Below are 144,179 nucleotides of genomic sequence, written 5' to 3' on the forward strand. Positions count from 1 at the left end.
GGAGTGGATCAGAAAACCTTGATTATTGAAGATGGCGATATTGTAGCAAAACTTCTTGACTGTGTATGATATAGCAATCGTCGAAATAACAATAAAATAAAATGTGCCATGAAATTGGACAGGAAGTATAGAGAGCCTGTATTGATTGACAATACGAGGTGTCTAAAATTGTCTGATTAGAAATGACAAATGAATTTTACCCCTGGACTGAGTTGACGTATTACTACGATCTCTTTTGACCGAAAAACGAGTAAGATTAACGTAAATTTAACCTATCAATGGTCTCAGGTTGGTTCCCATTTGAGTTCTCTGGACTACTGATTGCAAAGATTTTTTACGTCCACAAGAACAATACGATTAATCTTTATTACATTTCGCATACAGCAGTATGCATTCAAATATAAGTAATTGTGTAATCTTTCTGGTGAAGCTAAGAAAAGAAATAAAGCAAAAACAAATTAATGATAAAAAGATATATTTTATACAAATGTGAAAACAGGGGAAAAAAATTAGAGAAGATTCCCAAAGGAATTTTTGGAGGGTGTCACTTCTCAAACAACGTTTAGTTTGAAATGGAGGAGCCCCTGGTGTGGAATGTTTTATCGTACTCTTTCTTTGATTGCTCTTCAATTAACAGATAAAGTAAAATTTCATTCCGAAGTAAGATTTTAAAATTTACTATTAGAACAAAGCCTTTCATTACATGATTTAGTATTGGTATTGAAGTCTCTTTGAATAACTTAAATTTGAATTTCCTCAATTTAAAATAAGAATTTCACCGTTTCATAATTTTTTTAACACTACTTATATTTCAAGTCATTATTCGTAAAGTTATCAGCTCCAGATACAAGACAGAGATATGCTATTTGTCCTGAGTGATACATTTTTAATAATATAATAAGGTTTTAAATCTTGCTGAATAATATTTAATACATGCATTTATATAATAGCAATAATGGTTTGCTTAACAAGGCCATTATATCGACCAAAGAATTTACGAAATGCTGACTTTAAAAAGTGTGTTGTTACATCAACTTATCTCTCAGTAACCGTCCTCTGTGTCAAAATTAATCATACTCAAAGAGTCTGAGTATGCTCTCTCAGAATCGAATAAGCTTGGAGACATTAACACCATACGCTGGTGATGATGGATTATTGATACATAAATAAGGAGATCGGACGGTGAAAAAGCTGAAGTAGATCTCGTTTGTTAGCTGTTAATTGGTCCTGATCATAAATATCCATAAACGACACAGATGTGACGTACTCTGTACTTCGAGTTCCCTTGGGTCGACATATGAATAGAAATAATTACACATGTACTGTTATTGAAAGACGTTGTCAGTTTATCTGAATATCACGGCAAGTGTTTTCATTTTCTCATTTAGATGTTTTTGAATAAAGGAGATGTGTGAACTTGGCGTGCAGAAAGCCCACTAGCTTCAGATATATAAAAATCAAATTCAAATTGTGAATTTAGTATTTAGAGTAAAGTTCTCATTATTGATTTTTATATAAAAAAGGTATAGTGGGTCTTTACTCCATAATTTTGGAAACCAATATATATATATATATGTTTGTGTGAAAACTTTGAGGATTAACTTTCAAAAAAAATGGAGGGAAGACCCACTCATATCGAAAAATAGTGTTATGGTGTGGAAAAAATACTCGTTTTGTCCTCTTCCGTGTGTGTATAATATTTCATAGGCAAATAACTTCAATTTTCATGAGATTTGTGCAAGTTGTAGAGATTTTACATAAAGTACACTTTAATGTTAGATGAAATATTAAGTAAATTTTGATATACATGTAATTGAGGTATAATTTTTCACCTTTATGTTTGTTGGGCTATGGGCTTACCTCTCGTCAAGTTCACCCATCTCCTTTTGCTCCATAGAAAGTTTCTTGATTCTTGGATTAAAAACTGAACATCACATTGCAGCTACACATGCAATATTCACAAACATATGAAAGAATGCACTATATTATTGAAACATTACCGGGTTAATATCTGCACATAAAAATCTTTATTCGTATGTCCTGAAGCCCTACAGATCTAAATTATTTCATAGACAATCTGTATATGTTTTAAATATTATTTATTCTTGATCTGGCGTTTATTCATTTGATAAACACTAAGGTCAAGGCCGGTTAAGTTACATCCCAGACGAGACTCTTATTGTAACTGAATCAATCAATGTACCAGACGTTTCCTACATCGGACGCTTCGTGCTCTTTGCAGTGCTCAAATATTTTCAGTCAAAGTCAACATTTTTCCATAAATGTTTGAGATAGAACGAATATGTTTTTTTTTACTTTAGTCTTTAACTATAATAACTAATACCCATGTCTTCATTTTGAACGAATGCTATCTTAACTAGTAAAATTTCATTTACAAAGAACGAGGGCGCTTTTGATTGGCATTCGGCAGGAATCTGGGCGTAATTGAAAAGTGAAAATTTTATCGACATGTCACATGAAATTTTAACATTTTTTCTATTTATCGGGTTCCTGTGCAACAAGAAAGGAAAATATTCTCCCGAAATTGAGCTTTGATTTGCTAAAAAATAACTTGAAAATAGGCCAGATCAGACATTTGGTATAAAATGGTACATTTTTAAACACGTTTTTCTAAAACTTTTCTATCTCTGAGTCTTCTCTCCATGATTTTTAAACGTTATTTGTGTGTATTTTAATTCAAAAAAACGAATACACATTTTTAAAAAATGGAGAGAAGACCCAGAGACCACGAAAAATTAACTTTTCCCCCAAAAATCCAAATGTGTGAATGTGGTGCTTCTTTGTCCTTTTAAAATCAGCGTTATTTGTGTAGCGATGATAGCTCAGTAAGATGGGTTGCCTGGTCAATGCACTCGTAGCGAAAAGTTTTTGGTTCGAGCCTTGCATGAGGCGTTAATTTTTTTTTTCATGCAAACAACCATTTATATTGTCAGTTTCGCTTTATGTACTGATGTATTAAAATTTTGAATCAGATAAATTTTGGTTCAGTTTGGTTCTCGAGCGAAATCAATTCCAATCTTCTATTCTATAATGTACATGGACACGTATCAATCATCTATGCATTAAATATTATAGGTGTTTATTTTTTGTGAAACATTACTATAGTACCCCCTAGGAAAAACGGGCATAAATGTTACAATCTCAAAAAGTCTTTCGAACTAAATGAAAAAGAAACCTATGGATGTGTTTGTAAAATCTGACCAACTACGTTCAGCCAACCAAATCATGGACATTTAAATCGTAAATGTTTCGTACAAACGATTCCTGCAGATCACACGCCAAATGCGCCCATCTTCTTTAAAACCTAAAATATTGCTCTTTTGTGACATTTTAAAAATTCACGAGAGGTTACTTAAACTTTACAAATTACTCTTGACGTAACTAAGCCCAACTGGAACTGCAACTTCTGAATCCAATGATTTTGAAAATTGGCGAGGACTCTCTGATCACTAATTATATTATCCTAGATGATAAGGTGTAAAAAGATTTTTTAAAACAATAAAACTCGTTTTAATACATGTATTTTTCAACTTAGCGTCATCCTTAGCCCCTGGAATACACGCTTCGTAAATTTAGTAGACTATATATAATGTTTATTTATCAAATGTATAAACGCCAGATCAAGAATAAATAATATTTAAACACATACAGATTGTCTATGAAATAATTTTTTGTGTGGACCCTGAAGTTTGTGAGTTATATGATGCCACTGGTTTTTTCTGTTATTGTAAATAATTTCTTTTTCATTTTGACCAACATCTCTTAGTGTTTTCTGAACAGTAAATAAGTTGTGCGAGTGATTGCCGGTCTGAAAATATTCCATATAGTAAAATAAAGAAACATATACTGTTAATGACATCTTCAAAATGTTTTACAATATGATTTTTGTTCGTGGCAATCAAATAATCGCGCTACTTTTTAGTTTTGACGTTTCAGAATAAGAGGTAAAAGATTTTTTACAAACAAAACATATATTCATCGGAGATTTTTTTTTTATCTTCGAGCACCTTTTGTCAAGGTAACAATTGCTAGGATAAACGAGTCAATGGGTTATAATTTTGAAACTGTTTCACATAAAACCAGTGATAGAAGTTGAAAACTTTAACACTGGACTTGTTTGAAGAAAAGCTCGGCCAACTAGAAGCCGTGACAACCACTGTGGCTGTATGTGAATCGATGATAACTGGGGTCTAAAAGTTCAGAAACTATATTAATGGATCCTGCGAGGAAAACAAGAAACATATCAGATCTGTCAAAGACTTCAGCAGCGGCATCAGAAAATGAATGAAACCAAAAGGCAAAGAGAACGCCAGTCATGTTAGTTAGAAATTAGTTATATACAGACTGAGATCAAAATAGTCTCAAGCATGACAGAAAGCTTGGAGAGAAGTACAGACCACATCAGGAGATAAAGGGTCTAAATGAAACCAAAAATATTGACTTATAAATAATGCAGTTCCATGATACTGAATCGTCTTGTATTTAAGGTAGGTCCGGTAGAAGAAACATTTTCTCCAGGAGTGTGCATTATATTAAATAGAAGTGTTTATAGTATTAGATTGGAATTCAATGGCGTTTGTGTGGTTCCTTAAGTGTGAGATATGTGATGCAGTTAAGGCACGGCTTTTAATAACCTGGAGATATTAAAACACGACTTCCTAATGTAATCACCAGAACACCAGCCACCAGAAGACAGCAAGCTGTTGAGACTTGTAAGAGGATTTTTATTGTTTCTGAACTGAGTTATGAAAAAACAAACAAGCATATGCACTCCATTTTCTGATAATACACCCTTTGCGTGGCGATTAAATATTGTAACAGCAGTTCTATCAGCATTGCTGATCCAGAGAGCTTGATTTTTTGGTGCTATTATTGTCTTCGTTGTAGTAAAAAAAAACTCTATTTATACAAAGTAATAAAAACATTTATGGAAAATAATAACCTATCTACCTGACACATATGTGCAAGCTATTTGTGAATGTTTCAGTGATATTTTGTTTTTATACTCCCAGCTTCAAAAGTGGGAGGGTATATAGTGATCGGGATGTACGTCCGTCTGTCTGTACGTCCGTCTGTTACACTTTGGGATACCAATCTCTTATCCGCATTTCCTCTTATACCACTGAATGTAATTCTTGAGACTTTCACAGAATCTTTGTTACATAGTACCATTGTGCACCTTCTATTTTACTTTTTGATCCTACACATATTTTGGGTCTCCCGTAGCAAAACATGGGCATTGCCATTCTTTCTTTTAAACTGAAGGGCACCCATCTCTTATTCGCAATTCAACTTATATCACTGTATAAAATTAAATGTTTCTTTCACAGACTATTTATTACATAAAGCCATTGTACACCTCCTATTTTCCTTTTTGATCTGACACTTATTTTGGATCTCCTAGAATAAAACATGGATTTTGCTATTATAATCATATGGGAGACGGGGTATCATTTTATAGTGAGCTGAGTGCTCACAGTACCACAAATGTAAATAAAGATATACAAAAAAGTTCCCATTGAAGAAAAGATGTCGGAATGGTAGAGATCGACCACAATCAATATACAACTACAATATGGGCCTCACAGGAAAAAAAATCACACCTCCCTCCTCCTCCAATAAAACCCCTTAAATGGGTCTCGGTAAAAGAATACAACGAAAATACAACTAAAAAAATATATATGCCTTAATCAGATAAAAAGACCATCAATAAAAAATCAAAATGTGTCTTTAAAATGGAGACAACGAAAATGCAAATCAAAGATGACCACGACCAGAAAAAAAACGATCTACAAATTGAAAAAAAGCAAAGTAAGATTCAGTAAAGAAGACGATAAAAGAAATAAGAAAATAAAGTGGATTTAATAACAGAAGACGACAAAAGTACAAAAATCGATGTAATTTTGCACTTTCTTGTCACTGAACATGATTTCGCCCAAATTGCGTTGCCTATAAAGTCATGTCACACCCTAAAGTATTCAATTTTGTCAAACATAATTTTACAATGTTTATCCTTCAAAGCAAGTGACAACGCAGGTAACAATAAAGTCCGAAATATTTGAAGTTGTCTAGGCGTTTTTTTCTTCAAGATTTTGACTTGTCATAAAAACGTCAGAACAGTTGTAATTATGAAAAGTGAAAATTAGCCGTCTCAGATTCGGGTCGATTTTCAATACATGCATGCAAACCGAATTAAATTTCGAACTTATCTTATCAACAGTATAATACTAATCGTACTTACCAAAATTGCTTTTATCTTGTTTGTTTTGTAACATAAAGAATCTGGTAAAAACATTTTATTAAACTATCTAGGTTACTGGTTTGTTTTTTGATTTCCTGTTTTGAAATCTTGTGAAAGCTGTATTGAAATATCGTTAAAGCGATATTGTAGAGAACTATAAGCATTATGCTATAGATTTGTTGTGCGTTTAATTCGATTTGTAAGTATCGAAAATCGAGTTCACTTGCGAGCGGCAAAAACCCGCTTTTCATAATGGCGCTTGTTTTGACGCCCGTTTTCCTGACAGTCAGGACTGATATCAAAGTCGTGAAGATCAGATTGGAAACGTCAGATATTTCGGACCAGTTACAAGGTTTGTCTATTTTGGAAGGCTCATTATTTTGATTGTATTTTAGAGGAACTGGGGTTTCATTCTACAAGTGGTAATCAAACTTTCACCCATACATGTAACTCCCAACCTTCAAAATCATATAACGGTTTAAAATATTTCAATATTCCCAACAATCAAAATGGACAGAATTACCATACCTATACTGAATTCCTGAACTATACAAATCCGTACAAAAAAGCGGGTTCTAGTAAATGTTCCACTGAGACTCTTTCTTTACCACTAACTTACCTAGATATTAACAGCAGTGAAATAGAAACTTCAAAAGTACTGTATTTGAGAAGTCCATAAATCAAAATGGAAACATAAAACTCCACGAAACTTTTCAGAAAAAGGCACTTTTCAGAAAATCTGAATTCACAAAATTTTATCAAAATCAATAACATCAAAACTTTAAAAAGTTTTTATAACATTATATGCATCTTTCCCGATGAGATATTAAAGCATAGGCTTTTTTGACGTCGAAGAAAGCTGGGTTTTTTTCAATAAAAATTATTCTCTTTTATTTACTTAACTTGTCATTGGTCATTTCCAAAATTATTTTGTAAAAAAAAACATCCAGATTGCACACACAAGTACTCTCAAGTTTATTATAAAAAGATATGCGGGTTTCTGGTTGACAATATCTATCACGTATTTGGAGATCAATCTGTTGGACTTCACATGTTCACCCAATTGCGCCACGTTATTAGCTTTATTATTTTTATAAAATTTTTATTTTTGCATTTTTATTAGGCAGATTTTTAAAAAACTTTAACAGGAAAAGAAAATACTTGCTGACCTTCAATTCGACATTTTGATATATATCGACGTCAAATTATCAATGAACAATAATTATTCAATTCATGTGTCGACTCGACATAGTAGTACCCCAGGGATGTTGCAATAAAAGATACCATAGCATATGACATATTTGTTTCACGTCTTGATAATTTACAAGAAAAAGACGATAATGGTAACAAACCCACAATAATTTTATGATGAACGTGATGACTTTAACATTCTATCGTCAAATTCCCTTACTTATGTAGCATTATTTATACCCTTATCACTTGCATATGGGTGTATATCTCCCAGCCAAACCAAGCAATGTGTGTTAAGAACGAAACAACAAACATCAAGTTCAAAAGTCCATTGAAAAAAGACAAAATTGGTAGCAGAGAAAACACAGACCTCTAAAAACATCAGAGGTGGGATCAGATGCGATGGAGAAGTTAGCATCTCCTGCCGACCGAACACACCCGTCGTATGCTCCTTTTCATGATCGGGAAAAAAATTAAAAGTCCGTAGACAATTCAGTGTGTAATTAATATTTTAACATTTTAAATCACTGGAATACATAAACGCTGTATGCAGGTGATTATGGTACATTGCTACAATAATAAGTTAAGTTGATAGTGGAAAAGTTAATATCATCAGATTTATTATATAAAGATTTGTAATAAAGGTCAAACGTGAAAGCAATGGATCACGTTGAAGTAGTTATAGTTCAAAATCAATTTTTACTTCAGCTAATCGAAATTTACGGATCTATTCAGAGCATCTTGGGTTAAGGATTTCTGACCCACATTGCTATATTTTGAGCGGAGTGGATCAGAAAACCTTGATTATTGAAGATGGCGATATTGTAGCAAAACTTCTTGACTGTGTATGATATAGCAATCGTCGAAATAACAATAAAATAAAATGTGCCATGAAATTGGACAGGAAGTATAGAGAGCCTGTATTGATTGACAATACGAGGTGTCTAAAATTGTCTGATTAGAAATGACAAATGAATTTTACCCCTGGACTGAGTTGACGTATTACTACGATCTCTTTTGACCGAAAAACGAGTAAGATTAACGTAAATTTAACCTATCAATGGTCTCAGGTTGGTTCCCATTTGAGTTCTCTGGACTACTGATTGCAAACATTTTTTACGTCCACAAGAACAATACGATTAATCTTTATTACATTTCGCATACAGCAGTATGCATTCAAATATAAGTAATTGTGTAATCTTTCTGGTGAAGCTAAGAAAAGAAATAAAGCAAAAACAAATTAATGATAAAAAGATATATTTTATACAAATGTGAAAACAGGGGAAAAAAATTAGAGAAGATTCCCAAAGGAATTTTTGGAGGGTGTCACTTCTCAAACAACGTTTAGTTTGAAATGGAGGAGCCCCTGGTGTGGAATGTTTTATCGTACTCTTTCTTTGATTGCTCTTCAATTAACAGATAAAGTAAAATTTCATTCCGAAGTAAGATTTTAAAATTTACTATTAGAACAAAGCCTTTCATTACATGATTTAGTATTGGTATTGAAGTCTCTTTGAATAACTTAAATTTGAATTTCCTCAATTTAAAATAAGAATTTCACCGTTTCATAATTTTTTTAACACTACTTATATTTCAAGTCATTATTCGTAAAGTTATCAGCTCCAGATACAAGACAGAGATATGCTATTTGTCCTGAGTGATACATTTTTAATAATATAATAAGGTTTTAAATCTTGCTGAATAATATTTAATACATGCATTTATATAATAGCAATAATGGTTTGCTTAACAAGGCCATTATATCGACCAAAGAATTTACGAAATGCTGACTTTAAAAAGTGTGTTGTTACATCAACTTATCTCTCAGTAACCGTCCTCTGTGTCAAAATTAATCATACTCAAAGAGTCTGAGTATGCTCTCTCAGAATCGAATAAGCTTGGAGACATTAACACCATACGCTGGTGATGATGGATTATTGATACATAAATAAGGAGATCGGACGGTGAAAAAGCTGAAGTAGATCTCGTTTGTTAGCTGTTAATTGGTCCTGATCATAAATATCCATAAACGACACAGATGTGACGTACTCTGTACTTCGAGTTCCCTTGGGTCGACATATGAATAGAAATAATTACACATGTACTGTTATTGAAAGACGTTGTCAGTTTATCTGAATATCACGGCAAGTGTTTTCATTTTCTCATTTAGATGTTTTTGAATAAAGGAGATGTGTGAACTTGGCGTGCAGAAAGCCCACTAGCTTCAGATATATAAAAATCAAATTCAAATTGTGAATTTAGTATTTAGAGTAAAGTTCTCATTATTGATTTTTATATAAAAAAGGTATAGTGGGTCTTTACTCCATAATTTTGGAAACCAATATATATATATATATGTTTGTGTGAAAACTTTGAGGATTAACTTTCAAAAAAAATGGAGGGAAGACCCACTCATATCGAAAAATAGTGTTATGGTGTGGAAAAAATACTCGTTTTGTCCTCTTCCGTGTGTGTATAATATTTCATAGGCAAATAACTTCAATTTTCATGAGATTTGTGCAAGTTGTAGAGATTTTACATAAAGTACACTTTAATGTTAGATGAAATATTAAGTAAATTTTGATATACATGTAATTGAGGTATAATTTTTCACCTTTATGTTTGTTGGGCTATGGGCTTACCTCTCGTCAAGTTCACCCATCTCCTTTTGCTCCATAGAAAGTTTCTTGATTCTTGGATTAAAAACTGAACATCACATTGCAGCTACACATGCAATATTCACAAACATATGAAAGAATGCACTATATTATTGAAACATTACCGGGTTAATATCTGCACATAAAAATCTTTATTCGTATGTCCTGAAGCCCTACAGATCTAAATTATTTCATAGACAATCTGTATATGTTTTAAATATTATTTATTCTTGATCTGGCGTTTATTCATTTGATAAACACTAAGGTCAAGGCCGGTTAAGTTACATCCCAGACGAGACTCTTATTGTAACTGAATCAATCAATGTACCAGACGTTTCCTACATCGGACGCTTCGTGCTCTTTGCAGTGCTCAAATATTTTCAGTCAAAGTCAACATTTTTCCATAAATGTTTGAGATAGAACGAATATGTTTTTTTTTACTTTAGTCTTTAACTATAATAACTAATACCCATGTCTTCATTTTGAACGAATGCTATCTTAACTAGTAAAATTTCATTTACAAAGAACGAGGGCGCTTTTGATTGGCATTCGGCAGGAATCTGGGCGTAATTGAAAAGTGAAAATTTTATCGACATGTCACATGAAATTTTAACATTTTTTCTATTTATCGGGTTCCTGTGCAACAAGAAAGGAAAATATTCTCCCGAAATTGAGCTTTGATTTGCTAAAAAATAACTTGAAAATAGGCCAGATCAGACATTTGGTATAAAATGGTACATTTTTAAACACGTTTTTCTAAAACTTTTCTATCTCTGAGTCTTCTCTCCATGATTTTTAAACGTTATTGTGTGTATTTTAATTCAAAAAAACGAATACACATTTTTAAAAAATGGAGAGAAGACCCAGAGACCACGAAAAATTAACTTTTCCCCCAAAAATCCAAATGTGTGAATGTGGTGCTTCTTTGTCCTTTTAAAATCAGCGTTATTTGTGTAGCGATGATAGCTCAGTAAGATGGGTTGCCTGGTCAATGCACTCGTAGCGAAAAGTTTTTGGTTCGAGCCTTGCATGAGGCGTTAATTTTTTTTTTCATGCAAACAACCATTTATATTGTCAGTTTCGCTTTATGTACTGATGTATTAAAATTTTGAATCAGATAAATTTTGGTTGTTTGGTTCTCGAGCGAAATCAATTCCAATCTTCTATTCTATAATGTACATGGACACGTATCAATCATCTATGCATTAAATATTATAGGTGTTTATTTTTTGTGAAACATTACTATAGTACCCCCTAGGAAAAACGGGCATAAATGTTACAATCTCAAAAAGTCTTTCGAACTAAATGAAAAAGAAACCTATGGATGTGTTTGTAAAATCTGACCAACTACGTTCAGCCAACCAAATCATGGACATTTAAATCGTAAATGTTTCGTACAAACGATTCCTGCAGATCACACGCCAAATGCGCCCATCTTCTTTAAAACCTAAAATATTGCTCTTTTGTGACATTTTAAAAATTCACGAGAGGTTACTTAAACTTTACAAATTACTCTTGACGTAACTAAGCCCAACTGGAACTGCAACTTCTGAATCCAATGATTTTGAAAATTGGCGAGGACTCTCTGATCACTAATTATATTATCCTAGATGATAAGGTGTAAAAAGATTTTTTAAAACAATAAAACTCGTTTTAATACATGTATTTTTCAACTTAGCGTCATCCTTAGCCCCTGGAATACACGCTTCGTAAATTTAGTAGACTATATATAATGTTTATTTATCAAATGTATAAACGCCAGATCAAGAATAAATAATATTTAAACACATACAGATTGTCTATGAAATAATTTTTTGTGTGGACCCTGAAGTTTGTGAGTTATATGATGCCACTGGTTTTTTCTGTTATTGTAAATAATTTCTTTTTCATTTTGACCAACATCTCTTAGTGTTTTCTGAACAGTAAATAAGTTGTGCGAGTGATTGCCGGTCTGAAAATATTCCATATAGTAAAATAAAGAAACATATACTGTTAATGACATCTTCAAAATGTTTTACAATATGATTTTTGTTCGTGGCATTCAGTTAATCGCGTTACGTTAAGTTTTGACGTTTCAGAACAAGAGGTAAAAAATTATTTACAAACAAAACATATTCATCAGAGATTTTTTTTATATCTTCGAACTCCTTTTGTCAAGGTAACAAATTCTAGGATAAACGAGTCAATAGGTCATAACTTAAAAACTGTTTTACATGAAACCAGTGATAGAAGTTGAAAACTTTAACACTGGACTTGTTTGAAGAAAAGCTCGGCCAACTAGAAGCCGTGACAACCACCATGGCTGTATTTGAATCGATGATAACTGGGGTCTAAAAGTTCAGAGACTATATAAATGGATCCTGTGAGGAAAAAAAGAAACATATCAGATCTGTCAAAGACTTCAGCAGCGGCATCAGAAAATTAATGAAACCAAAAGGCAAAGAGAACGCCAGTCATGTTAGTTAGAAATTAGTTATATACAGACTGAGATCAATATAGTCTCAAGCATGATAGAAAGCATGGAGAGAAGTACAGACCATATAAGGAGATAAAGGGTCTAAATGAAACCAAAAATATTGACTTATAAATAATGTAGTTCCATTATACTGAATCGTCTTGTATATAAGGTGGGTCCGGTAGAAGAAACAATTAAAGGATAAGATATTAAAGGTACTTGGACACAGATTTGAAGTTAATATTTTCTCTATAATATTACGACTTATATATTTTAATAGCATTTCACACAAAAATTAATTAAAAATCTTATTTTATTTAAAAGTTATTAAAACTTCAAATTTTTTGGCGGGTTTGATTGACACATCCTTGCACTTTCACATATTTAAACTTTATTCTTAATTCTTAGGAAAAGTGGAAATCTTGTTGTGTATAAATGAAAAATATTAAAACTATAATCCAGAAAATTCAAAGTAGACATGTTCGAAAGCAAAACAAACACACAATATATTGTCAGTCCGTGCAGTTGTGGTGAGCAATTTTACGATTGAACGCACCCGGTGAATCGTAAACATCAAAAATAACAGAGCTCGTGCACTCTTTACAAAAACTGTGTACATAACACGAGTGTGATCGACTTTTTGCTAAACTCTGTACACAACACTTAGCTCGGAATGACGAATTTTTATTTTAAAGTGAAGGAGTTTTGCTTTCTAACATTTGAAGAAAACGAACTACTCTGAATAAAATTATTTTTCTGGATTAAAGTTTCAAAGAAAAAATGTTATTAACTTTTGCAGTATCTCATTTGACGAATTTCTTTGAACTGAAGAGGACCTTCTATTTTAAGGTTAATGAATCGAGATATAAATACTTAATTCATACATTTGGAGTGTGTATAATACTTTTTTCGGACAATATCTCCAAAAAAGTGAAATCATAGTTCATAAATTGTTGATAACAGTTTTCAGAAAATAAGTCTGGTTGTAATTTTCTTTAAACTTTTCTCACTGAAATCGAATATAACAACATCGTATGGTCTAAAAAAGACCATTTTTGATTTTGAGGGTTAAAAAAACGGTATGGTTAGATAAGTTCTGAAATTTTCCGATGAAGATATATACTAGGGTGTACGGAGAGTTCGAGGACTTTTGTCATATCTTGTTTAACGTCATAAATTATCTAAATTTTGGAAAAAAATATTTTAACAATAAATTCAAATATTTATCTTTGTGGTTTTTGCAGAGCATGTCTTCCAACAATTTATCAGAATTCCCATGTGTATCAATTTTGCCCCGTTATTAGCAGACCTATTTTTGTATTCATATGAAGCAGAATTTGTTTTAAAAAATTACGTAAAAAGAAGAAAAACGCATTCACTGTCAACTCAATTCTACATTTATATAATTAGATATATCGAAGACGTGTTGTCAATTAACAACAGTTATTGATCTTGAAATAAAAGATACCACAGAGTTTGACACATCTGTTTCATATTTGAATCTTTTACTAGAAAAAAAACTTACATGGTTACCTAACCAGCAAAGCTTCAAGATAAACATGATCACTTTAACTTTTCAATCGTTAACTTCCCTTACTTATGCAGTAATAAACCTTCATCACCTGCACTTATATCTCTCAGCTGATTCGACGCGGAAGAGCATGTTCTACATATTGTCGTTTACTAATTATTAATTGAATTAAAAATTCAGATAATCAGTACACGACAATTAATTCAAAATGCGTTTCGTGGAAAGTTAGTTATTTTGTTAATCAAATAAAGGATCAAAAAGCTTTCATTAAAATATCAAATAGTCTCAAAAATGACACTAAGTAACAAAATAGTAATTAAAATAAATGTGAACATTTAAAATCTTGTAAATTTTCATCACGACACTATGAACAATTTCTAAAACATAGGTGCGTTATTGACAAACATGTTGATGAAACAAGAACATCAACAGTCTCTTGAAAGGCATCATTTTGTAAGTTCTATGGTCGATACAATGGCCTTAAAAGTGTTTTTCTTATAATATGAATTTACTGGGTGATAAGACACCTTAATATATTGAAGATTGAGATGTGAGCCTGAAACAGTATAATCCTTTATTTTCATCATTTTTAGCCGGGCTTATTGCTTAAGGAAGCTCTAAACACTAACAGAGACTGTTTTTTGGACTCGGAGAAAAATATATCATATAAAGATATGCATATTGAGACTTTTTCATTCATTTAGAACATAAGGTACAAGCTTTATTTGCGCAGTAAAAATGTTCAAAGACAATGGACTATTTGTGAGCAGAAATCATTGTTGTTTATTTACATTGGGAAAATTAATGAAAATAATTAATTAAATGTCTTACTCTATTAAATCTATTATAAATTATGTAATTAACGGTAAATAACAATTTCTTTAATCTTACATCTAAGGGCAGATCACTCTAATTGCATAAAACTACCCAATAAATAGAGCTCTTTAGTGTTTAGAGCGTCCTTCAAGAGCAATTACCGGCTTGTGTCACCCTGTTCAAGGCAGGAAGTCCATCCCATAGTCGCCAAATTAAAGTTGCATGAAAAAATATAGTCCTTACTCTCAACCGCTTTTGAGGTCATACAAACGATAAATAAAGCAAAAAAAAAAAAATAAAAAGAAGTCTTGTCTATACAAATAAACATCAGTAACAATGACTTTGAAAACTTCAGTACTAAGTCAAACAAAGTAATTCATTTGCGTAAGGTTTTTTGATGGTCAGTGTAATCGTAGCTAAGAAAAGCAGGAGAGGGAACCAGACTGGTCTGTGTACATTCGGCGGTGCCAGGTAAACTCTGGTCCTGATAAGTTCGGAACGTGGTATTAGGACCCATATATTGTACTAAATGCCTTAACATTTATATTGATATTTTAAAATATTTTTTCAGAATTTTTTTTTCAAATAAGATAACTATATTCACTGAAGCCCTTATTTTCTAAGTATCACTATTATGTTTTCAATTGTTTGTGTATCATGTTCTTCCAGTGTCTGTTCTTCCAGTGTCTGAAATCCTTATTTATTTATTTTATATGAATTTATGATTCACGAACAAAATCCTACACTATATATGAGCCCGGCTCTCTGTGCTCCTGAGTCCTGAAGGAGTCAAATTTAAGTCAGGAGAAATAACATTTTTTTTTTATAATTTGACGATTAAGTACTAATTATATAATTAGGTCTTCCATTTTCATCGTTTAATAGTGACATGAACTGAAAACTTAAACACTAGACTTGTTGAAGGAAGAGCTCGGCCAGTTTGTCATTGAACTGGGAGCCTTGACAACCACCTTGTATTTGAATCAAAGACTTTAGCTGCAGACTAATATCAACTTACGCTCAATTATGATAGAAAGCATGTTGAGAAACACAGACAAACTAAGGAGAGAAAAAAGAGTGTATAAAATCAACTTAGTCATGAATTAATTAAGGACCCCGGGATGTGAATTTAGATCGCTTAGTAGAATGTTCCACATTGTCTGCCAGTTGATTTAATACATAAAAGCATGTTCTTCGTATGAATAACATCTAGAAAGAGGGAAGTTTTCGAAAAAAAATATCAACATTCTCGTTTTAAGTCATCATTTAGCAAGTTCTATGGTTGACACAAGACCTTGTCAACACATACAAGCTATCATTGAATTCAGTTCTAAGTGACGTTTTCATACTAATTGTTAGACCATTTTCTGTTTTCCCGATCATGAAAAGGAGTACACAGCAGATTAACCTGTCGGCAAGTGATGTTCACTCCTCCATTGCATATAATCCTACCTCTGATATGTTTTAGAGGCCCTGGGGCAACAAACTTCACAATTTTGGAAGAGGTACTTTTACTCATCATAACCATGTATTTAATTAGTTTATTTAATTCCCAGAAGCAGAGAAGAAGATTTTCAAAGAAGAATGCATTTTCACTATATAATCAATAGAGCCCCGCCCTAACACCAGAACCCCTGACCCTGGGGCCACAAAATTCACAATTTTGGAAGAGGTACTCTTACTCATCATAACCATAAAATTAATTATTTTATTTAACACCCAGAAGCAGAGAAGAAGATTTTCAAAGAATAAATGTGTATTATACAATCACTATTGCACAGGTAATGCAATTTGTATTTCCCGTGTCTTGTTCCTATGATGATTTTACCCATAATTCCTTGCAAAATAGCTGAGAGAGAGAGAGAGTCAGAGAGAAACGTAGCTGCAGACACGTTTTTTAAGCAGCTAGTATATGTACATAGCAGCAGTTAATGCAATATTTTGACACTGGCACGGAGACAGGTCCGTGCGTCAAAGATATTGGTATGACCTGTGCTTGATACATAGACTGAGCTGAGGGGATGATTGTGACGGCGAAAGTTTCCAGGGACTAAGGCCCGGAAGAATGTTGTGCGTGGATCCATATAATTGGTGGTGAACGGATAACAGAGCAAACTTATTATTTCATTCCTGCATCGAGGATGAGGATGATGTTGATGATGATAATCGTGATAATGACGAGGATAATCTATGATCTCTGAACATGTTTGGCATTAATAACTGAATTATATACCCAGGGTAGAGTGATTGATTGGTTGATTAATTAATTTGTTAATTGGGTAATTGTTGGTTACCAATTGTATTTTTCTTTTTGTTAACTGTTTAATAGTGAGAAAGAGAGTGTGAATCAGTGTGCGTTAGTCTGTGTGAAACCTTTGTTATTATTATTTTTTTGTGTAAATAAATTTATTAAACTTAGTTGAACTTGTGTGATTTTTGGAGATAGCCAGCTTGACCACGTGACAAAATGCATTTTATATATATGATCAATAGAGCCCCGCTCTAACACCAGAATCCCTGACCCAGGGGCCATAAAATTCACAATTTTGGAAGAGGCGTTCTTGTTCAACATAACTATGTACTTAGTTTATTTAATACCCAGAAGCAGAGAAGAAGATTTTCAAAGAAATAATGCATTTTCACTATATAATCTATATGGCCCCGCCCTAGCACTAGAACCCCTGACCCTGGGGCCATGAATTTCACAATTTTGGTAGAGTATTTAATGATCATTACATTAATACCAAGAATTTGCCTGCTTGATGTCCAGGAGTAAAGAAGAAGATTTTTAAAGATTGCAATAATTTTAGTGGTTTTGGCCCCATCCCTCAGGCCCCAGGGGGGTTGGGACCATAAAACTCACTATTTTTGTTCCCCTTCACCCAGAGATGCTGTATACTATATTTGTTTGAAATTGGTTCAGTGGTTTTAGAGAAGAAGCTGAAATGTTCAAATGTTAACACACGACGGACGACGACGGACGAAAACGGATAGCAATAGCTCACCTGAGTTACTCAGGTGACCTAAAAATTTGGTTTCTCCACAAAGATGACATTTTTTGTGGAATCAAAAAGTTTAGTTTTAAAACTATGCTTCTCTTGATGAGTCTTGATGAGTCTACTTGAGAAATGAAAATTACTAACATTGAACAAAAACTTTTTTTTTTCAATTTTCAGTAATCCTGGAGACACCTTATGTGGATATTTATAGTAAGTAATAGTTATTGCAATAGTTTTGTATAAAATCCGTTAAAAAGAATGTTGCTAAGTATTACATGCGTATCTTTTTTTTGCTGAAAGTTATACCGTATAAGTTGAAATTTTAGCCAGACGCATATTTAGCGATTTGTCCTTAAAATGGTCTTTTATTTTTAGCAAGATGCAATTTTTACGATTTTAAAATGTTCATGAAAGAAGCTATTACAAATAAAACGCAATTAATTTTTAGCGATATGAAATTTTAGCGATCTCAGCACCCTCGCTAATAATGCCTAAATTAAATCCTCGCTAAAAATTCTGCTTATACAGTATTCAAATCTGAACAAATCTGTGTAAGGTTTTGATTGAACTTCAAAGAAATTTTTAGTAACCCTGACAACTCCGTTAGTCGAAATAAAGATCCTAGACCAGAATCATGTACCCAGTATTATTTTGTGTATCACGTTTTATTGAAAATTGGTGTAAACAGTTGGAAGAGTAGAATCATGAACGATTTTCAATGTTTATAATGGTAAAAACACCAGCCTTCGATTTCAAAATCCGATTAACGTGTAATTATGTACTTCATCAAGTCCCCATGTGGACAAATATTTATCGAAAACAATTATTGTAGGAGGAGGAACGATTAAAAATGACATATAAACGGACAAATTGATCATCTAAAGGTCTATAATGAGCTTTGAACAATGACCAGTAACAGTAGAAATTGGCTGAAATACAGACAGGTAGAAGGAGTCAGCTTTTCCATGCACAAGTTCATATAGTCTCTGATTAGTAAAGCAGATTATTTTAATTTCTTGGACTCCATTGTGAAGTTAATAACAACTCCTTCACCCCTATGAATATAACTGTATAGAGCTGAAGATACAGTTGTTCTGTTTATCATGTCTTCATGTACCAGTCTATGCAGCATGTACTTCCGAGACTTTGTCTTTCAATGGTTATGCTATAGACCCACTAGAGCTGCTTACAACTATTTGGATGAATACAAAAATTAAAAATCAGGTTCCGAACACATTGTCTCTAACGTACGGGGATATTTGCGGAAAACCCCAATCCTGGAAACTGGGTGTAACTGTTAGCTTTATCATCGTAGAAAACGTGAAGCCGTGGTTTTATTAGTTTTTGGTACGAAAGCACAAAGCTGCATGATGTTTTTGGTGTCTTTTCAACACATCTTTATGAAAGAACGTGCAACAAGTGAAGAGAATTTATATAAAAAATGGCATGTGTTCTCTTCTGTATTGTCCAGGCAAAGTTCAACGCTCAATAATACATGATATATTTTGTTGATGCTTCACTGAAACAGGAATATAGGGAAAACAGAAATCAAGCTTAAAATGATAAAAATCGGGAGCAGAGGAAACTCGGGCCTCTAAAAACATGAAGTTGGGGATATTAGGATGATTTTACCCCTACTTTGGACTTTCAGTAGGGCGTGACTTTCTCGGCGCTACGTAATGGCAAATACTAGAAGTTTCTCATTGGTTACGAAATTAATAACATCAGGAAATTAAAATTGTTGTTGATAACGGTGAGACGACTTATGTCCCACCTCTGTGCCGTTAGAGAACTTTTAATTGGCTATTCACTACACCAGTTGACATTCGGCCGCATTTCTATCATATGTATATTTCAACAGTGAAGGAAAGCTATGTAAATTTCAGAAGCTAATTAGGCAACGTCGAGAATGCCACGCCTTACTGAAAGTCCAAACTAAGCGTGTAATTCTTCTAATTTGGGTCTGTCCATTCTGTCTGTTTGTAATTATTTCCGGAAAGATATCTCAAAAACCTTGAACTTTTACAACAAAATCTTATTTATGTCACAACTACCCATGAACTTTAAAGGACCCCTTCTATTTTAGAGGTCAAAAGGCAAGGTATTTATCATCATACAAATACAAATACAACTAGATACGATCTCGTTGCGAGCAACGAGTGGGTCTTCCGTCCGATTCTTAAGTAAAAAACGAAAAATCTTGCAGAAAAAGTGATAAAAAAAAAATTTAGTCATTCGGGGGAGCGAACCCGGGTCACCCGCGTGACAATCCGACGCGCTAACCATTCAGCCATTGAAAACACCGCTTAAAATTTTTAAATACGAAAATCTCGAGATTGCCTTTTTCGATTCTAAAACAAATTACATATTTCGCATTCGCAAAAGAGTCACTTTTAAGATGTCTAATATCAAAGAAAAATATTGGAAAACAAAAAAGTTGAAAAATTGCAGTTTTTTAAATTCGCTTCCGGTATCGACCGGAAGCACTGACAAAAATTTGAAAGTATAGGTGCAAAACTACAATATGTCGTCTATTAGTCCTGAAAATGACAACATTCTAGCTTTTGTCGTTTTTAAGTTTTTGTGTCGACAAAATGGTCACTAAAAATTCGATTAAAGGTCGATAACTTCCGACCGGAAGTGATTTTTCAAAAATTAAAAAAAATGGATCAAGTTTAGATCATGATACATCATCTCTGAAAATTTCAAAGAAATCCGTCCATGCATCTCTGAGAAATCGTCTGCACAAAATTTGGACGAAAAAAAAAAATAATAATAATAATAGTGAAAAAGAAACAATAGAATAATAGAAGGGTCTTCCGTTGGAGACGGAAGACCCTAAATATTTATTGGCACAAACACAATTACAATAATTGGCAAAGGCACATCATCAATTGTTCATTATATATAAACAATAATCTGATATAGAATTTAAGGCTATACATAATCATAGATAAGTTGTACATCATTTGTAAAATAATTATGTTATGCAGTCATTTCTAGATGTAATACATTTTTTAATAAATGAGTTTGTTATTTTCAGTACTTCTGGACAATGGCTATTAAAGCAAAGTTTAACTTTTTGAGTATTAGACATATTTAATATTTTATCATGGAAAAAATTCATCAAATGCCTTTCAAAAGTTAACCTATGATTATTGTATTTATGGCAGATGAAGAGAAAATGAAATTCATCTTCAACCTCCCCTGTGTTACATATATTACAAATTCTTTTATTTGTGGTATAGAAAAATGTCTTCCTTTTTCTATGGCAAGGTTATGAGCACTAAGTCTCAATCTGCTAATAATTGATCTGTCTGTTTTCTTTTTTAATATATCATATGACATACATATATCGTAACAAAGAGGACCCTTTTTGATTTTAGATCAAAGTGTCAAGAGGAGGAATTCATATTCTAAAAATAGTTTCAATATGATAATTTTATTTTTTCTTGCATGGACTTTTTTCTTTGATATTTCAGCTTCTTACCATCGGCTCAGACATTCACTTCAGTTTGTCGTTGGCTCACGTTTGTTATATAACAGTATTAGCACAAGCATTAGCGCTTTTTTTAATTTGAGTACAATTGAATTCCTGTGCTTATGTTCGCCTTTAATATTAAGTAGACTTAGAATCATTCCTAGAATATCATGTTTTCCACTTTATGTCAAAAACCTTGACATGAGCCATTAAGCTTATCGTAAAGGTGTTTGAGAGAGGAATGAACAAAAACTGTATGTAGTAACTCCCAGTGAATTAAAGACGAATCCTTTTGCATTTTAGCTTGAAAGATTTAAAGGTAAGGTAAAGTGTTTCACAGAATCTGCCGCACGTTCATCATCACAATGCCAAAGGAAAGGTAACTCTTTTCCCCTAATTACTTGATTTTAACCTATTTTTCAGTTGAGAAGACAACCAAGAAAATTCTTTTACTTTTCAACATCTTTAAATCCTTAACGAGTCACTTTTAAATCAGCAGAAATAACAATATAATATTATTTGGTGATTTTAATACTAAAAAGGAAAATCATGACATCGGACTTACTTTTTCCATTTAATATTACCGACACTTGGAAATGTATAATTAAATTTTGATTACCGGTATTTTTTTCAATTTACAAATTGAAAATAAAGATACAAAGGAAAGGCAGCGGATGGTTCCTTTTCTGATCAATCATTGTCTGTCGTCTGTCAGTCTGTAAACTTTTCACATTTTAAACTTCTCAAAAATGTATGGGTCAATTTTAACCAAAGTTGTACAAAGCACACTAACACCGTGTATAGGGGCACATGTGGGGCTTCGGTTAAGTATCATATGGGGTTTCAACTCCAAATCGGTGATTTTTTGCATTAGGGAAATATATTTGTAAAATTCCTTTGCTTATGAATTCTTTTGGGCCAAATGACATGCGCATGGGTTGTAAGAATGTATTACATTCCAATTTAGTGCAATAGGTTGGTTGAAAGCGTTACGGATTCTGCAAACACTTCTGGACAGTTCAGTCGACTGGGAAAAATTGTGGTGTCGCTGACATTCTTTGTTCTATAATTTTCAAAAGCAGACCTTTAAAGCTCATTTTAAGGATTAATGTTATGCTAGGAAGAAGTGCTCCCAATGCTACGTGCAAATTCCTTCCCACATTTACTACAGGGAAATCTATTTCCTTGCGTATGAGACGCAACATGTCTCTTGAATGAGCTTTATCTGTTCATCTTTGCACATAGGTGACAACCAAACTTTTTGCCTAACATATGACCATTCATTTTTATTTCGTGGTAAATAGACGAAATCTATATTCTTGAACATAGAAAAACCCTTTGAGTTGAAACCCCTTTAGGCACATAAGAATTTGGCCACAAAAGTTAATATTTCTTGCAGACTGTTAAAAGTGAAAACAGTTTTCATGGATTGTTTTTATATCAATCTTTATCTATCATCCTTGAAATGGGCTTTCAGGACGTTTTATCTCCATATATTAAGTTAACACAACCTGTGGGAGTACTTGAGATAATTTATTTTCGCGACAGATTGCCTAAAACATCACATTGTAACGTATTTCCAGGATACTTAATTATAACAGAAGTGTTCATTTACCAATGACGGGGGAAACTACACTGCATATTGTTCATTTGTCGTATAATGTGATAGACATGATATGGTGTACGTGAAATCAACATCCAGCAGGTTTTACGACTGACTTCAACATGTCCAAATCAGGTAAACTCAGTCTTGTTTAAACACCTTTCCAAAATTTCTGTAATTCATGGGTATCTTTGACTGTTGCTAAGATTTGTAGAAGTTGTTATATTAATTGATTAATGTTGTCATAAATTAAGGAGTTGCTATATGATTACAATATTTTATAATATGAAGTTTTGAATTTCAGCCTCTAAGAATGGCTACGACCGAGTGCCTCTGGTTTCTGCGACTCATTCTGACTCTGAAGACGACACTGGACCAGTTTCTTATATAGCACTCAACAAAAGATACCGCCAAAGATCCCGACAGAAGCCCCTTATAGTGGTGGGTTTCTTCATAATAATAGTGCTTCTGTCGGTTATCGCCGCTATGTGTTACGTGTTAGTGCGGCGGTCTGACACCACCAGCGGTGCAATCACCACACCGACAGGTGCCGTGTTGGATAAGTCCGGACAAGTGGCAGAAATCACCACAACCAAACGAGCTGAGGAAAATTTGAAACCACAGACGCCAAACTGGAAGGTCACCTTTAAAGAACTTGGTATGTATACGTGTTGATACACAGTGAAAGCTGTCTAATCCGAAACATGTGTAACCCGTTAAGCTGTGAATTCCGACGTTAAATTTCTTTCCCATGTTATGTACTGGTCATTTTCCATGTTTTACACTGTACAATCCTACACCCTGTCTATTCCGACACAAATTATAAGTTCGTCTCCCAGTGAATGTCGGATTAGACAGGTTATACCCGGTATATAGAAGACCAAGTCTTCTCTGTCTGGCATCGATGCAATAAAAGTAATAACTATGTATATAAAACATGAAATTTATTCAGGATCAATTGAATAGTTTTAAAAACAAACTTACATTTCAGAATCTAGAAGTATTTTGAATAAATTGGATCGATACGATTTTACAAATTGCAATACGTACATTAAAGTCAGATGACACGTTCTTCAAATATATGTTTTGTATTTCTTTTTGTGATTTCTACATTGTTTCAATATGTTTTTAAATAATTATAATTACACCAAAAATTCTGATATAAGCCATTCAGAAGATCACCCGTAAGGGTTATATAAGAAACATCACCCTGTGGTATCTTCTCCAAATGCCTGGTAAGGTACCCTGGTTTATTGTGAGGAAAATTGTTTAAGTATTATTGTTTTACAAACAGCATGACAGTTTGCTTTATGGGGCGTGCTAAAATTTTGTGTGCTGATTTTCATTTTATCCATCGATTGGATGCTTTTTTTCAATGGAATCAATACTAATTTGCATATGAAACTCAGAATACAACAATGTCCTGAGAATACTGGCCAATCACATTGAATGATTGTTCACCAGTGCGCATTTGTACTCACCAGCAACACGTGGTCAGTCAAATTTAAGCCCGTTTTCTGTCCTCAAAAAAGCATGTATTATATTTGTTATGATTTGACCGGATGGTTTTATATACGTATATGAAAATTCAAAGAACAGAATTAGTAAGGCTACTCTGCTACTGTTGTAATATGTAGCTATCAATATCATCATTATAGGTTGTAAAACTTGCTTTTTACGTCCAGGTGTAACTGTTGTTTACTGCATGCTAGTAAACATGTCATTCAATTGATACGATTGGTCAGTATTGTCAGTGGTATTGTTGGGTTCTATGTTTCATATGCAAAGTCTTATTGATGCCATTGAAATCAAACATCCAATCGATGAGTAAAATGATAATCAGCATACAAAATTTTAGCACGCCCTATAAAGCAAACTGTCACGCTGTTTGTAAAACAATAATACCTAGACTTCAATGAAAAATTCTTGGGAAAATATATTTTTGAGGAACGTGTCATCTGACCTTAAGGGGAAATCTGGGGGACTGACCTTCTAATAAGAGAGACAACTTTCCAAGTAATACTTAAAATAATCCTAATATTACTTATAGTTTATCGTACGATAAATACCGGTAATTGACACATTTAATGTGCCAATTCATAAAAACCTAACAAAAATGATTGATCATGAAAAAGATTTAATGTATTAGATACCATATGTTTAATTTTCATTTAATAGTATTGATTTTTATCGCTTGAAAACATATTTTTAAGAAAGATAACTCTGCTATTGGTTGTATTCTTTACTTACTACTTGCATGAACCGTTCAAGGTACATGTAGCTCAGTCGGTAGAGCGCTCGGTCCGTGATCGGGAGGTCGTGAATTCGAATCTCGGCCGTGATTGACCTAAGTCGAAAAAAAATGGGTAGCAATTGTTTCTTCGCAAAGCGCTCGGCACTTGAAGTGAAAGTTCGGGTCCTTCGGATGAGACCTCAAGCCCGTGATCGATCCCGTGTCACGGCAGGCGTTGGCGCGATTAAGAACCTTCACTGCTTAATGGCCCTGAGCGCCGAGTAAAGGTCAAAATTTGAAGCCCTTAATCGGTATATGGTGACTTCTCTACATAAGTGCAAAATTCTCGAATGGGACGTTAAACAATATACAATCAATTTTTACTTACATTTTGACCTTCTGTTTCTAATAGGACTTAAGGTTAACGTTTACACAAGTATTATTTTCATATATACCTCTTATTTTTACTAGTAATTTTATGTTCTGAAAAGTACATGTAGAGTATACATTAAAACAAATACTGTCAAAAGTACAATAGCAGAAATAAGTAATATGATTTCACCATCGATGCCACCAAGATATTTTGCATATTTGAAAATATTTAGTTGTATTAATTTTTATAGGTACAGAGAGCGTGATGAGGCTGATCGATATTGATGGCGACGGATTACAAGACGTAGTTTTTGGTGCCGCGGCCACTGCCGATCTCGACGCCATTGTTAAGATAGACTCAAACGGAAGTTTGCGGGCATTCTGCAATGCATCAGGTTAAAGAGTTAGATGAATAAAATTACACGAAACTCATGGTACTCATTTGTGAAAGGAAATACACGAATAACATTTGAAAAAAAAAATATAAAATTTATCTATAAATCGTTTTCTTTTAATATTTATAGGTAGGGCATACCCATGTATTGGGACTCTCATTGGAATGAGGGGATATGACGGAAAAGTTCTATGGAAAGTCCCGACAAGATCCGGGGCATTGCTAAACAATTGTGAAGATTTCGATCTAAATTTAGACGGGAACATAGACTGTGTCATTGGAGGACGCAGTGCCACGATGGAGGCCGTGGACGTCAGAAATGGTAAGTGACCACCCCCCCCCCGGGCCCCCCCCCCTCCAATACCAAACTGTTTGGTCATTTGGAGGGGCTAATACACATGACTGCATATTACATAAAATACTGGTATATGAAAAAAACTTTTTAATTTGATTGAACGATTAATCAAAGAAATTGTCCTAAGGAAAACATCTCTGGGAAGCAAGTTCGCCATTTTTTACGATTTCTTTCCCAGAAGTGGAATTTCTACCAACCAATGGCACTGCCCGATTTTAATGGAGACAGTGTCCAAGAGATATTGGTGATGCATGGCGGGGATCCCAATAAAGATTCTGATGTAAGAATTACAAATCAGCGTAGGCCATAAAAAAACAAGTTTGATAAGTCAATAAAGTACACCAGAAGTGTGTACAATACAGGAATAACTATGTCCTTTTGTAAGTTTCTTCTTTAGAGGTATCCATAAATAGGCAAACAAATAAAGCAGATTAGCAATAAAGTTCACATTATATGGAAATGTTCCCATACTTTTCTTACTATATATAGGACCATAACCGGAAGTCGGGTCGATTGATTATGCTGGACGGGAGGACGGGTAAAGGTATGGGGATCCGCTGTCTAGAGATGCCAAACAATAGAGAGAGCTACCAAAGCCCTGTTGTTTACACTTATAGGGACGGATCCCAGTACATACTGTTTGGGAGTGGCGGAGAAACGATACCCGGTAAGTAATTTTGCTTCCTACACCTTTTATGTCCGAAAAAAAAAATAGTTATTCAAATTTTAATGTAGTAATTGCCTTTTAACTCAAATTTCAAATGGCAGGTGACTTTATGATGATTTCTCTGCCGGATTTTTACCGCTATGTTATGGGACTACCAAAAAACGCTAGTGTCCCTAAAACAAAAGGTTCCTACGACCAGTGGCCGCACATACAAAGGCAATCCGATACAGGCATTATGGTTCTTTTCAAGTGAGTACAAAAAAATGTCACCAACCAGCTACATGTATGTACAAAGATTTAGCGACCAATCAGCACTTTGTGATCCTGCTTTGCGCTATGTAGAGATCTGTATTTTAATCAGATTGTAAGTGATCCGTTAAAAATTAAAAATGCCATAAAAAATTCAATAACCTAATGTACTTGGTTTAATCAATTTCAGCTCAACATTGCGAGAGTTAAGAAAGTACGATTCACTGATTGGACAAAGCAAACTAGTCCCCTAGTCCCCTCGAATCGATAAGTGACCTATTCGAATGTTGTTCCCAGTTAAAAATCACAAACATATGTCAAAATTTTGAATTTAGTTTACGAAATGCACAATTTGTAATCTATGACAAAAAATCATATATAAAATTCAGCTCAACAACTGCGGTCGATCGGAAATACGATCTTTGGGACATATGCTGGAAATCACACCTGGTGCATTATTCCCTTCAAGAACTGGTTACCCAATACGCATACTGATTTTGACCGGTTCTAGACATACCTAAGGTTTGAATGCTTGACCTATCATACAACATTTGTTGGTGACATAAAATTTGGACCATTGGTTATCAGTTATACCAACTCCTTAGTTTAAAAATCAAAACCCAAGGGTAAAATTTTTAATTTACCGATTCTAGAGTACAACAAATACTATTTAATTTGTAAAAATACAAATTGTAAACTAGGAAAATATTTGCTATCAAAATTTGCAATTTAAAAATGGTTCTCCGATGAAGACGCCGATGACTTCTATTGGATTTAAAGCCATAAGATGAAGCCAAAGTTACACTGGACACAGGAAGAAATGTGGAGAGCTGGAAATTTTGACCTAAATCGGCCTCGGGGCCTTTAGAAAATCTTTTCCGTCTTGCGACCTACCTCGGTTTGTCATCAAAGGTTCTCCTGTCCCACAGTGGGATATTCGAATAAACATAAGTAATCTCTGCATAATATTTGTTTGCTGGAAATCAAACCCTCACTAATAAAAAGAACATGAAAGATAGTCATACAATACAATACAATACAATAATTTCTATATTATTATAATAATGACACTTTAGTGCGCTTCACATTAAGATATATATATGTACAAAACAAATATCATAACAACATATTTGTGCTAAACATAGTATATAGGCCATTGGTTTCTCTCAAGGTTAATTTACAACATCAATTTAGACTACATATTGAGACACCACCACTTGTAGTTCGGTATTCACAGGCTCTAAACTTATTTTTCTTTTATATTACCCCTTACCTAATAATAAACAAGGCACACATAAGGCGCTATCTTGAATTTTTGTAGTCGGTCACATCCACTTCTATTTTCGTCTGAAACTCCGTAAAACAAATTCCCTGCAATCATATTCTTTCTGTGGCCAGTCCTTCGATTGATTGATTGATTGTATATTGTATAACGTCCCTCTCGAGAATTTTTCACTCATATAGAGACGCCACCACTTGCCGGTGGAGAGCTACAAATTTTGTCCTATACTCGGCACTAACGGCCATTCAGCAGGCAGGGAGGGATCTTTTTCGTGCCAGCACCTACTGCGACACGGGACCTCGATTATACGGTCTCATCCGAAGGACCGGTCTCCACGTCCCACAGTGGGATTCGAACTCGAGACGTAAGGATTGACTCTAGAGCAGACGCTCTAACCACTGCGCCACGCGGACGACGCCAGTCTTTCGAGATCTAAACTTACGGTCAGTGCAACCAGAAGGGCGCATCACACTTGCAAATATCAAAAATCTCTCGTCAAACTCGATCTTCTACTTCAACAATCCGAGAAATGACTGATTTATTTTCGATTTTTTTAAATGAATGTCTTACTTTATATGTTGAATTTATTTTAGACAAAAATAATCTTCTTGCGAGAAGACATCTGGTTTATTGCATTGTAGAACTGAAAAAAAAAAAAGGTCAATAAGCAAGTGCTGAAAGCAATTTTTCGTGGTTTTTAAAAAACCAATATAAAGAATATGTAAATTCGTCATGCAGAGGCGTAACGAAGGGCGTGATGGTGCCGCCCCTGATGACGGATATAGACCGTGACGGAATTGATGACGTAGTGATGTCGGCATACGATGGACTGGTGATCCTGCTGGATGGCAGAACGATGAAGCCTAAGTGGAAAGTGGAATTCCCTGGAAAGGAATCTTACAGGTGCGATGGCGTAAGCGATTTTAAATGATTGATTTCTAAAATTTATAGTACAATTCTCTGCCATCCTTGGACTTTCAGTAAGGCGTGGCATTCTCGACGCTACGTAATTAGCATCTCTCAAATGGCGAACAGATTCTCATTGGTAAAGAAATTAATAACATCAGCAACTTTAAATTGTTTAAGCCCCACCTCTTTTGACAACAGAATATTTCACTGATATGGAGACGATTGCCGGTGAAGGGCTGCAAATTTAGGCCTACGGACTTAAGCCCCACCTCTTTGCCGTACGAAATGCTATCATTGAATCCTTGATACACTCGTTGACATTCGCCCCAATTTATATCCCATGTATAATTCAATAGTGAATGAAAGGCTGTGTTAATTTCAGACGCTAATAATGTAACGTCGAGAATGCCACGTCTTACAGAAAGTCCAAGGATAACAGAGAATTGTACTACACTGTATTTGCGTACAATACTAGATAGAATACTAGAATAGAATGTACATAATTAAGGTAAAATTATTTTATCTTTACCATGGATAAAATGCATTAAATTACTTATATAATTAATTCTAAAATCAAATAAAGTAATGCAAGGTTGAGTTTTTATTGATGAGTCGGATTATTATCTTGAGAGGTACATCAATAATTACGTTAGGCGAATTACATGTTTCAGTAAAGATATTCTTTTGTATGTATAACATTTAGTTGTAAAAAAAAATCCACGTAATGGTACTTCCTAAATAATCCTATAAGATATCTCTAAAATGCCAACATTGCTATTCATTTTGGTTTATAAAATACTTTTAAAGTAATTTAATCCAAAGGAAGGTATTTTACAAGAAGACAAAATACATACAAGTACACGAGGAATATGTATTGAAATCATACAATATACCTGCCGATTCGATTGTTTCTTTGCTTTTCAGTACGCCCGCCCCTGGTTACTTTGATGATGACGATGTGTTGGACTTTATGGTCCATTGGAGCACGGGTGCCTGGCCAATATACAACTCATCGGAGGTAACGTCATTCTAATGAAACTTTCTTTTCCCTTTGTTTACCATCCACAGTGCTTTCAATATATATAACCCATGATAACGTATTCATTTCATGTACAAATACTTTTAATATCACCCTTTTTCATTCCCAGAAAGTTATCATTAACGGCAAAGACGGGAGCATCATCTGGCGTTCTACAATGAGGAACTACGAGATGTCGTCAGACCTAACACTGCAGACGACAGAACCTTACCGCGACCTCTACCTGTACAAAACGAAAGGAAGAGGTGCGCATGTGTACAAAGACCTGACGGGCGAGATACACGGTGTTGGCGTCCAAAGAAATGTATGTTATGTTCTAATTTGACCCAGTCTATAACAAGCATAAACTAAATACAGTACAGCCTTCTTGATTCAAAACCATAACAATACTCATTATGGAAAAAAGGCTCTAAATGTAAGCATCATATGCATAATGTGTGATCATTTGCCTTGCTGACTGAAAAAAAAAGAGAAAAGAATTCCGAATCAACTACATATCACATCTACAAAGATTCGCCTTTTGTCATTTATGTTAGTAGTAATAATATTTGACGGGTCTCAAACCCCCGTTGATTGAGGGCTTGCCTACCTATAACGCATGTAAAGACTGCACCGGCGGACTGCGGAGGAAACCGTCATGGTGCAACAGAGAAGAAGGCGGACACAGCAAGTACCGTGGAATGCTTGGAGCAAGGCAAGGCACATATAGCACGTCTCCAGACGTCCTGACATTTGTCTTGCCAATGGATCTAGATGGTTGCGGACGAGAGAGTGAGGTCGGCGACGCGCAACCCTTCTTCACTTTAATCAAACTCATCGCGCATCTCATTGATCATCCTCCATCCCATCTATCATCCACCCAAAGCCCTGTGGCGACAGGCGATCAACGAAGGTGGCAGGTGCGGGTACACTGGAAGTCGCTAGTCGCGGACCTGCACACTTGCGGCACAGGCCATAGGGTCGCTCTTCACCGACCGGAGCAGCGTTGGAGTTTGGCTTAGCAGCCCTCTTTAGGAACGCACTGCTCACCTCATGGCAAAAAGGAGCGGATAAGAAATGGTATCCCAAACATTGCCTGCTCCACCCTTCCCTAGCCAGTTTACCGCGGCTGGTGAGGACCCTACACATGCGGTCGAAATAATAAAGAGAACAAGAAGAAAACAAGGATCATCCCACTGTACCTTGGGTCGTGGAACGTTCGAACGCTTCTCGACAGAGACACTAGAGAGACCCCAGAGACGCACAGCACTGATCCAAAGCGAACTCGAGAGATATAGTATTGACATCGCGGCTCTCAGTGAAACCAGGATGGATGGAGACGGTGAACTGTGTGAAAGAGGCGCTGGCTACACCTTCTTTTGGAGTGGACGAGGGGCCGAGGAGAGACGAGAAGCTGGGGACAGCTTTGCTATAAAGACGACACTTGCTGGCAAGCTATTCGGTGAACCCGAAGGAGTAAACGACCTCCTGATGTCGATGAGACTCCCCCTCACTCAATGAAAGTTTGCCACTATTGTCAGCGCGTACGTTCCTACCCTGACTAACTCACTAACTCAGAGGAGATTAAAAATATTCTATGAGGACCCCCACATTGTCATCAACGCCGTTCTCAACGCTGACAAGCTTATCATTCTTGGTGACTTTATTGCGAGAGTTGGTCGTGACACCACCACCTTGGAAGGCTTGATTGGGAAGCACGGAGTGGGCAAGTGCAACAGTAACGGCCAGCTGCTTCTCCAGACCTGTGCTGAACATGGCCTTCTCATCACAAACACCGTTTTCTGCCTTCCCACCCGTAACAAGACGTCATGGATGCACCTTCGCTGAAAGCACTGGCATCTCATTGACTACGTCATCGTCAGGAAGATAGACAGACAGGACGATTGTGTCACAAAGGCTATTTGCGGAGCGGAGTGCTGAACTGATCACAGTCTCATTGACTCTTAACTCAACTTCCGGATCAAACTCAAGATACGTCCTCAGGGTACCAAGGCTTCAAAACGTCTCAACGTTGGCAAGCTCAAGTGGCCTTCCACCTTTCAGTACTTTGCTGACACCCTGGAAGAACGCCTGAACTCCACCGTGCTGGATGACCACGGCGTGGAAGCAGCATGGAGCACACTTCGTAATACAGTGTACAATACAGCCTTCGAGTGTCTGGGGCCCTCCACCTGAAAACAAAGACTGGTTTGATGAGAACTGTGTCGAGATCGTGCAGCTTTTAGAGGACAAGCATCGCGCTTACAAGGCTCATATAAATGATCCCACCTCCACAGCCAATAAAGACGCTCTGAGGAACGCTCGCAGCAAAAGTTTCGGGATATGCAAGACTCCTGGCTGAATGCCAAAGCTGACGAGATCTAACGCTACGACAACTCTCATGACATGTAGAACTTTTAGTGTGGACTGAAGGACGTGTACGGGGCAACCCCATCAGGTTCATCACCTCTCCTCAGTGCTGACGGGTTAACACTCATCACAGAGAAAAGATACTCGACGGGTGGGCGTTCTGAACCGCCCCTCTACCATCGACGACGAAGCCTTCAACCGACTGCCCCAGGTTCCCATCAACCAGTCACTGGACGCCATTCCCAAGTTGGAAGAGATCCAGATAGCAATTAGTCTGCCGTCAACTGGCAAAGCACCTGGCTGAGATTTACAAAGAAGGGAGCATGGCTCTACTCGAAAAACTCCACCATCTGTTTGAGCTCATTTGGGACCAAGAGAAGGTACCTCAAGACCTCAAGGATGCCTCAATCATCCACCTGTACAAGCGAAAGAAAATTAGACAGGCCTGCGACAACCACCGTGGAATTTCCCTTCTCTCCATCTACTTAACGGTCTCATTAATCACCGTGAAGGTGACCTCTTGCCCGAGAGTCAGTACGGCTTCCGGAAGAATCGCGGTACAGTCGACATGGTGTTCACTGCACGTCAGTTGCAAGAGAAGTTTCAGGAACAGAACTCCGACCTGTACTCCACTTACGTTGATCTGACCAAGGCTTTTGACACTGTCAGCAGAGAAGGCCTTTGGCGAATCATGGCGAAGTACGGATGCACAAACAAAATTCATCACCATCGTTCGACAGTTGCACGATGGGATGCAGGTGATAGTCCAAGACGGCGGCGAATCTTCAGAGCCATTCTCTATCTTCAATGGGGTGAAGCAGGGCTGCGTCCTTGCCCCGACGCTCTTCAGCTTGATGTTCTCCGCTATGCTGACTGATGCCTTCGATGATAAGGACACCGGAATCGGCATCAAATGGCGCTTTGATGGTTCAGTCTTCAACCTCAGACGTCTACAAGCGAAGACCAAGGTTCAACCGGACACCATCAACGACCTCCTGTTTGCTGATGATTCTGCCCTCAACGCTACCTCCTAGGCCAATATACAGCATAGCGTTGACAAGTTCTCTGATGTCTGCGACAACTTTGATCTTACTATCAGCACAAAGAAGACCGAAGTCATGCATAGGCAGCAGCAGACAAACCGTATTTTGAGCCCAACATCACCATCAACAACCAACGGCTAAATGTAATGGACAAGTTCACGTACCTCGGTAGCACTCTCTTCAGGAATGTTGTTATCGATGACGAGGTAAACACTAGACTGGCCAAGGCGAGCGTTGCTTTCGGCAGACTGTACAAGAACGTGTGGGACAGAAGAGGCATCACAACAGAGACAAAGATTAAGGTCTACCGTGCAGTGGTTCTCTCCACACTGTTGTATGGCTGTGAAGCGTGGACTGTCTACCAGAGGTACGCCAGAGAGCTGAACCACTTCCACACGACCAGCGTAAGCTTCTCAGCATCAAGTGACAAGAAAAGAAACCCGACACAGAAGTCCACACCCGAGCTGGCTTGCCCAGCATCTATACCATGCTCATGCAGTCACAACTCCGCTGGGCGGGACACGTAGTCCGTTTGCCAGACCATCTAGTCCCCAAGAAACTACTCTTTGGCGAACTACAGGAAGGAAAGCATATCCGTGGTGCCCCAAGAAAGCGATTCAAGGACAGCCTAAAGGCCTCCCTCAAGGCATTCAGTATCAACTCATGGAAGTTGCAGCACAGCCACAAGACAGGTGAGGGTGGAGAGTTGCAGTAAACGAGGGCGCCAAGAGCTGTGAAGCCAACAGGACGTCTGTAGCAGAACAACGCAGGCAGGCCAGGAAAGACAGCGCCAAGGACCCAGCAGCTGCCACCATCCCCTGCCTTCACTGTCCGAGACTATTCCGTGCGAGGATCGGCCTGACCTCCTCACCCACCCACCTGGTCAACCTCCCCCACGAAGATGAGACAGTGGTCATCGTCGCCACCGACGGACGAACAATACACATTTGTAATGAAAAATCCACATATATCTATATATCTACTATATACTATCTAGATTTCTACTTCATATCCATTGGGACCGAGGTTGGGTGAGTGTCACCCGTTATAGTCTTCGAACTACTATATGAAGTACTCTTGAAACAGTAGGCTGGTAGGGTGATCGGCAGTTTTTTTTAATTATCTGAACCTCGGAAAAAAGAAAAACAATGGGGAAGTTAGTACATGTATATTATTGCTTTTTCTTATCTTAACTAATAGCTTTTAGAAATTCCATATCTAAATGTTTAAGGTAAATCTGTTATTAGGTTAATTATTAATGTTGCCTCCGAATCAACAATGCTTGCAATGTAGGATTTTTCTCTCTCGTAGATTTCAATTCTTCCTAAAGACAAGTCAAAGAACTCTACTCAGGGTATGTAATGATTTAAACTTTTATATATAAAGGGCATTTCTTTAACAACTCTTACATTAACAACTCAGCCCCACGTGAAAAAATATTAATATAGAAAGCTCACAACATTCCATTCTTATATATGGTATTTTCAGATGATCCAATATACAACGATTTTGTGAAGTTCCATTTCCGATGTAATACTGGTGTGGATATTAAATCGGAGGTTTTTGTAATGGATAGAACTATAGCGGACACACCCATCAAAGTGATCGAAACGTTACCCGAGGAATATCATTACCGTAAGTTACCGATCTAGCTCCTGTAAGTTACATCCTATTGTGTGGAGTAGATGTTTACGAGGGGCAACCAAAAGTTCGCAAACTAGTTCTATATTTACAAAACATCAGTTCAGATCAGCAATTCGTAATAATATACTTTTATGTAAATTGGTTGAATCTGATTCGTCGAGAAACATTTGTTAAAAAACACTACCGGTATTACCGCAGAATAGTGAAGCCTTCCAGCGTAGCAACAGTCAGCACTGCTTTATGACGGGTGATATTCTGAAAAAATGTAGATTTGGCATAATTTATGATCACTGCAATATGCATTTGTATAAAACATTTAGCGTAATATAATAAATATTGCATGTAGTTGAGTGTAACATAGAAAATTTTCACCCCTCGAAAACCATTGTAAATCTCGGCTGCACCTCGGTTGACAATGGTTTTCTTGGGATGAAATTTTTCCATGTTACACTCAACTACACACAATATAATAGCATTGATGTACGTCCCTCATTTGTTGTAGACCCCGCTGTAAACTGGAAAACGAAAGCAAAGAATACCAGTCTTAATTACTGCTCCCTGTTATTTCCAGAGGATAGAACCACACGTAAGTCACATGGTGTCTGTTTATAGTCACGGAATATCTTTGAAGCAAACGAATTTTAAAAATTCTTTCATATTTTGTAAATCATAAAATAGAAGAGTATTGAGAGCTGGTGATTATGAGTAATGATTCCGCTTCTGCTTGGTAGCTGCCGTGGGTGATGTGGACGGTGACGGTAACCTTGACCTTGTGATCCTGGTCAGTCACTCCGGCCAGAGAGTGGACCAGCACTACAGCTACGACTCCATGATTTATCAAACCACCATACACAAAGTCAACTTAATCCCCATCATAAAGAATCCAGAAACCAGAACCCCCATGAAAGTCCAGACCGCATTACCCCTGGATCGTTACCGTCTAGAGAAAGACGTCTCTGATCTAGAATTACTTCCTCTAGACCAGCAGCAATGGTTGTCATACTTTGGTACAAAACAAAACGGCCATTTTAAAAATAAAAAATAACACCAATATTCAGTGCTTTAATGTTTCTTGTTTAGTAGGGTGAGTTCACCATGCATCGGACACATACCTTGCTTCGGAAAACTCTCTTTCAACTTAAGAGTTCTGTGCATTTATTTGTTTCTGTCATAAAGACGAAGATTTAAATTTTTTAATGATACCGATTGTGTTTATTATATTGTGATAAAAATACCCCGCAAATGGCCTTGAAGTTACGTCATATTTTACATCATCAAAGGGGAATAACCCGAAATTTATGATTTTGCAATTTTTAGAGTTATCGTTCTTTTAAATTCGACTTCCACGGAACGAGTCGGACTTTGGTGAATTTTGTCATGGATTGGTAATTTTACATAAATTATAATTAAATTTCACTTCAATTTTTGTTTAATTCTTATTCGAGCTGGTTTTTACTAGTATGCTATTTTCACCGTACATCGGACACAAATTAACCATGCATCGGAAACTTTTCGATGCAAAGGTAAGCACTACCATTTTCATACAGAACCCAGCTGACAGCTGTTTTTTGCGGAAAAAGAAAATAAAAACTCCATATTTTCAGTCAAAATACAAATTATCGATATATGACGTCTGGAATTTTATTCAATTTATTTCTACAAACCAGAGTATGATAAACCATGAGAAAAAGGCGCGAATAACGGCATTATAAGCATTTTAAAGCATTTCTAAGGCCGAGAATCGTTCTACATTTGTGCAATGATATCGTCGATTAAATTAAAGTTGAGGGTTATTGCTTAGATAAAAGATGAAAATATATACATATCAAGGATTTTAAATCACTGTGATAAAGGTATGATATTTTTGTCTCCATACCGTCTGTCCGATGCATGGTGAACAATGTCCGATCCATGGTGAATTTTCAGTTTTTTCTAAAAACTCGATTTTTGGGGATATTTTCTCAATAAACGGCATATAATTGTGTCCTAAATTGTTATTTTAATCACAGACTAAATGTTAAACTCCATTCTGATAATTTTCCGTCGGTAACGATATCGCTAGAACTTGTTGAAGTACAAGGGTATCCGATGCATGGTGAATTCACCCTATGTCTTTTTGTAAGTTTAGGGTGGCTACAAACTAGATTTTTATTTTAACACGAGCTAGCTGTATCTAAAGCCATCTTGAAACATCCGCAACTGGCTTAAAGAACCGTCACCAAATGTTAGCAGAGTTACCAGAACAATCGTTTACTGTCATTACCCCTTTGTTACAAAGTCAAATTGTTGAAACACCCTTAGCATTAGAAATGAATCGACACAACACCAGTTTACTTACAAAACCTTTAACGGTACATATAAGTCAAAAATATAATTTCCTTGATTGAAATCAGAGGCTGGGAGCAAAAGAATATGACACCTGTTTACCCCCGAGTCCATCACAACTGCTTTACCTCCCTCCTCCTGTCTCGCTGAGGCCGGAACACAATGAAAAAGGTGAAGATGCCAAAACGTGATCAATTTCACAACCCTCTTAACAATATAGATCGTGGATGTATACGGTCAAAAACAAACGCTCATATTTCCATTTAAAAATTCGGTTGACTTGCATATAAATTGACAATAAAATTGTTGTTCATATGATTTAAACACTGAGAAGCGAGGAGAGATCTCATAAAGACTCTTGAAAACAGACGGGGCTGGCTAGGGGAGGAAACCCTACTCTACAACACCGGTATTAAAATGAATGAATGGAATATATTTTTAAGGTTATAGCAAGAGTTTTCTTCTCATGTAGAAGATCTGCTTCATAAGAATAAAAAAAAAACAACAAGACTAATATATAACTTTGATAAAATTAGAAAGTGATATATAAATAAGTAAGGAGACGGAAGAGGTTTTTCTGGTATGAAGAATTACGAGATCTCGTTTGACCTGAAGTTACAGACGTAAACTGGCTGTGACCTTCGTAAGAGAAAAGATGAGCAGGTACAAAGACCTGACGGCCAAATTCATCATTTTATAAAAATAACATTTAAAGATTTCTTTTGAAGAAAACAATGTCCATTCATAACAAGAGATATAGGATGATTTTTCTGTTTAAAAATTATTGGGGAAAATGATGTAATGTAAAGCATATTTATGAGCAGTTGTTTTCTGTAAATAATAAAAAGTCACGTCCAACTATCAACAGAAAACAAGCAGAAAGTGTTCCAAAAAGAGCACGTAACGTCACATTCCGGGGTAGCAGACGTTTACAACATCCCCAAAACAAAACGGATCCAAAGTTAAACATCATGGATCCGTAGAGAGAATAGAGAATTTTCTTTGGTTCTGATGCTTTTTTGAGTGTCCTTGACTGGTAGAGGCGTAGTCCACTCCCGAGCATGCTGTTGTAGAACAGGACCGTACCTATCGTTACCGAGGCATCTCCACACAATCTGAAATCAAAATCGTCAAGCATTATTATGCTATATGGACACTTGATGTAGATTTTAAGTCCTATCCACTGCAAAAAAAAAATCTATGGCCTTATATCAATTTAAAACGCTCATTAAATAAACACAATTCTGAACTCTTATATATGAATTCATAAAAATGTATCAAGTAAATATAATACACATTCATCGAAATAGCCAGCCAATAAAGGAGCATATTCTAAATGAAAAAATTAGATTGCAAGAATTTAGAAGCTTCAACCCGCCACCACCCGAAGCTTTCCTTTGTATCCAGATCTAAAGCCAGATCTAGAGGCGCGGGGAGAGGGGGGTTATTACATATACTTGCATTATCATTACAGTATTCGCTACACCAATTGTTTGGATTCTAGTTGTGTTCTACTGTATGTATTACCATGTTTATTATTATATTTTGTATGGGCCCTTACCAATTACTGCAATTGTGTTTGTGCCAGTAAAATATTTGTAAGAATTAAACCAAGTAAAAGGGACCTTGCCCCCCTTCCCCCTAGAAAACGCGAATCTATGTGAAATCGGTAGATCGAATATAGTCATGGTATGAAGCTTGAAACCCCCCCCCCCCCGAAATAGGTTTTCCGTTTGGGGATTTTTTTTATTTTGGATGTCAAGAAATTTCTGGGTTAGAATTTTTTTTTGAGTTGGGTGGATCAACCCCTCCCCTCCTCCCCTGGAAAAAAAATCCTGGATCCGCCTGGGCTCACCCACTGATGGGAATGCACAATCTGGAAATATATATAGTTATATGATATGCTATATATTATATATAACATTATATAATATATATATATATAAAATATATATACTATAGACATGATAGATATAATCGGATTGCCTTGTGGTTGGATGTTCGTGTAATTAGGTCCTACTAACCGATTGTTTGTTTTCGCCCCCGATTGAACTTGGCTAATCCGATATACCAGGTAGATGTTTTTGTAACTTTTTTTCGTAGTCATTTGCATCAAACAGAGCGATTTTAAAATTGTAACAATTTAGGATATCAATGAGAGTCATGTTAATCTACAATCAAAATAATACGTAAAGAAAAATCAAAGTGAAACTTAGCTTTAGGATTTTAGTGCATTAAAAAAAGGTGGTGATGGCGTACCTTATAAACTGGTCAGTGGCCAGAATTTTCACTGAGAAGACAATATAACTAGAACACGTCATGCAGTAAAATCCATTCTTGAAAGCTTCATTTGTTTTCATCCCATCTGTTTCCAAATGTCGTTTTCAGCTTAAACACCGGATGTTGATTCATTAATGCCCCCATCGACATGTACTGTACTGATACTGGAGGGATATGTATGACTGCCACCTCACTCGTGTATGTAGTACATCCTACGTTTTCGCAGGTGTGGATCCAGGATTTCCAAAATAAGTGTGTGTGTGTGGGGGGGGGGGGGGGGTTACGTATATTCTCTCTCTCTTTCTCTCGATCGACCGAACCAAAGACGTAGCAGTGGTTTTGAAAGGGGCAGCCAGAAAAAAAAAATGCAAAAAGACAAGCAAAAGAAAAATAAAATAAATTAAAAGTAAATAAACAATAAAGGAAATTGTCAACACACGAAAAACCTGAGTATTTCGTTGCGTTTGGGGATGGCGGTGAAGGTTTAGGTTCCAGCTTCTCTCAGTACATCAAAGAACAATTTCAGTAGAAAAAGCTATGAGGCCACCAAAAAAAAAAAAAAAAAAATAGGTAGGTAGGTAGGAAAATTATTCAATTTTATTTTTTCATTTTATTTTTTTCTAAAGGTATTTTTTGGATATGAACTAATATAAGATCATATTAAAAATGCCGTGTGTCTAAATCATCTTTTTAAAATTATTTCATGTCTTTTGATAAACAAATCACAAGTGGTTTTTTATGAAATACGAATTGAATGTATACTTTTTTCAGTTTTAGGACATGAGTTTTCCAGAAATTAATTTTTTTTTTCAAAGCTAAAGAACTTTAGGGTCGGGTGCAAAAAAATAGGGTAGGTCGGGTAGCAGGAAACAAGACTTTGGGGGGGGGGGCTGATTTGGAAAGAAAAATGAGGGGCCGGGAGCAGTCCACATTGTCCCCCTCCCCGATACAGAATTAAGTGTCTGTGATTTAAAAGTCAGTTTGGTTTAACTTAATCAGTTGATATAAGATAGCTGAGAATCGACTTTTGATTTTGACCGGTAAAAATCATATGAACTCAGAATCTTGTCAGAAAAGTAAGAAGTCAATGATTCCAAGAAAACACTGCAAATGTCAAGTAGAGAAACCTACCTTTATCAAGAAATCCTCACATTAATAATGCATTCTAACTGAAAGCTTGTGAAATTTCAGTGTAGCTGATGGTCAATATAAATACTATCAGTTAATGTGATAAACTATATGGTGAACTTAATTTAAAGAAATACCATGGATAAAGACATATTATAAATTCAGATGTATTTCATGACCATTTTTAATTGCCAAACTGTCGCTTTTCAGAAACTGATGATCGGTCTCCCTGTTTAAAAAAATATATCAGATGTAACACCAAGGTCGACTGGTCTTATGTACGATTTGTCTAGACCCCGCGCGATGAACTGTCACAAACAAAAAAGATGTCCATTATTATCATGTAGCTATAATTAAAACCCTTAAATTTTGGGCAGATGTAGTCAAATAGAACAGAAACATGGACATGTACAAAACTCGGAAGGTAAAGGGATCGAGGGGTCGACGGGATAAAACAGAAGTCAGCTGTTGCATGAAGTATTTGATGTTTGGATTTAACGTATTGTTTTGGGTAAGACAATAACATTGCATTGTTGTGGTTTTCGATGTCTTACTAATTTATTCTGCGTGAGTAATATTAATATATGTTTATTTACATTAAACAGCACGGATATTTTACCAAAGAATTGTAAAACAGTTCCCGATGATGTATTACCCCCTCCCCCACCCCTCCCCCACCCTCCATTATTTTTATATATTTACATTCATGTATGCTGGTTAATTAATATATTTACATTCATATATGCTGGTTAATTAAAATATTCATGCTTATATTCTTATCTTCTTTTCCCATACTATCTAAGAGAGACTGGCATTGTGTAATGGTATATTCCAGCTTATCACAGCTTAGGTCTTTTTCAGTTAAAAATATTGGCCAATCTCTTCACATTCTAATTAAAATTAGATGTTAGATACCCTTGCATACTCGCTACACTAACAGCCAATGTATTTAACATCTTATCTTAATTAGATTGATCTTTTCATGGACAAAAACTGATTATTCAAGATTTTTTCTTTCACTTAGATGTTTTTACATAGAAAAATATTATTAATTATGCCCCCCCCCCTTTCAAAGAAGGGAAGGCATATTGCTTTGCTGCTGTCTGTCAGTCTGTCATTCCACTTAGTTTCCGTTCATTTTCTTCACAACCGTTGCACGTACTGAAATGAAATTTGGTATGCAGATATATCTGATAAATATCTAGGTCAAGTTCTGTTTTGGGTAAGACTACACCATTTTTGACAGAGTTATGCCCCTTGGACTTAGAAAAATTCCAATTATTTGCAGTTTCCGTTCATTTTCTTCTCAGAGGTTGCACATACTGAAATGAATTTTAGTATATAGATTTATCAGATAAATATCTAGGTAAATTTCTGTTTTGGGTACGATCTTACCATTTTTGACAGAGTTATCATCTTATGCCCTTTTGGACTTAGAAAAATTTCAATTTGGGGGGAGGGGGGCATAAGTGTTTTACAAACATCTGTTGTTTCTTTTTAATGTCATATAAGAGTGCCTCAGCCAAATCAAGCCATGGGTCCATAGCATAAAACTTAGGTGAGCTCACTTTTGATCTCGGTCTTATTTTTCCATCATAAATACCTTTCAATCCTTAGGTAAAAGGGAGACTGAGATCAAAAGTGAACTCATCTAAGTTTTATGGCTTTGGAGCACTTCATCAAGAGACGTATCTTTTAATTTTAATGTTGACTCCGTACATAGAAATTACTGAGCTTTAAAGGCACCAGAAACATGTACATAACCCCTATCCCCACCAACATATATTAAGTCTTTAATTAATTTTCCTTTCATTCAATTCCACCGACACATGCATGTCATTGTAGGCAAAGTGTAAAAATAAACGATCACTTCAACAGTATATTTTTGTAATACCTTATGTGCCGAAATTTTAAATTTTAAACAAAGTACAAAATGATTGCACTTAAAGACAGAAAATGGAATTGATTCAGATGCTGAAATTACATTTTTGTTTTTGGCAGGTAATATGGGCTTTTTAAGGCAGGTCCATACTTTTACGGATCCGGTTTTAATTTTACACACCAATATAAAATTTTGATTATCCTTGTCTATTGAAATAAAATCTTTTTTGATGATTGAAAATAATGTAGCAAGTATATATTTGTTTATTATACTGTCATTGTGCACACAAAGCATTTAATTAATGTACATTATTTATAGGAATAACCACTTTGCACTCTGTCCATAGGATCTATATGTAATTTAGTACATACACAGACAGAGAATTCTTAATTGCCTTTATGGACCTAAAGCTTTTAATTTTTTTAAACAAACTAACTTGAGATCTATTTACCTTTAATTTTTAGCCTATACCATCTTTTTAAATTTACTTTTTTATAAAATTGCGAAAAGCGATTGAAACAATACATATCCAAAAATGGGGGTATAGGTGTTCAAAAGGCTGTTTTGTAAAATTTTTCTGGTCAACCATAATAAAGTATGTTTTTGTGCTAACCTTAGATATAATTCTAAGTAATTGTAAAGAAAAAATAGCATATAAACATATAAGATTTTGAGGAATATTTAAAATAAAGATATTTTGAGCTTTTTCTCTGAAAGATTTTGACAGAATCAACATCAATTTTTTAGTGTTTTCAAATAGAAATTTCAAATATTTTCTTGACAAATGAATATTTATGAAAGTTTTAACAATAATTGGATGTGATTTGGTACATAGCTAAATAAAATATGATGTTACACTTCTATATGTTGAATTTTGGCTGTTGAATTTTTAGAGGCATATACACATGTTGCATGAAAATTAACCTGCAAAGATATGTTTTTTATGGGTGTTTTTGTTAGATTATGACTTATTCAAGATTTTCAAATCAAAAAATAAACAGTTTGACAGAAAATTCTGAAAGTACGGACCTACCTTAAATTTAGCTATGTAAGGAGATGGAGGATATGTTTGTCCACACTTCAGATGCATGTGACAAATTTAAATTATTTAATTGTATATTTGACTGAAAAAAATTTAGAAGTCATATTTTACTGTATAAAGTCTTACCAAGGGCAACCAGTGTTGCTTAAAACATTAGAAATAAAATTTAATGTTTCACACTATACTTAATATTGATTACGAAAGTGAGTGTAATCAAGTATTTATAACTTTCACTGTTCCGTGACCATGATGACATATTCAGAAAACTGTGTCTGTGTACACCTGGGATATAATATGTGTTATTATATTATACAGTGTATATACAATGCCTCATTTTATTTTTTCATTATAAATAAGGTCCCTGTAGTAGCTATTAATTTGTAGCCAGTAGGTTTACAGGTAAGTTCAGGTGAACCGTCTACGTGACATATAATGTACACAGAAATCCTTTGCCAGGTGAGACGTAAAGAATTGCCTAGGAGACGACAAAACAAATGATTTTACCATCAATACAAAGAGATAAAATAGAATATTTATAGAACTTACAAAGTATTAACGCAAGAGTCATTGACATAAAACTTATTACTTACTGTCATAATTTAAGTATCATAATGTCCATATCTAGTAAGTGTTTTATTGTAAGTTGAGACCTGCACTCTGATAAAATGTAAAAATAAAAAAGACAAAAGGGGAGGGTGGTGGTGACAATTGTCTTGTTTCCTAGTAAAAGCCAGTTGAAAATTACCTTTTTGCACTTGAAAAAAAAATGAAATATTGATATAAACTGTCCCTTTCTCCTGTGTACAGTTATACTTAAAAGTGTTTAGACTTCAAAAAAATCCCTGGGTCAGTATTAACTGAACTTGCCAAAAGCATTCTAGAGTGATAGGGATTATTAAAGTTTGTTCATGCCCTCTTTCAAGGGGGAGATAATTCAGAAAAGATGAACAATTTATGATGTCTTTCAAAAATCTTCTCAAGAACCTCAGGACCAGAAAAGAGGAAATATTTGAAAGCTTTTAAAGTATAGATTCAAGTTTGTTTAAATCTTGACCTTTTCCAGGGGTTTAGGATGGGGTCACAATGGGCAATCAATGTTCCCCTGCTCCATGACTGGATAGTAATCACAAACAATGTGAATATAACCTTTGTTTGCTTATGCCATAATTTTCTTAATACCAAGCAGAATTTTTAGCGAGGATTTAGTTTTGGCATTATTTGCGAGGATGCCAAGATCGCTAAAATTGAATATCGCTAAAAATTAATTGCGCTTTATTTGTAACAGCTTCTTTATTGAGCTTTTAAAAAATCACTAAAATTACATCTTGCGAAAAATAAAATACCAATTTTAAGAACAAATCGCAAAATTTGTGTCTGGCTAAAATTTCCACTGATACGGAATTATGTATATATTTCTCTATTTTAGCTGGTTGGCGCTGGGATATGTGCAATAGGACTATGGGCTTGGACAGAGAAGGACATGTTCTCCAATATAGGACAGATCACCAGTGTGACCCTAGACCCTGCTCTATTCTTCATCATCACTGGTGGGGTCATGTTCATCATCGGCTTCTGTGGCTGTATCGGGGCCCTCAGGGAGAACACCTGTCTGCTCATGTTTGTAAGTGTGTCATAAATCGTATGTAATGTTACTTCATCAAAAAATGTGATTCATAAATCTTGTGAAGCACTATTTCCATTGAAATCCTGCTGTTTGCACCAGAAACTTTTTAAAAACCTTTTAAGATTTAATGCTGTTCATTGATTTTACTAGTTAATTAATATAAATGGCAATGCTAAATTTCAAAGAATTGATTATAGTGTACATATATTTTCAAATCGATGACAATTAAAGCTTTGGTTGTTTTAGGCTATTCATCTATTATATTAGTAAAATTCCACATATAAATGTATATCACAGAGATATTCATTAATTGGGGGGGTGGGGGGGGGGGATCAAATACTTCTCCCGATGTCAAATTCTCTAGAGTATCATCATCAGTTTAAGTTTATTATATACCAAGGTCAGAGGTTGTGACAATAAATATAAATAATAAAATGTGAGCATATAATTCAAGACTCGCATATATTGTACCCCGGTGGTGCACTTTATCATTATGTTGATTTTTGTTGCCCATATTTGATATTTCTTGTATGAAGTAAGTGTGATTATATTTTCAGTTTTCTGTGGCAGTTGGGCTGATTTTTGCTATGGAACTCCTTATTGGTATTTTGGCATTTGCATACAAAGATTGGGTAAGTAAATCTGCTTATAAAGAAAATAAACTAGGAAAAATACACTTTAGTGTATGGTTTATCATTGAATGGAATGTTAACTGTCAGATTAGGGATCAGTGATACTCTTTTTCTGGGAGGTCAAAGTTTTGTAAAATTGTCAAATACATCAGTGTTTTCTCTAAGAATTGACCAAATTGACCCCATCAATTGACAAAAATGCTGTTTTTGAAATAACAGAAATCAAAGTTTAATTGTTGTATGGTCTACAGAGATTCATCATAAACCTTAGCTCCAAGCCTGTTACAATTGATCTCTAACCCTATACTTTGAAATAAAGGGAAAACCCTGAATGCATCCTACAGTTTTATGGGCTTGAAATAATTTTTAAAGTTAAAATATGTGAAAATTAGCAAGAAGGAATCCATAATCAAGCTGACTTTTTTGTCTCTGTTTTTCCATTTTTAGCTCTACTGGTCAGAGACCAGAAGAGCTTATGCGATAGGAATGCGTCCGGCGTCCGTCCGTCTGTCCGGTGTCTAGCTGTCCGTCTGTCTGTAAACAATTTTTTTTTAAATGCTAATCTTCCTGCAGTTTTGGTCTGATTTCAATATAACTTGGCACACAAGTAGTCTACACTAAGATACATAATTCTGTATATCGGTTTTTGATTTTGATGAACGGTGTAGCCGTAGTTACTAAAAATAGAAATTTCTGTGAAATTCTTTCAAAATGCTACTTCTCCTACAGTTTTGGTCCAATTTCAATATTACTTGTCACACAAGTAGACTACACTAAGGTACATAATTCTATGTATCGGTTTTTGATTTCGATGAACGATGTTGCTGTGGTTACTAAAAATAGAAATTTCTGAAAATTGTTTCAAAATGCTACTCCTCCAGTTTTGGTTTGATTTCAATATATCTTGGCACACAAGTAGATTACACTAAGATACATAATTCTCTTTATCAGTTTTTGATTTTGATGAACGGTGTTGCCGTGGTTACTAAAAATAGAAATTTCTGTGAAATTCTTTAAAAAGCTACTCCTCCTATAGTTTTGGTCTGATTTCATTATAACTTGTCACACAAGTAGACTACACTAAGATACACAATTCTGGTTATTGGTTTTTGACTTCGATGAATATTATTGCCTTGGTTACTAAAAATAGAAATTTCTGTTAAATACTCTCAAATTGCTACAACAAATACAGTTTTAGTCCGATTATAATATAATGTGGCATGCAAGTAGACTACGCTAAGAACATAAAGAGGCTAAATCAAGGATCATTATTCTATTTATTGCTGTTGTAAAGTTTATTCCCAACTGCATATATCTCTTCCTTTGCTATAAGTACAAACCAGTAGAAGGACAAGACTTCTGGTTATATTATTTGTTAATGAATTTAAGCATCACTATGTTATCTCTGATTAGATTTTTTAAAACGCCGATACAAAAAATAAAAGGTTACTTATATGTGCAGCAAACAAATGAATGACAAGAAGGGTTAAGGAATTTGAATTTTTTACATGTATTGTATTATTTGTATATACTTGTAATAAATATAAACTGTAGAAGGAAATACATGTAGAAATACATGAAGTTTTAGAGACATGTTTTTGTCTAAATTAAGCTATTTATTAAATCAAAGACCCTTAGGTTTGTAGATGTAGCAAGTCTGCATTAGTACCATTGAATAATGTCTTTTTCTTTGGAGAACACTGTTAATTGGGGACTTACATTAGAATTAGGTTTATTACCACTGTTCTGTATACTTATGGCTCTACTGACAAGTATTCCCCATTTTCAAAAGGTGAGTTATTTCCCCTGAAAGGAACTCTTTTACTGTGTTTAATACGCATGCGCTATAAATAAAGTCACTTCCGCGGACGTTCTTGATGTAAACATGTTCATGGTGTAATGCATCTGTCATATGGAAAAATGTTATTGTGTTGTTAAAAGAAAAGAAATCTTAGCTGATTCGTATTTTTTTAAATTGCCCACACATAGTCTCCTTCTGCATTTGTAATAATCTTTATAGTCGTATAATAAGGCGCGGTGTGAGCCCCCCCCCCCCCCCCTTACTAAAAATTCCGAAACAAATTACTGATAAAATGCTGATACATATTCGAATAGGCCTATTTTTTAAAAAAAAAAACAAAAGATAATTTTTGGTAGTGGATGTTCTGCAGACGGATCGTCATTTTTTACAAAATGTGCAGAACAAATGTAAGAACTTCAAGTTTAGTTATACAGTTTTTACGAATTAATCTAGCCTGCTGCAGCCATATTTTCTTCTCTGCATCTCTAGCTATTTTTTGGACACTGATGACATGTCCATCTACAGTTTTACCTCTGAAATTGCTGCATAAACAACAGTAGTTCGTCTTCCACGACCGATATCAAGAAACTGCGTTTTTTGCTCGATTGTATGTCATAGCATAGAACTTTTACTTACAAGAACAGATTTAGTGACCTATTTCATTTGAATTAACCGTGTTTCCAGAATTTGTTATTTGTAAAATAATTGATTAACTGTATATAGTATTAAAACTTTGAATGGAATTCTAAATGAATAATTTAATCTCATGTGCTCATGTAACGAAGAAAGACTAATTAAAATAGCATCGATCTGAATTCGTATTACATATGTCGTATAAAATCTGAACTGCATTTAATCAAAGTTTTAGTGTGGGGTCTAAGCATGTACATGTATATTCCCGAGTAAAATACGCAGTTTGTTTTAGATCAGAGAATTGATAGCAGAAACACGAAATTGATACAATAATTTTCTCGCGTATTTCGCGTAAATACGGAAAACACTCTTTTCCTCAAGTGTTATTTATGTTTTATCCTTTCAGTGTAAGTATTTATTTTTATAAGTTATTCTTTTTTGCAAAGTGTGTAAAAACAATATCAGAGAGAGAGAGAGAGAGAGAGAGAGAGAGAGAGAGAGTGAGAGTCATGAAACCCCGTGTAACTGATATACATGTAATTATATTGAATTCACAATTAATATTTCTTATAATTTTTAATTTCCACTTTTGGTTCATATTCAACTGTTCAACCCATTTACATATTCGTTCTCTGTACACGCTGTACGCACGAAACCCTCGTGCATCACCTCAGTGTCAATCAAATTTGCATGAAAGTTGATTTGAAACATTCATTCTTATGGTCAGTTCTGAGTTCAAGTGTGTAACACACTCAACTGACATCCAGCGAAATTCATCTCCCCGGTTTCACCAAAACGCTTATTAAAGACTTAGATCTACATGTATTTTGTAAATTATCCTTTTTAAGACATAAATAAGATGTGTATCCTGTACAGGCACATAGTTGCTGGCACCAACCCCCCCCCCCCCCCCCCCCACCCACACACACACACACTCAGTTTATACTACGGTAAAGTTATATAAGGGAAATGTAGTAATGTATGCCAAGGAACTGATACGGAAATAAGTAGCTTTTTCGACTTTGGGCAAGGTTTTTCTTTGCTTGTCAACTTTTCCAGGTAAAGAAAAAAAAGCTCTTTGTCCCCCCCCACTTTTAAAGACGATGCTACGTGCCTGTCTAATTCGTAAAGCTTTCTAGAAAGGGGGGGGGTAGTAGACCTTTTATAAAATCGCTTATTATCTAAAAATAATTTGCAAACCGTTTCCTTCTTTTAAAATTTTTAAATGCAGCGTGTAATTTGATCACTATTTTGTTGGATTATCGTAATGCGTAGTCCGCGGAAGTTATGCTAGTGTAGAAGAGTTCAGATTTCGAGGGGAGATAACTCACTTTTGAAAATGGGGAATTAAATTATAGTTATTTCAAGTTGCAATATTAAAATGATATTCATTCAATGTACATGTCATGAAATCAGGAAAGTGAAGATATACAATTCTTTTTACAGATAAAAAATCAAATAGAGTCTCAGGTGAAGACTATGATAATCAATTACAGAGAAGATTTAGATCTACAGAACCTCATAGACTGGGTCCAGCAGGACTGGGTAAATATAGGAATACATGTAGTAAACTTTAATTATTACAGTGCATGTCGCTATCAACCAAGTACTCTTTTAATCAGTAAGTCATGATGCATAAACCTACATGACTTGCAGAGGTCAATGTATTAAGCAACTTCACTGTATAGGAGTATAAAGAATCCCGATCCCGATCAAAGAAAGAATTCTCCGATGTAGATAGGCCCTATATAATGGTTAGAGTTTCATACTCTTCAATATATCAGTATAATAAAACAATTAATTACCCCTTTTGAGCTCAACATGGTGAAATAAGGACCCTCAACCTGGCCTATTCGCTGACCTGACCTGACATTGGCCAGTCAGGTCAGGTCACCTAGTAGGCCAAGTCTCGGGTCCTTATTTCACCATGTTGAGCTTAAAAGGGGTAATTGATTGTATATGATAGAACCCCATAGACTGGGTCCAGCAGGGCTGGATAAATCTACAGTATAAAATATGATAGAACATTTAGATTTACAGAGCCTGGGTCCCGCAGGACTGGGTTAATAAAGGATGTTTAACAGAAGGTTTAGATTGATAGATTAATAGAACCTCATGTCACCCGCATGGCGCAATGGTTAGAGCGTCTGCTCTAGAGTCGTGAAGTAAGGAGTTGATCCTTACGTCGCGGGTTCAAATCCCACCGTGGGATGTGGATACTGGTCCTCCGGATGAGACCGTATAAACCTAGGTCCCGTGTTGCAGTAGGTGCGGGAACGAAAAAAGATCCCTCCCTGCTCAATGGCCGTGAGTGCTGAGTATAGGACAAAATTTGCAGCTCTCCACCTGCAAGTGGTGGCGTCTCAATATGAGTGAAAAATTCTCAAGAGGGACGTTAAACAATATACAATCAATCAATCAATAGAACCTCATAGACAATATTGCTCTCTTTTGAGCTTTCTATCATCACTTGTGAAAGAACTGTAGCTCTCTGAAAAAAATATATTGACAGAATGGAGAGATACAATGCCACCTTTTGAAGAAAGTATATATTTATTGTGCACAAATAAGAGCACTGTTTCTTGATTTATTTCTCCATGTTTTTCAACCAGCCTTCTCAGAATATTCCTGATGTCTTTCAGCTGAAATGTTGTGGGGTGAACAGCTACGCAGACTGGGAATTGAATCGTTATTTCAACTGTTCCTCTAAAGGCAGTATAGAGGCCTGTGGTGTCCCCTTCTCGTGTTGTAAACCAACCAACGTAAGTCATTGTAATCATCTAACTGAGATATTTAACTGTCAAGTTAACTTTAGTAAGCCTAATGTAAAGAGCAAGGACCACTTACGGTGAATTAAATCAAAACCGCTCAGTTTTTTAGACAGTGCATAAAATATCACTTGATGTTATTGTCTTGGTATTCATTGCATTATGATGTCATTAATTGCAGAATTTTCTGCTAAATTTCTGCTAACTTTACTTGAGGATACACAAATACACCTGTTGTCTGCAGAATTCAAGAACTCTTTTCACAAAGCTTGTTTTCCAAATGCTTGGACATTCATGGGAAACTTTGTTTATAGGAAATGAAAATACAGTCTCTACTTTATATTGTTGTTTGAAATGAGAGACACTGACATTTTATGGATAAAGAGAACTTAGCTCTTTGTATGTGTAGTAATGGCACTACATGTTTATTGTGGATTTTGATTCAATGATGGATTAATTGTAAGCTGTTGCATTTTCAGGATGTAATAAAGAATCGACACTGTGGATTTGGGATGATCAGTGTAAGTATTACATGTGTTGTTAGGGTACCACTGAATGAGGTCTAAGAATATAATTGTGCCTTTACTACTGTACTGTACTTAAGTTGATGGATTTGATTGAAACTTGGTATCATAGTTAATATGTTCAGACTGTGTTTTTCTGTATCAACTAACTTGTTTGAAATAGATTCTTTTGTTTATCACTCTTACAAGTGATGTTATATGACTCACAGTTAGTTTAATTTTAGAAATATACAAAACTTGAATGAATTAGCCGTAGTAGAATGGCTTAAATTACTATTGCAAGAGGCATGTTTATAGCAAAATATACCGGGGTAATTGAATTTGATCTATTTTAGAATGCTGACAGGGAGACAAAGATCTACACAGAAGGTTGTATACCCTCGGGGGAGAAGTGGCTTGGAACCAACCTTATCCCTGTAGCAGCTGTCGCCGTGGGGATAGCTGTCGTACAGGTTAGATAACTCTTGTCAGACAAGCATAGTCAGATAAACAGTCATAAAAAGTTTCTGAACTGAATTTACTGGCTTGAAATTTTTGGGGAAGGTTTAAGGTTAATTAAGAATCCTTTTTAGAATTCTTATAAATAATATTATTTTGACTTTGTAGATTTTAGGTATCTGTTTTGCATCCATTTTGAGATGTGATGTCAATGCACAGAAGGCAAAGTGGGGATATGACTACTGAAGCTCCACAGCTACAAACTTCACTTCATTCTATCCTGTGTAATTAATCTGATTATCAACTCTTACTTCTGTACGACTCCTTAATCTTTGAGCCTTGTCAATACTGTGACCTATTTAGATATATGTATATAGGGATATTGGGAATTATCCTGTGTGATTCATTCCATTTGTTTTGCAGAGTGTTTACATGTATTTATTAATATACATGTATTTATCTATAAAGAAAAAGAAGTGCATAGAGTTTTGATGTTTTGATAGCTGAAGCCTTCCCATAGTCCAATGTACATTTACCTATCATTTTTTATATGTTTATGTAAATTTTTTTCTATTGTTTGAAAAAAAAATACATCAATGACATTTTAAAGACATGATCAATGACATTTTATTTGAAATGCATATTTTCTGTGTTTTATTATATAAATTAATGACTTTTTATATCCGTAATTTGATGCTGTAAATCATGTTAAAATTTTCCTTAAAAGTCTCTTTTGACATATTATTTCAGGTTTTTCTATGTACTGTAAATTGATTGGTACATGCATATCAAGGTTTTTCCCCTCCTCTTTTGGATTATTTTATACATTTACATAAATGCTTACCTTTTGTTTGTACTTGATTGATTTTGGAAACTGATCACTACCAGAATTCCCTTTCCTTTTGGATTTCTAGTCAATACTTTTTTCCCTCTTTGTGTGTACATCTGCAATTTACAGCTGTTCTATCAAGTGATTGGTTGTTGTTTTTTTTTTTTTGAGTTGGTTTATGTGATTGTAGCCTTTTCAGATGGTTGTGTATTCCCTTTTACATTTTTCCTCCTTTAAATAGATATATTTTGCTTTATTTACAACTTATTTATCATTTTACTTATATATATAGAGTATGAGTTGTGAAGCATATACAAGTAATCTTTAATTTTATCTTACAAGTCATAGACATCAAAGAATGTATGTAGCAGAAAGATCTTTTATTCTTTGATGACAGGACATATTGCAATATCTCTGCTATGAAACTACACTAAATGTTTGTACATGTATATGTATGGAGAGGGCTTACATACACAAAGTCTGCTGTCCAACTATTTATGTTAATATTATTATATACTGTATGTTTAAATCAATGCTTGGGTGTTATTTGTACTTACTGGTAGTGCATGTACTGCAGAATCAGTTTAATTTGTGGAAGTCAACTTTCATGAATTTGTCGGAAAGTTATATTTTGAAGAACATCTCTTTATGAAAGATGATTCATATACCTGTATTGTATTACTGTTTCGGTATCCTTATAAATTTTGAAAAAATTCAGGAAAATTAGACCCCATCAAATATAACAGTTCTACAATTTTGTTTTTTAGGGTTAAGGTTAAAGCATTTTAGAATGGTTGTATTAATTCTTCGGGGGCATTAAAACTGTTTAGTCAGGTTATATTCCGTCCTCCAGGTCATAAGTTTTAAGAATGGTCATGTATTTTTAGGTCACCCAAGCCAAAGGCTCAAGTCAGCTTTTCTGATCAAAATTTGTTCATTGTCTGTTGTGGTTGTTGTTGTAAACTTTTCACATTTTCATCTTCTTCTCAAGAACCACAGGGCAAATTTCAACCAACCTTGGCACAGAGTATCCTTGGGTGAAAGCAATTCAAGTTTGTTCAAATGAAGGGCCACACTCTCTTCAAAGGTGAGATAACCAAGAAATAGAGAAAATGGGATGGTAGTATCTAAAAATCTTCTCAAGAATCAATGGTTTAGAAAAGTTGAAATTTATATGAAAGCTTCTTGGCAAAGTATAGATTCAAGCTAGATGACGGGGTATGGGGGGTTGTTAGGGAGGGGCCACAATTTGGATCAATTTTATGTAGGAAAGAATTTTTTTTTTTTTTTAATTTCAAGAAACAGCAAAATTATATGCAATATCAATATGGAGTCAAGTAGTATAAAATAAATAAATAAAATAAAAATTAATAAAAACCTCAAGTAGTATAAAATTACCCCCCCCCCCTGTTTCCCTCAGGTAAACTTTTCAATACTGACCTGATTTGTGTTTTTTTCCTAGCCCATATGCTTAGGTGAGCAATGTGGCCCATGGGCCCCTGTTATGCATTTTTGTTAGGTGCATGTCATTTATACTATGTTCTTATTGTGTTTAGCTTTTTACCACCCCAGCCCACCCCCATCTTCTAAGTACCACTACCTTTGTTTTTCTAAGAAATATAAGTTAAATTTTGCAACAAACTGGTTGAAGTTTGCAACAAACTAGTTGACTTTGGCAACAATTGATAGTTGAATTTTTGCTTCATATTTAAAAGAAAACTGAATATTGTATCCTCACAAACAATAACGCACGATTATAAACATTGCGGAATACAAATTAACAAATGTAGTGTGTTAATAGTTTAAATTTTTAAAGATTTTTTGTGTGTTAATTTTTTGTAGAACATTCAGGTGTCTTTAAAGGTACTGATATATTTAAGGTAACTCTTTCAAAAAGTAATTGTATTCTTAATGAAAAAAAGAATATTGCAAGGATTACTAGAGCTTTGTAAAATTCATTGAGAAATAAATAGTCTATTTTATTTTGTATATGTGTGTTTTATTTTTTATGAGTGATATAGTGGACTTTTATGATTAGAATCCCATTAAGATTTGCATGACATACTGTTTGATAGAGGTGTACTTTTCATTGCTAGTTGTTTTATTTAAGACAAAGACATGTTAAAAACCAAAGTGCTAAAAATTCAAATTCTTTATTCAGTGCAAAAAGAAAATTAATGAATTGTAACTAGAAATGAAGGAGTCCACAACTACTCCCATCTTAAAATTAAAAAACAAAGAAAAAATGGTTTGGGAAGTAACCTTTTTCATTAATACATATAGGTGTGTTTATACCTTTCTGCATGAATTTTTAATGCACCCTTTGAAAGGGGAGAGCATATTGCTTTTCTGCTGTCTGTAGGTCAGTTTGTCAGTCTACCAAATTTTCATTCATTTAATTCCTTTGCAGAGGTTGCACATACTGAAATGTAATTTGAATTTAATTTAAATACAGATTTAATTATCATAAGAATATCTGAGTTAAGTTCTAATTTTGGTATACAATTGAGCAATTTTTGACAGCTTAAGAATTATGCCCCTTGGACTTAGAAAAAATTCAATTATTTGCAGTTTCTGTTTATTTTCTCTTTAGATATTGCACAAACTGAAATGAAATTTCTGAGAACAGATTTCTCATAAGAATTAATATCTAGGTCAAATTTTGTTATGAGTATATTCAAACAATTTTGACAGAGTTGTGCCCCTTGAACTTAGAAAAAGTCTTATTATTTGCTGCCAGTAGATGACCCCTATTAAGTTTAACAGGCCAATTTCATTTCCATGTACAAGTTCACTGCCCAGTGATGTATGCTGTCCATAGTGAATGCTTGTGCATCTATAATATATGTCCAGAGGGTGGGTGGTGGTTGGGGGGGGGGGGGGGCATAATTGTCTCTTGTTTTATAAGGTTTGCGTTCTTTTACTGAGTAATTTCCATCCATTTCTTCAATTTTCATAGGTTGGCCTAGCTTAGATGGGGACTCAGCCCTGTATAATGTTAACTTAACAAACTTATCTGGAACAGTCAATTGGATTGACCTCAATTGTCCCATTGCTTAAGGAAAAATGAAAATGGTGGAAGATTTGGAAAAAATATGCAGATTACCTAAAGAAAAAATTCCATTAACCCAAATAGATAAATATATATATATATATTTACATTTCCAAAAAATTTCCCCTATGATTCTTTACAAAATTAAATGCAGTTCATTTTCTCATGAACTACAATGCGCTTCACACTGGCATATTTATCATGAATTTAAGTGCTAACGCACTTCATGATAAATATGCCGGCTTGAAGCATCTTAGTTTATAACTCATGAATCTTCAAAGATTATATTCATTTCTTAAATATCTGAATATTTTAATATCTCAAAATAAAACTGGGTCGACCTTTTTCCATAAGCAACTGTGTAATATAAAAGCTAGTTTATTGCAAATTAACCCACTTGATTTTTAAGATACCTGGAGTATTGTCTGGAAACTAGCCTATAATTCCACATTGACCTTGACGACCATTGACCTCAAAATCAATAGGAGTTTTCTTGTAGGCCATTAGAAGTTGTTTTATTGCATTTCATTGCAAACGAAATATCAAGTGAAAGGTTTTTTTTTAAAATATTGGTCAGAAACAAGAGTAAAACATTCTAAGAGAGAATGTATTAAAAGACCTCAATATCAAAATGGATCTTCTTTTTTCATAGGAGATAAAGAAAACGTAAAATATTCAGATATCAAAATATTTTTATGCCCCTCTTCGAAGAAGGGAGGGCATATATTGCTTTGCTGCTGTCTGTGGGTTGGTTGGTCTGTCTGTCGGTCCACTTAGTTTCCGTTCATTTTCTTCGCAACCGTTGCACATACTGATATGAAATTTGGTATACAGATATGTCACATGAATATCTAGATCAAGTTCTGTTTTGGGTACAATCATACCATTTTTGACAGAGTTATGCCCCTTGGACTTAGAAAAATTTCAATTATTGGCAGTTTCCGTTCATTTTCTTCACAACCATTTAACATATACTGAAATGAAATTTAGCGTGCAGATTTATCAGATGAATTTCTAGCTTAAGTTTTTATTTTTGACAGAGTTATGCCCCTTGAACTTCGAAAAAATTCCAATGTATTTGCAGTTTCCTTTCATTTTCTTTGCAGAGATTGCACATACTGAATTGAAATCTGGTGAACAGATTAATCAGATAAATATATTGTTCAAGTTTTTGGGTACAATAGATCCAATTTTGACAGAGTTATGCTCTTTTGGACATAGAAAAATTCTAATTTGGGAGGAGGGGGCATAAGTGTTTTACAAACATCTCTTGTTTATTTAAGTGTTATTAAGTGTTATTGTCTTCTGTATACTATTTTAAATTCCATTCAGTGGAGTCCTAAATACAGGGTCCGATTGGGAAAATCGACGATCCCACCATCAAGGATCAAAGAGTAAACATTTCGTCATCATAATGACGAACATCCTTTGACCAGCAAAAATATAACGTAGCTTTTGATTGGCTGAATTTATCGAATGTCAGACACACCTTCAAACGTATTTTCCGCTTTGACCAATCAGCGGATGTCTTACATTGTTTACTTCAAGGTTATTTTAGAGGAAAAGTGAAAGAAGCAGTTGTTGAGTATCCTGACACACAGCGTGGACAAAATGCTGCGATCAGTATCAACGGAAGTCTTAAAAAGTGTGTCTAAATGGGGAAGCAAAAACAATCTGAAGAATTCTGCTAGAATTTTGTCCCCCAGAAGTAGCTACAGTACCGAAGCTGATGATGACGATGATAGTTTGTCATTTTCACAAACAGTAGACAAATTTTATGACAGGGCATCGGCTCTTATAGAGACTGATTTAGCTAAAGGCATGAGAAGCCGTGCTCCGATGGAAGACAAGATTAAAAAGGTAAAAGGTATACTGAAGATTATTAAACCAGCAAACCACATGATCGAAATCACCTTTCCACTGAAACGTGACAATGGCGAGTATGAAATCATTGAAGCTTGGAGAGCACAGCATAGCCAGCATCGCACGCCTTGCAAAGGAGGTAACTGTCATTATTTTTATGAGGTCAATGACATCAGCTGTAGGCTAAAGTAAAAAATTGCATTCTAGTTGACCCCAAACTCAATCTTGGACAACAGTTACAGAATAATGGGGATAATGAATTTTTCTCCGTTTATCGGTGGGACCACCTGCAAAATTGGAATTCTAGATACAATACCTTGTTTATACCCATGTCGACTCAAATTATGTAAAAACATGAATTACATGTCATTAGTAGTGTAAATTCAACAGTATTAGCATAGTAAAAAAATATCCATCAAGTGTAGTGTTTTTAGGGCTTGAGCCTAGACCTAATAACAAAATGCAAAAATATATATATATAATAAATCAGCAGTTTTAACTTAATGTTTTGAATTGATCTGTACAGGTATTAGGTACAGTATGGATGTGTGTGAGGATGAAGTCAAGGCTTTAGCTGCCTTGATGACCTACAAATGTGCAGTGGTGGACGTTCCTTTTGGTGGAGCCAAGGCTGGAGTCAAAATCAACCCTGCTAACTATTCTGAGAAAGAGTTAGAGAAAATTACCAGGAGATTGGCTGTTGAGCTCGCCAAGAAAGGATTTATAGGTTTGTTAATCATTATACCCGACTGACAGACAAGTGTATAAAGTATCAAAATATTAAACATCATACAAAGTGGAAATGTCTCTTCAGATTTAATTTTAAAAATGAATGGAACACGTTTGACTCTGAGAAAGAGGATGTGTGTGTGTGCAGAATTTTTTTGTTCATGTCTAGTGGGAGGGGGTTTGTATTCTCAGAATAAATGAGTGTATTATCTCTTGAATCTGATTTACAAGGGAATATAGTTTTAATAAATTTTGTGGTAACCTGGTAACATAGTCCTGGTTATTGCTCAACATTCATGATGTTTTTACTTTCTTTATTCATTATCGATGTATTTATAAACAGGTCCGGGTATTGATGTTCCTGCTCCAGACATGGGGACAGGAGAGAGAGAAATGAGCTGGATAGCAGACACATATGCTAACACTCTTGGTACGACCCTTCATAGATTTATATCTGTCCAAAATTTCATGATTTGATTGTAGGTTATATTGTTTTCTTTATTTAAGAAATGACTTGACCGTGAACTGAACATAGACATTTGTATATCTTACATCCATGAAGTGTTATAGCAATTTTTTGTTCTTTACAGGTTACAATGATATAAATGCAAATGCCTGTATCACAGGAAAGCCAATCACTCAGGGCGGAATTCATGGGCGCATTTCAGCAACAGGCCGTGTAAGTGTAATGTAAAGTCTTAAGCACAAGTGTGCTAGGAGTTCTCACTGAGTGCTTATAGAATTGGAACATTGCATTGTGTAAACCTGATACTTTGTTTGATTGTAATACAGTACTGAATAAGTCATTGCACCAGATGTAAACAAAAAATACATAGTTTTTGTTTTGACACCAGTGAAAAAGAGAAACATTTAGAGATATGATCTGATTAATTGTTTGATTTGATTACAGGGTGTGTTTCATGGAATTGAGAACTTCATCAATGAGGCCAGTTATATGAGTATGATTGGACTGATGCCAGGATTTGGGGATAAGACCTTTATTGTTCAGGTACCAACAAAAAACACCATACCTTCTCTCACATATAAACAGACATACTGAACAGCACAGATTATTACGGAACCATAACTCAGTATGGGGAAGTATTTTGTCTGTAGGAAAATTTAATGATTTTGGGACTTCTAAATCACTTCGACAAATCCTTGGTTTTTGAGATACTGTAAATCACTTTATTTTCGCGTAATTACGCGAGACAGTGAGCACGCGAAAATTTCATTCTCGCGTATAATAGTATTCCTTAAGATTAAATAGAGAAATATTAACAATTCGTGAAAATTATGTCTCGCTTATAAAGAGTCAATGACTATCTCACGAAAATAAGGTGTCGCGAAAATTTAGTGATCTGCAGTATCAGTGTTCAAGATACTAAAGTTCATTTGTGGAAGAGTACATATTTATACATCTATACCTTACACCCAGGTGTGTCTCAAAGACTAACTATGAACATGTATATCTGTGTAGGGATTTGGTAATGTAGGACTTCACAGCATGAGGTACCTCCACAGAGCGGGTGCTAAGTGTATAGGAGTGAAGGAGATAGACGCCAGCATTTACAGTGAAGAAGGGATAGATCCTAAGGAGCTGGAGGATTATAAACTGGTATGGTATTCACACTACTGTGGACAAGTTTATCCCGCACCTTCTTAGGTCATATGAAAATGTTTGAAACTTAATTTGACTTTTTTAAAGGAAAATGGCACCATCAAAGGATTCCCCAAGGCTAGACCATATGATGATGATTTGTTGTTAGCTGATTGTGATATTCTGGTTCCTGCGGCTAGTGAAAGACAGCTGACCAAGGAGAATGCTCATCTAGTTAAAGCCAAGGTAACAATGAACTTACAGGAGAAATGAATGGGTACCTCAAAATTCACATCTAGTTAAGGCCAAGGTATCAATCATCTTGAAGAAATGAATAATTACCTCAAAACGACTAATTGGAATTTATTTCAACATCAAAGAATGCAGCAAGAACAGTTCAGGAACAGTCCAGTGCAGCAACTACTGAATTCAGGAGTGGTTGCAATTTTGGAAACTAAATTTTTTTTTAAATACAGGATTTTAATTCTCAATTAATTTTAGCACCAACTGAATTTAGGTAAAAACAAAGCATCAATAAAATTTAAGATGCAAGATATGAAAAGAAAAGTATAATACGTACACTAAAATAATTTCAGATTATTGCTGAAGGTGCTAACGGTCCTACTACAATGGGAGCAGACAAGATCTTTCTAGAGAGAAAAGTCCTGGTCATTCCAGTGAGTAGTATATATTTATTCTGTTAATAAGCTCAGTCATGCATCATCAAAATTCAAAAGAAAGTTAGTGAAACAAAAAAGATTTTTGTTTCAGCAATGTATAAATTAAAAGCTAATCAGTTCTTTCAAAACATTAACAAATCAATAAGTGAATATTCATTTTCCCATAGGATCTGTATATCAATGCTGGTGGTGTGACTGTATCATATTTTGAGTGGCTTAAAAATCTGAACCATGTCAGTTATGGACGTTTGACCTTTAAGTATGAGAGAGATTCCAATTACCATCTGCTAGGTAAGTACTAATGTTTTTATCCATTTATCTGACAAATAAGGATCTGCACTGGGGTTGTATTGAAGAATATGAAATAATCAAGTTGCTATTAATGAAAGAAAAATTTAAATACTGATTAAGATTATGAGTGTAACATTATCAGAAAGAAAAGAATTTAAACCTGGATATCTTCCCAGATTTAGTTATACTTACTATACATACTTGTACATTTTGAAGTCATGTGTATAAAGACATTAAAAATTACTCATTTTCTTTATACAGAGAGCGTACAACAATCCCTAGAGAGAAAGTTTGGTGGAGGCAAGAAAGACACCGTTCCCATCGTCCCATCTCGAGACTTCCAGGAGAGGATTGCTGTAAGTACACTGACTGTGTTATGATACAGAGTATAAAGAATGCTGAGGATACTAGTTGTTAATATCTGTGTTTTAACCTGGTTGTAGGGAGCCTCAGAGAAGGACATTGTACACTCAGGGCTGGAGTACTCCATGCAGAGATCTGCCAGGGTAAGTAGAAATGGATGTCATAATGGGTTATACTGTAGCACAAAGTGAATCTTATGTGACATGAACACCAGCTTTTGCTGGCACAATAGGCTAAGCATTTGTAAGGAGAGTAGTGGATCAAAAACCCTTGGTAGCAAAGATGATGTGGATAACAAATTTATTTGTCTATATTGGAAATAAATTCCCCATTTAGGTTCAGTCAAGAGAACAGGGATTTACCCTGGTTTGTATTCTATATACACTGTACCATTGAGCTTCAGGGTACATAGAATCCAACCTAGGTTAAATCCCCATACATGTGTTTGAACCTAAATAAAATATGTCCATTATCCTTGTTGTTTAATGTGCTATCATTCTCTTTAAATGTTAAATGTACATATGTCCTGTTGGAATATAGGAAATTTATATATACATGTATCTTTTATTTTTATTCATTCTGAAAAGATTCTAGTGCTATATTTGAAAGATTTATAGTTTATTTGCTGACATGATATTGGTGTCTGATCATGGAGGTTTTGTTGTTTTAGAATATCATGGACACTGCCATGACCTACAACCTTGGTCTGGATTTACGGACTGCTGCCTACATTACCTCCATTAAGAAGATATTTAAAGTGTATGAGGAAGCTGGTCTCACCTTCACTTAGAGAAAATTTAATACGGCATTACAACAAAACTCAGTCTTCATACAGAGCTTTCATTAATAAGATTTGCGTTTTGCACAGATTTGTTTTTATCTTATGGTTGTTAATTCCGTGTACATTTTTGTTAATTATCATATGATTTTAGCAAAAGAGAAGTCAGATTATGAAGGAAGAATGGAGTAACTTTTACTGGAGATTTTTTTCTTTGTCTCTTAGTTGTAGCATGCTAGATACATGTAGAGTATTTGGTTTTATATTACCATTATGCATTTTTATTTTATAATGATCATTGTAATTCTTTAGTACCGTATATACCAAACAATACTTGCTATAGCTATATATGATGTAATGTTGGTACATGTATAACTAATTTTCTAAATTGCAAAGTAAATCCCTAATGTAAGTTATGTAACATCAAACATACATGTACATGTATTATTGTGTAATATTTAAAGTATCTAATAAATATAAATTTATTGTTGATCAAATTTTTCTTAAGGTTAATGTATTGGAATGACTTATTTTAATTTAAGATGAGGAAAGACTGACTGTGAACCTTGTTTAATTAAAGATCAAATGAGCAAAAAACAAAACTAAGACATAACTAAGATCTACCATGTTGATTTGTCTGATGTTTTTTTTATCAATTTTGTTATGGTTTAACAATGAATTTGAAGAATTCAGTCAATATCATTTTACACTCTTCTTATGTTATTAAGAAAGGTACAAATGTACTCAGACCAAGCAAAATTTAGTTTTAATCCAAACTCTTGTAATTAATGTGGGCCTTAATATTTCTTAAGCACTACATTGTTTTGCATGCAGGATCACATATTTAGCTGAATTACACAGCACTGCACTAGATAGTAATTTTAAGAGTAGAATTATTTGTACGAGTCAGATTTGTTTTGGTGGAAAATGCTAGTTTGGTTAATACAAAGGAACAAGAGAATGATACTGACTGGTTGATTGTCAGGCAATAAATATTAATACTCATTTACATGTATTTGGAAAATTGGAGGAAAAAATAACACCAAAGGCAGCTGACTAACCAATTATCCATCACCGTAGTTTATATTATTAGTCTTAGAGATCTGCTCCTGGAAAACAATCTCTTTCTTGAACATTTTTACAAGAATATTTATGCAAGTAAAAATCCACATTTTTATTTTGAGCAAGTGATGTTTAAATGTTGGTATTCAACTTTTCATTGATAGGTTTTGTTTCATTTTACATTATTTTTTGGCACTATTTGATACCTTGCCTGTGCACTGTGAAAACCCAATTGTTCTGTTGCGTTTTTTTTTTAATTTACTGAAATGTGATATGTTCCCTCAGCACATCCAAATGAAAACAGTTTAAAGTATTTGTGTGTGTAAGATTATTCCATTTGATGTTTTAGCTGTTGCTTTAGATGATAGGAGTGGGCCAGTTCCGGTCAATATTTTCCAGATAGGTTTTGATATTAAAATAAAAGGCGTATACTAAATAACAAGTTGTTTTTATTCTGCCAAGGTCCAGGTTTACTGTTAAAAATCACCCAATTAAATGTAGAATTGTCAATACTCCATAACCAAATTATCGCCATTATACATCTGACACTTAAATACAGGATTACTACAGCAGAGGTACTGTGAACACTGAGCTTACAAAATGGTACCCTGTTCTCTGATATGAATGTAATGGCAAAGTTTGTATTTTGTAATGGGAAACATGAAACATCTGTTCAAATCTGATCATAACACAAGAGATCACAATAGATGTATGTAATTAAGATTCTGTGAAAATCTCTATCAATTTTATTAAGTGATATAGGTGGAGTTGGGGGGCAAGAGATAGGAACCCAAAATAATAAAGAATGGCAGTGTCCATGTTCTGCTATCCCCCCCCCCCATCAGTCTGATGAGAACATATCAAATAAGAAATTCATGATGGAACTTTGTAATAAATCCTTTAATCAAGAGTGGTTTATTAGTATAGCTGTACATGTACATGTATTTTGAAAAATCAAAGAAGTCTCAAGTGAGCTTTTCTGATATTTTTTTGTCTGTCCGTCTGACTGTAAACGTTTTCAGATTTCTGACCTCCTCTCCTGAACCATTGGACAATTTTAATCAAACAAAGCATCCTTGGATAAAGGGACTCCCTTTTCAAGGAGAATAATTTAGAATATACTGTATGTAAATTCTCACATGAGTCTTTGCTTCATTTTTTTTGAAAGTCAGTCTTCAAAGTTTGTATGAAGATATACCTAGTACATATTTTGGTTACCAAAAATATGGAACGAAGACTCACTTTACCTTAAAAACATATCTTTAAGACATAACATTCACATCTTTCTGAGAAATTCTTGAAGTCCATTTAGTCAAGGGTCATATCAAAAGCTTTTCATTGGGACTTCTGTTGTCTACTGGTTTAGCATGCTGATGTTAAAAGAAAATGATCAAGGGTTTGAGCACCACAAATGCCACATAATTTTTTAAATAAAAGAATAAATTTTGCCAAGAAAATTTTTCCAGAAAAGAAGTTGTTGATTATAATTTCACAAATGTTAATACATGTAATAAGAACTTAATTCTACATACTAAATTAAAAGTTTGAACATGATTTTTATATCTAAAGCTATAGGCTTTCTCCTTGCTAAAATAATGACCCATGGTAAAAGGTTTGGGCCAAAATAAAAGAACATTTTTTTACATACATGTATGAATTCATAAGAAAAATGTTCCTCTCAGCAAAGCTACATGTATGATTAGTCATATCCTCTGAGGAGTAGATTTAAGTTTGTCATATCATGACCCCAGGGGTAGGGAGAGGCCTCAATGAATGATACAAGTTTTTCATAGAAAAAATCCTCAAGAACAACAAGGCCATTATTGGTCATATTTTTATGGAAGCATCCTCCTGTAGTGTAGATTCAAGTCTATTCAATTGATCACCCCCAAAGTAGTGTGGTGCTCGATGAAAACTCTATACATATACACACTCCTTAAACAATTGTCTATCACACATCTTTATTTTGAACATAAAATATTACATTTCTAGCAATGCCTCAATATATATTATGTTTTTACATGTAGCAGTGCCACACTATAAGTTAACTAATCCTTTGCTTCAATCAAATCTTCTAGGTCTTCCTCTTCCCTTTGAGTGTCTTTCTTTGATTTTTGTTTCTTAGACGTCACAAATCGCCGTAGTTCCTCGTCTTTTAATTTAAGCTGCTCAGCACACGGAGGAACAAGTAATCGAGCAGAAGTCACAAAATTTTCTTTAAAAAAAAGGAACCACACTGCTATATCTATTATTACTGCATATATTGATTTATGTACATGTAAAAAAAAATAACCTAATTATTTTTTTCATAATAACATTACTGTAAACTGATCATCATTTTTTTAATGGTAATAGAAATTCCATCAGATACAATGTACATTTATGAACTGCTTTTTATTAAAGTATTTTTATTTTGTAACAAAATTGTATTACCTCCAGGCTTGACTTGAGCTGCTTTGGGATGTTGTAACAAAGAGGTGAAGAAATAGTCAAAGTTTTCCACAATCTTCTCTATCCCCAGGCTTAGCTGAAATTTGATCATTCTTGTTGTTTAAAATTGTAATACCAAAGTGATTTATAGATATGAGATGTGTGTACATCATTTTTTTATATACCTGTAAATATCTGATTCACGCAAGATCCATGTTTCATATTTGCTAACTGAATTTCATGTTTTTAAATACCATGTGTGCTTAGTAAACTGAATAATATGAGATCCACATAAGCTACAGAATAATATGAGACCCACATGTGCTTACTGAATCAAAGATTCACATACCATATGAGCTTACAGAATCACATGAGACTCCATGTACCACAAACATTAAGGTCATGGGGTAAAAAAAATCATTATACATTTAGAAAATCTTGTAAAGGGTAAAACAAAGGTCAAATATGAACACCCTATCTTTTCTCTTTCGAAAGTTGTCAACAATATAAAAAAAAAATTTGAAAAACAAAACAAACTTCAACCAAGGTTAAATTTTTGAGACCAATGGACAGAATCACAGATAGATAATTGAGATTTGATGTCCTCACTTTCTTGAAAGTGAGAACAAAAAACCTTCATTTTCTACATACCGATACATGTAGACTACCTATGTGTATTTCAATTATAGTCGTAAAATATGGGAAAAGGTCATTTCAGTTATGCATGGCATTTTAAGGGATCTAGCACCCAAAACAGAGTACATGTATAATGATTCCATAAATATATGATGCAGAAGTTTTATTTAAATATTGATGCCTCTTCATGTTTACCTTTCCAATAGGAATTTGAATTCTTCCAGTTGGCCCCTCCTTCTTACATGTGTAGGAAACACTGTCCTTCTGTTTAAGCATCATCTGCTCAATATCTGTACCTAGTGTAACTACAAAAGAATGTCTACATTAGTAAGTCTTAGGGATTTAAAATCAAATAAGTATAACCAATGATTCTCAACTCCTATAGATCATACAGCAATGACAAATTCTGGGCCACTCACATGTTTCTGCTGATGGGTAGATGCCTTTTAACACATGATTCCGCAGAGGAAACAGTGCCTCTTGCATTTCTGGGATACAGAGAACTATGTCAAAGTCATTTCTTGTCAAATCTCCTTTCTTACGGTCCAGCTGAAAAAGATAACTGAAACTGAAATCAGATATAAACCTGAATCTACAAAGTACATTTTATGCCCTGTTCACACGGAGAGTTTAATTCGAATTAAACGTAAAGTTTATATATTTTCATCACACGGAGAATTTAATGCATTAGTTTAATTCGAATTAGTTAACTGCGCACACACTTCGCATTAGCTCCGTGTGAACGCTAAGCGAAGCTAATTCGAATTAAATTCTGACGCATGAGTAATGGCAAAATTTAGTCAAATACCACTTGCCAATAGTCAGCTATAGGTACTTGTGCTATTTTTGAGTGAAAAACTAAGGAAAATTTTGTTAATCATTGAAATGTGTGTACTGTGACATTATGTCTGCTTCTGCAGAAGGTGACGTGATTTGCAAATGACGTCATAATGCCAAAGAATTTTAATTCGCATTAGTTTACTTCGCATTGCCTGTCATGTGAACGCAATTTAATTCGCATTAGTTTGATTCGCATTAGTTTACTTCGCATTAATTTACTGCGAATTAAACTCTCCGTGTGAACAGGGCATTAGCAATGAATCATAATTTTTTGAAAGATATATATTTTCATAATGCGCATTGCTCAATTTGTTTGCAGTTATGAGACTATATCTTTTAAAAAAAAATGATGTACTGCTTATATTTACATTTTTTAACTTTCTGCCTTGACTGCAAATTTGATTTATATTTCAAAACCCATGCTTTATCCTTCGTGTAAACTACAGATAATGGAAGAGCCAACGTAAAAGCTTCTGGTCAATGTCGCTTACATGTATAACATTGCACTTCCACAGCGTTCAATGGTTGTGATGTCAAAATAAAAGGCATGCTTCAACTTTTTGACCCCTTTCCGTGTTATGAGGTTTTGAATGCCATAGATTTCCATTCATTTTATATGCAAAAATCATGTGTAATGTTAATAACAATACATAAAGCTTGTTCAATTTTATTTCTTCTTACCTGCTGTAAGAGTGATTTATTCCAATCTTAAACTTACCCACTGTAAAAGTGTTTTGTCCCTGATGTCAATTTACCTGCTTTAATAGTAATTCATTCCAGTTGTCAACTAAACCCTGCTGTAAAAGTGATTCATGCTTTTGCAAGCTTACCTACTCTAAGAGTTATTCATTTGAGATATAAACAACCTGTGGTATTAAGCATTTCTTCTCTGGTATCAGTAAAACTTACCCTCTGTATGAGTGATTCATCCCCAAAGTAAACTGCCCCTGACTTTTGTGCAGCTGACATATCTTCCTCTGTCTACAAAGTATTATAGGGTAAATATTCTACTTTTTGTATTGATATCTAGCAAAATGCTTTTTTTTAAATATCTTTTTACACTTCAATAAAATTGCATGATGCCGGACAATTTAATTATACATGAAGAAGCCATATACTCATACTTCTCACTAAAATTACATCTGATCCTGTTATTCCACTGATTGGAAAATCACAATAAACAAGCCCCCTTCCTCTAAATATTAAGTTAATCTAAAGAAAAATGCAACATAGCTACTGATTTTAAAAGAAAGTAAATCATATAAAAAATGCATTTTTCATCAAATAAAGTGGTGTGTAATAAAGGGTGTTAAGAAAGTTCATTCCATATTTTTATTTTATTTTCAAAAAGAAATACGATGAACAGATATTTACAATTTGTGATATTTCATGTTTACAGAGTCCATTCTTGCTACTGATAAGGTTTTAACTATCTTTTGTTGAATCAATAAGGGGAAGGTATTAAAAAATGATGTCTGTTCAGAATAATTACTGATGATGCAATTTGTGACATATAAGTAGCACAAGGTCAAAACATCCTTTCAAATACTATGCAAAAATTATCAAATCTGTGAAATATTTCAAAATGACAAACCTATTCTTTTGAAAAGTGATATATCGTTCTTGTACCTACGCTCATCGTCTTGTCTGATGCAAGATAAGCTATGAAGAAACAAAAGTAAATTATCCTTTATTTTTACTCAAAATGACCAGCATTTCTATCATTCGGGTGCTTTAAAGATATTATATATTGTTTGTTATGGAAGAAAAATCCTATAATTTTCTGCTAGAAATGATTTGCTATAAATCTAAAGCACACTCATATAAAAAAGGCTTGAAAATTCGTCTCTTTTACAGCACTATCTGAAATTTTTGAAAATATGTCATGTGTACACCCCTTATGTGTGTTTACTAGTGAACAATTATGATCTCTTACTGAACTTTTCAACCCAGATTTGGAAAAGATAAATGTTACTGTTGTAAATTCCACAAGCAGTTGTTGTTATCAAACATGTTGTGTGTTGGGCTTGAATTCTGTACACCTTGCTACTTACCTTACAGAAAACTATGCACCTTCTTGGACTATCAACTTCAAAACTGTGAGGTAAAAATAGCCGTTCTGAGAATTCTGATATGAATTTGGTCTGAAAAAGATGGATGACTAACAATAAATCAACATTGTATATGATATACAAACTAAGTTGTTTGGACAACCTACATTCTGTTCATCTTTACCTGCTTCTTAGTTTTCATGTTGCAGATGACATCTAAATACACAACCCCCTCCATGTTGTTAAGAATCATAGGATCTGCATAATCTAGCTGCAGTTTGATGGCATCCTTTAATGAAAATTCAGTTTCTGGGAAGAAGTCCATTAAATAAACAGAATCATCAGGAACTCTTGATAAAAACTCTGTGTCTTGTTTCTTTTCCTCTAAAATCACTTTCCTTGCTCTGCAATTAATTAAAAATATGAATTTAAAAAGTGTCCTAACAGCCTTGTCCATCTGAAAAATATTGGCCAAATAATAATATTAATTTGTATCATGCATCATTTAATACAAATTTACTTTAACATTATTTTTCAGATAATATAGTTTGTATCCTTGTTTAAGTTTCATCACTGAAATACACTATGACATGGCAAGAGGCCCATGGGCCACAATGCTCACCTGATTACTCTAGCTTTGCATGCTCTTAGATTTTTCACCTTCATATTCCTAAGATAAAATTGTGTCCCCATGTTATGTAAAATCTAATTGTACATTGGATAAGCTGCTAACAAATGTTACTTGTCCAAATACATTTTCTACTAGTACCACTCGGAATAGATATAAAGAAATTGAAAAACACTATCATCAAGAATGAAGTAGCTGTAAAAGTATTAGCAATTACATGCTTGTCTGTTAATTAGCAATATTCAGTGCAGTACATGCACTTTTAAAATTGTAAAACATGTGTATGGAATGCCTGGACTAACTTATCATGGCAAAATTTAAAAATTAATTTTATGATATGCATTTATCATTATGTGACTAATGTGGTTTTGGTGTGCATATTTCATTAGTTCATGCACATTCAATAGTCATAATGTCATGTTCAAAAGTCTTCATGAGTGGTGCAAATATCTTTAACAGCTGTGCAGTTGTTATTGTGATTATAACATTGATGTCATCTTTTTCTTCAATCTACATTTACAACAATGGATGACATGAAAAAACTGTCAGTCATATATTATTATATTATAACCCTGTGACTATGGAATTGACAGATTCAGTATTGTGACCTTCTAAGGAATGATACCATGAAAATATTGTTAGAAATAAGATATTAGAAAATAAAACTTACTTTGGAGTCCATACTTTTTTACTTTCATTTTCTTTGTAAGACCTGGTTCTTGGTTTTATTCCTTTATTTAGTGAGCATGCTGGTACCAGTACAGGGACCGTAGAATTCAGCAGCTTGGAAATGGAACGTGCTCTAGATAAACTATGTACTGAAAAATACACCAAAAGACATTGTGAAAATAATTTTGTTTTACCTAAAGACAAAAGTTTCTATGTTGACAGTGCAACTTTTTTGGACCATCGTTCATATAATTTATCCATCGTTCATATAATTTATCACTAGACAGGTCCAGTACAATCACTAGATTTAGCTACGTAGGTAGAATAACCTACGTAGCTTTATTTACCTACCTCAGGTAGCTTTATTTAGCTTTTTCAATGCAACTTTTCAAAGTTTTTCTTTTTATTAAAAAGAGACAAAAAGTCGCAATTCAATGACTATCAATATTTATACTAGGGAGGTTTTAAAAAACAACCCAAAGCAGATATAGTTTATACATTGCTGCATTTGGACAATTTAGAGTAAAACATGTAATTCCATTGTTTGGATAACTGTCCTTCCTATTGTGTGCGGTGAGGCATGGCTGAGTATGATCACTTCACATTGTGCTGAATAATTACTGACCTATTATCATGTTAACCAGAACTGGACTTCTTTGTCATTTCATTCCAGGAGTAACTGTTCTAACTGTCATACATAGCCCCAAAACTTTCAGAACTTTGATTGCAATTGCGCAGAAAAAGACATTTCTTCAAGAGTGATTTTTTCATGAATTGTTTTCAGATGAGTTCAAAGTTGAAAATGATCACTGCATCAAATTGAGATTTTCTGCACATCCTGAGAAAAATGTTTTTTTATAGATATAAATTGATCTGGTAGCTAAATAAAGCTACCTTAGGTAGGTAAATAAAGCTAAGTAGGTAAATCAAGCTACATAGCTAAATCTAGTGATTGTACCAGACCTGCTAGATATCTATCTCTCTAACTCCAATAGACATTTGGAACTTCTAGACTGTGATGCCAGGTGGCATCATACTTAACTTACATTTCCATAAAGTCTCAAAAAGGCATTGCCAAACATTTGACAAAGAGCTGCTAACTGAGCTATCTTGCCACTGACCTGCCCACCTGATTTCCACATTTCTCCCTCCTTATTACAACTCTTATCTCTAAAGACACCAAATCAGACTCATACCTGATTTTTTTATCTACCACTTGTAGGGCACAGCATGGTACCATATGTAACTACTGAGGGAGGAAAATGTGTCAAATCAGACTATAATTGAAACAGGGGTCCCCTGAACCACCAGTCAAGTGCTCTTCCAACTAAGTTATAACTTACCATGGGCACTTGACACCACATGTATTTTTCATTACTTATTGCTTCTTTAGAACAACTGTCTTGATTGTGCAATATTTTAAGGTCTTAATTTAAGGACTGCTTTTCATAAACATAAAACAACTTATCACATATGGATAAAAATTTTAAGAGTGTTTTAGACTATAGGCACATGGTTTCAGGATGGTATATTTTGTGTTTTTCTAGGTGTGTCTAAACACCTTCATTAAAATAAAAATAAAAATTCAACAGTTCAATAAAAAAGCAACAGAAGTGCCGATTTCTAACAATGAAAAATGTAGAGGCGTCCCGGAATTACATGGAAAATCTAGAGTCCTCAGGTCAGAAACCGCACCAAACTCTCAAGATCTTCGGTGTAATTCCGGGACACCTCTACATTTTTCATTGTTGCTTTTGATTTCTGTGCTTGGTATCAAGGAGGCTTTGGATTTACTGCATGTTTTATATGGCAAGTTCAAATCGGCAGACATAATGAAAGGTGTTATTCAATCATTTTTGAAGCTAGATCTCACCCAACACCAGTAGGAAAAATGAAGATATTGATTTAAATCAAGTGTGAACTGAGGCATGAAATCCAAGACGGCGAGTGTTGCTCCTTTACTCTTTTTATATACAGTAAATAAGACATGTTTAAAACATGCTAATTTCACCAAATATTTATTTTTATCTTAATGAGGGTATTCAGACAAAACTAGAAAAACACATAATACACAAAATACACCATCCTGAAACCAAGCGCCTATGTTTTAGACGCGTGCATGATCAGTGCCCGAGACAACGACCATTACACGTAATACTAGTCCTCTTCACTTTCAGACCTTCAGTACACGAACAGATTATTATAAATTTAGCTTAGGCCATTCTTAAAAAATTGTTTATTTGCGGTAACGCGACCGACTCACCAAAATCCACCCGACTGGATTTTTTTTATCGGTTCAAAAATCTTTTTTTTTTTTTTTTTTTACATATCCATTTTCCGTTTTTATCCGATTGATATTTTTTTATGTCTCCATTGCACCTATGCCGTTTTTATCCGATTGATTTTTTTATGCCTCGGTTACAATGATGCTTTATCTTTCTCCCAAGTAATATTAAGAGTCAGTCTGCGAGAAAACCATGCAGAACTGTCCAAATCGAAGGTTGTCATATCTTAATGAAATTTGGTGGGTAGTTAGACTTTTTAATATGTTATTAAAAAATGACCAAAAAAATTCCCATCATTCAACATGGCAGCCGTAGGCAGCGCCACCTCCTTTTTGCACATTTAAGTGCAAATGCACTTAAAAAATTCAAGAAAAATGGTAAAATTCACATTTGATTTATTTTACTCAAAATTGAACTTGCATTTCCATTAAGGTATTTTTAAGTAACGTAAGACTATGTTCTTTCAAAATTGACACTTATCATAATCAAATATGCAATATATCAAAGGGCAGACAACTCTCGAAAATTGGCATGATGCCAAATTTCAAGAATTGACAAAAGTATTACAAATTTAATGCCCCAAATCTTCCAAGACCAATCTTTGAAATTATTTTTTTTGATTTCATTGTACAAATATAACTCTAAACATTATCTTTGCAAAATATTGAGCTTGGGAAGTAATAAATAATTGAGATGTGGGGATTTACAAATTGCCAATTTTCGAAAAAATTGCTCAAACTCAAATGGGTTACAAAGTCAAATATAGAACTTTAAATTATAAACAATTGTTGTTAGATATTGAAACATGTAACAATTTTCTTTGAAATAATAATTAAGATTGAAAAATATTAAAATTAAAAATTAAATTCAACTAAATTGTCAGAAATTACCCCTAATACGAGGATCACCCCTGTCAACGCGCGATCGGCAACGCAGATCAAAACATTGAAGAAGAAAGTATTGTAGGGGGTAAATTTAAATAGTTTTGTATGTGCTGGAATGTAACTAGCTGAAAATAAAATTAGAAAACATTTAATTTAGATAATTATCTACAGTTTAGGATTCACCGAGAGAAAATTTGTTTCACAGTTTCTGTGCAAATGCTACCGATCAAATCGACAATGTTCAAAATATCAAATTTTCATGCTTTGAAAAGTTTATTGTTGTTATTACCTACGAACATTTGCTGCTTTTGTTATGTAACGGTTCTTGGAAGTATGAACTAAATGATTTTAAAATTAAAACTACATACATTATCTTAAAACAAATTTTAACTGGAAAATTTGACAACCGCGAGGCGATCGTCAACGACATGTATCTTTTTATGAAGCGATCGTATACAACATAGAAATAGCGATCGTACAAAAACATAGAAATAGCGATCGTACAACACACGAATTAAGAATAGCACAAATCAGAGAATCTTGTTGTCAAAAAGTTTATTTTGATATACAATAGATATTTTACATTTAAATTAGGCAATCAGTCAGGATTATATACCTTTTTAACTCTTAAAATTGTCCTACATTAATATAGAAAATTTAAATTAACTACGTACATTAAAGAGATGCAATTGAAAAAGAGTTTGATGGCGAACAAAAATGTAAAGTAGAAAAATTTTACCTCAATTTTCATAAGTGTCATCCCCCCCCCCCCAAAAAAAAACCCCTAAATAACATAGATGGTTTATCATGCAGAGTGTAAGTAAAGGAACATTTTCTAAACTCAAAATTCAATTTCGGAAATGTATTGTTTGGGATGTAGGGAGGGGGTGTTATGATTCAAGTTCTTGAACAACCAAATTTTATCCAAAAATTACCAGCTGCCTTACCCGGATTTGACTATATACTGCAAAAGGGGGACAACCAGTCTATTGGTTTAGCCCCCCCCCCCCCCCCCCCACATTTCAAATTAGCCCCCCCCCTTCAATTTGCTTCCGACACCTATGAAAGTAAAGGTTTTACCCCACCCCCAATTCTACACTGTACATGCACGTGCATGATATTAAAATTGGCAATTAATTTAAAAAAAAATACTAATAATAATAACAGTTTTAAGTAAATTAAAATAATAAAAAATATACTGTAATACATAATGCTGTTATATTAACACGTGCGTGTACAACACATTTTTACTGAAAACATTTACTGAAAATATTCGGTAAAATTGCTAGGTATGCAAATTCCTTTGATCGTTATTTTTATAGTATTAATACATATCTTTTTTATTCTCTGAAAAAATTTTGATGTGTATATGCCAACTCCTGTAATTAACTGTCATTTCATAGACAATAAAACCTTTTTTTTTTCTATATTGCTACAATTCGGTCCTGTAACAGTCTATAGGTATCTGTTTTTAACAATAATCAAATGATATCAAGTTTTAGGGTTCCATGGAGTTTTAAATTTTGTTCTCTTAAAATACGGACATTATTCAACTAATATACAAGAACGTCAATTAAATTCGCTCGTTCCCTCTCAAAAATCAAATGCTCGGTATCTCGTTCTATTTCGACAGACTTTCCACCCATACCACATGGCTATCTATTACTTTATTTCATTAAAAGTGTTTTATAAATTTCAAGTTGCACGATCGCATGTTTATCATATTTTCTTTGTTGTACGATCACATATAGAGTCGTTGCCGATCGCCAAAACGTTTGGCATGTGTTCACTTCAAACCGTTATTTCAACGCTTTCTATTTGATGAAGAACTTCAAATCGGATTTAGAATTTATGATTTACCTATTTACAATGCAAATGTGCCTTTTGGACTGTCGGGTATACGTAATAAGGTAAGAAATACCACTTAAACGAGCTTCATGTGTCACGTTACGGCAGTCATGTTCAAGGAAAACTTAACTTTAACATAATATATGGTATTTTTAATGCGTAGAGGACTTTTATGGTGTTAAACATGTCTAGTAGCATTTAAAAAGGTCAGAAATAATGAAGGAAAATTGCGAGGAAATAGGACAAAATAATGTTTTATTTAACCTCATCTTCCTCATGTAGTTGAATTTAACTATCCGCGTTGCCGATCGCATCAGCGTTGCCGATCGCGCGTTGACAGGGGTGAGGATTAGCATTTTGCCAATTGTTTAGAAATGAAAAAAAAAGCATGATAATAAATTGTATTGGCTTACTTGCAATTTTTCAACAATCATATGAATATTCATGTTCCTTACATTTTGTAAGTTGGAATTTTTAATTAATAAAAGGGAAATTACAAGTATTTAAATTCAAACAGACTCTATTTTAGTATCATTCATATAAATTTTGAGACTTGAACATATAAAATTTGAGCCTTCAGTAAGTTTTTCGCTTTCTGCCAATTTTAAATTGGTACAATCTTATAAAAATACTGACAGGAGATGTTATACAATATACTCCATAAAGGAGTTTAAGAAAATGAAAGATGCTGGAGTTTACTCTTATCCCACCTCCCGAATCAAACAATTGTCTTCTTTTTTCGCTTGGCAAATTCTTTTCAGGTAAGTTTAATTTTACCCCCCCCCCCGACCCTTTCAAAATCGTTTCTACGTCACTGCTATGACTGGGATTTTCGTGAATAAGAGATTTTATGAACATGAATAAATCAACTTGAATTAAATAATGGGGGATTGAATTTATAAAATATATATTGTTTATAAATGTGTGTATTTAAAGTGATTTAATCTAAAATAAAAAATATAATACGTTTTCCGTTCCGTTTTCCGTTCCTCGTTTTAGCAACACCTCTCCAGAACCCTTATCATTTTTCATTATTTTATTCATTTCAATATTAGTATGTAAATGGTGGGGAGGTGGATGGGGTTAAACGATTTGGTACTACATGTAGATACACTCGTATATTTAATATCCTGACCTTGATCGACTGACACGCCACCTCCCCCAACTGTTTTCAGTGGATACATATAACATTAAAAAAAACAGTTTTAATTATCTCTCTCTGCAATGGTATTAATAATACTATTATGGTTATTCGGAAAAATTATCAAATATTAATTTACAAAGCCTTATACAATTTTATTAATAATGTTTTGAAAATAATTTTGACAAAATTTGATAGCCCCCCCCCCCCCCCCATTTGAATGAATATGAATCCAGTCTTATATCATGTTTATAGCCGGTTTTAAATTTTTATCACTTTGTACTGCAAACTGGCAAAGTTTTGACTGCAGTAACAACTCATATTTTCTTTGGGGGGGGGGGGGGGGTCCTATATCGGTGGGGTACCTAAATTGGTGGCATCTCCCTTTGCGCTGATGATTTTTAATGGGAGATCTGACTATCAATATATGTATGTTACGTAACACAGTAGTTTAAAGTATGTAATGTAAAATTAAAAATATTCCTAGGAATAACAGTGTTTGGTTAACTCAAAAACACACTAAATTTATGAAACGTAAACAATTTACATGTAGATTGAAATTACCAATTATTTTTGAATTTGTTGAGAGTATGCAATCAAATACCTGTTTGTATTCTTATATTTTCTCAATTGATGACAAATCAAGTTGCTAAGACACTAAGAAAACTACGTACGTTTATATTGAAAATATATGATTTTAGTTAGTCAGTCCTCCATGATTTTTCCCCTTTCTTATTTCAATATTACATGTTTCATATGTGTTTTTCTTTTTTCTTTTCCTTTTCATATTCTGATTATGTATATCATATACTTCATAATACTTGTACCTCTGACCTGAATTTATATGTTGTAAATATTCTTCATTGTCCTCATGTACCTGAAATGGTTCGAGTGAATAAAATGATCTTGAACTTGAACGGGGGCCAGGTGCCTTAAACAAAATATCAAATGTATATTTCGATTAAAAATATTCTGTTATTATTTGATTTAATTTGAATAATTTCCTATTCAATTGTACTTGTTAGAAAAAATTTTGTAACTGTTAATTACCATTACCATGAAATACATGTAGATTCCCCGAGGACGGAACCCTTTAGAAAACATAGCTACTACATGTATATGCCCCAAATAAAAAAAAAAAACCATCTGATGACCTTTTATTTTTTTTTACTTTCTATGGAACTCTTGGTAGTTGATAATGTAGGTTGTCCCCTCTCCACCAAACTGAAATTGCTTCCTTTGGGCCTGCTATTTGTTTATTCAAGCTAAGTTGTTGTTTCTTTCTTACATTCAAATATCTTGAAATAAGTTTTCCCTCTTTCATAGTGCAATAATGCCCCACAACAACTCCCTAGGTGAAGAAAAAATGATCATACATGACTTTCTTCTTTCCATATTGACATAGCTGTCACTTTTTACCCAATAATACTAAAGAGTTCCAACAAGGGGAGATAACAATTTAACTCCAGCAAATTGGTAACAAGGGGCTAAAATAAGCAAAAGAAAGTTATATGAAGTATCCAAATCAGTTATTTCTCTTCTAAAAAATATATTAGATTAAGAATCTTCTCTTTTTCATTTAAATACCATAGAAATAATGCAAAAATACGGTAAAAGACTGTTATTTAAAATATGTGAAATTGCAGCAAAAAATGGTATTTCAAAGTTAGTTTACAACATGTAGATATTATTTCCCAAGCTCAATATTATAATACAAAGTAGTCCTTAGATCATTCTTAAAGTAACAATTAATTTAATTTAATTTCAACCTTGGTCTTGAGAGAAACGAGCATCTAAAATTGGCTAAAAAATCATGCTCATTTATTTAGGATCTATAAATAGATGTGTAAAAAATAAAATATTCATTTGAATTAAGTTTTTCCTCATTAATTGTGTAAATTGGACCATGACTTTGAAAATAAAACAAAATTTGAAAATAAACTGATGACAAAAGGTAACTTTTTGACTTGATCAATTTGTATAGATTTTCCATTAAATTTTGTGTGATTTTCGACAAATATGCAAATGAGCTGTTACTAAAAATAGATGCAGGGTTCGACATTTTTTTATGGATATTCTGACTTCTACCTTTATGTAGAAAATTTTAAGCCACTAAAAACTCCCAAGTTGCAACCTTCCATTTGGACGATTTTTTGAATTTTGCATGGTTTTCTCGCGGACTGGCTCTTAAAACGTCTTTGTGATTTACAAATTTAGAGATAGTGTCTGAGAAGGTTGCGGGAAACATTGACTCTATAGTTCTGTCAGTTACAGTGAATTTGAAAGGAAAACATTTGAATTACTAGTCCAAAATATTGTGCGTCAGTTCCACCTTACAGATACATGGTATGATGTTTACGAAATGGCCACAGAATTGGTGGCAGATGAACTTCCACGTGGGATGATGGCGGATTTGCAGCTAATTAATAAACTATTAAAATCTTAAACCTCATATATATCACACCCCCGAAACATTAGATTAGTGTGGAGTTATTTGAGGTACGTGGCTGATGAGAGTCACTTTCTTTGAAAAAGTTTGCCTAAAAAGAACTGATGTGTTCTGATATTTGAGCAATAAAAGATTGAATTCATTTAGAATGCTTTAAGTTTCTTGTTTGATTAGTAAGGTGATATCTGAGACATAGTTAATACCTCTATATAATCGAAATTTATTTCTGACATTTTGTCTCAAAAAAAAAAAAAAAAGCCTACCTACCTACTCACACCTGAAATGATGAGGCGCGTTACTGCAAAAATAAAATCTTTTAAGGATGGCCTTATTTATACCTTCTATGGCACTTATTTGTTTTTTTTTCCTTTTTTTCACATATGTTTTATAATTAAAATTTTTAGGTCCGTTTGCGCAGGGCCAGCGTATAATCATCAGGATTGATGGAACGCTGTAATATGTAGATGTGTAGATGTGCATGTGGTCATGCTATATAGTGAAATAATTAATAAATTATCATGTTCATTGTTGCATATAATTTCTGATGTTTCAATCATACAGTGACATCTAACTCAGTACAGAGCATGAAAAGAGAAAAATGTTGCCTCTTAGAATGGACATTACGCAGAAATACAGTTTCACTCTATAACTGATAAATATTTCGAATTTCCTCTTTATGCTAGATCTTATATAATGATTTCATTTTATGTACAAATAAATCTAAAACAAAAATTGATCTTGAAGCAAACTAAATGGTTTCCTGGTAAGTTTTACGATACATGTGTTCAATATTTAAGTAAATACACACGTTATATTCCTGCAATGTTACATACCTATGGAGGCCGCCATTTTAAAAATTAATTATTTTGAACGTACAATATTCTTTTCATTGAATTTGAATAAATACGGATTATTTTTGTACAATAAGAAAAAAATAAGGAAATTAATTTTGATCTTTTGAGTAATACCACAAAATCCTCGTTTATTAACGTTGTTGTGAAGAATTTCACATGCCTGCAAAAAATATCTTTCATGAACGATTTATCTAAAATTTTACGAATGAGTGGCCATTTTCTTCAAAATTCTATTTGAAGTCGAAGAATTTCAAAGAAAACGCACCATACTTTGGAATTTCTTGCAGATATCGATGAAGGTAATGTATAAACGTAATAAATAATGAAAGTTAAATTGGTAATTAAATTTGTAATTGGATAATTTTGATTAACAGCAATACAATGCGCAAATGTCTAATTTCGCTTTTTGTTTACAAATATCGTTCGAATTTGAAATTGTGAACAATACTCCGAGTCCATTCCCTCCAATGAATAAAATATTTTTAAAAATAATGCTGTGATTTGATTTATGAACAAAGTTATTTTGGTGTCATTCCGCAAATTTATTTGGTTATTTTTTTTTACCCTATTCAGATTATTCATCATTATTGGGCTTATGTCCTGTAATTTTGATAATTTTTTTTAAAACATTCTATCGTTAAAATGATATCATCCTACGGACCCAGTTTAACGAAAGAATTCATTCCATGTATTTGCAGTGTAGCAAAATGAACATGGACGATAACTCGCATATACTACAATTAACAATCCACAGAGTTCCAATTGTAAACATGGCATGTAAATTAGAAGTGAGAAATATGTTGAGAAGATCAGTTTAATTTTCTTCTTTCTATGGAATTTTTGTTATAAAAGGTATATACAATCTCTGAAAGGTTTGGTTTAATAATTTGGTAGTTATTTTTCAGAACAACCTCTTTTGTAATGTTCAAAATTATTTTGGAGCGAATCCGCTCCAATTTTTTACATTGCAAGTATATGGGACGTATTCTACCTAAGGTGATAGCTTGTTCTGAGACATAGTAATGCCTTAGTCACGTTTCCCGGCCGGTGGTAATCCGTAGTGTTAGCGATTAGGGCTGGGACGATACAACTTTTTCTATATCGATACGTATCACAATATTTGAGCCACGATACGATATGTATCACAATATGTTTAATTGCCTATAAAATCTTTTTCTGCACTGAAATAAACAAATTATTTCTTTGCAAATAAGAATAATTTATTCAAAATAGTTGTTTATATGCTGTAAAACAAAAATATTTTACTCAAGTGGTGTTAATCATTATTTGTTTCATATCTACATTTATATTTCACTTATTTATTTTATATATTAAACCCCAAATGTTAAATAAACAAAGAAAAATAGAAGTCAGATTTTTTTGGGCGATTTCGATATTTCTTTATATGTATCGATATGCGTATCGTCCTCATAGATATATCGATATCGTGATATATCATCCCAGCCCTATTAGTGATGTCCCAGCATCGTTCAAAATTGGCTTAGTAGGCCATAAGCATCAGTCACATTATCCAGTGATGGGGCATACGATGGGCAACTGATGCGTTTTCCTATAAAAATGGCGTGGTTTCCGGTCGGACTCACAAAGGCCCAGAGATGCATTGCTAATCATAAAACGATGGTCCAGTGTAATCGGCCGATGTATATTACATCGTTCATATAATGATGAACACCGTTCATACCTTGGTCGACTATGGGCCAATGTTTGGTCGAACATCAACAGATGATCGGCCGATGTCTATTGCCCATCACTTAACTCCCCGATGACCTCAGATTCAACGGACAAGTGACGATGCTCGGCCATACATCGACCAATCCTAGAAAGATGTGTTAATGATGGGTTGCTGATGAGGAGCGATGTGGGGCATCGTTGGAGACATAGCTGATTTTTAACTGCGAGTTATTTCCTACCGATGACCCCACCGATTCGCAAATGGCCTGTCACTGTCCCTTTACTAGTAATGTCCGGCTGGCAACCAGGCTATTTTCATAAAAAATGCATCGGTTTCTCACTGTATACCCCATCGCTGGATAATGTGACTGATACTTTAATAGATTATTCTAACTTGTGTTTATTGTACTGTGACAAAAGACAGAAATAGTATAATAATACAGATCTGAAGATTTTTTTTCATCAATTTATCAAATATTTACTGGTTGGCATTTTAAAAATTAAAACTGTAATTGAGCTGATGGAAACTTCAATTTCAAATGCTATTTTTGAGGCAAATGGCTATCAGGTGTAAGGCTCTTTGCTGTCATTTTGATTCATTATATTCAAAGCTTTCCCTAGGACTCCAGTATGCTCGAGTTTCATGGCAAGATATAACATGTACTTTTGATTTGATGCTGCTTAACCTCTAGCATTATTGTAAAAATTCTTTTTACTAAAACCCCAGTTGGAAATCAATTGTTTATTTAAAAAACAAGATTTTGACATTTATTAGTGACATGAAACAATCAAATGTTGACCATTTGCAATAAAACTTAATGTATAAAGCAATGTTAGTCTCCCTTATAAGGGATCATTCTTTTAATTATACCCCCGCTTGAAAAGTGGGAGGGTATACTGTAATCGGTATGTCCATCTGTCTGTCCGTACGTCCTTCTGTCTGTTACGCTTTAGGGTACCCATCTCTTATCCTTAACTCCTCTTATACCACTGAGTGAAATTTAATGAAACTTTCACAGAATCTTTATTACATATTGCCATTGTGCACCTCCTATTTTACTTTTTGATACATATTTTGGATTTCCCGGCCACAGCAAAACATGGACTTTGTCATCAGTTATAACCATATGAGAAGTGGGGGGTATCATTTAGTGAGCTCATTGCTCACAGTACCTCAAGTTTCATTAAAAATCTTAGTGGAAATCAAAACAGGTAATTTATATAAAAACAGGAAAACTGTCAAAATGAAATAAGTTTTCCACCTCAAAATGAGTGACAAAATTTTTTTGAATAGAATCCAGGAAATTAATGTGAAGACGCATTTAAATTACTTCTGATGAAAAATTGAAATATGGCAATTTTGATTAATGAACAAGGATCATGCTGGATGCAAACTGATTAAAGTGCACAATTTCTTGTGAATTCAAAAATAAAAGACCAAAGTATATAGAGTGTAAAGGGAGTTAAGGGACATTGACCAAGACTCCCCAAACTCAAAGTGTTCAGGGGTTAATGTAAAGGAATAATCCAATAACTATAACCAGTTAATAACTAAATCTTGTATACTCAACTGAAATAAAGAAGGCAGTGTACTTATGATCAGTACAAAGAGCAAAACAGCAGCTTGTATGAAGGCACAGTATGACCTAATAACATAAATGGAGCATTTTTTTTTTTTTTGCTTAAAATCTGTGAGTCTAATGTAATTGTATGGTTAACATAAAAAAATCATCTAACTACATAGAGCTGAAGTGAATATTTGAAATTATTAAGAAAAGGTAAGGGTCTGAAGAAGAAACGTAGTGCATCCCAGACCCCCCTAATTCAGTGCCCCCAACAGTGTACTATCTACATGTATTCATGTTATCAATGTGTGACAGGTTAGAAGATGCCTAGAGACAAATATGACAAGTACGATTCTCCCAATCCTAGACGGACTCATACATTCATGTCTGCCGAAGATGTAGCGGCAGGAAAAAAGTCCACATGGACTGAGTTGGAAATTACTGGTAAGTAGTTATAGTGGTAATGCTGGTATTCCAAGTTAATAGGGCCCTTAATTTAAATTAAATATACAATATAATAGCTCTTTGAATATATGCCAATGAAGTGCTACTGCTACATGTAGTTAATTTTGTCTCAGCATGGCAGATGAGTATTTTAAACTAGACATTAATTTTTAGCTCACCTGAGCTGAAAGCTCAAGTGAGCTTTTCTGATCACATTTTGTCCAGCGTCCGTCTGTCTGTCCATCTGTCTGTCCGTCTGTCTGTAAACTTTTCACATTTTCGACTTCTTCTCAAGAACCGCTGGGCCAATTTCAACCAAACTTGCCACAAAGTATCCTTGGGTGAAGGGGATTCAAGTTTGTTCAAATGAAGGGCCACGCCCTCATTCAAGGGGAGATAATTGGGAATAAATGAAAATTTGGTGGCATATTTAAAAATCTTCTTCTCAAGAACCACTGTGCCAGGAAAGATGAAACTTATGGAGAAACATCCTCAGGTAGTGTAGATTCAATTTTGTTCAAATCATGACCCCCGGGGGTAGGGCGGGGCCAAAATGGCCGACCAAATTTTTACATAGAAATATATAGGAAAATTCTTTAAAAATCTTCTTCTCAAGAATGACAAAGCCATAATTCATCATATTTATATGGAAGCATGCTCAGGTAGTGTAGATTCAAATTTGTTCAAATCATGACCCCCGGGGGTAGGGCGGGGCCAAAATGGCCGACCAAAGTTTTACATAGAAATATATCGGAAAATTCTTTAAAAATCTTCTCAAGAATGACAAAGCCATAATTCATCATATTTATATGGAAGCCATAATTCATCATATTTATATGGAAGCATGCTCAGGTAGTGTAGATTCAAATTTGTTCAAATCATGACCCCCGGGGGTAGGGCGGGGCCAAAATGGCCGACCAAAGTTTTACATAGAAATATATCGGAAAATTCTTTAAAAATCTTCTTCTCAAGAATGACAAAGCCATAATTCATCATATTTATATGGAAGCATGCTCAGGTAGTGTAGATTCAAGTTTGTTCAAATCATGACCCCCGGGGGTAGGGCGGGGACAAAATGGCCGACCAAAGTTTTACATAGAAATATATAGGAAATTTCTTTAAAAATCTTCTTCTCAAGAATGACAAAGCCATAATTCATCATATTTTTATGGAAGCATGCTCAGGTAGTGTAGATTCAAGTTTGTTCAAATCATGACCCCCGGGGGTAGGACGGGGACAAAATGGCCGACCAAAGTTTTACATAGAAATATATAGGAAATTTCTTTAAAAATCTTCTTCTCAAGAATGACAAAGCCATAATTCATCATATTTATATGGAAGCATGCTCAGATAGTGTAGATTCAAGTTTGTTCAAATCATGACCCCCGGGGGTAGGGCGGGGCCACAATGGCCGATCAAAGTTTTACATAGGAGTATATATGGGAAAATCTTTAAAAATCTTCTTCTCAAGAACCACTGGGCCAGGAAAGATGAAACTCATGTGGAAGCATCCTCAGGTAGTGTAGATTCAAATTTGTTCAAAACATGACCCCCGGGGGTAAGATGGGGTCACAATGGCTGATCAAAGTTTTACATAGGAGTATATAGGGAAAATCTTTCAAAATCTTCTTCTCAAGAACCACTGGGCCAGGAAAGATGAAACTCATGTGGAAGCATCCTCAGGTAGTGTAAATTCAAGTTTGTACAAATCATGACCCCCGGGGGTAGGGTGGGGTCACAATGGCTGATCAAAGTTTTACATAGGAATTTATAGGAAAATCGTCTTCTCAAGTACTTCAAAGCAATGATTAGTGATAGTATAGGAAGAAAATGTTTTTAAAAAATCCTTTTATCAAGAACAGCAAAGTCATATGCTGCATTAATATGAAGGCATTCTAAGTAGTATTAAATTCAAGCCCCCCCCTTCAGTAAACTTTTCAGTTCTGATCTGATTTGTATTTTTTCCTAGCCGATTTGCTCAGGTGAGCGATGTGGCCCCTGGGCCTCTTGTTAAATGAATACAATTGTCCAAGGAGCTTGTATTTATGATAATCTTATTTTTAAAACTTAGTAGAGACAAAGTGGGATTTCTATTATTTGCTAAAAAATAAATTTCAAAACAAAGGTTCATAATACAAGCAGTCTCAGCATTCTTGTGTTTATCTGTTTTGACAAAATGTGAATCCTAAGAGACAAATAAAATACATGTATTTAGTATACATTTATATTGAGAGTACATGCATTACAATTGCAATTGTTACATAACAGAGTGACATAACATGTTGTGCAGGTGTCTTAGGAAATTGGAGATACTTTTCAAATCATTTTTTTTTCAGGAACTGTGAGAAACCTTGGTCCAGATTTATGGAAGTTACAGCATTTGACCTCTCTGTACTTAAATCTGAACAGCATTACAAGAATCCCTCCAGAAATAAACAGGTTGACCATGCTGACCTACTTAGACTTGTCCAGCAATAAGCTGAGGAGTCTACCGTCTGAGCTCGGGGACCTGTCTCAACTCAGGGAACTTCTGCTCAACAACAACCTGATCAGGATGCTACCATTTGAGCTTGGAAAGCTGTTTAACTTACAGACATTAGGTATTGCTGCCTCACCTATTAAACCTATATGACTTTTTTGTGGTGCATTTTATTCTCTGAAAACATCAAAGAAATAATCAAGTCCAAAATTTAGAGGGTGGGGGGTTCTCTGTTATTCTCAGTGAAATTGATATTGAGTTGAAGCTTCAGTTCTTTTCCTTTTATTTCAATGCTCTATAGGCTGAAAAATTAACTAACTGAAAGACAATAATTAAAATACAGGAAAAGCAGTTTGCATGGTAAATATTATGGTTGTAATGATGCAGTAACGTGTATCATGGTATAGTATACACATATCTTGATACATTTTGACTGTGTCCTTTAATAATTTTCTATGTAACTGTAGACTGGGAAATTCTTTATCACACTGTAAAAGGACACAAAAGGTGAAGATTATTTCTTCAGTACACAAATATGTTACATTAAATTAGCTTAGAAAATAAAATAGTATAAGTTAGAATAAGAATATCAATTTTATAGGTGAATTAAAAGAAATGGTAAAAAATGATGGAAATTTTTTGTATCATGATGCACAGATTTATGTTTTTGTACTGTGATCATTCTTTTGAGGATTGTGGAATATTGTTACACTCCTAGTAATTATAGATTCTAGCAACAAAGTATATTATACAGTTATGGAATGGGTACGAGGGAAATAGCAAATTTATGGTTCCCCGAGGGAGGAAACTATTTCCCGAGGCAGCAAAGCCGCCGTGGGAAATAGTTTCCTCCCTCGGGGAACCATAAATTTTCTATTTTCCGAGTTCCCATTCCATAACTGTTTTATTATACCGAAACAATCATAGGTGATTTATCGATAATTTTTTTTTACCAGATATTCTGACATTAAAAAAAATACTGTAGAGGCATAATTACAAATGCATGCGGTTTAACACATTGTATGATAAGTAATGCATTGTGTCCTAAAACAGTTAAATTATTTTTAAAAAGTATTTTCATTGACATTTCGAAGAATTATCGTTGTCTCCATTTTGCTAGAATTCAAGTATAATTCTGACATCGCATGTCGAAATGTTTTGATGTCATAGTTACATTGCGAATAACATGAAGTCACAGACTCGAGATGCCTTGAATGCTCCGCCCACTGAACACTTTGATTGGTTAAAATTACTAATAAATATTCATGAGGGAATAGTCCCAGGGAGTAGCTCTGATTTTCCAGGGAGTAGTCTTCAGTTGAGGGCAGTAGTCTCTTCTCGGGGAAATAGACAGTTTTATAGTATTAATTTTATATAGAGTAATTACAGTAGAGGTATAATAAAAAAATTATATACCTGCAGTAGGTTTGTACAGTGCGTTTACAATACCATCTGTATTTACATTTGTGACTGCTTGTCAAAGACTTGAAAGACAATTTTAGCAGTTGATGCTGTGCAACATATTTTCAGAAAAAATAACTTTAAACACCTTTACTCTGCAAGGCATTTTTGTTTAATGCTCGCATACTAAATCTATTTTGAACAATAAATTTGATTATTATTGATGCCATTAAAATGTGTGTGCAACTTCACAGCAATGCACAGTTCAATGTCAACAAGAGTTACTGCTCTTACGTTAAAATACCAAATTGATACACACTGGACTACTATTACAGTGTATGAAGATTTTTTGAGAACACAACAAAAATGCCAAAGCAATGCCACTTTTCTTTCTGAGCCTAAGTATTCTGTTTTGTAGGTTTGAAGGGGAACCCCCTGAGTCCGGAGATCCTCAATATCTATAACCAGCCTAACGGAACTCAGAAGCTTCTCAGCTATATGTTGGACAATCTACCTGGTAAGTAAGGTCACACATGGTGTGACATATGTCTAAAGCTAATCCACATTGTTTTTATTTCTTTATTTTGTTACACATTTTTTTTTTCTTTTTTGCAAAGTACACAAGAGTGGCTTGAATTATATGTGACATCAGTGTGTTTATAAATCAGCTCATTTAAATTTTATGTTAATAAACACCCCCCCCCCCCCCCATAAAAAAAAAAGAAATTACTGATCTCAGGAGTTTAGAACTTGTATAAAAGTCATAAATTATTTTATGAGAAGAATGTTTTGTTGAAGTAATTATTTTTGAAATTGGTTACTTTATTTTAGATATATTAAGTATTTTGAATTGCTTATGAAAAACATTATGTCAATCTTCATATCATGAAAATAAATCAATGGTTTAAAACATGTATGATGCATGTTTTTTCAGTTAGGAAATAAAGAAAAAGTAAGGAGGGGGGAACCAAAGCTCATTCAATAATTTTTATTCCAAATGGGTGTCATGAATTAAATGAAAGTTTAGGTTATAAAAATATTTTAGTTCCAGTAAGACAAGTTATAAGATTATGTATGCATGTTGAAAGTAGACAATATCCTTTTTTTAAAGCTAAAACTAAAAAAAAATGTAAGATAAGTTTAAAGCTGAAAATGGAGAGAGAGAGAGAAAAAAAAGGTACTGAAAATAGTTAACTGCTGAGACTGTAAACAAGAGAAATAACTGATGACATGACGATTTATTAACAAGTAGAAATGTTATGATTGGCTTGTTTTTGTTCTGCCATTGTTATTATGTTTTGTTCCTCCATTTACTTCCAGCACCAGGACAAGGCTGTGAGTACTATTCATCATTTTTACTTAGTCGTTGTACAAGCTGGGTCAGCACCAATGAATGAGTTGGTGGAGAGGATCAGGGGAAATAATTTAGTACATACTGTACAATTACATAAAATCAATTGCCATACTACACATTACACATAGAGTCAATTGTGTACTGTACTAAATTAGAATGTGTACTTTATTACTTACTATAAGGTTATTTAATACGAAATTCACTCAGGGATGCCACAGTAAATGTCTGTCCAAGTAATGAACTGTTAGTCATAGGTCTACTATGAAAGCAAGTTAAGATGGTGACTGTTTTTGCTCTGACCATTAGAATATGGGCCAGGGATTAGTAAAAAAATAAGGTATTCTTTTCAACATCTTTCAGGATAAAAATAAGGGTTGGTCACATGTTCAAATTCCATAAAGCTTGAAGGGCTATCAGCTACTATTTATTTCCTGATAAATGTTTTAAAATGATACCTTATTATCCATATTTACATTTGTGACTGCTTTAAAATACTGTAAATCACTTTTTATTCGCGAGAACTTTATTTTCGCGTAATTACGCGAGACAGTGTGTTCGCAAAAATTTAATTCTCGCGTATAATAGTATTCCTTAAGAATATATAGAGCAATAACCACAATTTGCGAAATTTTTGTCTTGCTTATCAAGAGTCAATGATTATCTCGCGAAAATAAGGTGTCGCGAAAATTTTGTGATCTACAGTACATGTATTAATGTATACATGTACTTGGGTATCATTATTATTCTTCACTGCTTGAAATTGGTATTTTTTTCAAATATTAATTCAATGGTACATTTTGATCCATTTTAAGCATGTCACTCCTTTATGATATCACCGAGAAATTGAATTGAACGTTTTAGTATTGCCAAGATTTGGCAACTTGTGACAAATGGACTATTTTTGTTATAAAAAGTAAACTGTACGGTAATAAATATAAGACTCCGAAAAATAATTAGCTGCTGTGAACAAAACGCTACTGTGCATGGCATGACGACCTAGACATTGTTTTGCACTTGTGCAGAACAGAGGCAGATGTCCATTAAAACCAGAGTGGACTACATAAAAAATAATAAACAATGTACCCTAATATTATTTTTTTTATTGAAGTAATTCAATCACTTCGTGAACTTTTTGATCATAGTGTGTATTCGAATAAATTAAGAGAATTGAAGGCTGCATGACGACACTACCGGGTATTTTAGAAAATATCCTGTATCCTGAAAAAGTTATAATTCTCTGTGTTGTTGTAATTTCTGTTTGGACTAAAAATTGTTAAAATTCAGCGAAAGTCTTGCAAAGTGTTTTCCTTGCCCAGAAACACAGCTGGCTGTGCCCATTGCAAACATTTATTTTACATTTAGCAACATTTTTAGCAACATTTGTGATTTTGTGACATCACAAGCAACACTTCAAGTGCACTGATCATCGGATGAATGCGGCCTCAAATCCAGTGAATTCATCTTGTTGTGTACCATATGCATTTGTATGTAGAGTTTATTGACTATATTGGGACTATAAATACCAGTAGACTATATAATAAAACTCATGATAGTCAGATTTCCTTTTCTGCAACTTTTATTAATCATGAGCTAGTATTCTAGCAAATATAGTTAATGTCACAGATCTAAAACAAAAAGATTATCAATAATGTTCTGGAGGAATACTTTTTGATTGGAAGTAGAGCACGTTGCTGTGTCCCTTTCTGTGTTATTAAAACATCAAGTTTTATTATTGTAAATCAATCATGAAACACATTGGGATTCCAACACTAATATTGGAAATGATAATCGTGAAATCAAGTCATAACCGCTTTCTTCAGCACAGAGAGCTTTATACCGTATAAGTGGAAATTTTAGCGAGACGCAAATTTAGCGATTTCTATCTAAGAACTGGAATTTTAGTTTTAACGAGACGTAATTTTAGCGATTTTAAAATGCTAACTAAAGAAGCTATTACAAGTAATGTGCAATTAATTTTTAGTGCTATTCAATTTTAGCGATGTCAGCACCCTCGCTAATAATGCCAAAATTAAATCCTCGCTAAAAATTCTACTTAAACGATATAACATATAGAGTTGCCTAATTATGGAACGTTGTTTATTAGACTACGTAGAAGTTGAGAAAAAATTGTTATGCAATAATAGAGGAAAAAAATCCTGTTATTTATGATTTAACATTTGTTGACTGAATAATTTAATTGAGTTTTATTGCCAAATGTAAGAGGGTTATACAATATAGATCTAAATTCTTTTGTGTAAATATTGCGCCATACAGCTGTGATTTATCGGCTCTAACTGCGATGGTCTGCATACAGATATCCCCATTAACTGATTTTTGTTTCACAACCACACATTGGGATCAACAGATTTGATGTCTTCATTCATCCTCCTACTTTTTCATCCTGAAATTTATGTTGTATCTTTTTCCTGTTGAAAAATTTATTAGTGATCGTTGATCTCTATAATTAATTTAGATTAAATGTATATGTAGAGTGGGATGCATTTATATGAAAGGGAAACTTATAATTTCTTTTGGCATAAATTAAAATAACTATTTATATTTATGATTATAATAATTTATAAGCAACTTTTTCTGAAATATATATTGCATCTATACGGTATATTATTTATCATCAACAAAGCATATATAACCAAAAAAAGAGATAAATATAGCCATGGCTATAGGGTATTTGTTGACAAAAATTTATTAGAATTTATTATGCCTTGTCTGGCTTTCTTATTGGTGTGCCTTTGGTATTTTGAAAAGAAAAGATTATGGTAATATTTTGACTTTATATATTGTAGAAAAGCAATACTTTTCTTCCAATGCTCCAAGCAACAACATGCTGGTAATTACATTTAGCAAAATTGTCTAAAATACTGAAGAGTTGAAATTAAAATTTTGTATGAAAATAAAAATTTTGTCCCCATTTAATCAATTTTAAATATTTTGACTTCTCTTGAAGAAATGATCCTCTGGTCTGTTGAAACCAGGTGTCCTCAAATGACCTTAGAATGGGCACGTGAGACGTCCGGAATCAACATCATTCTTAATAAAAAAGTTAAATTAAAAATAAAATAAGGTGAATAAGATTAATTCATAAGATATTATTAGAAAGTACATTTCCCTTAAAGAAAGATATTATTTTCTGACATTTGGAACAACTGGAGCAGTGTAGTCTAATTGTGAATTATCGCTTTATCAAAGTCATTGTAACACACGTTTATTGTGTACAATTTTAAGAATTAAAGCTGTTTCTCCAAAAGTTAACCTGACCTAATTTGATGTTAAATTTGATTTTTGATGAGAGGATATGCTAATTAAATATGAAATGACAGACTTTGGAGAATTAATCAAAATAATATGCAAAAGCCTTAAGGGTAGATCTGTCTTAAAATAAGTATGGCTGTTGATTGATTGTCAGCCTGAGCATTATGCTTGTATCAGCCTATGGGAAGGTTTTGTGGTTCTTTTTATGGGGCTGATCTTCATTAACAAACATAAAATGATGAACATTACACCAGTTCTATTAAGTTAACAGCTAAGGGCAGACCTTTACTTTGTCTTATATAGACTCAGGTGCTTCAAAATCAAACCAGTGGGTTGCTGTTAGTAGGAGTTACTTCCCCTCCGAGCCTTCTAACACAAATATGTACTGGCACTGTACCTTTGTGGTATAGAAAACACGATGTTAAAATCAGGACTATTCAAGGGGAAGTCCCCCAGAAGCTCATGATTTTGAGTTATTTTAAGATTAAAATTCAACCTTATCAATGAGCTTTCATAGATTTACCGTATGAGCAGAAATTTTAGAAAGGATTCGATTTTGACATTTTTAGCAAAAGAAGTCTTACAGACCAATTAACTCATTTTGAACCATTTGTTGGATGGCATGATTAGTCTGTAGGGATGACTTTAAAGGTTGGGAGGTGGATAAAATATACAGTTGGTTAAAGAATGTGTCTGGAATAAGGGGGTAATACCGTATAAGACAGTTGATCGACCATTGCTAAAAAAAGGGGAGAAATTATCCCCAACAGTGTAAAGAAAATCTTGCAGGGTAAGTTGCACCTTTTCTGCATTATGATCAAAGACTAAAATACAAAACCATAATTCTTTGTACGTGTATTGGTTTTTGCTTTGGAAGAACGGTGTTACTTTGGTTACTTAAAATAGAAATTTCTTTGAAATATTTTCAAAATGATTCTCCTCCTCCAGTTTTGGTCTGATTTCAATAAATCTTGCCAAGAAAATGACAACCAAAAATCAATTTTTAATTTATTGCTGTTGCAAAGGTTCCAGTTCAAATGCTACTTTTATCATCCTTTGTAAATGTTCAAGTACAAACCAGAGATACAGTCTCGTCAGAGACTTCTGGTTTTTATGTATTAATTTATATACAACTATACTACGTATGTTTGGATTGTTTTTGCCAGTGGAAGTAATCTCCATTATAGTGATAATTACCGGTACATATATAATGAAGCATGAAAAATAAGAATAATAAAAAATGGCCTTAGAAGTAATTTCAGGAAATTACAAGTTGTTTTGTACATGGCATGATTATAGAGTAAGGCAGTAGCAATGTTTAAGGAAGAAGGAATTAACTTGAATGTACAGACTGCTGACTAAGCTTACAACATATGATGTATTGTGTTTGAAATGTAATACTGAAGTACCAATACCCTTATATATATCACTTCTTTGTTCTCAGGGATTTTTGGCCATTCACACCAATATATAAGAGAGTTTTCATTTCTGCACTGCATGCTTCTGATAAAAACTGATGAAACATCCAAAACAAACCTGTAAGTTTTCCAAAAAGGAAAAAAAAAAACAATTCCATTTGTGCAATTTCAGAACATGTACTTTATATTTTTGCATAATAGACAAACATGTTATCTGCATTGCCTCATGATCTCCAACAAACTGACAGCAATTCTGTTCTGATTTAAGATCTGAGATACTAGTATTTGAAGTCAGGAGGATGAACTTATCCTTTTCTCTATGCTTGGTGTCTGTATTCCAGGCTAATGTTTTTGTAGAAAGTCTATTTTCCAAGAATATATATTGAGCCTTTCTTGGAGTCTGGACCATAAAACTTAGACAAGCACACTTTTGATTCAAGCTTACTATCTTGAAAGGAATATACATGTAAGTAAGTAAGACTGAGCTGAAAGTTTGTTCAGTCTCAGTACATTTTGTGGCCCAGGAGTCTGGACCCAAAACTGAATGGAGCCTCTAGAAATACTAAAAGCTTAATATCTACTGCATTGTGAGTTTGGCTAAAGTGACCTTGTTCAAATTAAACTCACAAACAGATTGAATTTTTCACTGCTTTAGAAATTTGAATTTTCATTTTATATTAATTAAAGTTCACAAGGATGTGGATTGAAGATAAGCATACAAAATCTAGTTTTAAAAAAAACAAGATTTTTTGTGAAACATTGATGACCCCAAATGGCAGCTTTAAGTGAAGGTTGAGCTTTCTCAAATGCAAGTCAAACTCCAAGGCCAAGAGATGAAAAATGTTGGTTCCCAAAGAAAGGAATTATCACAATAATTATTCCACTGAAATATGACAGCCCAAGCACCAACTTTTCGATAGCTATGACAAAGATTGAACTTTTAGAAAATGTGGGTCAAACTCCAAGGTCATGGTCAAATTATTGATGCTCAAGAGAAGGCCTTGGCATAAAAAGTTTACAGGTTAAGTATTAAAACCCTAGGACCAACTGCTGTATGATACTTTGTGATCTTTCAAAAGAATCTGTTTTTGTTTGGCATAATTTGGCATAAAGATATCTTATTGTCCCTTGCTCTTGCAGAAGCGAGAGGACATTAAATCTCATTTATCTGTCTGTCAGTCTGTCACAAAAATATAACTTTTGAAGGAGAAGGGAAGGGGTTTTCATATTCCCTGTGACAAGACCTTTCCAAATATGCTTTGATTTTTTTTACCCTGTGACCTTGAAGTTTGACCTACTTTAAAAATTTAACATTATAATGAAAATTCTTCATAATATTTTAATGAGAAGGGAGATAAGGTCCGTCAGTCTGTCTGTCTCTCTGTCTGTAAACTTTTCACATTTTCAACTTCTTCTCAAGAACCACTGGGCCAATTTTGACCAAACTCAGTACAAAGCATCCTTGGGTGAAGGGGAGTTTAAAAAGTTAAAATGAAGGGCCAAGTCCCCTCCCAAGGGGAGATAATCAAGAAAAGACAAAAATAGGGTGGGTTCTTGACAATAATTTTCAAACATTTTTTCAGTGTTGCTAATACACATGTAGCATCTGACCCATCCAAAAAGATACCAAAAGTAGGGTGGCACAATTCTTTGATTTCATTAGAATATGAATTGATTTAAGATTATTTTAAAATTAAAATTAATTTACAAAGTCTACCTCAGTATAAAATAGGTAAATATATGTGATAAGATGACAGATTCAATAATTATACTGTGTGGGAGAGTTTCTCCATCTTTGCTACTGCTTCCTCGCTTATATAACTATAAATGGGTTCATTTTCCATGTTTACAGATTTCTCTGATTTTTTTGTCCCCTGCTTTCACTGAAAGTGAAGGATATTAATTTTGGTCTGTCTGTCCGTCCGTCCATCCGTATTTCTGTCTGTAACACTTTAGTTTCCACGCATTTGAATCCCAGACGATCCTTTTTTTTTAAAATACTTTTTTTTTAACTAAATGAGTACTCAGCATATGAAATAAAAAAGTTATGTCGTCTTGCTTGTACAAACTCATATAATCATCATTACAGTGTGACAAATTTTCTATATAAAAAGAATCTTCTATACACATAATAAAGAATAAGCAATCAAATTTTTATGTATTGGCATTTTTTATTTGCTTCAATATACATGTATACATTTAATAATTCTACAAATTTAAGGGGGATGCGACCCCCCACCCCCCACCCCCCACCCCCACCCCCCGAACTGCGCATGCTCTTTTTATTTCCCTAAGCAGGGAACACAAATTCTCTGAATTAGCTTGTTCTTTGTGACAATTGGAATATTCAACCTCATACTGACAAAATCAGTGGTTTGTCATCCCCAACATAGATTTGATTAAGGTTAATAATTAATTAACATGCACAGCTGATCAACCATTGTAGCCTACAATGTATCCTGGTCATGTGATTACTTTCCAATTAACTTGGATTTTTTATTAAAGGGTTTTAATTTGAATCAATAATTTTTATTTGGGTAAAAACATAAAATCCATAAACTGTGAGGGAAAATGAGAAGCACAATGTGCTTTTAATATCAAAAGATTGATAAACATGCAATAAGTCCTTAAAAAATATATGTATGAAAAACCTTCTTCTCAAGAACAGCACATTTTCATAGGTAAATATCCTTAGAAAGTGTAGATTTTTTCACATCTTAAACATTTTTTTCACTTTATGATGCCTTTTCACTGTTTTATTACGCATTTTGATTTTTTTCTGGTAGATTAATCCTAAAAGCTCTTCACAGATTTGAACTTAAATCTGGTGTAAAAGAAACATGTTGCAGTGAATGTTGCTACCAGTGTTACTAAAAATAGAACCCGTGAATTTTTTGTTTTTTTAATGTTTTTCCGGTATTATTTCAGTACAGCTTGGAGTTAATTAAGTAGACTTATATAAGATTTCATTTTTAACAGTTATATACCAGTATTACATAAAAGTTTCTGAGTGTCAATCAACTAAGTCACAGGTCTTTGTTCTGGACTAAATTACTTCTTAAGATTTGTAATTTGAATCTTGGATTAAAGCTATTTTGAGTCTTACATCATTATCTTAATTAGTTTCAAAGAAGACTAGAGACATCAAAGATTCTAATCTAATAAATATTGAAATAAAATACATATTAAAAGAATGTGGTTTGGACTTCCAACTCACTTTGGCCTATCCAGGGTGCTCAAGATTGTTGGATTAACTGAAGTTCAGATGTACTTCCCTGTGATGTATAATTATCCCCTCGCAACGGAGGTAGGATAAACTGTGTACGTCACTACATGTCAGAAAAGGTGGGGTTAGTTTGCTGCTAAAATGATAAATGCTTATAGATATGCTCTTTTGCAAGGTGGTGCTCTGCTTTGCGATTCCTTTGTTGTTCTTAGCTCACCTGAGCTGAAAGCTAAATATAAAATACATGGTTACTGTCTTGAAATATAAGCGATATTTGGGCGAGGGTAAGAAAACGTGATAGCGGGCGAGGCTTGCCGAATATCGCTTATATTTCAAGACAGTTATCATGTATTTTGTTTATTCTGCAAAATTTTTTACATTTGAACGTTCAAAACAAGCTATTTCCGACAGATTTAGGAACATCTCTGCATTTGAAACTATGACGCCATGGCGTAAACATTGCAATATGCATGACGTCACAATGCTTTTAGAACGTCGGAATACATGCATGAGGCTTTATTAGGGCAGTGACTGGATAAAGCTTTGGTTTATTAGGTTACCTTTATTAGGTCAATGCAAGGGGTAGTTGCAGGATAAAGTGAGTTTTTCTGATCACATTATGTTTGTAGGCTGTATGTTCGGCCGACTGTAAACTTTTTACATTTTTGACTTCTTCTCCAAAACTGCTAGGCCAATTTCAACTAAACTTGCCACAAAGCATCCTTTGGTGACAAAGATTCAAATTTGTTCAATTGAAGGGTGAAGACCTCATTCAAGGGGAGATAATTAAGAAATTGTGAAAAATTGGTGGCATGCTTGATAAATCTTCTCAAGAGCCACTGGACCAAAAATTGAAACGAGAAAATCTACTTTGTTGCATAGTGTAGGTTCAATTTTGTTCAAATCATTACACCTGGGGTAGGGTGAGGTCACAATAGGGGGTCAAAGTTTTACAAAGGAATAAATATGAAATATCTTTAAAAATCCTCTGCTCAAAAACATTATATTTTTATTGAAACATCTTCAGGTAATTTAAAATTCAAGCCCCCTCCCCCCTTTTGTAAACTTTTCAACACTGTGCTTTTTGTGGTTTTTCCCAACCAATGTTCTCAGGTGAGCAATGTGACCCATGGGCTTGTTGTTAGAATTCTTAGTTGTCATGAACTTTAAATTTTCCCTTTTACTTTTAGAAATAAATTCAGAAGCCAATTGATCCAAACAATATGAAATGATTTATGGAGGAATGTACACTGTAGCTCCATCAACTGCTTTGAAATACGACTATGGCTGTCATTAGCATAATTTCTTTATTGTTTATCAGTTTTTGAAATTTATGAAATGTATTGGCAACATGTAGGATGATTTGATGGCAATATTTTTGTCACCAAGGGGCTCTTAATCTTGAGATGTCTCATTTGAATAGTGCAGCATCTAAAGAGTATGGTGACTGCTGGTGGGTTTTGACCCTCGGAAATAATTGAAATGCAGGGCCATCATTGTCAGTCACAGTGTTATGAATTATTGATTCAATCTTAATGCCATCTCCAAAGCCAACAATTATTATATGTAAATTACACACACTATTTTGTCAAAATCTCATAGTCTTATTCAAAAAATATAACAAGGTCATAAACCTAATAACTTGTAACTTAAACATGATATTGAAAAGTAGAGAATTTTTGATTACTGTATTAGCTTAAGGACTAGTGCAAATGTTTAAGATATTTTCTAAGGGCATGTAATTACACAATTATCTACATCATGTAAATGGTATGCACAGTTAATGTTATAATTATGCACTGTTTAAAATGTTAATAAAAACAGTTTGTTTAATTCAAGGGAAATAATTCTACTACTGTAATTTTCAAGCAACTTGTTGACTACATAATATGCTAGCATTCTGTTGTGCTGTTAATTCTTTGTACTCTGATATAGCATTGTCAGTTTTACAGTTATAGAATTGTGTGTACCAATATAAAATTTGTTTGATGCCCCTATATAGATCAGCTTTTGTATAGACTAGGTTATTCTCCTCCTTTTAATTACCACCAGAGATGCAAACATGGGAATAGGGATGAGGAGAGAAGAAATTAAAACTCAGAACCCCTGAGAAAATGTTAGCGGCAAAGTAATATTACTCTATAGATTGGAGCAATAATTCCTCTGTTGAGGAGGGATATCTATAATATACTTTTTTTGTTTGCTTTCACATTTGTTTGACAGTTGAAATGAGCTGATTATAATTTATTACCATTGAAATAAACTCATTTAACAGCTTCCAATACAGTGTTATTCACAGAAATATAAAGGGCTTTTGTTTGACTTTTGAAGCATGATAAGTTTCATGATTGGAAGAGCCCAGAATCTATAGTGTGTGATGAAGGGGAAACAATAATGGTGTTTTTACGATGTGTCCCATTTAACACTATGTCAGTTTACTTGTGTGGCTTTGAACAGCACTTCAACAGGACCATTTGAAGAGTATGTGGTGAATGGTTGTAGGAAATTCTTAGAATGCACTCATTGATATAACTTTAAGCTTTTCTGTGTTATTTTTTTTTTTTTAAGATGTAAGCTTCCAGATTTAATGTACCGGTAAACCTCGTTATTGCACTCCATATTATTTTTGTCCTCTCCTAATTGAAAACAATTCTTTCCCATTAAATTTGCATTCACATTTATGCTTCAGAGACATTACAGTACCTTCTTCTATTAATTAATACCCTATTTAAATTACCGTATATCCGGGGCTTTTGTGTGTGTTATGTCATATTATAGCTGACATAATTTCTGCATGTTTTGTATTTTTTGCGAATTAAAAAACGATCGCAGAAAAAGAGAAATATAGGTCATCACGAAAAAATACAGATACAAGGCAAGTCCACTTACAAGGTGAAATGAATAGGGGTAAATTAAACAGGAACACAAATTAATGTTAGGAATCTGCTTCTGGTAAAGTCTGGTCAACTGTAGAATAGCTAGCAATGCTAGTGGTTTGTAAAGACCCAATGAAAATCAACTTGTTTTTAGCTATACTGGTAAGAGACCAGAAAAGCTTTGCAATAGTAAGGTGCCCATTGTCTGTCTATTTGTTAACAATTTTTCAAAATGGTGATTTCAATATAATTTGGCACACAAATAGACTACACTAAGATACATAATTCTATTAATTGCTTTCATTGTTAATAGTACAAACCAATAGACCTGCAGTTTTGTTAGAGACTTCTGGTTTAGGTAAATATGTTAGAATTTTACGTTAAAGTTTGTTATTTGTATAAAAATTGCATTAAAGACTAAGCAAGTATTTTTTTTTTAAATAAACATGAAAGAAGTTTAACCTTGACTATAAAAGTATTCAGCAATTTGTCTTCTATAGTTTCAATTAAGTGCAGCTCCACTGAATTGAATATATATCTTCTAAGGAAAAAGGATTTTGCCTTGTGTGTGAACTTGGACCAGAAATGTAGGTGAATGTTTGCAATGATTTTTATCCTCTGAAAACAAAGTTGGAGAGGATATATATAGTAATCCACTTGTGTGAGAGAGGGTGTGGGGGGGGGGGGGGGTGGAGTGCATTAGTTATTACCGTATAATTTATATTGGGGATTATGAATGTGCTCTTTTGCTAGGGGATGCTGGGATTAACGTTTGAGTGCCCTTGCTTGTAACTTTACATATAACTTGTCACAAGACCTGTATAATATACCAGGATAACTGATATTGTGACTCAAAACTTGACTTTGATTTGACCTACTGTGCAAAAAATCTCCATTTTGCCCTTTGTATTTTCAGGCCAAAGTGGCAATGCTTTGATGATGGCATGCATGTTAGTGTGCTTCGGTCCTTTAGTAAACAAAAAATACGAATCTCTGATAGAACAAGGGTCTTGATCATATTATCTTGACAACTGTGACTGAGTTAAAAAGAAATTATTAATTTATAATCTAAAAACAAGAAAATTAATGCTGGTCTCTAAAATCAATTCACACTTTGGCTTAGTGTTAATTATTGATAAGGGTCATTGTAAAGCTGCTACTGTTTTGAGTTATGGAGATGGCTGTAAATTATTTATTCTATTCACTCATAAAGAAATCAATCCAGTAAATAACATAAGGCTATTTGGAACCTAATACATTTGTATACTTACTGATGTTTTGATGGGGTCATGTGACCGTTTCTATTAGTTTACCATCAGTCAAAATCTAAAGTGGAAGTATGGTATTTCTGAAATACTCATGTTAACTCAAACAAAAGACTTATTTAAAGATTTTCCATGACAAAATTCAGATTTTGTGAAGCATTACTGCATGCCTGTTCATTTCCCAAATTGTTACTTTAACTTGGACCTTGTTAAATTTGATTTATCTATTAAAAAATAGATTTAATATCTGTATTTTGTTACAATTTATTTTTAATTTCTTTCGATTTTAAGAAGGGAAAAATATCAAAACTATAAAAAATTTACAAAATTTATGAGGTTTATAAAATATGAACTTTGTAACTTTGTTAATTTGACCCTGTCTTTCAGTACTGTTTCAGTACTTTAATTTTTAAAGAGATCTGCAATGTACCACAACTTTAAATTGCATAAAGATAATCTCTCTTAAAGTCTTTTTTTATTTGTTTCTTTGCTTATGTTTGTTCATGCTACAATTGTACCATTGTAACAACATTTTTAGCTCTTCAAACAAGTAAATATGTGTTAGATTTGATTTCCCTTTAGAATATATATCGACCCTAATGAATGGCAGCTTGCATGACAATATTCTCTAGTAATTCAATGAAATGCTCACATCTTTATGATTTTGTTTAAATCAAATAGTAAGATTCTTTGTTAAAATACTTTTGTCTTTTTGAGACATGAATAGGAATCGAAATTATTAACATTGCATGTATTTTACTCTTTAGTATCCCACACTAATGCATTATGATGTAGGGAATTCTATTTTGAGCTAGATGAAAAAAGGAAGAACTTGCTAAATGCCTCGTATGGCGGTAGCAATTTTTCTCTCCCCTCTTTTCCCTCTAAATTTGCTTTTGAATAAAACTGTGGTAAAACTGTAGCATTGTTTTAGATGGGTTTGCTCTCTGTAGATTAAAGTTAATGCTTAAGAGATGTAAAACGTGGGGATATTTTTGAAACTAGAATGAGTCTGTACCTGTAATGTAAACCGTACAATAATTATAAAAAATTAGTATTGCTTTGATTAAAAGTACTCTAATTGAATATGTATTTACTTGTAACATTTCATAGGCATTGATTATTATATAATGCCATATTTATACACAGATAAATCATTCATACTGTGATATTTATTTTTTGTAAGTCATGAATTTGTTGAATTTTTAACTACAATCAACATAACACTACATCAAAAACCTGCTCTTTGAGATCTATGAATATTGATGTAGGGGGAATGACAAAGTCATTACAGCTTATATTACTGACAAAACAATATCATTTCCATTACTCCCAGGGGTAATGAAAGGCGAATTTTATCAATTTTTTACTTAACAAATATTTGAAATACATTTAAAATAACATCCTTCAGGGATTATAGATTTTTTAAGAAATGAAGGTTAAGTGGTAAATTATCTCTGATTTAATGATCATGAAAACTCTATCATACGTAAATGATTTCTTGGAGAGGAGAAAGAGTGACAAAGATATTCAATGTTAACTTTGTAAGTCATTGACCAGAGAGATTTGGTTTTTCTGTGTCAGAACATTGACCCAATATTCCTATAGATTAATTGGCTCCTTACACTACATTGCGTTCCAGATTACAATTCTCAATAATTTGTGTGTTTGGTTTTTCCAAAAGTACACATATATTACGACTGATGAATTTGACATTGAATTCCTTTCTCCGTTATTATTGATGTATATTTTTCAGACAATATCATTAATTAAAACAAGAAGCAATCTGTCTTTTCTTGTATAAACATAGAATACCATGTGACTATACATAATTACATGAATTAGCATATATTAGCCATCTCGGGCAGCCTCTATTGTGCTATCATCTTTAAGTCATGTGATCTGATGCTAATTATGATGTCGTCAGCGCAGGTGCCTTCCCTTGGCAGAGAAGTGGATTCCACCATTTTCTATAGGATACTAGATTCAGTTGACAGAGGAGGGTTTTTCCATGTTTACATTGCTGCCTGTTTTATTGTGAGAATAGCTCCGGGCATGGCTCAGTCAGTGGATTTATTCAGTGCTATCTAACACATCTAGCAAGACATTAACTTATCTGTTTTTTGTATCTCTCCTTGAAGACAATGTCTTAATTAGGCTGGTGTAGTTAACAGGACTACACGAGGAATACTACTACCTGAGCAGTGATCATATCCCCGGAGAGCTATTTCTTGTGAGTCAAGTACCTATACACATAGTTGTTAGATAGGTAATCATTGGTGATGCTTGGATTGTGTCATTAGATGCCAATCAGCAGAATTGAACTGACAGGTCAGACTCAGGTGTTTAAACGACGTGAAATTGTCAAACAAGGATCACAGTTCTAACTGCAAGGTGAAGAAATAACAACACGTGTTTTTAAGTGGTAATGTAACCTCAAATGCCAGAAGTGTTCTGCCTTCACTAAGGAAATCTGAATAATGACAGCTCATAGAGAAATAACAAGGAGTGCTATAGTAAGCAGTGATATGAGGAGAATTTGATGGCTTGATAAGAGATATTACTACGAGGTGATAGTAGTACACCTTCAAACACGTGTTTGCTTGGTATAAAGTACAGAGATTTTTTTCCCCACAAGTCTGGTCCTGTAGTGGATATAAAGCCGATTATTATTCACCAAGATTGTTTATCCTGCTCTTGGCTTATACAGACTTCATATTTTTAAAAAACATTTACAAGGATCATTTACCGTGTTTGGGCTTGACGTTCCACCTATTTGGTTACCTTGTTTATATGATAAGGAAGGAATATGAAAAGACTGCAGTGTTGTACCAGCGTATAGTGACCGAACTGTTTGTGGCACATGTAACTGAGTCTGCCCCGAGGGCCATCGGGAGGCTACCGACCCTTAGAGTCACCACTCAGCCATTGGTGGAGGTGCTGTTATAACTGACCAGCCAGTCACCCCCGCGTGTGATAATTAGATACAGGTTTATGCACATCTCTAATCTCTCAGGATATCCTGGAGGATTTGACCTCAGGCAACCAGGATTCTTAACGTGATGCAGAGCTGTTCTGGGTAGGTAAACATGTATCTGTGTATACTGTAAACCAACTTTTATTCGCGGCGACTTTATTTCGCGATTTAATAGGGATAAACTAGTTCGCGACGATTAATTTTCGCGACCAAGCCTTTTTGGATCTGTAGTTAATAGACAAATACACTTTAAGGACCGGTTCGCGACGAGAAATATTCGCGATGACGACTCTCTAGCGAACTTCGCGAAAATTTCTCGCACGCGAATAAAAGTTGGTTTACAGTAATTATTGTCTTAGAAAGTAAACGGCCCTAGGACAAGCAATGGTGAGAGGTCTGACCAAACTGCTAGGGATCTCTTTGTTTAGTAGAAATTTTATGGGACATTGATCCACCCGCACAAACAAAGAAACTGGAGGTGAACACGCTGAATGACTAATGATCATCTATAAATGAGGCACAATCTGCCATAGTTTCTCTGACCTTCTTTGTGTTTGTATGTATTTTTAACTGGAAACATGGATGAGTGATTTTCAACCCCCCAGTATTGAAAGAGGAAGGGCAGATTTGAATGTCTTTGTTAGAGAAGCAGGAAAGTGTGTTTCTTCCTGCTAAGTGTTCTCTTTTTAAGCTGTTAGTTACTTAAGTATAAAAGATTTCTCTGAACCAAACAAGGATGTTTTTGAGTGAATTTTTTTTAATTGTGTGTGGTTATTTCTTTATACAGAATGGATAGCCAGCAAGGAGACACAACCATGTTTGTGAAGCGGGAAGTTGTGAGCATTAGCGGGGCTCTGCCGCTCGATTTCAAAGACATACCCACCGCTCAAAATAATGTGTGCAGACTCCCTCCCTCATCTTGTAAAAAGTGTCTCAAGGAGAGAACTGGCAAAAACAACAAATGGAAGCAAAAACAATTACGTAAGCAAACCAAAGCAAATACCCCCATAGTGATCCAGTTAAAGGACACTTTAAAGGCAGCCCTTAAACAAAAGCAGCGCACCCTGGCAGATACCCTGCACAAGTCTAAACAGCGAGAGGACTCTGAAGATTGTAAGACCAGTAATAGTGATGCTAGTTTGTTGTCTGATGAGGAAATTGCCAGTAGCAAGGAAATCAAAACGAAAAAAGACGTTAAAAACTTAAGTGCCTTGATCTCAGTCATAGAGAAAACTCACCGAAAAGACAGAAAATTTCATGTAGGATCTAATAATCTTGCAAGAAATAATCGATCAAAAAACTCAAAATTTGTGGCAGATTATGTTCTAAACAATGCCACGTACTCCTCCGAAAACTCTGACCAAGTCAGTAGTAAACCTAGAAGTATTGCTGAATGTGAAAATGTGCAGGTTATTTGTAATGACTTTAATGAAAGTGACAAAGGTTCTAATGTGGAGGACACAGAGAGTGACACGGTGTCCACTATTTCGAGTTCCGAGTCTCAGTGTGACTCAGACATCTCCAACTCGCAGCCCGAGACAATGGAATCGGACATGAGTCCGGAGGAACTGGAAAAGTTAGCGCAGTACACCACTGGCTGTCCTCTGATCCGCTACGACTGCCCGCCCTCTGAGTGTCCCCAGTGCTTGTCGGAGTACTACTACAACTACCAGTATTACTATGACTGGGGACTCGCCCAGTCATTCCAGGTGCCCCCCGAGACTAAGGATACAGACCAGGAGAGCCATGAAGAGGAGGGGGGAGAGAACGGGCTCGAAGCTCAGGAGAAAGGGGAGGATCCAGCAGAGGATGAGGTCCCCACTGAAGAAAAGATGGACACAAACGGCTCAACAGAAAAGTCAGACTGTGCGGGGGAGCAGGGGGCTAAAGCCTCGCCCAAACAGTTAGTTGACATCGGCATTAAGTCCACGGAGGAGCCCCTCCCAGACGACGTGTACGTGGATCTAACGGACACCGATGTCACGTTCACTGTGTACTACCATCACGATCTCTCCCCCATGGAGGACTCAGATGATAACTATGCAAATACGTCCACCTATTTACCCCCCATGGTGCCATATCATATGATGACCCCTTTTACAACGAATCCCTATTTCACTGTGCCATACTGTTACTGGCCCTACGTGTACCCACCCGCTTACAGCTTACTAAACCAGCTCTATCTTCCAGAGGACACCGAGTCCATCCCTAAAACTCACATGATCCCCCCCAAAGAACTGGAGAAATGTAAGTCACAATTCACTTAATGACACCAATAAAAGAGGAAAGTAAGGGGTAAAAATTACATGAAAGTGTTATATAAAAGTATCAATGAATTCCACAAAAACTTAATATTCAAATCGTAAATTTTATTTATTTATAGAAATCAATAAGTACAGCAGAAAAACATTTTATGGAAGTAATAAATTTTATTTATAGAACTTAATGCCTTTGAATTTAAATGGGTTAATAAAAATTTTATAAAGAAAGTCTGTTTCACAGTAGAAGAAAGAAATTATGTTTATTCTCATGATGAAATATCTGTGTCAGCTTTTGTGACAGTTTATTGATTGGTCTAATTATCAAGTTTTAATATTTTAAATGCGAATATATTAAAGTAATAGAAAAATTCAAGGGGAGAATGAAACATCTGTTTCATATGTGATTCACGTGTATATTAGGATATTTACTCATCATCAGCCAGCGTGTATCGGGTTTAATAAGCATTTATGACGTGTTCATAGTGAAAACTACGTTTATGCTCCTACTTAGTATTTACGTCAGTACATATGCATTATGATGAGTGATGTTTTTTGAGTCTTTGGCCTCCTGTGAACACATTACCGGTATATTCGGTAGGAATCAGACTTATTACGAACAGAAACACTCCCAGTTTTAACTGCCCCAGTTTAAAAAATTCCATCCATTATTAGAAATGAAAAAGAATAATGCAGCGGGTTTTATGGGTTTGCTGCAGGTTTCTGTGAACTGTTTTATGAGGTGTGACGAGCTTTACTCTGTAATAAAGTTAAGATGCTCTACTTCCTGATAACAAAGAGATTTTTATGAATCTTTAAAGCTCTGAGGATATAACTTTGTCCCTATCTGGGAATCTAAAATTGTTTATTCCCTATATACAGTACATGTTTTATTTATGTTATAATTCACTGCTGGTACTAGGTCAGTGGACAGGGAGGGGGTTAATCAGTTCAGTGATTGTACGATAGGTAACGAGGGTAGTCAGGTAAAACATCTGGTTATGTGGAGAGTGGGGAATTTGGAGTCAGACATCCAGACATATGATGTATTCTTAAATGCACTATAATTCCTCATCAATCATTAACACCAAGTCATTAGAATTAGTAGTAAGATCTTTACCGATCTTTCACAACCTTCAGGGAGAGCTAATTCAAGTAGTGACTGATCAAGGCTGCTTCAACCCTGTTATACAACTGTACCTCCAGACAATGCCAAACCAAGGACATTCACAGTCAATGTCTAGATTCATCATACTTACTGTAGGGTACATGTTGTGTACATTATGTCTGTTTAGTGTGTAACTGGTCGGTAGAAAATGTCTGGAATGCTGAATCTCCTTGATCTGAGTTGGGGGGGGGGGGGGGAGGGAATGCTTTTTAGTAAAACATTCATGAAACACAGGAAAATGTGAAAACTAAAAAAAATACTGAGTATGCATGGTTTGAAGTAAAACTTTAAAATGTGTTTTTTATTGAAGATACAATTTTCAGTTAAAGTGCACCTTACATGTATATTGATTCAAATGACTGTCAGACTTAAGATACTCTCAGATTTCAATATTCTAAAAGAAAATTGTGCAGATCAGGAATAATTTTTATAGAATGTGGTTTACTTTATTTCTTCCTTGATTCACATAAGTTCCCGAACCAGGAAACTGTAGCTAGTTAGTAATTATCCACAACTAAAGACATCATGGCATTTAATTAGTAACGTTTAATTTGTACACGAAATTGTCATCAAGACTGGCACTACTTTGGGTAATCTTACTTAAACGCTTTAATTCCTTTACATTAATCATAGATTCCAAAGGAAAATTTGTTGTATAATTTAGAAAGAAAGGGACAATGCATATGAAAATGATGTTTTTATAATTGGTTGTCTGTGTAGACTTCTTACTGTAGTATGAATTTTGATTAGATATTATTGGTTAGATTCTATTTAGCTGATGTGAAACAATGACAGGTGTCAAATTGTATAGACTTGTTAAAATTGACTGCACTGCTGCTCAGAGGGCTTTTTTCCCCTTTAGGAGTCACCTTATTATAAAGGCAGACAAAGACAACAAATACTTCATTTATTTTTCATTGTTCCAGATTAAAAGAACAGAGTTTGTAGCCTACTAATAGTTTAACCTTGCCTTTGAACTTAAAATAAATGGTCTTTAGGACCCACATTCTGATTTTTATCTTGGGATGAATCATATATTTTTCTCTCATTTACACAAATTTTATTGTAGCATACCCTCTGGCCAAGATTTGAGTTGGCTTATTAAATCAGAAATTCCATTCCATATATTAGTATATGTGTGATGTAAGGAAAGTAATTTTTAACCCTGACTCATGTCTGTGATGTGCTGACCCACTTCATGAAATTCTGCCCAATCTCTGATAACATTCAGAATCTGCAGAATTTTATGTCTTGTGCATCATTCATTTATTCATTGAATTACAATATCTGATTTTAAATGTTTGCGTAATTACGTATATATATGTATATTTTTGTATTATTCAGTCAATTCCTCTGCCCCCTCTGTACGACCCTGGATCCCAGTAAAGGCAGCAGACAAAAGTCGGCCCAGTGGTAAGTCTCCCCAAGCCGTGGTCGTGTACAGGTAGTAGTCAGTACAGTAAGGTCTACATACCTCTGGTATTACTGAACTTCTGGTCTGTAATACGATCGGGAGACAGACAGTAAATGTTATCATTCCTCCTTGGTAGGAGAAAGATGATATTATCATCCAAACACATGGAGGTTTTTTCTTTAAAGCTCTCTGTCAAAATACCGATGTTAATTCTACTGACGAGCCATTAGTTTTTTATATGGTTACTTAAGCTGACACTAAAGTTGGAATGTAATAAAGTATGCAGGGCTGTTTACTGCTACTCTATTTGACAGAAACTCTTCATTCATGTCACTGTACGGATCATTTATTTATCATATAATAGTATTTTTAGTACTTTGATTAAAAATATCACACTTTTGCGGTCAAAGTTGGGAAAAAAAATGAATTGCAGTCATTTAATTTTTTGAGATTTTATAACTTGGCAATTTGAAATAGGCATTAAGTAGGCAGCATTTTTTTTTTACATTCTTTTTAGAAATATATAGTGTGAGGAAAGAAAGTTTTAATGAATGCGTAGATAAGATTGATGTAATTAATGTTAATAATTAATTAATAATATTTCTACCTGTCAAGTGTTAGCAATGAAGTGCCGTCAGGGACCGACCTTTGAGGTCAAAGCTGTTATGACATTTTCTGTCCATTTACTCCATGTAAATATGTTTACCATCACTATAAAGTTGTTTACTTAGGCTGCATTTTGTTGTGAGTCTGCCTAGGAGACTTTTTCAACAAAATGATTATAGAATAATGAAAATTAATCAAATGAATAATATTCCCTAACTTCACTTGATTCTGTCTGATAAGCTAGGGTTTTCTAGATGTTGTTGGGTATAGTTCCTGAAATAACAAGATGGTAGCAAAATGAGATATTGATTGGTTGTGGACTGACCAATATAAACAGATATCTACCTCCTGTTCAGTTAGCACGTAATTCTAGCATGTACAAAAATACCTCTCCCAGAACAAGTATCCAAATATTGGCGTTTGGTTATTGACAGTATTTATGTCCTGGGATTTATAATGGTGTGGCTTTTGTTCCAAGCAATTTGAAATATTGGTTTAAAATGCATCAATGCTATGAGTAAACAGTTGATATAAATACACCTCGTCAAAAGAAATCAATCAAAAGAGACATTTTCTTATCAAAATAGAATTTTATGCACATACCAAGATTTAAATAAGTATCTGATATTGAGAAACCAACTGTGAAATACACGGTAGATCGTAAGATGAATTCTATAAGTTAAATGCTGTAATTCACAGTGTTATGCTATGTATGTCAGCCAACACCCAATAGAAAATGTTAATTAGCTTTGATAACTTGAAACAAACTTTAGATATTAACTTTCAGAATCACACCTGCTCAAACCCTGGTAGATTTAATATAAAAGACTTTCTTTTTTAAATAATGATTTATGAATTGAAGATGTAATTCCAATCAGAAGCGAGTATAATAAATTCAGGACATAATCATTTTTTGGGATGAGGGAGGGGGAACTTGATCACTCCGGTGACTTATGTAGATGTGTTTTTATTGCAGCCATTTTCACGGTGATGTGCTACAATGTCCTGTGTGATAAGTACTGTACGCGTCAGATGTACGGCTACTGCCCTACCTGGGCCCTGAACTGGGAGTACAGAAAGAAAGGCATTATCGACGAGATCAGGCACGGCGCCGCGGACATCATCAGTCTACAGGTGAGGGAACCAGGCCACCAAAACAATAAACACGCGGGTCAATGGCTCTCATAGGACGTATATATATAAAGTAATCAGATGTAAAAGATTTCAGACAATAAGACAGAGTTTAAGCATTTGTATGTAGGATTTAGTGGAAGTTAAATATGAAAGTTTCAACCTTGAGAATAAATTTAAGATATTGAAATGAATGTTTAAAGATAAGCTGTAGAATGGGGAAAATAAATGCTATGCTGTTGAAGAAAAACATGAGAGCAAGTTCACATCAAAATTTATGTCAAGTTGAAGAAGTATTTGTAAAACTATAATTTACAAAGGATGGCCAAAACTACAAATTAAGGATCTGAAGTATTTATGTTGTCCTGTTGACTTAAAGTAATAGTACAATTGACTGTTTCTTGTCAGGGATGTGGTTTGCCTATTGGGGTAGCCTGCCATTGTTTACAATCGGTTACGGAACTAGCCATGATATTGCATCATTATGCAATTCTAAGCCATGCAATTGCTTCATTATGCATTTTCTATTCTCCTTGCAGAATTTGACACACCTTGCTTATTTGAAGAAAGTACTGGTTCACCTTTAGCATATGGGAAATAAACATACTTTTCATGCATTTATAAAAAAAATTAAAAAAAAATAAAAAAAACATATGCCAGGTGAAATGATAAAAAGGTGTGGATTTATGACCTGATAAATTTTAATGTTTTTTTTTCTCCTACAATGTTTTGCTGAGTTAGACCTCAAATGTCCTAGCTGGTATAAGGGGTGCAGAATTTCTAGGATTGTGTGGCCAGAGCAAGCTGAGATGCGCTGATTAGGGTGTTGTAACATAAGCCAGCGCTGTTTGTTCAGTGATCGTATTTGTGTTCTCGGTGTTAGTGTTTGATTTCTATTCCTGTCCTCGTGTAACTTCTGATGAGGCAGGGAAATGTAATAACAAGGTTAGGAAATCAGGGACATACTGATAGTCTGTTCTACGACAGCAGTGAAATCTAACAGTTACCATCCATCAATAACCAATCAGCTGTTCTGATAACGTGAACAAGTCATTAACGAATCTCATTAACAAATCGCTAAAATAAAATAAACTCATGTCAGAAGAACAATGGTCTCTTTGATCTGTTTTATTTAGCAGTCATTTATCACATTAGGAAATAAATTGCCGCATGTTAGGTGTGGGAGATGTTTGTTTGATCGGAGAAATGACACACTATAACATAGCTAGTGATGTTAGTCGTTAGATTCAATCAAATCGTACTGATTCTCCTGATCAAATTCACTTTTAAAGTGCTTTGATCATTATCATAAATTGAACATAGAAAATTATCTTTAAATGTGCAATAAATCGATGACACAAATTGTAAACAAAAACTGATGGTAGAGTCTGTATTTGTAGGAAGTGGAGACGGACCAGTTCCATAACTTCTTCCTGCCCGAACTTCAAAGAGACGGTTACGATGGAATCTTCTCAGCAAAGTCACGTGCTCGGACAATGACGGAAGCCGACAGAAAGCATGTGGATGGATGTGCAATATTCTACAAGACCAGCAAGTAGGTGTCAAAACTGGTGTAAAATGTGGGGAAAGCCAAGCTGTCAACACCTCATCTATCATAGAATTACGTGTTAATAAGCCCCGTTGTTGTGAAAACGTGTATTTTACAATCAAAGGTGTGAAATTGTTTGTTCATTTATGAATTTATTTTTATTACTCATAACTAAAACATGTTCAGGTTTCATTACTACTAAGTTGTGTGATGTAGATGGCATAAAAAACTTTCAAATTTTTGTCCTGCATATTTGCATAAGCAGGTGTAATTTTTTTTTTTACACAAAAATATATATTCACATATATCATTTTATATCACTTCGCAAATAATTAGAGAATGTACATTAGTGGGTGTGTCCAGAATAACCTGACAAAATGTACTTAAAACCCGGCGTTTAACAGTGAATAGCTCCTTTATTAACTTTGTAATTTAGTCCAAGAAAATGCTTAATTAAGTAAAAGTATGGGTATTTTTAATTCTGTTTCCCAAGTATTTTAGATCAAATGAAAATTACAAAACTTCCATACCGGTACACAAAAATATAAAAAGAAGAAATTATCCATTGTACGTATTACAGTACTTCTATGTAATGGCCTGGCAGCAGTTCTGGTAGGGTTGATTATTTTTTTGGGAGGGGGTAAATCATGATAGTTATAAGTTCATATTAAGCTTAATACAGGAGATTTCAATAATCAAAATGACCTTTAACAGAGTAAGGTTCCCTGCTCTGCTTCCTCAGAAATCCAATATTTCCCATTTTGCCAGGTCTTAGTTGGAGTCTATTAAGGATGTAGATTTCTGATCAAAGACTTGGTGCTTCCTGAATGAGATTCTGAAATCCTAGCAGGAGTCTCCCCCAGAAATGTCAATCAAGTGTAACAGCTCAAAATCTAGTCCTGGTCGTGTAATTACAAAAAATAACAGCAGGAGTAATTACGCCTGAACTCCTGAACATAACACATAAATCCACATAAAACGGGATCAGTTCTGGTTAGAAACATAGGGGCTGGCATTATCAACAACACAGTTATTGTATTTAATGAGAAATTTGAAATTTTAGTCGCATGATTCATTGTTTTATTTTATTATATTGGAAGAAAATAATATTTCTATTTTATGATTTTATTTTATCAAAATGTTGTACCAGGGTAATTGCATATAATTTTGATATTTGTAATGAACAATCTTTGGGTGACTTAAGTTTAATGCAGCTAAAAAAAACTCTTCTTTGTTCAGTTTCTTATTATATAGGTGCAATGTGGGTGAGATTTTATGACATAAAAAAGGTTAATTATCTAGAAATATAGATAATAAACTTATATTTTTGTCATCAAGTTTACAAGCATGACAAAAACACATAAGAACAAAAGTCATATCTAATATTTTATCTTTATCCGGGGGCTAAAAGAACATTAAGTTTTCTTTTTTTTTTTTTTTTTTATAATTTCAGTCTTTCTTTAAAGTTCACTCACACTAAGTAGGAACACAATGATGTCTTTTTTCGGAAACTGAATAATTATCCAGTTTAGCGCTGTGAGCTAAATACTGCCTTAGCAGGCTCTCATGCTTGTGACAGTCAGACATCATGCATGTTCTTCAATCTTTTGTTATATTTCCTTCTCTACCAAAGCCTTCTTCTCGGTCATTTAGTGTCATAATCACTTAAGCGTTTCCTTATCAGTGTTATATAGAACACATATGGAAATATGTAGACATATGAAGTGCTGCCCAATGACCTTTTACGGTTCTATAAATAGGCCAACAATAAATAATGTGCCAAATTTATGGAAAATGACATTTAAATCCTCTATTTTTACTTGAAATAAAAGAAACGCACATTCATTACATGGATCATCTGTCAAAAATTTTGACCTTTCTTGCTATATATTTTTATATTTATAAATAAATGATAAATGAATAAATATTTTAAACTAGGTTCCTATGCAGAAATTTTCATGTACCCAATATATCCATGAAGAAATTACAAATGCTGAACAAAAACAGCCATGTGGAAAAGTACTGGTACATAATTTTTATGCTGTACAATTATAGACTGAAAAAAAATCGTTTCGTTAGTTGTGTATAAATCACAGTCCCCACTGAACTTAGTAATGTTTCTGTAAACTATTAAGTTATTGCTAAGGATAGAATTAGAGCATTCAAAATAAATTACCATTTTCAATTAGCTGATAGTTTATTAGAATGGGTGTTTCAGAAATCAATAGTAGTACACATATAAAGGATCACTTTATTCCACCAATTTGAAAATAGACAGACAGTCATATAAACTTCAAATTTTTTTTATTTTTTACTAAAATCTAATAATCAGAATTTTTGAAAAGCACAGATTAAACTACTCATTAGTGTTTACATGTACATGAAAGCAGACCCAGTAAACTACTCATTTCACCAAAGTAGTATGGTTGAGTAACTTAGCACTTGTTAGTATACTGTTAAGATGGTATAAGTTGTACATCCAAGACTTAAGTTTGTTTTCTTTTTCCCAGGTTCCATCTGGTAAAGGAACACTGTGTGGAGTTTAATCAGCTGGCGATGGCTAACGCTGAGGGTTCTGATGACATGCTGAACCGAGTGATGACCAAGGATAACATAGGACTGGCGGCCATGCTGGAAACCAAGGAGGGGGCCTACGACAATGGTCAGTTTACTCTGTACTCACTGATGTCTGTATCATGTCTGGTGGAAACAAACATGCATTTTTTGTTTGTCTTTCATACAAGAGAAAATATTAATCACAAAACATTTTATTTAAGTTTGGAAATAAAAAGTGATGGAAACCATCATTAAAATTGAAATATCCCCTTACATCAAAGTTCTCAATCTGTCAACATAAAATATCCAATATTGCAGGACTTGAATTTCAAACTGTGTGCAATATACATCTTTATTTAATTGTTAATAATTGGTTAATTAGCAGGTGCTCTGAGTGAAGCTCAGGTGAAGCAGCCCCTAGTAGTGGCCACCGCCCACATCCACTGGGACCCCGAGTTCTCTGATGTTAAGCTGATCCAGACCATGATGTTGATGTGGCGACTGAAGCAGATCATTGAGGAGAACTTCACCAGCACTAGCCCGGGGCCAGTCGATGTTAACTCTGTCCCACTCATCTTCTGTGGTGATCTCAACTCACTCCCAGACTCAGGTGTGTATGACGTAAATCTCTGTTAACCAAAGTTAAAAAGCAATTGCTTTATAAATTGATTACCAATAGGTGTTTTAAATTTGAAATTTACTGCATGCAGTAATGCACTGTAATGTCATGCTATTATTATACCCCCCGCAAACGAAGTTTGGGGGGGTATATAGGAATCACCTTGTCCGTCTGTCTGTCTGTCTGTCCATCTGTCCAGCTGTCTGTCTGTCCGTCTGTCCGTCTGTCTTTGCAATCGTGTCCGGTCCATATCTTTCCTACAGAGGGACATTAGAATCTACTACTCCACACTAAGATTGCCCCTGACCTAAGGGTGTGTCATGACCTTGACCCAAGGTCATTTTGGGGAAGTTCAAGGTCACTGGAAGAAAAATTTCATAATTCGTGTCCGGTCCATATCTTTCTTATGGATAAACTTGGTAGGTTCTCATTTCACACAAAGATTGCCCACGACCCAAGGGTGTGTCATGACCTTGACCCAAGGTCATTTGGTGAAGTTCAAGGTCACTGGAAGAAAAATTTCAAAATTCATGTTTGGGACATATCTTTTATGGAAAAACTTGGTAGGTTCTCATTTCACACAAAGATTGCCCATGACCCAAGAGTGTGTCATGACCTTGACCCAAGGTCATTTTGGGAAGTTCAAGGTCACTGGAAGAAAAAATTTCATAATTCGTGTCCGGTCCATATCTTTCTTATGGATAAACTTGATAGGTTCTTAATTCACACAAAGATTGCCCATGATGCATGGATGTGTCATGACCTTGACCCAAGGTTATTTGGGGAAGTTCAAGGTCACTGGAAGAAAAATTTCATAATTCGTGTCCGGTCCATATCTTTCTTATGGATAAACTTGGTAGGTTCTCATTTCACACAAAGATTGCCCACGACCCAAGGGTGTGTCATGACCTTGACCCAAGGTCATTTTGGGAAGTTCAAGGTCACTGGAAGAAAAATTTCAAAATTCATGTTTGGGACATATCTTTTATGGATAAACTTGGTAGGTTCTCATTTCACACAAAGATTGCCCATGACCCAAGAGTGTGTCATGACCTTGACACAAGGTCATTTTGGGAAGTTCAAGGTCACTGGAAGAAAAAATTCCATAATTCGTGTCCGGTCCATATCTTTCTTATGGATAAACTTGGTAGGTTCTTATTTCACACAAAGATTGCCCATGATGCATAGATGTGTCATGACCTTGACCCAAGGTCATTTGGGGAAGTTCAAGGTCACTGGAAGAAAAATTTCATAATTCGTGTCCGGTCCATATCTTTCTTATGGATAAACTTAGTAGGTTCTCATTTCACACAAAGATTGCCCATGACCGAAGGGTGTGTCATGACCTTGACCCAAGGTCATTTTGGGAAGTTCAAGGTCACTGGAAGAAAAATTTCATAATTCGTGTCCGGTCCATATCTTTCTTATGGAAAAACTTGGTAGGTTCTCATTATACTCAAAGATTGCCCATGACCCAAGGGTGTGTCATGACCTTGACCCAAGGTCATTTTGGGAAGCTCAAGGTCACTGGAAGAAAAATTTCATAATTTGTGTCTGATACATATCTTTATTATGGAAAAACCCAGCGGGGGGTATTTTGTCCCGTTTGGACAGTTCTAGTTTGCTTTTTGTGATACAGAAACAATGCATTTTGAAGTCACATTATTTTACTCCTGGCTTACAAAAATATACACCTAGCTTACAAACCAATCAAATCTTATGTTACAAGCCAGTTAGGAAATAAATCTGATGCTTTCAGCCTATATATTTTTTCCATCCTAGCATTTGATGTACGCATTTTAACGTACTGTTTATTCACCATCTAACAGGACATAAAGATGATGTTCTGATATCACTTATCAATCATATGTAAAATCTCATCATCTGATAAAGGAAAATTTGTTTTTCATCTACACCTGTGTACTGATTAAATTCAGAGAAAGAAATAAAGTTTAGTAAAATGTTTGCTGTATTTTTAAATAAGGGAGTTATTGATGACTATTGTCCTTGCCGATTACAGACTGACTCCATTATGATGGGACTTGTTTTCATTTCTTTTTCACTTGCAATTAAACAAAAGATCAGATTGACATAAGTTATGTTAAATGTTATCAAGCATAAACAGTTAAGTTGGTGTAATTGTGATTGTACAGACCACACTCGTGTCATTAACATCAATTGTCTATATTCCCATGTAACCTGTATCCCGGCCATTGATAAATCGGACTTCTTGATCTTTTTAGAAATGATAGATAATTGTAAGTTGATTCTCATGGGGGTCATGACCTTATGTTGCTCTCTGTCTGTGTGACGAGTCTCACCTGTTACACCTGAGCAGATTACCTGTCAGGTAGAGATCTTGGTTCCAGGGATACAGTACATTGAAGTAAAGGTACACTAGACTGTCCTCTCAGTAGTCTGTGTATTGTCTGTTAGGAGGGAGAAATGATGGATCACTTGATCACATACACTTTTACCTGGTACATAAATTTAGTGAATGATTTGATTTCTTTTTATACCAGGACTGATAAAGGAGTGGGTGGACAGAATGTGTCCTTATTGATTGTATCTGAGTGGAAAAGATTTATCTGATGCATTGCTATCTTTATTATGTGCAATAATATTATCATTATTTTGATGTAAGAAGATTCTTTCTTCATGATATCAGAAGTACTAGATGTAGCACTTTAGCAGTGTTTTTGCTGGTTTCTTTTAGGCAGCTTTGATCTGTTTATGTGTAGGGTGACCACCTTGGTGCATGACGACAAGGTTTGGTGTTGTAGAGCTAAGCTTACATCATTAACATGTTTGGCTATGATGTACACGACCAGTCCACTGTTCACAACTATGTTTTACCACAGTCCACAAAGGCTTTTGTGTTAACAAAGATGTCAACATTTTGTGGCGACATTCTGTGTCTCGATGCCATGTTTTACACCTGGTTCTGTTAACTGTTTATGTTCTTCGCATTCTGAAGTAATGTTTTGACTATTCTGTCTTTTGCAGGTGTTGTAGAATACCTCCTCTCAGGAAAGGTAGCTCGCACACACATGGACTTCAAAGACATCGGATACGATGATGCCCTGCAGAAAATCCACGCGTCCACCGACAAAGACTCGTTTTGTCACGACTTCAAATTAAACACAGCCTATGAAAAAGACATCATGCCATTTACCAATTACACGTAGGTGTTTCATGTGTATAAATGCAATTTTAGAAATTTTAATTTCTTTTTGAGGGGAAGGGGTAGGAGGATTAAAAAACTATTTACCAATGTATTTTTTTTTGAGAGAGAGAGAGAGAGGACTTAACAGTAAACACATTTAAAATTTAAACTGTTCTCTTGTAGGTACGACTTTAAGGGAATTATTGACTACATCTTTTATTCTAAAGAGCATATGAATCTGGTTGGTCTCCTTGGACCACTGGATGAGGAGTGGTTCCGACAGAACAAGGTGGTGGGATGCCCCCACCCTCACGTCTCCTCAGACCATTTCCCCCTACTGGTGGAGTTAGAAATGCCAGCCATGAATCTCTCCAACAACCAGCCGAGAGTCCAGTACAGATAATGCCCACACTGCCATTCTTAGGGGGCACCTTGCTAGTGCAATGAAATTATTGTGATCTTTTGAAATTCTTTGCAATGAATGATGTTTTTAAAAGGCCTTTCAGAAGTGTATCAGGGATACTTTGTTTGCTATTTTTATACTAGTTCTACACATTTGATTCCCAGGCAGTTGTCATACACTCGATATCATTTCATATTGACCTAGGGATAAAATTTCATATTGACCTAGGGATATTGGTGATGAATTTTTTTTCATGACAGCTTTGTGCATTGTGTGTATTTATTGTGGTAAATATCAAAATTTGCTTTTTCATTAATTTGTGCATCATAATTTCATGTGATAGCATTGTTTTTATACTTGGATGTAAATAGGACTATTTTTTAATTTTTCATGCATTGCAAAGAATATGAACAAACTGAAGGGGAGGCCACTCTTGTTGTACAATAGTAAGCTGTCCCAACAAATCATGACCAGGAATACGATGATTCTGATTTAATTTGTTGTTTTAATTTTAGACATTTAAAAATCATTGTGCTGTGATTTACGAATTATGCCCTCTTACTTATGAAATTACAAATCAATTCTTTTAAGCTATGTTTGATTCCATATTAATGTTCTCCTGTACAGATCCCGTTTGAAGGCTTTATATACATGTATCTTGTATGGTTGCTTGCTTTTAATGCTACATGTCTTTAGTTGACAGATAATAACAAAACACCTTATAATAGAAGACCAAAAATACTCAAACAGACCAAAAATGCAGTGGTACCTCTTTTTTCTGTCTAGTTTTCCTTTGTGATTGCAATTTTCTATTTAATGAAACAATGATTTTAATTCAATTTTGCATTTAAAAGCAAAATTCTTTTTTTAAATTGGTCTGGTGCAAGGTCTTTTGTGAAGTTATAAAACTACAGTTAAGTTTCCTATGAGTATATATTGACAAGGTAAATAATTATACAATAAGTTATGCTTGAATGTATGGTATTTATTTGTGTGTTTTAAATTTGATTGGCCAGAATTGGTGGCCAGTTATATATACATGTACAATGTTTGATAACATGATCTCAGTCATTGCTGCCCATGCATCAGTTGGCAATATACATATCTATCCATTCATCATTATATTCAGAAATTCTCAGTTTTCAAAACAAACGATTTCACTAGCAGACAAATTTGTATGTAATATTTGTATCTTTTTATTAAAAAAAACGAAACAATTGAGAACAAGTTGTAAAATTCAGAATTTTTTAAAAAGTATTTTTGTTCATTTCTTATTTGTAGTCACTGTATTACATGAAATGCATTTTAATATCATTTTGTCTGTCATACCGGATCAGGCAGCTTTATAAGAAATCGAGGTCATGGCGTAATTACATCATTTTGACCGTTTTCTTCTGGCATGACAAGGGCAAGAACACATTCCTGTTGTTAATACATATTGTCAACAATATCTTATGTAATATGGTGTATTATAGACTTCTATGAAGTGCCAGGCTTGATGAGGACAAAAATTACAGGGGATAAAACTGTTAAAATTTTTATTTAAAAAGGTATTGCAATCCATATCTCTTTTTAAATTTTTCTATAAAATCATCATTAAATATTTTAAAAAATATATCCCTTATTTATAGAAACAAGTACATTTTATTATCAAGACTGGTACTTAGTCTTTTGTGGACAAGGAATATGTTAAACTAGTGCTTCAGGTACTCCATATAAACCAGAGAGGTGCATTTTCACTAAGATCTGACTTCTGTCTCTATGTAAATGGCCTGTCAAGATGGTCATTGCCAGCTAGTTTGTGTTAGGGGTTCTTTTTTAACTTTTTTGGTGGAGTTTGTCCAGAAAATCTCAAAGGAATACCAATAAAGACAAAATATAAAGTATTCTAGTCTGTTGTTATCACTTCATTACAAGGTGATTACTATTTAACTTACTCTGTAGCAGTATTGACTGCCTCAGTTATAACACAGTTTTCTGGATTGTAAAATGGTAAGAAATCAAAAAGAGAGTCAAGATTGAGAAGCTAGTTTGAATTTGAGTCACCCATTTGGGGAAAAAAGAAGAGGGAGGAAGATTTGGAGAGAGAAACAAGAGGCCTATGGGCCACATCGCTCACATGAGTAACTTGGGTGATGCAGTTCTTTAGCAGATTTCCCCTCTTGCTATACCTGTCGTGCCCCCTACCCCCTTCCCTTTCATAATTTTCATACTTTAGAACCTACACTACCCCATGCAGAATGCTTCCACATAAGTTTCAGCTTTCCTGGTCCTGTGGCTTTTGAGAAGAAGATTCTTAAAAGATTTTTCCTAAATATATCTATTTAAAACTTGGATTCCCTATTGTGGCCCTTCCCTACCCCCAGGGGTCATGATTTTAACAATTTATTATCTACACTACCTAAGGATGCTTTCTCATTAGTTTCAGCTTTCCTGGCCAAGTGGTTCTTGAGAAGAAGATTTTTAAAGATTTGTTCTATATATTTCTATGTAAAATTGGGTTCCCTATTGTGGCCCTGCCCTACCCCTGGGGGTCATGATTTTAACAATTTAATATCTACACTACCTAAGGATGCTTCCACTTAAGTTTCAGCTTTCCTGGCCCAGTGGTTCTTGAGAAGAAGATTTTTTAATGACCCCACCCTATTTTTGTCTTTTCTTGATTATCTCCCCTAGTAAGGGGACTTGGCCCTTCATTTTAACAATGTATACTCCTCTTCACCCAAGCATGCTTTGTACCAAGTTTGGTTCAAATTGGCCCATTGGTTCTTGAGAAGAAGTCGAAAATGTGAAAAGTTTACAGACGGACAAACCATGGACAAAATGTGATCAGAAAAGATCACTTGAGCCTTCGGCTCAGGTGAGCTAAAAAGGATGGTGGAAGCATAAAAGTCAACCTGGACGTTTCAGATTGTGGCCTTTAGTCATTTTCTTTTAAGTAAAAAATTCATGACCTACACAAATTGTAAAGTTTCCTTGCTAAACCTTACAAATAACTTTAAGATATAATTTGAAAATTATGTATGCAATTTAAATAAAAAAAAAAAGACCTTTGTCTTTGACCTCAAAATTGACAGTTTTTATGCCCCGCCATGAATATGGCCGGGGCATATAGTGTTTGTCATGGCCGTCTTCTGTCGTTCCGTTTAGCTGTCCTTCCGTCACACTTTGCGTTTAGCTCTGTTCAAAGCTCAGTTTCAAAGAAACTATCCAAGATATTTTCATCAAACTTCACATGCTGATAAACATTGATGAGAGCTATTCAAGTGCATCAACATTTTTTTTTACCTTGACCTTTCCTTTGACCTTGACCTCACTTTTCTTAAACAAGTGTTTAGCTCAGTTTTAAACATACCATTCAAGATGGTGTTATCAAACTTCACAAGTTGATATTATATTGATGATAACTATTCAACTGCATCACCATTTTGACCTTGACCTTTCCTTTGACCTTGACCACACTTTTCTTAAATAAGTGTTTAGCTCAGTTTTGAGGAAACCATCTAAGATATTTTAATCAAACTTAATATGCTGATACATGCTGATGAGAGCTATTCAACTGCATCAACATTTTTGATCTTGACCTTTCCTTTGACCTTTGACCTCACTTTTCCTAAGTCAGTGTCAAACTTCATATGCTGATACATACTGATGTAAGCAATTCAACTGCATCGACATTTTTGACCTTGACCTTTAATTTGACCTTGACCTCACTTTATCAAATTGTGTTTAAGTCAATTTTAAAGAAATCATTCAACTGCATCAACATTTTTGACCTTGCTTTGACATTGACCTCACTTTTCCTAAATTAATTTCAGACTTCATATGCTGATACATATTGATGTAAGCAATTCAACTGCATCAAAATTTTTGACCTTGACCTTTCATTTGACTTTGACCTCACTTTTATCAAATTGTGTTTAAGTCAGTTTTAAAGAAACCATTTATAATATTTTTTTCAACTTCATAAGCTGATACATACTGATGAAAGCTTTTCAACTACATCAACATTGTCTGAGTTGACCTTGGCATTTCCTTTGACCTTGACCTCACTTTTAAAATAATTAATGTCAAACTTTATATGCTGATACATATTCAACTGCATCTCTATTCAAGATATTCTGATCAATTTTCATACACTACTAAAATTTTCATGTTGCATTACTAATATACCCTCGGTGGGGCATTCATGTCCTATGGACATATTTCTGGTTTTTTAAAGTTTTATTGATAGAACTAACTGTATAGAATTTTGATGCAAATCTTCAAAGAGAACTATAGGAAACCATTTTATGCATGTTATCCAGAACTGAGCAATAAATGAAATTCAGAACTAACATTCACAGTCTTACCTTGAAACAAGATGTGTTTGTGAAACACTAATGCCCCATGTATGGCAGCTTATAGCAAGAGTTGAATTCTCTCAAATGCATTTCAAACTCCAAAGGTCAAGGTCAGAAGTATTGATACCTAAAGGAAGTTCTTTTTACAAGGAATACACCTGTGAAATATGAAAGCCCTAGTTCTAATTGTTCAAAAGTTATGACCAAGGTTAAAGTATTTTTTAAATTGGGTCAAATTCGAAGGTCAAGGTAGAAAATATTTATACCAGCTGAAAGGTCTTGTCACAATATATACACATGTGAAGTTTGAAAGCCCTCAGCTCTAACTGTTCAAAAGCTATGCCCAAGGTTAAAGTGTGGCATTTTTTTGCTGAAGTAGATCAAACTCTAAGGTCAAGAGGTCAAATTTGGTGGTACCCAAAGAAAGGTCTTGTCACAAAGAATACACCTGTGAAATATAAAAGCCATAGCCCCACCCATTCAATAGTTATGGGCTAGGTTAAAGTTGACAATTAAAAGACAGACAGGACAAAAACAATATACTCCCAAGATCTTTCGATCCGAGGGCATAATTCATTTGAATATGCTCTACATCATAAGGTTTTTTTAAGTCGCTAGGAGTTATGAAATTTAGTTTCATTGGAAAAGCTTAAAGAGAAACTATAGTTTAATAGGCACTAGAAGTTACAGCATATTAGGCTAAATTCTAAAAGTAGGTCACTGCAACCTACTTTTTGATTGAACCACTTTCAGGACTATTTATCCATCAACTGAAAAATTTTGATGATTCTAAGCCACCTACTGGTAGTATCTGAAATATTTAACAAAATTCCACAAAATATTTCACTGAACTACTCTGTTAGCTGACATACTCCAACACCTTTGGATGCAGCAGCTGGTAATGTTTTAACATTCTAGGCTTCACACTGTCCAAATTATGTATTTTAAATTTTTAACCAATTTAAAAATGTATAATTGCAGAATTCAAAAAGTAATTAAGTCACTCTGACCCTTTTCATAAATATATTTCAAAGCTTACTAAATTTGATTCTTAACTTAAGAAACTGAAACAAACTAAAACATTTTGAAAATGATTAGCCATTAAATTCAGAAGGTAGGTCACAGTGACCTACTCATTGGATCACATACAACTGTACTTTCAAACCCTTTAATGCATAGAATGCATATTAAAGCTTAAAAGTTTGATGTCTGGGCTTCAAATTATCCAAGATATGCAATTTGAAAACGAATGTCTGCAAATTCAAAAAGTAGGTCATTGTGACGTAGCTACTTCAGAGACAATATAACATGAGTTCCTAGGATGCATCAACTAACAAGATTTTATAATTCTAGTCCAGTTCATACAGTCTCATCCAAAGGACTTGTTAATACTCAAATTTATAGTAAAGATTTATTTTGGGGGGAATATAAAAAAGGAAACGATACAATTATCTTTATCCGCCATATTTGTTTCTTTGGGAATATACATCTCAAGCCCCCTATATAAGCCTCAGCTTTGTTCACAGTTCAATATATTTTGCTTCATAGATTCTACCTGAGTATACTTTGTTGTTGCATAAAGATTTGACAGCTATATAGTTTAATAGGAGGCCCAGGGACCACATTGCTCACCTGAGCACTGTGGCTAGGAAAAAGCCAAAATCAATCCAGTTGTGAAAAGCTAGTGGTCCCAACCTACTCCTAAAAGAGAGGGGGGTATTATTTGAAATACCTTGAATCTACACTAAGAATGCTTAAATATTTTTTTGACTTACCTTGGCTTTATTTCCTATAAATCTGTCCTTTCATTTTGGCCTCACCCTACCCCCGGGGGTCATGATTTGAACAAAGGAGAATCTACACTACCCAAGGATGTTTCCATTTAAATATGACCAGTCATGGTTTTGTTGTTCTTCATCAGAAGATTTTTTTAAAAAATTGCCTATATATTCCTATGTGAAACTTTGATCGTCCATTGTGGCCCGACCCTACCCCCGGGGGGTCATGATTTGACAAACTTGAATCTACACTACCTGAGGATGCTTCCATATCAAAATGACCAATCATGGCTTTATTGTACTTGAGAAGAAGATTTTTAAAAGATTTTTTTCAATATATTCCTATATATTTACATTTGCAAATGTTTTCCTTTATATAACACTACTGAAAGCAAGCGTTTTTATAACTGTATAAATACAGGTGCGGGGTCAAGAGGTCATAGATGTTCATATGGATAAACGTTCCACGTAATTTCTCTGTGACGTCATCAAGGGTCGACGCGCGGTCAGTGGATTACATACATGCCGTTGGGTTTGAAAAACCAGAAGTCTCTGTCGAGACTGAAGCTCTACTGGTTTGTACTTATAGCAAAGGAAGAGAAAAGTACTTAAGCAGTTGGAAATTGAAACTTTTCAACAGCAATAAATAGAATAATGATCCTTGATTAAGTCTCTTTATGTTCTTAGTGCAGTCTACTTGCATGCCACATTTATATTATAATAAGACTAAAATTGTATTTGGAGTAGCATTTTGAAAGAATTTCACAGAAATTTCTATTTTTAGTAACCACGGCAACACCGTTCATCGAAATCAAAAACCGATAAACAGAATTGTGTATCTTAGTGTAGTCTACTTGTGTGCCAAGTTATATTGAAATCAGACCAAAACTGTAGGAGGAGTAGCATTTTGAAAGAATTTCACAGAAATTTCTATTTCTAGTAACCACGGCAACACCGTTCATCGAAATCAAAAACCAATATACAGAATTATGTATCTTAGTGTAGTCTACTTGTGTGCCAAGGTATATTGAAATCAGACCAAAACTGTAGGAGGAGTAGCATTTTGAAAAATTGTTTACAGACAGACAGACAGACAGACGGACGGACGACGGACGCATTACTATCGCATAAGCTCTTCTGATCTCTGACCAGTAGAGCTAATAATGCATTTCACACGTTAAAAGTCACATTCAGGCAAGTTTAAAGTATGAATAAGTCACAAATGTAAATATAAGTAATAAGGTATCATTTTTTGAGTGTTATTGGGATGTAAAACAGGTTGGCACAAGATCAAATCTTCCATAAAACACGACCAACCCATTTTACATTTTGATACCTTATTTCTTAAGTAAAACTGGTCGTCCATTATGGCCCCACCCTACCCCCAGGGGTCATGATTAAAACAAACTTGAATCTACACTACCTGAGGATGATTCCATATAAATATGCCCAATCGTGGCTTTGCTGTTTTTCAGAAGAAAATTTTAAAGATTTTTCCTATGTATTCCTTTGTAAAACTTTGATCGTCCATTATGGCCCCAACCTACCCCCGGAGGTCATGATTTGAACAAATTTGAATCTACATAACCTGAGGATGCTTTCAAATTTGTTTCATCTTTCCAGACCAAGCGGTTCTTGAGAAGAAGATTTTTTAAACACGCCACCAAATTTTTACTATTTTTTAATTATCTCCCCTTGAAAGAGGGCAGGACCCTTCATTTGAATAAACTTGAATCCCTTTCATCCAAGGATGCTTTGTGGTTAGTTTGATTGAAATTGTCCCAGTGGTTCTTGAGAAGAAGTCGAAAATGTTAAAAGTTAACAGACGGACAGATGGACTAGACAAAATGTGATCAGAAAAGCTCACTTGAGCTTTCAGCTAAGGTGAGCTAAAAATACAATGCATTCTGTTTTTTCTTGTGAAGATTTTAAAATTTACTACTCTCTGCTTTTCCCTATGGATTTTTTCTAAGTAACCTGGTAAAAAGTTTTTACCATGTCTACAATCTTTAAACGTAGCACATCATTGTCACTAACAAGACAAAAAGCAGCATTCTCAAAAAAAGAAAAAACATTCTATATTTTAAGCTTTTTTATTGTGCATTTTTTTTTTTAAAACATACAGCAAAAAAATTTTAAAATGTAAATCTGTATCTTTTAAGATACTGTGATACCCTTAAATATCTGACAACTCATAACATCATAGCAAAATCATCAACACAATTTTCTTAAAAAAGCTTAATTCATATTCATTTGATGTTTAATTAGTAATGAAGGATCACATTGATGAATTGATGAATTATGCAAACCTACACCAGATCTATCGGCTTCTCTTCTTACAGTCAATATACCTTAGTTACGTAACAGAGCATGTAATTTTCAACTAAGATAAAATATAATGATTTATAAATGTTTAGTACTGAAAATTAAATCTCTATAGAAAAAAAATTATTTTTTTTATTTTACAGTGGGTATTAAGGACAAGTAACCAGCTGATTTAGCATACTGTTAATTGAATGGACAGAATCAAATGGGAGAAAATTTAACAGTGACACAAGACCTATTTCATAATTCTAAAAAAAATCATAATTTGAAAAAATCTTTTATCAAACCTCTAAACAACATTTATGAGGACTTTGAACACCAATACAGCAATCTAGCTCACTCTCAACTGAATCTTGAACATCTATATAAATGGTAAAACTAAAACAGGGTCTATTGCAAGCAAAATGGATCATTCTTACAACTCTTTCATCTTCCTTACAAAGGTATGGAATGTACCCAACACATAAAACATTCACAACATAAGTCCATGGATATTCGTCTTCCAATTATTTAACAAATCAAAATTTTACCTGTTAAGAAACTTAACAAAACAGTCCTAAATTTTCAATAGTGAAAAACTGTAACTCGTCCATATATTAAATGGTGTTTTAAATTATCACTACTCTGTGAAAATAATGTGCTATGTTCACAAGACCCAGAACACATTTATTAAATGCACAGTAATATATGTCGCAACTTGAGTTCCTAAAACCAAAAAAATGAAGCATTAACAGAAATTCCAAAGTTTTATACAACTGCAGTTAAATGTGGGATACATTATAATTGTAAGAATTTTTTAAAAATTATATTCATGCTTTCTTTTGCTCTCAGATTGGTAAAAAGATATTTTTTTAATGTGTCCCATTTGTTAAATACCATGGAAATGTCCATATCCAGCTATAACACTGAATATCCTCCATGCAGTTACATCATTAAGTGTCCAATACATAACAATCTACTAACCCCTCCACTTCATCACCACAGATTGAAAAAGACTACATACACATATGTAATTTAATTCATAAAATTTTGCTTCTCAAATACTATTTAAGTAAATGTTTCTCCGATAAATGATGTATTTTAGGTTAGATAAGTTTTTAACCTAGAACACTAAAATTAAAAGACTAATACACAATCATCATTCTTTATCATTAAAAGAAAATAATTTCATCTTGAATCACATCAATGTTGACTGTTTAATTTTTAAAATTTATTATTCATAGCCATATGAACGAATTGTAAAAGGGTTGTCCCATGAATGGTGGCATGTATGGCCAAAAATAAATTATCTGTAGTTTCTCTGCATGGCCAAAACATTTAGCTTCAATCACTAGGGAGATTTTTTTAAAGCAGATGTTATGTCTGTTTTCGTGTCAGTTGTCAATGACTATTTTCTTTATAACTGTAATTAAAATTCTAGGTGGGTACTAATTGACAAAATTGGTTATATAACAAAGACCTTTAAAAAAATTGTTTATTCATCTAAATTGAATACTATCTTGTGATGACTTTTTCAATGGGTAAATATTTCAAAAACAAGAATTCTTGTCTACTGTACAAAAATCAATCTCAGAAGCCGACATAAAAAATATCTTACTCCAATTTCCCAAAATAAAATATGATTCATATTACAGGAATACAATAGATGAATAGAAATTGTAAAAGAGTATATATAAATAAGTATCAGGAAATATTTTGTTCCTTTGTGGAAAAGTAAAGCAATTATGCAAACCGGTATATTTCATGAGATTCTGACCATACATGTACATGAAGAAAATTCAAATTATAAATCTATTCATATACATAAATTAATGTATATTTATATATAGGGTACATGTAGAAAATATAAAATAAATAATGCAGTGTTTTGTTCAGATCGACAGAGTAATTCTGATGAGAGATCATTACAATACCAAACAAGATCACACAATCTCATATTACTATGATTCTGCAAGTTCACTGAAAGACCCCTAGCTGGCAGTTATAATATTCGCACTGACATACACTTCAAGATTACTTACATTAGCATAACTATTAAAAACACACACACACACTTCATAAAAGTCTAGAACACATAACTTGTTAAGAAATTAAGACTTACACAGTTAACTCCCCTGAGTTATACAGCTGTTAAAAGCTTTTCCCAAAATACAGCAGCATAATGCCATTCTGAATTTAAATACAATACATACATATATATTCTGGCATGTATACATAAGATCACTGCAGTATAAAAGAATCTCTGACAAATGCTTGATCCAAGAACAACAGAAGAGTTTTTTTCCCCAAAAACAATCTGTCTACAAATAAACTTCTTATTTCATCTTTTTTTTAAAAGAAGGATTTATATGCATCTCTTTACCCAAGAACATTTACATAATTCATTATACTTTATTAATTATCATTTAATTTTATTAATTACTAAGTATTAAGGAAGTTCTAGACACAAAGGGAAAAATGTTAATGGACTTTAAGAAAATTGTATCATAAAAAAGGTGTACATAGTCATAATGAATTTTTCTAATTCACTTTGCCATATTTCTCCAGGCAAAATGTTACTAAGACGATGACATATTAATGTACAGTACTGTCATAACTGTTGTTTATTTACATTATAAAATACATGTAAATAACGTATTAAGCCACATCATAAGAATATTTCAGTTTAATCTATATAAAATTATGCCACCTACTGTAAAATTTCAATTTAATCAACCTCATATCATGGGCAGATAACTCTGACTGAATAAAACTACCAATGAATTAGAACAGTAAGGAATGTTTAGAGCTTCCTAAAACCAAGCATATTAAAGATTCATCTCAAAGAGACAAGACCTAGATTAAGAACTTCTTTTAAGTGTCACTAAAATAAATACATGGTTCACTTTCACACCACACTCTCACACACAACAAAGGATTCTAATGAGCACTGTTGTGGGACAACACAGATGAAGCACTATACTACTGATGGAGACGGCCGACATCAAACCTCCAGAATCTCCTGCTGATCGGCCAGGGACAGGACCCCTGGCCCCCCCTCAGGGGGATTCAATATACTATCCTCTATATCTTCTTGTATATCATCAAATCTACAATACAATAGAAGTCAAATAAACAAAAAGCTCAGATTTACAGGACTAGATTAGCCTTGAGGTTTCAAAAAGGTTTTATAATAAAAGAAAGGAAAAGAAAAAGCGGGATAAACGACAAAATATAAAACATTCTCACAAGAATGGATAACTGGTACAAGTGTGTGTTAAAATTTGAATTAACATTGAAAAATAAATTGAAGAGTGTCTTAATGTTGAGAGGCTATTTTTTAATGGTACTGAACAGATAGTCTTGGTTACCAGGTAAATAATATCAAAAACATATACTGTTTTTTATGCGCCCAGATTGAAAGATCAGAGGTGTATATTGTTTTTGTCCTGTCTGTCTGTCTGTTTGTCTGCAAACTTTAACCTTCGCCATAACTTTTGAACCATGAATGATAGAAACTTCATATTTGTACTCCACTAATGAAGCTCTTTCAAACGACACCAAGGTCAATGACCTTGTGACCTTGACTGTGACCTATATGCTAAAAATAGAGGGTTTTTTTTGCAAACTTTAACCTTTGCCATAACTTTTGAACCATAAAAGATAGAGACTTCATATTTGGTATACATACAACACTTATTAAGCTTTTTTAAAAGACATTACCTCGTCTCCGAGCATAACTGTCTTTTGGGACACTTGAGCAGCTTCAACTGAGACCTCCTCGGCAATGACATTGTGACCTTGACAATGGCCTATACGCTAAATATAGCTTTTTTGATGGCAAACTTTAACCTTCACCATAACTTTTGAATGAAGAAAGATAGAGACTTAATATTTGGCATGCATACTCCACTAATGAAGCCCTTTCACATGACATCAAGGTTAATGACCTTGTGACCTTGACTGATTGACAGATTGAGAGCTCTTTCTTGATTCAGTGGGTGGTGGTGCATGGCCGTTCTTACTGTGTCTTATATGCTAAAAATAGCTTTTTTGAACCTTCACCATAACTTTTGAACCATGAAAGATAAAGACTTGATATTTGGTATGCATACTTCACTAATCAAGATCTTTCAAATGACACTGAAATCAATGACCTTGTGACCTTCACTGTGACCTTTATGCTAAAAATTTTTTTTTGAACTTTGTTGCTGACGGGCGCATAGTGTTTCACAAACACATCTTGTTTCAATTTATTTGAAAATAAAAAAAAATATCTTAAGAAGAACAGAAGAACACTTGAATTTTCTTAAAAAGTAACCGCTTTTTAAAATACATGTATGAGAATAAGAAGATAATACATCAAGGTCAGGTTACATTCTACCACATGTATGTCAATAATAACAGTGTATATAAAATGATATAATTTCTCCCTACACAACATTCATCTTACCTATATCTCCTATATAGCAGGTTGAATTAAAGAAGAGAGATTGTGTTATCGTTATTGAAAAATAAAGTATTTTCACATTTTTTCACAACTCTTAGCCTTATTAATTGAATTTTTGTCTTGGTAAATGATATCCTGATATTACCACTATCTGCTACAATGACCTACCTGTCATAAGTTGCATTATGGGATACTTTTTCTAATGACTGTTCTTCATTGTAACATGATTTTAATCCATAAAATACACTACTAAATATAAGCATGACACCTGAAATAGAATAAAACAGATTTCTTAAAGCAGTAGTCAGTACATATACAAGTGAAAATAAAATCAGTTATATATCCCGGTATATCACTTCTGATGCAGCTTGGTAAGACTAAAATACTTTATCTTTTCAACATTTCAACTTTGTATTACTGACAAATCTGGAGATTTACAGAGTGGCTATAATGTGTGCTTTTCCACTTATAATTTGCTGTATCTGTGTCCGTTAACAGTAAACATACCACAGTACTCACCTGTTATGATACCCATCCATACTGTATGGGGCTGGATGAAGCAGGGTATTGAAAAACAGAAGTAAAGGATGCCCTTCTTCCAATTATCTATCCATAACACTGCATCCCAGAGTCTCTGACAGAGTGATGTGGAGTCATCATTACTGAAATCACAGGAGAAATTGTTAGTTTAACTAGGTCTATTAATAATATACAGCTATTAAAGTTTATCACTGAGGGAGATGCCAGTTCCCCAAGACCAGGACTATTTCCCTCGGTGCACTGCGCCTCGGGAAATGGTCCTGGTCTTGGGGAACTGGAATCTTGCAAACTCCCTCAATGATACCGGTATAACTGTTTTATTATACTGATACAAATTTAATTTGTAAAGGTCACCTATTTAAAAAAAATATCCATTTACAGATGAACTAATCATTATTCTCATAACTGAATAAAATCGCGTAAACCGAGCCGCAAATACCAAATTAGAAGACAGTTATTCCCTTATTCTAATGCAATCATTGCATTTTGTTTGTTGTTTACATCTTATTTTGTTGAGTTTCGTTATATGAAATACGTCATGGAGCATTGTGTTTTTGCATCACTCTATTATGACATCACAATGAAAAGCTATAACTGCGAATTAGCATGACTAGCTTTGGACAGAGGGATTAGCTCAAAAAAACTAACGCACAAGGATTCACAGATTCACAGCAATTTCTAGAGAATTGTTCAGATCTAATCACTTAATTTTATATAGGGAAAATCATTAGGGGTATAATAAATGTAAATAATTCCCTAGATATCTCTGTGAATGGACTAATCCCCGTAAGATATTCAAATGAGCTAATCCCTGCTTCAGAGGCTAATTCCATGGTTATCCATAATCCTCTAGATTTAACTTTTGTATCGGTCTAATATTTTACTGGACTAATTCCTGTGTGTTAGTCCAGTAGCTACTTCCCCATCATTTGTAATCCTCGATTTTTTTTTTATTTTTGTATTGGTATAATAAAACAGTTAAGAAGTATATTATTGAGGGAGTTAGCAAGATTCCAGTTCCCCAAGGCCAGGACTATTTCCTGAGGCACATTTTGCTACGTTAACTCCCTCAATGATTTACTTTTGATCCCTTGAATTTAGGTTACAGTACATTGGATCCCTTGAATTTAGGCTATAGCACATTGGATCCCTTGACTATAAGCTACAGCACACAGTACAAATCTTACCCTACACATACTAGGACACACATGTTGATGGCAAACACAGACTCTAGGAATGTCACCAGGATGGCTACAATACTGTAAAATAAGAAGGAATTCATATCATATTCTTAACATGGTACTTAAATCTAAACCAAAAAAGTCAAAGAATGACAAGACTAGACGACTTACATCATGTAGAATCCCAGATAATGTCCATAGAATGCTGCCTCCACCCCTACTCCCCACAGACCTACAAACAAAAAGTAGAGATACAAGTATTTATCTACCCCTACAGACCTACAAACAGAAAGTAGAGATACAAGTATTTATCTACCCCTACTCCCCACAGACATACAAACAAAGAGCAGAGATACAAGTATTTATCTACCCCTACTCCCCATAGACCTACAAACAGAAAGTAGAGATACAAGTATTTATCTACCCCTACTCCCCATAGACATACAAACAAAGAGCAGAGATACAAGTATTTATCTACCCCTACTCCCCATAGACCTACAAACAGAAAGTAGAGATACAAGTATTTATCTACCCCTACTCCCCATAGACCTACAAACAGAAAGTAGAGATACAAGTATTTATCTACCCCTACTCCCAACAGACCTAATTGGAAAGTAGAGATACATATATATAGGATCTCACATGATTTGTAGTTGGATATGATTTTTATCCAACGAGTTGTGTGGATTTTATCCCCGAGCCTTGGAAGTAGGTCTGTAGGGGTGGATAATCATATCCAACTACAAATCATGTGAGGTTCTTTATATCCCATGTTTTTTACACCACGAACAATGTTTGATTCTGTTTTTATATAGGACTCCATTTCATTTTACTTCATCACTCTAATGCAAAATCCATTGTGACGTCACAACTGTGTCACAACTGTGTGATATGAAAACGATATCACATGAGCTATATCAACGGGATAAAGGGTTAAACTTAGGATAAATAATTATATACAATGTACATGTACATTTGTATTATTATAACAGTATAACTTCATCCAAAGAATTGTATCACATTGAATTGAAAGGCATGAATCATCAGATCAACTAGTCTATGCATGAAGCACAGGCACCCCTTCTCATAGCTAGCAGTTATTCATCAAAGGCTTACAAACATATAACATGCAGTCATATTTATGAGAGTCAGCCCCACCCTTTCTTATTCTTATTATCTAATTTATTAGGTCTCTGATCTCAAAAGAGGGAACTGTTTGTAAATACGCAATTACTAATGTGAACAACTAAGTTTATTATAAATACATTGATCAGTTTTGTAAAAAAAAATCCATTCATTCAGTCATTCATTACACATTGCTCCATAATCAATTTATAATACATATCCCATGTCACAGTTTCAACACCTGTTAATTTTTTTTTCTAAAGTGACCTTTATCTAGCCTAGACTGACACTAATATGTTGTCTAGTACCTGTGTGTACCACTTTTTATCTTTCTTACTTAAACTGAAAAGAATAAACAATTTTCCTCCAACTAAATAAATTGAATCCCACATTCAGTGGACTCTGCTCAGGCCTACAAAACTAAGGACTTTTTTCTAGTGATACTAAAACTAGAGCTTACATTCTTCCCATTTTTTGAGCAAGAATAGGTTTGTATATTATACCAGTATATATCTGGGCTAGGCTAGGTGTATGCCAGATGACAGAGGGTCTACTTGTTGATTTTTCAGAGAAGTTCAATTTCTCTGAGTGTAGCAAACCATTCTGTAACAAACAATAGCAATAGTCTACAGTTGTCTGGTGTCCGAGTATATTCAAATTGTGATGTCACGCGTGCACATGTAAATGCATGTGCGTAATGACCATTCTCTTGCTACACTATCTATATACATTAATATAATAAAATAATAAAACATTTAATCCAAAAGTATTTAATATGGTAGGGCACATGAACAAGGGTGTGAATCTATTTAAAATTTGGATAGCTGGTCATGTGGACATGGTTGAGGAGGCATATTTACAATATCAATCAGATTGCAGCGCATAATACAGTTTTGATACCTGCTATATATTATATTGTAGTATAGTTGTGACAGTTTAAAATTTCAAAGCATTGCGTAGAAAAACAACAGAGATATTCAAACCCCGGCCCCCTGAATCTCTTGTCAGGTGCTCTAGTGAGGTATCTGGTCAACTATTAATATATCCTTATAGTCACTTTTCAAAGCATTTCCTTGTAAAAGTTATGGTCCCAAAAGTACACCAAGTCATTTCACTCATTTCCGCGCAGCACGTGTCATTTGCGCGCAAAATGACCTTCGTTGTGCACACTACACAGACACCTATGTAACCCTAAAAAGGTTTTAACATGTTACATGAAGTGAGATGCAAAAAACAAGATGTACCTCCAGTCAGGTGCTAATAATAATAATAATAATAATAAGAAACCGGTCAGGTGCTCTTCATGAGCTATATATCTTTACCTCTGGTCAGGTGCTCTGTTGATTTTTCAGTGTACCATGGTAGTTCAATTTCTCTGTGTGTAGCAAACCATTCCATAACAAATAATAGTCTACAGTTGTCTGGTGTCCATGTGACGTCAGTGCTCAGGCTCCATGCAATGTCATACGAAAACAGCATATAGAATGTAATATGGTAGGGCATATGAAGGGTGTGAATCTATTTAAAATTTGGAAAGCTGGTCATGTGGACATGGTCGAGGAGGCATATGTACAATATCATGTCAGTTGGCAGCATGATACAGATTTTTTGTCAAAGTTTTACCTCCAGTCAAGTGCTCTTCTGAGCTATCTATACCCCAAGTCAGGTGCTCTAGTGAGGTTCAACAGTAATTGAAACCTTCTAACTGTCACTTTCTCCCTCCTTTAAGGTCTTTGGACCTCCAGTCAGGTGCTCTTCTGCAGTCTATCAACACCTTCCAGAACATGTCATGGTTTGACATGTTACATGAAGTGAGATGCAAAAAACAAGTTGCTCCTCCAGTCAGGTGCTTGACTGAGCTATCTGTGCCTCCAGTCAAGTGCTCTTCTGAGCTATCTGTACCTCCAGTCAGGTGCCCACCTGAGCTATCTGTACCTCCAGTAATAACGTGCCCACCTGAGCTATCTATACCTCCAGTCAGGTGCTCTTCTGAGCTATCTATACCTCTTGTCAGGTGCTTGTCTGAGCTATCTATACCTCCAGTCAGGTGCTTGTCTGAGCTACCTGTACCTACAGTCAGCTGCTCGTCTGAGCTATCTGTACCTACAGTCAGCTGCTCGTCTGAGCTATCTGTACCTCCATTCAGCTCTGGCTATCTGGCCACTGGTGAATCAGTCTAACCATCACACAGTATTTTTTAATGGACCAAAGAAATTTTAAAATTTTCATCAGGGGCAGGATATATAATAAATAAATACAGTATATCAGTAAATACAAAATTAAGTGTTAATATAGCTTTTAAGTTTGACTGTTTTGATGAGTTAAAATAATCCATGCTTACAAATATTCATGGCACACATCCAAAACTTTGAATGACATTGTGTTCTCTCAATGAATGGATAAATATTTTTAATGTAGGCTTACTTTTTACAAGATAACTTGAAACTGGTATTGTTTAAGGTCTTTTTATGCATATCAAATAATTATACAGTTCAGTGAAGGAAAAAAAAACACTTTAATAGAAGAAAGATTATTAAACTGTGTTATTTCCCCTCTTGTAGAAAAGAATTAATTTTAACAAGTCAGAATAAACTACTGTAGGTATTTCAAATTTTCAGTCGGTACAGATGACTTGATCAATGCATATCGAAGAGCATTGTTTAAATCTGAAATTAACTCACTTAGATCTAGCCTTCGCTTTTAACTCTTAAAGTTTGTTCACTCGTTTTCTCGTCATTATTTTGAGCTTTGAATTCTGCTTCAAATGAGTTTCTGTGTAAAACATAATAATAATCAGCGGGAGCACATGAAAAGGTGAAAATGAAAATAATAAATATGATTCCAAAAATAGATCTGGGGAAAGTGGCGTGATCCTCAATCGCACCACGTTGCTATGCAATAATTCTTAATTCAATCTTACCCAAGGCTGTTATCAGTCCAAAAAATCTACAAAATCCAATATAAATATTCCACAACATGAACGTACACCTTCTGTCGCACCCCATAATAAAGAACGGTAAAAAGTTCAAGAAACATACAGTACAACGTGAGTTCAACCTCTAACTTACAATAATACACAAAAACGGAAGTACCTGCAAGGGACCTTTACTTATTTATCTGTTAAACGTACACTCCCTTGTACAGTATGTAGCCCGGCTAGCTCAGTCGGTAGAGCACGAGACTCTTAATCTCGGGGTCGTGGGTTCGAGCCCCACGTTGGGCGATTCACTTTTTTTCATTTTTGTCTCGAGTTCTTTCATGTCATTCAATGTTCTATAACAGAGAAAACTGCGGGTTCTGTCGATAATTTTCAAATAATAAACGAGAAATATCATCGAATAGCACAATACGTTTGTTATACTATATTTGTAAACTTCTGTATATTATATTGCTTTCATATTCTCTACATATCCTAAGACCAAAGACATGCTGATACAATCAACGCCGTTTTGTCAAAATATTCCTCTCAAAATAATTTTCGCGGCCTTTGAACCCCTCTTTGTGGTATTTCTTCTTCTTGGATTCTTTACCACAATTATAACAGGCTTTTTGGCATCTTTGCATTAAACTGAAACGCCTAAATACACAAAATATGAGTTACTAACACCTGTTACATCATTGCTTTGAACATTGTATGCCTGTAACCTGTTTAATTTTTTAGTTTGAGTCGAAGGTATAAATAGGATGCTTAAAATACACACCAGGGCTACTTATTTATAACTTTATTATTTAACAAAAAGGCCCAATTTATTTTAGTTGTTCAAAATAAAATCAGGTAAGACTGACATACTAGTTTTAAGAAACAGAACATACCCGGTATAAATATTCTTATACTTTACAAATAACTTTCTAAATTCTAAGATGTGTAAAATTTATACAGATAATTTGTTTCAAAAGTGAGCACACTCATATAAGATTTTGCATCAAATCAGTAAACCAGTATTATACACTACAGCTGAAACTTATTTCAAAAATCATTTGAAAATAAATTGAATAATTAAACAAATTTGTATTAGCAGTTATAAAAAAAAGTAAGGGGGACTAAACTTGCTTTTTTCTCTGAACCCAAATACTTTTGGATGTGGATGGAGTAAAAAAAAATGTTGCAAATATGGTCATTCCTCATTCCGGTGGTTAAATGAGCATTCTCTCCCTTTGATCCGACCAAAAAAAAATGGAGCCAAGAAATCAGAGTCGTAAACTCTCCCTTTGACCGGGCCAAAAAATGGAGCCAAGAAATCAGAGTCGTAAACTCTCCCTTTGACCGGGCCAAAAAATGGAGCCAAGAAATCAGAGTCGTAAACTCTCCCTTTGACCGGGCCAAAAAATGGAGCCAAGAAATCAGAGTCGTAAAGGGGCGAGGGGGGGCTCCTCCTATAATGATGATAAATCCAAGCCTAGATGACAAAACTGACATATGTGCAGTTGTGCCCCGTAATAAATTGCCAGTATATAATACTCATTAAATAATATATGTGCTACACATTAATTAAAGCACAGTCAATTTACTGAAATAGTTGTGTTCCATTAAGGTATTATTATTCTTTTTTTTCCTTTTTAGGGTGGTGAGGGAGGCTTGCTATCCCCCCTTTCCAAAATTAAATTGCTTAATACCTACGGACGGACCAGTAAAATAATTCTTTCTTTTGATAGCCCAATGTCATTTTTCTTTCTTTGCTACTTATAACAACTTTTTACAATGTTAGGATTCCGCAAAAAATAATGAATTTACATACCTATATGACGAAATAACTTTTGCTTTGCTATTAAGTAACTAAAGTTGACACATCTGGTTTCTTCCCTAAAACAATCACCAAAGCTGGCAATAAATAAAAAAAATACTCGAGAAGTTATATACATATATAAATGTGCAAGTTTTATTACTTGTCTTGATTTTTTTAAAAATAAACCAATCTTCACCTTGAGATTATACACGTACAAATATATCCAATTATTACCGGCCGCCAGGAGGCGGTCGGTTATATGATATGAAAGTTTCAAGTCGCTGTGCGTTTCTGCGGAGTTAACAATTTAAATAAAAATATTCAACATTCATCATGTTCATATCGCTGGCGAGTCAATATTAAACAAAGATTGTCTAAATGTTTAGAAAAAGCACAATAATCGTAAAATTAAATTTTATAAATAATGGGGTAAATATTTCATCCAATCCTGATTGACAAACTCTGATATAACTGAAGTGCGGAGAAAATTGGTACGAGTGTTAGGCATAGTCTAAAACAAAGACCGTGTTGTAAATCAACAATTTTACTTTCTCTTTTTAAAACAGGATCTGCTGTATTTCTTTGAAATGAAGTGTATATTTATTAACCATTTCCTATAGATGTTTTTCAAAAATATGATGAAATATTGATTTCTTAAAAACAAAGAATATTACGACATGTTCGTCCAGGAGACTAGGATAGTGCGCGTTTTACAATGTGCCTAACACTTTCCCGCCACATCTCAACACCAAAACAAAGAGATTGAAAGAGAAGTAATGTAGTGGTGGATCTAGAAGGGGGGGGGGTTAACATCCCTTAAGAGAGAGAGCGAGGAGCCCCACATATTATATATTTGTTGCGTTTTTATTAAGTTAAAATTATAGCTAAGTTTCAACTTTAGTTTTGTACGTTTTATGTAAAAACTACTTAAACAGCAAACTCACAAGAGTTCGTTAAGTTGTACCAAACTGAGTGCAGAGACGCAGAGGACTATGCACAGTTTATATTGTCTATACATGTAATATTGTACATGCATTAATCATGAAGAAAATCGGCATTGTCGCATGCATTTTTTTTTTCGTGTCACGAGGATATTTTAACAGAAAAATATAAGAAATTAAAAAAAAAAATTAACCCAGCAAATGTGAGTTTCTAAAATAATTTCTACAGTTATATAAATTGGTTTGCGGCCGATTTTTGACGCTTGCGTCAATATGTTTCTTGTATATATATATATATGTGGAATTACTACACAAATACATGTAGCACCCTAGCCGTAATTGTTTTCCCGTTATCCTGATTTCTTTGATTCTGCTGGACACAGCATGTAGTTGTTGTTCACCAGGTGGTCACTGAACATGAAGTAGCTTTCTTTCCTCCTCTTACGTAAGACGGTGATCGAATAATGAGCGAGACCGTAAGCACGAGGCTGCGTGGAGTCGCCCATCTTTGATCTTTCCTGGGAACCGCATTTCCTACTCGTGTTGCACATTTTCTTTCTGAAGCTGAGTTAAACTTGGTACACAAATCAATTTCTGCAATACATATGATTAATTTTAAATAAAGTCGTCGTAAGAATTTTAAAATCCCAATTTTAGTAAGGACCCAACAAAGAATATATTTATAGTATGTGGAGTTAGCTTACTTTTAATTTAATTATTCATTGACTCGGTAGAATTTGGTTCGCTTCAAGTATACATGAAGGACGTTTCACCTGCATCTCAATATCAACAAGAAACATATTGACGCAAGCGTCAAAAATCGGCCGCAAACCAATTATTAATTCTTTCATAATACAATTAGAAACTAAATTCTTATATTTATCTGTTAATATATATCCCTATGACATTAAACATTTGAATGCGACATTCCAGGGTTTTCTTCAGTACATAATACCTGTACATTTCTACATGTTCAATGTATTTAAGCAACTTACTCATAGTCCTCTGCGTCCCCGCACTCAGATTCATTTGTACAAACGAACTCTGGCGGAAGTTTGATGTTTAAGTAGTTTTAACATTTAACCATCAAAACTAACGTTTAAACTTATCTAATTAGAGATAGTTTAACTTTAAATAAAACGTAACAGCTATGTGGGGCTCCTCGCTCGCTCAGAGGATGTTGAAATCCCCATATTCCCTCTAGATCCGCCACTACATTTTTTCTATATCTTGTTTTGGTGTGAGATGTGGCGGGAAAAGGCTTGGCATATTGTAAAACGCGCTTTGTCCTTGTCTGTTGGAGAAAAATCTCCTAATATTCTGTCTGATAATAAACTAAGATTAAGTCATATTTTTGAAAACTTTCCGTATTAAAAGTACATTGTATATTTATATTTACACGTCATTTTAAATTATATATACAACAGATCCTGTTGAAGTAGAGAAAGTAAATTTGTTTATACATGTATATAACGCGGCCCTTGCTTTAGACTATGCCCAACATGTGTGCTTATTTCTCCGCACTTCAGTTACGTCGGAGTTTGTCAATCAGGATTGGATGAAACATTTAACCCATTATTTATAAAATTTTAATTTTATGATTATTGTGCGTTTTTGTTTAACATTTAAAAAATCTGTCTTAATATTCTATTACATGAATGTTAAATATTTTTTATTCAAATTGTTCTAACTCCGCAGAAACGCACGGCGACTTAAAACTTTCATATCATATAACCGACCGCCTCCTGGCGGCCGGTAATAATTTATTACAGAACTAAAGAGGCTTCACAAGTATGGTAATTGCTATCACTACTGAAACCCAGTCCCTAGCTCCCAAACTAGAATTCATTGTATTTAAACCCTACTCATTTTAGGAGCAATTAGTTCTTCACGCACACTCACTACTGTAATGAATATATCAACTATAATGGATATAATGCATATCTTACAAATGCAAAAAATTATGAAAATATAACACTGATACAAACAGCTCTTGATGAGTCTAGCAGATGTATGTGTGAACACATTTAACCTAAAACAACTTCGTTTATGAAAACATTAGGTTGTTGAGGTGGGGAGTAAGATTGAACTTCTTTCAGAACCAAAATTTTCTTTTCAAATGCTACCACTTACCCTTCTATGATTACACTGCACTGTGTCGGTTGGAAGGGGGTTGGGCATAACCAACGCCCCAATGTTCGATGCCTTTACATTGTCTATCATTGCAAAAAATTTGGGAAGGAGGGGAGTCCTCCATAGCCCCTTCCCCCTGGGTTCCAACGCCTATGTAAGCTATGTTACTCCATCGCAGATTCTATCTGTTAACTGCGTGTATACACATACCGCAAACAAGTCACAGTAGTTTCCCGCGCTTTTGCAGTTAGACATTCATACATATCCATATACATTGCCATATCTATACATTGTAAATACGTAAATACACGAACCATACCTCAGCTCTTTTCTACACTATACGTCCTCTCATGGTAGAGGTTTTAATCAAAAGACTAAAGTGTACATTTTTATACAGTGTATACTGATCTGCAAACTCCTGTTTATCGGCACATGCACTTTTAAAGTTTTGTCATAGGTTGATTTTAATTTATTGAGCAGTCCATACAATATTGAATATATATTATAGCATCATGTCATTTTCAACACTTACCGTTGTTAGCATGCTTCTCCTTCGGCCAGGACCCAGCCGCACACTGATGTTTGTTTATTTGGTCGTTGCTGCACAGTATTACCAAAAGCAGTCAGAAACAGGTCAGCGTGAATCCGTTTGTATACACGTGTGAAACCATGATATTATATCATCAACGAAGAGCTCGGATTTCACTTGATCCAGGAGCGAAAGTCTTAATTTGATAACTTTGATCATTTTTTTTTTCCGAAAAAAATAACAAATAGATAAAAATTACCAAATATATGACATAAAACAACACGTATGTCGGGTGAAGGGGAGAGTGGTCAACATCCCCACCTTTTGTGTCTTCTTTTTCTGTAATTTTTTTAAAATGTTTTTGATGCTAGTCTTTTTTTTAAAACTCTTTTTGTTGCCGCAATGAGCATTATGTACAGTATTAAAAAATGTACCCCCCCAAAAAAAAAAAACCAGAGACATTTATTATGAAATGACAACATATAATATAATACATAAGACTGGGAGATAATGTAACCTTAAAACACAATTCCTGAGAAAAATTATTAAACAATTATGCAATAACAATTGGTCTCGCAGTATGTGACTATTACATAACATACAATATGTACATAATTTAGCAAAATAGGTGGCCTCCAAAATATGGCCTTATACATATGAATAGGCTCAAAATTCTATTATTTGGCCTAAATAGGATATGACCACACAATATAATATACATATA

The 144,179-nt window shown here is 34.3% G+C and overlaps 6 protein-coding genes, 1 non-coding gene and 1 pseudogene across 10 annotated transcripts; 5 read left to right on the forward strand and 3 right to left on the reverse strand.

Annotated features, from left to right (window-relative positions):
* Window positions 1–22,916: 22,916 nt before the first annotated feature.
* On the forward strand, window positions 22,917–36,584 carry LOC134265563 (uncharacterized; annotated as a pseudogene).
* Window positions 36,585–38,634: 2,050 nt separating this feature from the next.
* On the reverse strand, window positions 38,635–40,318 carry LOC134265560 (uncharacterized). Its single transcript, XM_062747784.1, has 2 exons — window positions 40,116–40,318; window positions 38,635–38,971 (listed from the first exon to the last, which is right to left on the reverse strand). Exons 1-2 carry the CDS (start codon window positions 40,214–40,216, stop codon window positions 38,671–38,673), a joined length of 402 nt encoding a protein of 133 aa, XP_062603768.1. The 5' UTR covers window positions 40,217–40,318; the 3' UTR covers window positions 38,635–38,670.
* A 1,251-nt stretch (window positions 40,319–41,569) lies between these two features.
* On the forward strand, window positions 41,570–55,426 carry LOC134265569 (tetraspanin-5-like). Its single transcript, XM_062747795.1, has 8 exons — window positions 41,570–41,775; window positions 45,615–45,809; window positions 46,370–46,444; window positions 50,325–50,423; window positions 51,521–51,640; window positions 52,126–52,167; window positions 52,506–52,622; window positions 52,777–55,426. Exons 1-8 carry the CDS (start codon window positions 41,665–41,667, stop codon window positions 52,852–52,854), a joined length of 837 nt encoding a protein of 278 aa, XP_062603779.1. The 5' UTR covers window positions 41,570–41,664; the 3' UTR covers window positions 52,855–55,426.
* A 2,577-nt stretch (window positions 55,427–58,003) lies between these two features.
* On the forward strand, window positions 58,004–64,297 carry LOC134265564 (glutamate dehydrogenase, mitochondrial-like). Its single transcript, XM_062747788.1, has 12 exons — window positions 58,004–58,491; window positions 58,879–59,079; window positions 59,425–59,511; window positions 59,672–59,760; window positions 59,992–60,090; window positions 60,562–60,699; window positions 60,790–60,927; window positions 61,278–61,358; window positions 61,529–61,652; window positions 61,914–62,008; window positions 62,096–62,158; window positions 62,686–64,297. The coding sequence occupies exons 1-12, from the start codon at window positions 58,101–58,103 to the stop codon at window positions 62,803–62,805; spliced, it is 1,626 nt and encodes a 541-aa protein (XP_062603772.1). The 5' UTR covers window positions 58,004–58,100; the 3' UTR covers window positions 62,806–64,297.
* A 1,502-nt stretch (window positions 64,298–65,799) lies between these two features.
* Window positions 65,800–80,568, reverse strand: LOC134265561 (uncharacterized). The gene is made up of 9 exons (XM_062747785.1): window positions 80,550–80,568; window positions 71,111–71,258; window positions 69,997–70,216; window positions 69,816–69,905; window positions 68,671–68,742; window positions 67,341–67,470; window positions 67,117–67,226; window positions 66,289–66,382; window positions 65,800–66,070 (listed from the first exon to the last, which is right to left on the reverse strand). The coding sequence occupies exons 1-9, from the start codon at window positions 80,563–80,565 to the stop codon at window positions 65,904–65,906; spliced, it is 1,047 nt and encodes a 348-aa protein (XP_062603769.1). The 5' UTR covers window positions 80,566–80,568; the 3' UTR covers window positions 65,800–65,903.
* A 195-nt stretch (window positions 80,569–80,763) lies between these two features.
* Window positions 80,764–121,293, forward strand: LOC134265565 (CCR4-NOT transcription complex subunit 6-like). 4 transcript variants are annotated; one of them, XM_062747792.1, is made up of 12 exons: window positions 80,764–80,869; window positions 84,143–84,271; window positions 86,608–86,871; window positions 88,570–88,668; window positions 89,472–89,486; window positions 109,308–109,376; window positions 110,960–111,117; window positions 112,515–112,669; window positions 115,174–115,325; window positions 115,602–115,829; window positions 118,845–119,022; window positions 119,188–121,293. In XM_062747792.1, the coding sequence occupies exons 2-12, from the start codon at window positions 84,151–84,153 to the stop codon at window positions 119,405–119,407; spliced, it is 1,659 nt and encodes a 552-aa protein (XP_062603776.1). In that variant the 5' UTR covers window positions 80,764–80,869; window positions 84,143–84,150; the 3' UTR covers window positions 119,408–121,293. The 4 variants fall into 4 exon arrangements, with proteins under 4 accessions (XP_062603776.1, XP_062603775.1, XP_062603774.1 ...); XM_062747791.1 differs by lacking the exons at window positions 80,764–80,869; window positions 84,143–84,271; window positions 86,608–86,871; window positions 88,570–88,668; window positions 89,472–89,486 and adding exons at window positions 103,488–104,639; window positions 105,325–106,784; XM_062747790.1 differs by lacking the exons at window positions 80,764–80,869; window positions 84,143–84,271; window positions 86,608–86,871; window positions 88,570–88,668; window positions 89,472–89,486 and adding exons at window positions 104,961–105,230; window positions 105,325–106,784 and having other exon boundaries at window positions 115,605–115,829.
* A 9,450-nt stretch (window positions 121,294–130,743) lies between these two features.
* Window positions 130,744–138,207, reverse strand: LOC134265566 (uncharacterized). The gene is made up of 6 exons (XM_062747793.1): window positions 138,049–138,207; window positions 134,175–134,235; window positions 134,010–134,081; window positions 132,802–132,944; window positions 132,451–132,550; window positions 130,744–130,942 (listed from the first exon to the last, which is right to left on the reverse strand). Exons 1-6 carry the CDS (start codon window positions 138,131–138,133, stop codon window positions 130,837–130,839), a joined length of 567 nt encoding a protein of 188 aa, XP_062603777.1. The 5' UTR covers window positions 138,134–138,207; the 3' UTR covers window positions 130,744–130,836.
* A 71-nt stretch (window positions 138,208–138,278) lies between these two features.
* Trnak-cuu (transfer RNA lysine (anticodon CUU)) lies at window positions 138,279–138,351 on the forward strand. Its single transcript has one exon. It is a non-coding gene; the product is annotated as a tRNA-Lys (tRNA).
* The last annotated feature ends 5,828 nt before the right edge of the window (window positions 138,352–144,179 follow it).

This window comes from Saccostrea cucullata, unplaced genomic scaffold (genome assembly GCF_032062105.1).
Source record: "Saccostrea cucullata isolate Sc308-1 unplaced genomic scaffold, CSIRO_AGI_Scuc_v1 ctg296, whole genome shotgun sequence".
Classification (NCBI taxonomy): domain Eukaryota; kingdom Metazoa; phylum Mollusca; class Bivalvia; order Ostreida; family Ostreidae; genus Saccostrea; species Saccostrea cuccullata.

Excerpts from the sequence above, each read along its gene's own strand:
- LOC134265569 (XM_062747795.1), top strand. The coding sequence starts at position 41,665 with ATGGACATGTACAAAACTCGGAAGGTAAAGGGATCGAGGGGTCGACGG. Across the intron at positions 52,168-52,505 it reads GTGGATTTGGGATGATCAGT|AATGCTGACAGGGAGACAAA; the intron begins GTAAGTATTACA and ends GATCTATTTTAG. Across the intron at positions 52,623-52,776 it reads TGGGGATAGCTGTCGTACAG|ATTTTAGGTATCTGTTTTGC; the intron begins GTTAGATAACTC and ends TTGACTTTGTAG.
- LOC134265560 (XM_062747784.1), bottom strand. The coding sequence starts at position 40,216 with ATGAAAACAAATGAAGCTTTCAAGAATGGATTTTACTGCATGACGTGT. Across the intron at positions 38,972-40,115 it reads GCCACTGACCAGTTTATAAG|ATTGTGTGGAGATGCCTCGG; the intron begins GTACGCCATCAC and ends TTTTGATTTCAG.
- LOC134265561 (XM_062747785.1), bottom strand. Across the intron at positions 67,227-67,340 it reads CTACCCATCAGCAGAAACAT|TTACACTAGGTACAGATATT; the intron begins GTGAGTGGCCCA and ends ATTCTTTTGTAG. Across the intron at positions 66,383-67,116 it reads TTCAAATTCCTATTGGAAAG|CTAAGCCTGGGGATAGAGAA; the intron begins GTAAACATGAAG and ends ATCAAATTTCAG.
- LOC134265565 (XM_062747789.1), top strand. The coding sequence starts at position 105,169 with ATGTCTTTGTTAGAGAAGCAGGAAAGTGTGTTTCTTCCTGCTAAGTGT. Across the intron at positions 109,377-110,959 it reads AGACAAAAGTCGGCCCAGTG|CCATTTTCACGGTGATGTGC; the intron begins GTAAGTCTCCCC and ends TTTTTATTGCAG. Across the intron at positions 115,830-118,844 it reads CAACTCACTCCCAGACTCAG|GTGTTGTAGAATACCTCCTC; the intron begins GTGTGTATGACG and ends TGTCTTTTGCAG.
- LOC134265564 (XM_062747788.1), top strand. The coding sequence starts at position 58,101 with ATGCTGCGATCAGTATCAACGGAAGTCTTAAAAAGTGTGTCTAAATGG. Across the intron at positions 58,492-58,878 it reads TCGCACGCCTTGCAAAGGAG|GTATTAGGTACAGTATGGAT; the intron begins GTAACTGTCATT and ends TGATCTGTACAG. Across the intron at positions 59,512-59,671 it reads CACATATGCTAACACTCTTG|GTTACAATGATATAAATGCA; the intron begins GTACGACCCTTC and ends TGTTCTTTACAG.
- LOC134265566 (XM_062747793.1), bottom strand. The coding sequence starts at position 138,133 with ATGGGGTGCGACAGAAGGTGTACGTTCATGTTGTGGAATATTTATATT. Across the intron at positions 132,945-134,009 it reads TGTGTCCTAGTATGTGTAGG|TAATGATGACTCCACATCAC; the intron begins GTAAGATTTGTA and ends CTGTGATTTCAG. Across the intron at positions 130,943-132,450 it reads CATAATGCAACTTATGACAG|ATTTGATGATATACAAGAAG; the intron begins GTAGGTCATTGT and ends ATTGTATTGTAG.